General features: G+C 42.7%; 2 protein-coding genes across 3 annotated transcripts; both read left to right on the top strand.

Annotated features, from left to right (window-relative positions):
* Positions 1 to 14,129: 14,129 nt before the first annotated feature.
* Positions 14,130 to 39,195, top strand: KDSR (3-ketodihydrosphingosine reductase). Its single transcript, XM_040075286.2, has 10 exons — positions 14,130 to 14,274; positions 21,605 to 21,694; positions 22,814 to 22,870; positions 27,659 to 27,724; positions 27,870 to 27,965; positions 28,935 to 29,126; positions 30,833 to 30,916; positions 33,282 to 33,365; positions 35,155 to 35,256; positions 35,614 to 39,195. Exons 1-10 carry the CDS (start codon positions 14,167 to 14,169, stop codon positions 35,731 to 35,733), a joined length of 999 nt encoding a protein of 332 aa, XP_039931220.1. The 5' UTR covers positions 14,130 to 14,166; the 3' UTR covers positions 35,734 to 39,195.
* Positions 39,196 to 46,583: 7,388 nt separating this feature from the next.
* Positions 46,584 to 143,086, top strand: BCL2 (BCL2 apoptosis regulator). Of its 2 annotated transcripts, none has more exons than XM_040075404.2 (2): positions 46,584 to 48,374; positions 138,510 to 143,086. In XM_040075404.2, the coding sequence occupies exons 1-2, from the start codon at positions 47,802 to 47,804 to the stop codon at positions 138,642 to 138,644; spliced, it is 708 nt and encodes a 235-aa protein (XP_039931338.1). In that variant the 5' UTR covers positions 46,584 to 47,801; the 3' UTR covers positions 138,645 to 143,086. The 2 variants fall into 2 exon arrangements, with proteins under 2 accessions (XP_039931338.1, XP_039931346.1); XM_040075412.2 differs by lacking the exon at positions 138,510 to 143,086 and adding an exon at positions 51,881 to 51,957.
* Positions 143,087 to 144,179: the final 1,093 nt, after the last annotated feature.

Genomic DNA, 144,179 nt, shown 5'->3' with positions numbered 1-144,179 from the left:
GTCTTTGAATATACTCATATGCTTTTGTTTTAACTAGTGGAGCAGAACAATTGTAGCTGAGGGAAATACTCTGGAATCTGCTTTTTTCATGTTCCTGCCTGTCAGATTTTGCTGTTTTTGTCAACTGAAGCAAAGAAGCTGCTGAATATTCTCTGGTCAGGTGTTTTGGATCTACTTTTGGTGTTTATTTCGTGTCCTCAATAAGATTATTCCACATTATTTTGGTGTTCTTCTGAGGATTATCTTGGCAGGAAGCTATTTAATAGTTCTGAGTTTGTTGAAATATGCAGGAACATCTTCATTTTGCTGTTTACGCTTTCCTTCCTCCAGAATGACAAGCTTGTTTCAAGATTGGCTTCCATACATGTTTTTGGTCTTAACCAGATTCACCCTAGTAATCATGGCTGACTTAAAGCCATTCCTGCAACTTACGTAAACTATTGCAAGAACTCAGTGGACTGTTTGTTTCATACTGTGCTGCTATTCCAGCAGATAATTAATTCTTATCAAAACATTGTTTCTTTTATTCTTGAGCAGGCAGCTTTTGTTGTAGCTCTTGTGGTGCCGCTTCAGTGCTTACCCCTTCAATTTTTCTTTAGCTTTTTATTAACGTACTAATCTTGGGATTTTATTCCACAAATCCTCTGTCATCATAATTAGCTGCGTAAAAACTCTTTTAATTGGTCGTTCATCCTCTATCCTGGCATTTGTGTGGTGACAGCCCAGGTATTAGATAAGATTGTCCTGTTTTTATCTTTTGGTCCCTGTGACCTAATTAGAATTCTTCCTCTCCCTCCCTACTTCTACATTAACACACACCCTTCTGATGGGAGATTTTCTATTAGGTTGCTGGTTTGTGACATTTTCTGTTTACTCGCCTTTGCAGCCTTCCTACTTGAGAGACTCAAACTTGATGAATAAACGCTCAAGGATCCTTCTTTCCTTTGTCATATCCCGAGTTTAGGGATGATGGATTTCCATCCATCCGTGCCACCTGTGCATGGTACCTGCCACGTATACAATCTGCTGGTCTTTTGCAGAAATACTTGACATTTGTGGGCTCATTTAGCTGAACTTCTCAACCATTAGTTATGGAAATGTGATGGAATGTCCTATCTGCATCATAGCAGGAGCTAGGTTCCCTTCTAAATAGGCTTTGGTTGTGTTTTGAGACATCTCCAGGAAATAAGTCACTGACACCTGACACAGGCCTGATGTTGATAATGCAGCCAGAGTTTTCTTTCCTGCTTGGTGACCTATTATCAGGCACTGTAACATGAATTGGCAGGACTTGCTTTTGCTTGCCCTTGCTCCTCCTCTGCTGCCTCAACTCATTTAAATCCAAGCTATTCAAGGCAGGGACTTTGCTTTCAAACATGCTCAGTGTCACATGCATTCTCTCAACTATAAACAGTAATTTCCTCTGACTCACTCTGTTGTTGGCCTGATGACAGTCCACAGGCAATTTGTTACAAAAATCTCCAGTGGAGTAGTTGTCTGCTGCTGCTTCTCTGTCCGTGTCTCAGCAGTAGCAAGTCAGCTAGGCAAGAGGATGGGAAAGTGTATCACCATATCATTCAGGAAATACACTGGCAATTGGGCACTGTTACTTGCAGCTGTGACTTAGGCTGCCGCAGAGCCAGGTGAATTGTTTGCCCAATTGAGAGTTAGGAAAAAATTAAAACTATATGAATTCAAATTATCATTTCTTCTTCATCTCCTTCTTGAAAGCTAGAGAATGGGCTGTAGCAGGGAGGCTCTGACCTATCAAGACTTTTGTTCTATGGAAGATTTTAGAAAATCTGGAAAAATTAGCTGATTACTGTTTTCAAATGTCCCATTCAAGTTGCCAGTTGAAATTGTCATGCTCTTGCCTGACTGAGCACGAGCTCATATGAAGTTTTAATGATGGTTTAATTAATTAATCACAGCTATTAGTTGCTCCACAGACAACTGAACAGCAAAGAAATTATTAGTGTTTTAATCATTATACCTGCTCTTGTTTTCCTGTGGACTGGTATGTTTGTGTCCTGCTTTGCTCTGTCACTATAATTTTAAAATGTTTTCTTCTTTGTTGTCGTTGTTCTTAGCAGCCCAGAAAGCTCATGCCCACGATGCACGTGTCCCCTGTCAGTGTGGGAGCAAGCAGGGCGCTGTGCCTGCCTGACAGCATAGCCAAAGTTGCCACAGGAGCCACAGCACCTGCTGACAGAGCCTAAACCTTTCTGTCCACCCTTTGTCTTCCGTGTCCCTTCACCAGCTTCAAGACAGAAGGGGTGCCTCTATGGAGGCACTGCCATGGCCCAGACTCCCACAGAGCGTGCACAGCCACCCGTAGGAACGCTGGTGACAAACGCCGCACAAACACGCAGCGCCCTGTGTGACCACCCACCCAATGCACAGCAGGGAGCGCTGCAAATTTATCTCCATCTACCCCCTGGAGCACTGTGAGGTTCCTGCCTGTTCCAGGTTCAGATGGGCTCAGTCCAGCTGGGAGCAAATGTGCTGGAGTGTTCATGGGGTTTCTCTTTCTTCAACAATAGGACTAAGAAAGTTACTGGTAAATACAAAACACATTAAATTTAAGACTACCCAGCCATTAAAGGAGGCTAATTTCCTTCTTTGGATCTTAAAGGAATAATTCTGATTAAGTACTTTTTATCAACTTGAAATATAAGGAGCCATATCTCATCAGGCATAAAATATTAGGCAGCAAGGGCAGGCTGCGTCTGGGAGGGACAAGGAGGTAAGCATGGCAAGGCAGTTGTCACACTGATAATTTATGATCTTTCAGCTACTGAAAAACAAAGGCCTGAAGCAACTATCTCATTTTCTTTGCTTACAAATTGCTCTTCTGTGTAATTTTGGGTTTTAGAATATAATAAGGAAAGGGAGCAGAATTTTAGTTCACAGAAGGATGGAGTAATTAAAAATGTAAAACACGAGACTTTCATGCAGAAGTAGGTTTAAAACTCCCTTCAAGAGACCAACACACTTGTCTTATGGTGTAACCCATCATGTTCTTTTAGGAGGAATTTATACAAAATATTTTAAGTGAGATTCATATGCTGAATAAAGCCACTGTTTTGTCTTATATTCTAAGAAGAAAAGCACTGTTGAAGCTATGTGTTGCTCACATAGTAATGAACAGTACTGGTATTATTTAGCAGTCTGATTCTTTCTTCTAGCACAGTCTATGCTTGTATATATCCTCTTTACCTCACTTGCATATCAATTGTATTTCTACTGTTTTTAAAACATTCATATTCCATCTCAGACAATCTGTCTTTGGGTTTTTGTTTTGTTTAGGTTTTATTACATTGCCCTATTACAATTTGTCCAGACACAAGTCAAAAAACCCCCTTACAACAGACTGTCCCTGCTCCTGCATTTTGTCTAGAGATGGGCTGGATGGCTATGTGAACTAGAATTTTAGATCCAAGCCTTTATTGAAATTCTGTCTGCCCTTCCCTACACATTTGCATATATGCGTTGACACCATGGCAAAAGAAAACACACTGAATCAGTCTACCAGATTCATTCATTGTGTAGTCCGTGTGCGTGCACCATGTACCTCCAATTTCCTAGCAGAAAATTCCATTAGAATGGAAGCAAACTGCAAGTCAAATACATTCTAACTTTCTCTGGAGCATCCATGCCAGTCCTACATATTCGCATGCTACACTTTCCCTCTGGTTAATCAGTTTTTCTCTCTGAGATTGCACTCCCTTACCCTTCACCAGTGATTTAATGATGGAGGTGTTCTCACTTTCCCCTCTGCTTCCCCAAGTAAGGAAGCTCTGACAACGAGAGGAGCAAGTTTCTTACCTTCCATTTCCAAACTGCTCTTTGTATTTGAGAAGAGGGACAGGAGAGGTTTATGACAGAATTTATTCCATAACACCCTATCCTACTTCAATATGAATGCATCTTGTATTTTACACTAAATACAAGATTAAAAAACACCTTAAAGCATTAATCCCCCTTTCTAATGGAAAAATAAATATTTTCCATTTTAATTGATCCAAGCTTTTGAAACAGTCCTCTGTATGAGTTTGGTTATCCTTTGATGCTTTGTCCCTTTCAGGCTCTTAGTGTTGTGTAATTGACCAAAGGAGGCATAGAAGTGAGTCACTTCACTGACTGAAAAAATTTGTGCAGGTAACGCAGTTCAGTTTCTTTCTAAGTTTTCATTATTGTCAGTATTAATCTATGTCAGCAAAATACAGGGGATTCATTTTCTTATTTTCACTTCAGGAGGCAGTGAAGAGATATTGAATATTCAGAATTTAACCTTTTATGTAATGCATTTCAGCTTAATGCATCAGCAAACAAAACTGATATTGATGCACTTAATCATTGCCAGTGCTATTTTTACCTAGTTTTCCTATATTAACCTGTTGAAAAGATTTGTTGATTCTTACAGTTAGAGTTCACTCTTTCCTTCAAGAGCAATTCTACAGTCAGAAACAAATGCAAGAAAAATTGTGAAGTTGTATGTGGGTAAGTTTGAGCTGTAGGCAAATTGAAAACTCCAAGTAGAAAGAATGCTAATGCCCATAAACTGCTCATTTTACTTAGTGAAAGTTTAAATATAGGTAGCATGACCAAAATACTTCCATCAGTTTTCTCTGGGAAATATCCACCTGACTTCACATTAGTCCTGAAACAGAACATAAGGAAGACAAATTGCTTTTTGGCATCTTTCTACTCTCCTTTGCAATCTGGACAGAGTAAAGGTGCAGGTTAGTTTTCAGTCTGCTAACTCTGACGCTCAGTACAAACGAAATTGGTTTTGGTATTGTGACCTAAATGTTCTACCATTCCAGATGCAGTTAAGATTTGCATTAATGAAGAGGTTAAACATAATAATAAATCTTGGATGTCAGAACCAGATCTTGAAAATATAAATGCAAAAAGAAATAAAATATAGACATGCGAATACAAAGGCTTCTCTTGATCTCATTCACCAAAGTTTTCTGAACTGGAAGATTTCATGTCGCCTTTTAAACCATTCTCTGCTATTGAAGTTCTTAGCTAACAAATAGAATATAATGACATTAATTTATGCCATTATCAAGCTGAGCATTCACAATGCCATTTCAATTGTCTTTACAATTTGAACATTTTCTTTTTTTCCACTAGAAATCTCCTGTTTCATCTTACGATTATAGTTTCTCTTTTAGTTAATTTCTTTAAACTCATCAAAGAATTATCCAAAATTTTATTCAAGTTACACAACAACCAGTCTGACTGCTTTTCTGTGGTCTTAGCTTTTCATTTTTCAAAATACATTAATCTTATAAATTTTGTATCACTTGGGACTTTGCATGCAGTCTAGAGAGCCATTATAAGAGTTTTGTATTTGGGTTTCTTGTTTGTTTTGTCATGTTTTGTTTTTTCCCCCTCCTACTCTCTCCACCCCCCTTTCCCCTAGAAAGACCACAGGTATACTTATGTATAAAAGAAATAATTTGACACAGTTTTAAAATGTAACATTTTGAAAATATCTGCAACTGGTATTTATTTGATTGATGTGATGGTGGTTTTATTTTTAGAGCTGCTCGTTTATATTCTTTTCCTGATCTTTATCCGAATAAAAATTCCATCATGGAAACAGGGTCGAAATTATTTTGATTACCAACTTTGGCAGATAGAAGTCTTGCAAGTGGCCTTGCAAGGGCAGTGGGACATAGTGTTGTTGTTCGTCCTGGGCAGCCTGAGGCTCTGCATGGGGTAAATGGATCCACAGAAATCCCGTGTAGGGTCTGTGCTTCAGATCCCCTGGAGCCGGCACAGGATGGAAGTTGATTGGTGAACAAGGGCAGCGATGCTGACACTCAGGGCTCCGATGGGGTTTTGTCCTAGTTGTCAGCTGTGTAAAATGGTTTCCACAAAGCTTTGAGGCTGTTTGGCTTATTCTCTTGGGCTTTCTTTTGTGTAAAGCGTGCTCGCTTCACTGCAGTACATACTGGAAACGCATGATGCTTCTTACAAGAAGAAAAAGGTTTTGATGAGAATTTTCCTTTGATGTGAATGTTAATTGGCAATTTTTGCTCGCCTCTTTCCTGTTGCTTTTGACTAATTTTCTGTGGGGTTTGCCTTTTTTTTTTTTTTTTTTAATTTTGGTTTTTTTCTTTTTTTCTTTTTTTGGTCTGACTTACCCTCTGTCCTTCACACCATTTTTTTTTCCTTTCTCAAACAGAAGATAAAGCACTGATTTCTTTTTAAATCCTATTTCAAAGCTCCTTATGTTCCGATATTTTTCCAGTGTTTATAGCAAAGCAAGCTTATATCCAACAAAGCAGAAGCTGACAGAGTGTCTCTGATTTCTGTTTTTCCCTTCAAAGAGACAGGCCCATCTGTACACGCTGTCCTTTCCCAGGCTGACAGCAGGAAGGCAATGGGCTGTGCTGTCGTTAAAGCATGGAGACGGATTTGGAGGAGCACAAGCGACTCTGATGTATTTGGTAGCAGTGCAAGGAGGAGGAATAGTTGAATTGCTTGTGTTCAGTAACCTGTTTTGTGCCAGCTTCTTTGGTTAGAAGGGGAAAACAGAGCTATGTACAAGACATCTTCTTAATCTCTGCAGTGCGTGCCAAAGTTAAATTAGCAGGGACTGATGGCAAGGGCAGAGGTTGCATAATTTCATTCAAGAAATAAACACGAGCCTCTTGCCAGTGCTGTCAATATCCTGTGTGTTACCTGGAACTGGAAAGAGACTTAATTCATGTTAAAAGATTGAGCAAACAAAGTTGTCTGAATTACTTTGACAGAGAACCTGGCATGAACCTGGAGGAGGTAATTTCAGTTCTCCCGGTATTTTGTAGAGTGCAGCTACAAAGCAAAGAGCAATGGGAGAGTACAGTTCTCTCCCACGCAGCAATGTGGGGTAAGGCGAGCAGCTCTAGAAACAAGAGGTGTCAGTGAGAGCACAAAGAAGGCCTGGGGAGCATTGTGGTGGTTTGCAAGCACAGCAACCACCCAAGATCCCCTCCAAAAGGTAAGTTTTTGAGAAAACCAGAGGTCTACCAAGACTGCGAATCCTTAATTTGGCCTTTTGTAAAAAGATCGCATCATATCAACATGAGAGTAATAGACATGGCTTAACTGGGGTGGTATAACTGGTAGCTTAGTTTTGAAGCAGAGAGGAATCACGAAAGTCTAGGACCTGTCAATCTTTAAAGATTACGGGGAGGTGTTTCCAAAAAGCAGAAAATTATTCCTATTTTTGAAAAACACATTAGCATCTTGGGCGGAGCAACATAATCACCAAGTTGCTGAGTAGACAATAGGCCAGAAGTTGCTGCAAGTCTAGCTACAAAAATGTTCCCTATCTGGCTAAAAAGTGAAAGCATTAATGAAAATACATATCCAGGAAGGTAATGATGACAGTAATAGGTAAAGACTGTCTCTGAGGAAATGCAAAACATGAAACATTGAGCAAGCAATGCAGTAGCTTCACTGGTAATTCCTAAGGGACATAGTTGAAAACGGCCAGAAAAGGCTCCCTCCTTTAGCTGTCTGCCTAGAGTTTCTACCGGAAAACCTAGAAAAGTATAGTGACCAAGGAACTAATTTCCCCATGCATGAAACTCTATATTAATGCTCTCTCTGTCACAGTATCATAATAGGAGCTTAGAAACCATAACTGCAGCAGCTGTGGATTTTCTAGACAAGTAGGGGCCAAGGGAAGGTGAAACCATGGCAATCCTCACATTACTCTTTTCTGAGTTAAAGAAAGGGGAAGGGGGGCTCTCAAGCCTGTGAACCTCTTTCCTTTCTCTCATTCCCCAGTTTTCAGCAGGAGGCGTGTGTCACCCCACGGTAAGCACAGCACTGGCATTTTCTCCTCTTCCATCCCCCTGAAGCACAGATTCCCAGGCAATGCATGTTTTTGATCCCTCTGGTCGGCAGGTCCTTGGTTTATGCATTCAGCCATTCAGCTCTTCCTTAGGACACTGGGGAAAGGCAGCAGCTGCAACCAGCTGGAGAACTGCGAGGCAGGATAGGAGTTGCAACTGACTTTGCTGGGAAAGGAGGAAAGGCTGTATGGCAGTGCTGACAAGTGGAAGGCTGCAGGGGGAAGGTGTGGAAAGCCAGAGCAACTCCAGAAAAGGCTGACACATGTCACATCTTGAAATACTGTTGATTGTAAGAATGGCTCTACAGACCAATTTTGTGATAAAAACCTTCAAAACACATGCACTAAGCTTTCTCCAGTACAGACTACAGCATGTCTGGGAATTAGAAAAAGGATTGCTTTTCATTAGGAATAAAAGAATCCCCTTACCCAGCACTCAAGGTACAATAAGTAGTGGAGAAAATCATTCTACACCTGAAAGGAAGGTGATTTTGGTGGAACTGCATTTCCAAACTCCCCAGTGTATCACTTCTAATCCTATAGAGCATTTTCCTGTACATGCTCAATGACTGTGGCCCAGTAGAGTGCTCCCAGGGGATAAGTGCAATAAGTGGAAGGGGCAGTGAGGCACTCGGGGTATTGTTACAGTGTCAGGTGAACACACAGTTGGTGTCTCTGGAGCTTCATCCCATCAGACAGCTGGTGTCATCTGTAATACCAGCTGTGCTATCTTGTAACATGAACTTGCATTGTAATCATCTGCTTAAATATAATTTTGGGGGTGATAAGACCAGTTGAGAGTGGGTGCTCATGTCAAGAGACAAAGTGGATGTCCCTGTGTAAAAGGCCGACATTCACTTCTCACAGGCACTTAAGTATGTTTTAGCTCTGAACATTTCAGTGTGGGGATCAGCCACAGCCTCTTCCCCCCTGTGCCTGTGCCTGCTCGCTTTCAGCAGTACTTTTCCATGCCACCTGAGGAGAAGGTAGGCTGCTCAGCCTTCTCTTCCAACCCACAGTCCACAGCATCCCTAGGAATATTTAGCAAGCTAAAGGAGTCTCATGTCCAAGTGTGAACAGCAAATTGTTCCCATGTGAAGTCTGGTATAAGTAGGTGTACTAAATGAAAAGAAGCACATACTAAATGAAGTTCAAGATCATCTTGGTCCCAAGTTTAATTTATGTCTTTTCAAATTAGAGAGTAAAGATTTGTTTTTGCTACTGGGTTGTTATTAATTTTATTTCAATAGATCTAGTGCTCAACATGGAAAATATCAGTACAGTTACTTCGTCAGCATAAAATAAAAATTATATCATATGGTTCATCATTTACAAGTAGTTAATTCTGAATTTTGTTTTCTTTTTTTTTTTTTCCTTTCTGACACCTATGCCAAACATGTCAAGCAGATAAATAAGTTTTGAAGTACAGTGTGAAGAGAAAATTCTGACTCAAACAGTGCTTTGAGCACTTTTGTTTCCAGAGTGTTCCTCCCAAAGCAGCTGCAGCAGCCCTGGGGAAGCAGGCTGGTGGCTGGGCTATATATGTAGGTGTCACCTGCTTTTGCAGCACGCCATCAGGCACCAACACCTCCTCTGCTCCCAGCAGGCAGCCCCTCTTCGACCTCAGCCCCAGCTGCCTACAAGCACCACCTGCCTGTGTGCACACAACCCTGGGGTGTGATTCTGCAGCAGCCCCATGGCCACAGCCCTGCCCAGGTTCATTGTGGCATGGGCTGGCGGCCGTGAGAGCACTGGGATCCAGCCCTGCTGCAAGCAAGCACCTCCTGGGGGATACAGAGTGCAGCAGCACAGGAAATTTCCTTCTAGGGAGACCCACAGGATTAGGCTGACATTTTTCCAGCAGAGAGGGTACCTGGACAGGGTGCTGTGGCCTGAGCACTGCTCTGGGATCTGTGGCCCTGCAAGGCAAAGACAATTCTGTGATCTCTGCCAGCACAGGAGTTATTGTACAGCTACAGCGGGGACGGTTTTTGGTTTGGGAAAGCACAGCCGAGCAGACAACTGGGTGTGATGCACATTTAAGTCACCCTACATTTGTCACCAACATGTACTGGCCATCATTTCATTCCTCTTTCCCAAGTATCCTCTATCAACCATGGACAGGGACAGAAGAGTATGTTAGATAGATCCTTTTCTGATGGAGTACAGCAGCTCTTGTGTTCTAACTATCAACAATTAATTAACTATTCTTCTTCAAGGGATAAGGGATCATGAAAACTGGTTGACAGGAACCACCTATTTACAGTGTCATTATTCTAAAACCTTGAGTTTCCTAGGAGTCCCAGAATTACTAATCCCAGAATTACATGGCTCTTATCTCTTGTAACCATCAATGCTAATTTCTTAAGAGGGCTGTTAAATGCTACATCTATGCTTGCTACAAGAAAAAAGAAAAAAAAAAAAAAAAAAAAGGAGGAGGGTTGGGGAAGGCTAGAAAAGAAAGCAAGTTATTTTGGAAAGAGAAAAGAAAAATGTTATTTTGCTTGGCCATGGAAGTTACTCTCTCACTGCTATTTCTTTTTCTAAATGCAGTAGGAGAGTTTGGATGGAAATCACACCAAGGCATCTTCAGATTTATCACAGTGATGCCTATGGGATCCTGGTCTTCCCCTGGCCTTACCAATAGGCAAAAAACACAAACTGAATATTCAATAGATGAACAGTCAGGCACAAGTGACTCCAGAGGCTCGAGGCTGCAACCATGCTACCTGCTCTGCCAAAATTTCATCCCTTCTCCCAAAGGCCTCTGGAAGCATGACATGTTTCTTTTACACGCTGATATGTTTGGGGAGCATGTATCTTTTAAGATCAAAATTTCTAATATCAGCCATTTGCCCTGCAGTATTACCAATTCACAAACTTGTTTCCGTGTTTAAATGACAACTTTGATTTTACAGTTGACACACTTTGGTTCATAATGAATATCTCAACCCACAGAATTGTCACTGCAAAACTGTTGAAAGATTTAAATTAACAAATTTGAGGAAGCAAAAAACCACAGCTGCAATAGCTCTTATACTTTGCTTTCATCTACTTGTATTGTATTCCTTGTCCTCTAAACACAGCACTGTTGTATTGAAGCTGCTCCTACAGATTAATTAGCAAAGTAATGAGTATGTTTTATCCATTCTTCTTCCCTCCCCATCCTCAGGGTATATACAGACATTGGCCGGCTCACTCTTGAAAATTATACACTTTGCGATGTTATTTATGAAGGTCAGATTAATTAAGTATTGCTTTATGTATAACTGCTGTTTGGAGTGGTGTTATGATGTTTATGTTAGCATTCAATTCCCAGCTTCACAGTCATTGAGAAAACAGCTCAATTGTAAACATTTCCCTTGTGCCAGGAATGCATTTCCTCCGTGAATGAGGTCATGTGAGAAGAATACAAACCAGGTAACTTGGAGAAGGCAGACTTCAGTTTCCACTGGCATTATTTAAAAGAATCAAAAAGGTTTGCTGGGGAATTAATTGGTAACTTGTATGGAGTTCATAAGGTCTTCCCCTTTGAATGCCTTTCTCACAAAGAAGTCAAGACCACTTTACGATGCAGAGAGCAAAACAAGAGCAAACATTATGACAGCTGCACTGTCAGTCTCAAGGTTGCTGAAGTGGCCTCTTAGCCAGAAGAAAAAAGCAGTATGGATTTTTCCATGAAATCTACTACAAGTCTAGTAAGCTGTGAACATTTAACTGTGATTGAACAGGGCAATATCAAAAGTTCAAGGATTCTAAATGTCCCCTACAAATGTTTTACCTTCATTTTAAGGAGCTGGGAGCTTAGTGCAGATGATTTTTTGCACTCACATCCTCACCTCACCTTACCTTGATCTTGAGAGTTACATGGTGAAAGACAGATTTACTTCTCTCAGCTTTGCTCTACCTCTGTACTGCTGATATTTGGGCTTTGAAAGCCTCAACATCTTTTGTGCTGAAAGTCTAGAAGTAGTCTATAGTTATTATCTGATTAATCTCCTCTTTTGCCTCAATTTGATGTTGTTGGAAAGACAGCACATATGACTGTCCCATATGTAAAAGAGGAAATAAACCTATTTGGTTACTGCTTTTTCCTGACCACATCCTATTTAGACTTGTGCTAACAACATAATTTACATACTTTTCTTAGATGCATCACTAATCAACTCCCATTGATGTTACCCTAGCAGCTAGAATTTTATTATGCACAATATCTTCCTCTCACTTCCTTGTGCCTCCACCTCTGAAGCACTGGACTCAAAATGCCACCAAAGACATATTCGAAGTCAATCCCATTTCAAGACTAATCCTTGGTTTTCTCATCTTTTTACTGCATCAAATTCAGGTCCTTTGTCCTCACCCTGAAAACTGCACAGTCCCTGCCCACAACTCTGTTTTCATTTCCACCTACTCACTACTTCTAATCTCTACTCCTCTACAATATTACTTTCAACGCCCTTCTGCACACCCTCTTGCCTAGGGGATTTTAGTTATTCCTTTGTTTTACTTTTTGGGTTTTGTTGGGTTTGTTTTGTTTTGTTTGTTTGTGGTTTTTGTGGGGTTTTTTTGATTTTTTTTTTTTTTTTGGGGGGGGGGAACTATTTTGTACAAGCTAATGACAGTGTATTAACTAGAGAGAAAAAGTAAGCTGAGTGAGTTTTAAAGTTACAAACAATTATAACTTAAATGAAAATATGCTAAATATCTAAATATCTAAGTCAAATGTGTGGATTTTTTTAGTCACACTGCTCTGGGGTTTTTTTGTTCTGATTGTTTTAATATTTGTTCTAATATTCAGCCTTAAAGCTGAAAACTGCGCTTTTATCTTCTTTTAATATGAACAACATGAAAAGCCTGTAGTTTCACTCAGCAGGGAACACCATGCCGAAAAAATTCGGATTTAGAAGAAGGGAGCATCGTGAACTTCCACTGCAGCCAGCAGAACCCAGTGGAGCTCAACCACTGTGCAAACGAAGTCCCACAGAACCTGCATCTGTATTTACTGGAGCGATGATGTAAAGAGGCTTTAAAACACGCCGTGATAAAGTCTCTTAATTACCTTGCACAGAGGGTTTGTGTTTTGTACCTCACTGACACGCGATATTTCCCATACAAGGGAGAGCTCTCTGCTCTCATCCCGTTCTGAGTGCACATTGCAGGAACGCTCCGACACATCTCCACAATTTTCGTCATGTCAATTGGTAGCCTCAGGCAATGTATTAACACGTTTGTGTACAAACAGGCGCTTCATGCTCCCTGCCAGAAGTTTGTGTAAAGACGTCGGGGCAACCTCCCAGTAGCTGAATGGAACCCACAGGGAAGAGAGAGATGGGGGATTCTTTGTCAAGAACTCTAGTGATAGGACAAAGGGCAATGGGTACAAACTGGAAGAGGGGAAGTTTGGGTTGGATATACGGAAGGACCGCGTTGTGAGGGTGATGAGGCACTGGAACGGGCTGCCCAGAGGAGCTGTGGATGAGCCATGACCGGCAGTGTTGAGGCCGGACGGGGCTTTGAGCAACCTGGTCCAGTGGAAGGCAGGAGGCTGTATCGAGATGATCTTTAAGGTCCCTCGGAACCCACACCATTCTATGATTTTATGATTAACCGATCAGTCAGGGGGTTTTTTTTTCCCCCCTTCCCTCCACGGATAGGGCATTCAGGGCGAACTCCGAACCCGCCCCTCCGCGGCGAGCCGGCACGCACCGCCCATCTCGGGGCGGGCGGCAGCGGCGAGCCCACGGCCCGGGCCCGCCCATCGCGCCCTCACGCCGCCCTGCCGCGGGTTCCGCCGCCGAGGCCGGGCTCTCCTGACCGGGGCCGCTCCCCGCTGCCCCCCGGAGAGGCCGCCATGGGCGGGGACGCGGAGGAGCGGCCGCTCGGCCCCGGCGCTGTCCCGTAGGGGGCGCCCGCCGCGCCGGCAGCGCCTCCCGCTCCCCGCCGCCCTTTGCCTCCGTCCCCGACCCCGGCGGCGCCGCGCGCTCCAATCCGCGCGCCCGGCCCCGCCGCGCCGCCAACCCGCGCGCGCCCGCCCCCCGCCGCGCCGGCCAATGGCGGCGCGCGGGCCCGCGCCCCGCCCCGGCGGCCAATCGGGCGGCGGAGCGGCGGCCGGGCCCGGCCCCTCCTCCCGCGTCCGCCTCCTCCGCGCCGCGCTCGCTCCCGCCGCGGCAGCGCCGTCCCCGCCGGTCCCGCCGCGGCACGGGCAGCGGACGGGCGGCCCCGCGACCCCCCGCGCCGCAGCGGCTGCCCGAGGCGCTCGGCCCCCCGCCCGCCGCCCCTCCTCCGCCGGCGCGGCCCGAGCCATGCTGCTCCTGGCCGCCGCCTTCATCGTGGCCTTCGTCCTCCTTCTCTACATGGTGTCGCCGCTTATCAGCCCCAAGTCTCTGAAGCTGCCCGGCGCGCACGTCGTGGTGAGTGCGGCGCCCCGCGGGCAGGGAGCGGGGCGGGGGTCCCCGTCCCGCTTCCCCGCGGGAGGAGGCTGCGGGCGGGCGCTGCCGCTCGGCCTCGGCGCCGGGGTGGCTCCCGGGCCGCCCGCCCTGCGCCGGGAAAGGGAAGGAAGGAGGGAAGGAAGCCGCTTTCTCCGGGCTGGGGGCGCGGGCTGCGGGCAGTGCCCCGCCGGTAGGCGGGAGTATGGCTGCGGGAATCCCGCCGCAGGAGCGGGGAAGGGAGGTTCGGAGGCACCCGGAGCGGGGCTGGCGGCTGGGCAGCGCCAGCCTTATGGGTGCCCCGGGAGAAGGAATCGTGGAAAGCTGGCGGTGGCACCCCGAGCTACCAAAACACCGGGAGCCGCAAGTCCCGGGTGATAAGGAAATGACCTGTCCCGATGGCTCTGACAACCGCTGTGTGTCCCGGGTGGCTTAAGGCGATGGTCTGAGTCACCATCTTCCAATCTCAGCGCTGGCTTTTTGAGACATTCCTCTTGACTCTCCAAGCCGCCGGTTACCTCGGGTTTCCTTTTCCTTTAGCATCTCCCAGGGTAGTGGAAGTGGCGTGCGTACGCATAAACCGAAGGCCAAGTCTGTGATCTCCTTGGTCTGAAAAACCAAGCCAGGTATGAGGAAACGGAAAAACCAATACAAAGGAAGTGGTCAGATGACACTTGAGCACCCTTTCATCTTTAAGCACATAGATACGGTTGTCTTTAAGCAATATTTTGACAAGATGAAGGAAGTCTTTGGAAGAGCATAGTGTTGAAAGAGTCCGTGAGCAATACATCACTGGGAGTTATATGAGTATGTGGCTTAGGAAGCGGGGGACGGAAGAAAGGGGAATACTACCCAGGTGCTTTCAGAGGGATCACAAAATAGTGAATTTGGTCATGTGACAGCAAATGAGTTAAGCAGTTCAAAAGATTCAGGGTTTTAGAATCAACTTTCTAAGTTTATCTCCAAATCTCCAAGGTATGTTTTGTGCAGAGAAGCTGCAGTTAACTGTTTGTATAAATTTACTGTAAGTGAGTAGTTTTGGTTTGATTTTTTTCATTATTATTTTTTGGAGTTCCTCTTTGGAGGATGGAGCTGTCCCCAGAATGATTAAGGTGTTCCCAAGTTGCAACAGTGCTCCCAAGTTGCTTTATGCAGTAGGTGTTAACTTGGGAGCTGTAACTGGCTTTACAGCATCATATTCTGTGTGAGGTGTGTTCAAGGTTGCATTAAGGTTCTTAGGTTATGGCTCTTTCCCTGCAGGAGTAATGATTATTGAGGCAAAGGTGAAGAAGACTTATGGGCTTTCTGTGACTTTTACGAAGAAATAGAATAACAAGCATAAAAATTTTGGATTTATTTATTTATATATGCAGTGATTACACGGAGTTTTGTTCATTCTGTATAGTGACTCTTAAAAAGCTATTGTGCTGGCTGTTCTAATCAGAAGGGTTCATTTAAACAAGTTTACATTGAAAATGATGAGACTGTTCTTGTTGGAGAAGTCTCCCTGTAACCATTGCTGCTAATTAGCAGTTTAAGCTCAATTTGGTACTAGTGGAAGCCTGAAAAACAGTATTCCTGCAAGTCCTGTAAAATTAGGAGTTCAACTAGAAAACTAACTATATGAATATATTGATGAAGAAAAAGGCTTTAAGATATATCCAACGTGATGATACGAATAAAAATCTGCAGGTAAACGGTTTTATTGATGTCCCTACTTGTAGAACTGCTTGTTTTATTTTGACTTCAGTTATGCTCCTAAAGTGTTTATGCAAATTAATGAAATATGGAATAGTTGGTTTGGAGGTCACTAGTTCTTAGTTGTGTAGATGCTTTTGATAATGCTGGACACTTGTACTTGTGGATTTCAGATTCCCTAATATTATGCATAAGGAGAAGTATTGAGCGATGGTAATGTAAATCAGAAATACTATTCAAGAAGACTTTCCATGTTTTGTGTGTAAAGTGAATTCTTTATTTATGTGCTGGGAGTGAATATTCTCTGCTACTGAATTGACTGAGAGACTTCATGAAGATATATATAAAGACCGTAACATTATGTAAGGGCTTCTCTGAAGTCTTCTCACAGAAAAAGATCAAAATCTGTTTGAGTGTCAGGCCTTAGTTAAACCCACAATTGAAATAAATAAAAGAGTAATGACCTGCAAATTGTGTAAATAGCTGGTGGGGCCCTTTCAAGAGGACAAGTGATTGTCATTGTATACTATAATTTTTCAAAATATACCTGAATAAATTGCTTTACTGAAGCAGAAAAAGTCAGTCTTCCCTAGAAACATTTCTTTCTAGGGGTCTGTTGAAATTATAATGAAACTATCTGTTACATTTCTGAAAGAATGTCATTGGGCAATTGCAGAGGCTGTTACATACATACCAGTTATTGGATTTTCAACTGAAGTCAGCTTTCTTTTCACTTTTAATCCTTCAGAAAAATTATTTCTTTGCTTCTAGTAGTTATGATTAGGAGATGTCTGAGTTATGGCTGAATAACTTACTCTGGCTGCCCTTTGGGATAGGAATTTGAAGCAGAAAACTTGGTTTATTTTTTTGTTTTTTTCCTTTGTCCTCTCCCACAGACATTTGCATGATGGAAGCCCTTGCTGTGTTAGGCGAGACATAGTTTCTGGAGAAATCATAGAATTACAAGCGTCTCTTTTTCTTAGAAAAGGAGTGCTATTCAGAGTGAGAGTCTAGAGAACTCCAAATTACTCATCGTGTAATCTTGTGGGTTCCTCACCCCCCCACCCCCCCCTTCCTTATCTGCTATCTATTTTCTTTTTGCCAGCTAGCACCATTAACTGGTAAGGGCTTTCTCTGCTCTTAAATTGGCTCGGGCATTAGGTCTATCTTATTTTAAACAAAATGCTTCTTAGATGCTTAATGCTTTTTCACTTCTTGCATGACTAGGAAAACATTCTCAAGGAAAGGGTGTAAAAGTTATTTTTGTGTTGTAGAGATGCTGCTTCATGTGCTGAAATTCTTTGTGCTTTGAGATTCAGAAGGCAGCTTACTACATTTCTGATCTTGCCATTGGCTTTATCGCTCTCCTTTGGTCTCGGGCTACAAACTAGTACACGTCACAGATTCTGTGAGAACAAGCTAGTATTTTGGTAGCTGGCTCTAACAGTAGACAGGAATATGAAAATAGGCTAAGGCAGTCACCACTGATGCATTTGCATTGAGATCACTCAGACCACATTTAATTGCCCTTTTTTCAGGGATGTTACACCTGCTCTATGCACGTTCTCTCATAAGTTTCTCTACAAAAATTCTTGAGTGATGTTTAAAAACTCCTTGCTGAAATATCAGTGCTAATCCTCACCCCTTGTTTCAGCCTTCATCTTTCTAAAACCAAGTTGAATTTCTAAGAAAAACCCAGACCCCTGAGGTCACAGTGTTATGAATGCAGTTTATCAAGTCTGGATTAGCGATGGCAGGGAATGGAAAGGTGTTATCTGCTTGGGACTGTCTCCCATTCAGTTTGACAAGAGCCCTTTTTCTTGTGGATGTGGTTCAGGATGATCGTGCTGAACCCTCCTGCACGTGGGCCGTCTCTGGTCCAGTAATTTCCCCACTTCTGTGCAGAAGCCAGCCTGGTAACTGTGGTTGGCTTTAAGGAAGGCCCATTTGGTGTCTCAGCACCATCACCCCTGTGTTGGGAGTGATCAGATCTGTGGTGTGGACACATCCGAGTGGTTTGGCAAGAGGTCATTTTGAGTCTAGTCAGGCGTGCTAACCACTTAGAGCAGATTAAAGGAAGGTTCTGTTTCAGTAGAACCATCTATCAGAGCACTGTTTAAAAGCATGAAGCCAGCTTGCGTCCAGTTCTGAGTGCAAGTTACTGAGTTCTATTGGAGATGCCATATCAAGTCTTGATTTTGATAATTTCCAATGACAGTTCAGTTAATTTGGATTTGGACTCTGTCTCATCAGTTGAAGTGGATTTCCAGTATGTCACATTTGAAGCTCTAATAGATCCGTTCTCTGTACCTCACCCCACCATTTCCACTTATAAGGGGGAAATAAATCCTATGATTCTTAAAAATGGAACTCTGTTATCAAGGTTCACAGCTCAAGAAGTTGGAGCCAGGCACTTTTTGGCATACCTAGTTTGGTACCTGTTGTTTTTAAGCATAGAAACGGCTCAGTAACCCTGCTCAAGGGCTGGTAGCACTGCATTCTGTACATCTGAGTTAATACTGTTTTAATTGTGCCTTCGTGTCAAAGTACTAATCTGTGATTTGAGTTGCGGTGGCCAGATCTTTATTTTTTGTAACTCCTCTGAGGCTGGGTTACAGTAAAACTTAATAATGGGATCGGTGGCAGTTGAAATGTCTGGAATTAATGAAATGTAGCAGCAGTGTAGAACCATTGGCCACAAGGGTAAGTAATTGTAATGATGTTGTCTTTAACAGAGCAGGTGTATGCTCTTCCGTTAGTTCTGAGCATGTGTTAGGAACATACCTAACAGACCTCATAGATTTGCTTAGGTTAACTTCATTATAGCTCAAAGCAAACTTTTCACTGGTGTTGGAGATTTTGTTGTTGTTGTTGTTGTTTTCTATTGCATCAGCACTCATGGTGAATGTTCCTGAAAAATGTATTAGTAACAAACTCCCATGTGCTTTTAGCAGCCTCCCACCTAAATGCTAGAGTTCCCAGCTAACTGATATGGCACTTTATCATCGACCAGTCTGACATGAGCTCTATCCAGTGTTCTTGGGTGTGACTGTAAATAAAAATTGCCTTATTCTGTTCCTTGCATGACTTCAGACATTGTCTTTCTGAAATGAACGTTAGCGTTGTTTGACAAGCTGGAGGCTTGGCGCCGGTACCTTTGTGTGCAGAGAATTCCTCAAGCAGCGGTGGAGTTGACCCACTCCTGATAGTCACCAGTTTGTGCTGGTAGCAATCAGGTCTCACCAAAAACTGGAATTGGAGCAGTCTTCCATGCCCATGGATTAGTGCTGGTGTACCTGCTGCTGACCTGTAGAAGCATCTCACACATACTGTGGATATGAGGTCTACCTGAATGTATCAAACTATTGTAATCTTTTCAGATATGTATTGAAATATTGCAATCTGTTTTAAGAATTTCAGTGTATTTGTTACTTCTTTCCTTCATGAAGCATTAAATTAATTCTGTAGTTCTGCTGAAGTCCCAAATCAATAATTAACGCTCGCACTCTTAGGGACTGACTTGCTCTGAAAGCCGTCATCGTTGGCTTATAGTACTACAGACAGGGATCTGCATTTCTAGAACAGGACACACATCCTGGAGTTACCCTTAAAGCTTTGGGCAGTGTGAAGCTGATTTTGCAGAGTCAGTTAGAAGTTGATCCAAAGCAGTTCTCTCTAATAACAGGAGGAAGCCTAAAGAGCTGAAATTAGTCTTTGTGAGTGCTACACCCATTCCTGGCCCATTTGCAGCTTAAGATGAACCAGTCAGAAACTGTGGATTGTGTTGTAAATCTTTGCTGGGATTATTTTATTTGCGCTAAGCTGTTTTTGAAGGCTAGTGATAAAATACTCAAATGAAAGAAGAGTTTAATGACTCATGGGAATGTAGTTCTGACTCTTCTGACTTTACTGCCTCCGGGAGTGGAAAGAATTTTGAGGATAATGCATCTCTGAAAACAAAACTGAGACATTGCCCAATGAGGAGGCAACAGAAGGCTTTCGATAGGATGTATAGTTAGAGATTGGGATCTTTGCTGGTACCCTTATTAGCTCAATGCCTCCATTTTCTTAAAATGGAGGAGGTAACCTTTCGCTGGAGTCTTTGGAAAGGTTTTCATTAGAAGCAAAAGGTGATGATTTCCGAAGAAATCTGAATTTCATTTTCTTGCAGTTCTTCTGAACTCATTTTATCCATGTGTTTTTCTTTAAAATAACTGCTTCTGGGTATTTTGTTCCAATATTTTCTCAATATGACTTTTAATATGCTGTCTAAAGAAAATTCAAATAACTTGGGTATATAATATATATATAAAATAATAACTATATATATATTCAGTGTCCTAGAACCAAAGGCACGTGCAGACTGAGACTGATCCAAGTCACCTAAAGATGTCAGGCAGACATTTTTATTTTAGTCAAAAAGAAAGGTCAGGATTGTCATCTACATCTTGTTCACAGGCAGTTCATAAGTAGGTTTGTTGAGGGTAGTGAGAGAGGTAGAAAAGGTATTTTCACCTGTATGTTGATGTGATTTGTCAGGGTACATCCCTGCAGCATATTAACTTCCTGTTTGCATATAAGACTATCCAGGTGTTACAGCTTGGAGGATCAAGAAAAGGTTATGGAAGTTTAGCTGCTGCCATCCCCCCCAAACTGAAACAGCAGGATGGAATGGGGAGTTCAGGGCTCTGATTGGGGAACTGAAAAATAGGCTACAAAGGACCAATTATTGAATTAATGGGATTTTTTCTTTTGATAAGAAATAAGGTGTTTTCTGTTTATGTTTACGTGATGACATCTTCAGAAGGCAATCTGCAATAGCTGATGTTACAAGTAATTTCTGCTGTGGCCAGGTATGAAGGGGCAGTATATATTGGCACTGTCATGGCATTAATAGTGATTTCAAACTTTTAACAACACACTTTTAGAAATCGCCTACAGATCATGTGAGAGCACCCATGTGGGAGTGGGCTAGGTGTGCCTGACAACAGAAACGACCAAAAATTACCCCTGAGGTAAAACTGGTTTTAGGGTAGAAACAAAGGCTCATTGATTGTTACCCTGGTTTTTCTGAGTTTTTTATAGCCTTTTTGAATTTTCATAAATGGAGTCAGATCTTTTTAGTTACTGTAGAATATTAGAGCAGTTTTCTAACTTTTCCCACACATGTAACATAAATAAATCCTTTGTTTTTCATTCTCTGCCCTTTGTTTGCATATTTCTAACCTGAAAACAATTGTAACTGATGGCAGGTCTGGCCAGTTGGCTGAGAGGTGAAAACTCTAGAAGCCAATCTTCTGCTAGACCCACAAAATGTATAAAAAGTAAGAAATAAAACAAAGAGGCTCTCTCTCCGCCTGTCTCGGTTTGAGCTGGATCGGAAGGACCTCTGCCCTGCGAAAATCTCTTGTCTGCGTGTGACTGCTTTGTGTGTCTCGGTGACAATTGATCTCTTCAGATTTTATGTTTCATTCATACTCCATAAGTAAGCTAACTTTAGTGTATCTCATCGGGTGATATTTTAACCTCAGTATGTTTTTAGAATTTTCATGTGATTTGACTCAGACATATGTGAGAAGAGATGAGGCTAACACTGATATTTTCAAATTACCTTTAGGTAACTGGAGGCTCCAGTGGAATTGGAAAATGCATTGCTATTGAATGCTATAAGCAAGGTGCTTTCATAACACTGATTGCAAGGGATGAGGTAAGTGTATGTGTAATTTTACTGGCTAAGCTATTCACAAAATCTGTATAGGTGGGGAATAATTTTGGAATTGGTGATTATTCATACTTCTTCAGTGTATATTTTAAGGGGACCCTAAGCATTCCAAGTTAATGCATTTGAATAGCAGAGGTGACTGCCTTTTAAAGAAGCATAGCCCAGTGTGGAATTTGTGATTAGCTTGCCTTAACACTTTGCCAGTACTGTTGCTTTTGTTATTAGCATTTGTTATATCATTGCCTAGATTTGTGCCAGAGCACAAAATCAGGAAAACCCCTATATTGGGTAAAACTGTAGAATTTCCCTGCAGTAAGTGACATGTGGGAGTTTAATCATCTCTAAAATTGTCAAACTATATTGGTGTCTAATCAGCGTTAGATCATATTATTTACTAGGGAAAAACTCTTCATCAGGACAGCTTTGGAAGGAAAAGCATTGCTTTGTTGGTGTTTGTTTTTGTTGTTGTTTTAAATAAGAGGTATTCAGTATTTAGTTGGAATTACTCTGTTTTCAGAACAGGCTGTTGTTTTATTTGTTCCAAAAAACCTAATTATTCTGGAAACAAAAGCACTTAATTTTTTGGAGGCCCTCAGTCCCAGCTGATTTGATAATTTACTTGCATTTGAGAACTTGCTTTACATTACCTTGAATGTAGTCAGAATTAAGAAAATGTTTCTTGAAAAGATTATTACACTTTGAATTTACCAGATTTTGGGGGTTTGATGATTTCATGCCAGTGATTATTTTGCAGGACGGTTTATGTAATATCACATAAATATAAAATAGAGCCAAAATAAGGGAGATGAATCAATACTTACAGTCTTAGTCTTAGAGTCTTAGTCTCTGTAGCATGAAATAAAAGCATTAAATCTATAGAAGTCATTACTGGCTGTAGAACACAAAGTGAAAAGCAAAGAAGTGAGTTCTTGATAAATTTCATGTTTTCATATCTTTGTAAGCCTTCAAAATGACAGTAAAGTGCCGTAATTAGTTGAGGATAGCTTTGGGGGGCTTTAGGGGGTGTTTTCAGGCCATATTGAAGTACTGAGCACTAATACTGCTCTCAGAACGGTGTTTCAGTTGCCTTTGTGTCCATTTCAGAACAAGCTGCTGCAGACGAAGAAGGAAATAGAAAAGTACTCTGTTAATGACAAGCAGGTAAGGTGACAGCCGAGAGGGGCTCTTGTGTGTTTTGTTTAAGACAGTGACTACAACACGGTTCACTGGTCTTGTCTTTTAAACAAAGCTGTTTGACGAAACTGAGTGAGGACTCAGTATGTGGATTCAGGAATGCCAGTCTGTTTACATGAGATGTTCTGAGCTCTTGCTATATTTAATGTTGCCTAGCTAATGCATTAGCCTGCTTTTCTTAGAAAAAGATGTCTTCGTCTGTAGGTGTAGAATGCTTTTTTTGATAGCTGCAATTTACTGTCACTTGATAAGCATTTTATTCTTTCAAATGAAGTGGAAGAACCATTTTTTTTTTTCCTCAAATACCATGTTTTTTGCAATTCATAAATACGGCATCTGTCTTGGGAAAGAAGTTGAGTTGCTTGTTCCCAGGTTTATTTCACTACGTCACACTTTTGTTCCTTTTCCTAAACGTAGAAGCTGCTTTGCTGAATAGATTATGCACTCGTGCATGAAGGCAATGGTTTACAGCTGGCAGAAATCCTAGCTTAGAATAGCTAAGATTGCTGGTTCAAAACATGCAACCTTAAGGTGAAATATTAAAATTTTTTTTTTTTTACTACTAATAATGAAGGGGAGAGGGGAACTAGTACTGAAACTATCTTTGACTTCTCATGTTTCAGAACTTCGTTGATCATGAATGTAACTTAGTCACTAACTTCCTTTTGTAATCACTAATAGAAGCAATTTATTTGTCCATAGTTTTTGGGGGAGCTTCAATCCCAGTTGATTTGATAATTTACTTACGCTTGAGAACTTACTTTAAAGTTCTCAAGAACTTCAGAGGTTTGAATTGATAAATTAGATATTCTGTAGAAAAGAAGCAGTGAAAAAAAGCTGAATATTTGTGGGCAAAAATGTTAGTATAGTAGCTGATACAAAAATTTTTAATACCTCAGTGTGTAAGATAAGATTCTGTCTTTGCTTCCTTATACTTTTGTCAAATGGCTCCAGTTGTTTGTTTTTTTTTCCTGTGCGTGCTGCCTTACTCAGATCAACTTTGTTTGAAAATCTAAGCCATTTGAGGTGAGGAAAAGCTGTATTTTGCCCACTAAAAAAACCAACCTGATAACCATTTTCTTTTAGCTGCTCTAGAAGTTTCCCAATCTTAGGATTACAGTTAATCCCTTGTCAAACACTGTGTCAGGATGTTCTTGTTAAAATCTGTCCTAGCTTGATAGATGCAGCCTTTTAAAAGGACTATTATTCAGTGCATGTACCTAGGAGTTTGAGTGAGCATCTCCAAAACTCCTTCAAGGCTGAGCAAGCTCCAGTGTGCACTGACTAGGGGTTTTTTTTGCAGAAGCAGTTTCATGCTTGTGGCCAGGTCAAGCAGCTGGCAGCGGAGGTGATGGGCAGGCTGGCTCCTGTGTGGCTCTCGGGTCGTGGATGTGGTCTCAGGGAAGCCTGGCTGATCTGAATGGAAAGAGCAGAACTGGAGAAGGCAGGGAGTCTGGGGCGGCTGTTAAGTGACAGTAGATGAACAGACAAGCTGTACAAAAAGATGACTGAAAGGCTGAAGAGAAAGGTGATGGCTGGTATAGATAACATACACAGACTGTTGATCACAGAATCCTGGAATGGTTTGGGCTGGAAGGCACCCTAAAGATTGTCTAGTTCCATTTCCCCTGCTCTTAGCAGGGACACTTCCATTAGACCAAATTGCTCAGAGCCCCATCCAACCTGGTCTTGAATGTTCATTTCCAGGGATGAGGCATCCACAGCTTCTCTGGACAGCCTGTGCCTGTGCCTCCCAGTAAAGAATTCCTACCTAATATCTAATCTAAACCTACTTTCAGTTAAAAGCCGTATCCCCTTGTCCTGTCATTACACGCCTCTCTTCAGGTTTCTTGTAGGCCCCTTTTAGGTACTGAAAGGCAGCTGTAAGGTTTGCCTGAAGCCTTTTCCATGATGTACAACCCCTTTCTCAGCCTGTCTTCATAAGAGGGGTGCTCCAGCCCTCTGGTCATTTCTGTGGCCTCCTCTGGACTCACTGCAGCAGGTCCATGTCCTTCCTGTGCTGGATCCCAGAGCTGGATGCAGTGTTCCAGGGGAGTCTCACCAGAGCAGAGGGGCAGAGTCCCCTCCCTGGCCCTGCTGTCCACGCTGCTCTGGATGCAGCCCAGGACACGTTTGGCCCTCTGGGCTGTGAGCACACATGGCTGGTCTCACCCTCCAGCACCTCCAAGTCCTTCTCAGCAGGGCTGCTCTCAATCAGTTCATCTCCAGCCTGCATCAATGGCGGGGATTGCCCCAATCCAGGTGCAGTACCTTGTACCGGGTCTTGAACTTCATGAAATTCCCCAAGGGCCCACTTCTCAAGCTTGTCCAGGTTCCTGTGGTGGCATCCTGTCCTTCACATGTGTCAGCTGTACCACCAAGCTTGGTGTCATCTGCAGGCTTCCTGCAGATCTCATTGTCTGTGTCACTGAAGACTGAATGGTCCCATGTCAAGGTAAGAGGCAGATATCCTCAGGAAAGATTTTTTTTTTTCTTGGGCATGTGCTGTCACCTTTCAGGTCTTGGATACATACTTGAAACCAAGTTGCATTGACAATCAGAGTCTGGCCTATGTGTACCTTTAGTGTTTCACCATTGCATGTGGTTTAGAGTGCTGATGGTGCAGCCTCTATGGATGTAGGTGTGCACTGGAACAAAATCCTTACCCTTAGAGGTCTTTTCCCAGTATTTTCTAAATGCTTTTTCTAATCTAGAATATTCACAGTTACTTTACTGGGGGTTGAGTTGATATTTTATTGAGGAAAGCTTTATTAATGCAACAAAAAGCTTTATTTATCCAACACAGCACAATATTTAGAACAAAATGTGATGAGCAGGGCTGGGCATAAGAGTACTTCTGGCAGCATATTCTGTGTCCTTGATGTGGATCTATGGTCCATATTTTGGGGTAAAGGTATTAGTATATGGTAGCAGAAAGAATGTATGATAATAGAAGGAAAGAAGTCAGTTGTAAAAGGTGACAATAGTCAGTAAAAGCTGTGGTAGTTCCCAAATGTATTGTTCACTGTGTAACTAATCTACGCAATCTGTTAAATTTACAAATTGCTCCAGTTTTTATAGAGAACTGCAATTTACTTCATCTCCTTACTGATCTTGGCAAGGATAGCCAAATGATAATTCAGTGTTGTTTGCATTCAGCTGCTGTTTTGTTCTTAAACTTATGAAAAAAATAAATGTTTCCAAAATGTAATAAATGCCTTAAGGGGGTTCCTGCCAATAACTTGTGCCACAAGTTTACTCTGCTGTCCAACTACACACAGTGCTGGGAGGCAGGAATAGCCAACCTGCTGTACAGGAATGGCAGGCAGATTCTGTTTATGCAGCTGAGAAGTGTCACAGTCCGACCAGGGGCAGGAGTGACAAAACACTGGCTGCCAAAGCAGTTAGTTACACTGTGGTGAGCCTTTTGTGTGTGTGTGTTTGCCCACATGCTCCATGATAAGTGGTCATGAGCATACTTGTCACAAACTACTGATGACTTTATTTTATTTCATCTTTGACTTTCAAATTAATTGACCAAAGTAGCAGAAAGGATAGAAGTTGGAACAAGAATACAGGAATCCCTCCTGTTACTGCAACAGGAGATAGCTTTTCTGTTCAAGATGAGGAATTGCCCCAGAGCTCTGCTGTTGGCTTAGCAGAGAGAATAGCATAATTGTCAGTACCTGGTGTTTGCAGCAGTCTTGCAGTTTGCAAGTGGTAACCCAAAAGAAGCAGTGCTTTCTTTGGCCAGAAGTTGATTTGAAGGTGCTTGAAAACCTAGATCGTGAGTCCATCTTGCTGAAAGGAATCAGTAACTTTCAAGGAAAACGCAGCCTAACTTTTAGCTGCAGGAAAACCATATCATTATTGTGGGTTTTCCTCCTCCTGATTACCCCTCCCCTCTGCTTCTTTTTTCCCTGGTTATTTTAATTTTTCTGTATCTTTCAAGCTAAACCCAATGTCTGATTATCAGGCAAGGAGTAAATATGTACACATGTCTTCACATTTTGAGATTTATGACACTGTGCAATGACTCCGTTTCTCATAGAATTTTTGTTTTCATTTTGTCCTTGGGGTGTCCCAATTAAATATTATGCAACTAGGTTTACTACTATTCTTGAAAAAAAAAATCATGGAATAAGGAGGTAGTGTGCATTGCAAGTGCTAAAATTAGCAGGTTTTTAACACTTGCTTTCTAAATTTTGGAACAGATTTTTTTTTGCAGTGCAGATGTCACCATTTCATGGTAACACTGCAACCATGCCTTGCTATGAGGTGGGAAAAACATTTTTCCTTTAAAGATGAGCCTAAGCCATACAAATGGTTTGACTCAGGTTTAGGTAATAAAAGTTAAATATATCACTGGACAAATTTGATTGTCTTAGTTAAAATAACTTTTACTTATTAAACTTCATGTAAATAACTCGGTCAATAGTGTGTCTTAGTACAGTAAATTAGAAATTGTACTTTGCACATGAGTCACTGCTTTGAAGATCATGAAGTGCTTATTTGTTCTTCACGTAATCTTTATTATACTAGAACTATGTGTGTGAGGGGGAGGAGCTTGGAGGTAGCAGAAATTGCTTTCTCCAGTGTGGAAGAAGTGCAGAATACCTTGTCAAAAAGCCTTTTTTTTTTTTTTTTTTTTTGGCGGGGGAAAGATATGACATTGAGCCTGTTTCATTTTGAAAGGCTTTAAGTCAGCGATTACTGGACTTTGTGTGTTGTGAAAATGTGCTTTCACTTTTCTAGGTTGTACTTTGTATTTCCGTTGATGTGTCTAAAGACTACGAACAGGTGGAGAATGTTCTAAAACAGGTGAGAAAATAACTGATTCGCCTACATTTCTTAAGAAACTTCTCCGTGTGTTGTATTTCTGTTGGAAATAGTTTCTTATTTGGTATGGTGATACAGGAAGGTTTTTCCTCATAAAGAGTATGTTAACCTCTGTCCCTTCTTCCAGGCTCAGGAGAAGTTGGGGCCAGTTGACATGCTTGTAAACTGTGCAGGAACATCAGTCACAGGGAAATTTGAGGATATTGAAGTGAATTCTTTTGAAGTGAGTGAGCATACTTTTTTTATTTCATCGTATGATAATTTCTTATTTAACCGTCCTAACAATTAGATTGCATTCCTGTGTCTGCAGACTTGAACAGTGTTACACTTGACTTGTGCTAGCTGTCAGAATCTCTTCAGATTTGCAAGGGTTGCCTCTAACTTCTCCCCTAACGATTTCACGTAGTTTCTTTTTCTTCGTTGAAGATTTTTCAAAAATATTTTTAACCTATTTAAGAAAAATGCAGCTCTTACCAGTGTTCGGTTCTGAGATGCACAAATTGTTTCAGCTTGACAAGCTGCTGCTCTGATGAAAAGACAAAAAAGAAACCTCAAAACCACCTGTATTTTGGTTACTTTTTGCCTGCAGCCCTCAGGCCTCCGCTCATCTACAGATAATGCTGAATCATCTGAAAATACTAAATGGGCATCATTTTATAATAAATTTGAACCATCCATTTTATTGCTTGTATAGGCTATCAGTTGTGTTTTAGGTCTTGTAGAGAATGAAATTAAAGACTTCCCGTTATCCTGGCAAAGAATAAAATCTCTGGAACGTGTAAATACGTAGCATTTTTCCTGTTTCCTGTTTTAGAAAGCTCTTTAAACTTGCAGTGTGTTTTCATGCATCATGCATAAATGGATTGCTTCCTGGAGGCTGTTCAGGTTAGATTTTCCCTGAAATATTACTCTTTTTTCCTTCAAGGCCATATGGTTCACAGTATTATCAGTATGCTGGATGCTATTAAGACTTACAGGATTTCTTTTGGCATGGAGTGGGTTTTTTAGCTATAAAACAGTTTATGAAGCTGTAGAATAGAAAACAGTTGTTTCATTTGCCAGGACAGATCTGGTGAACCTGATTGTTAAAGCAGACTGAAGTAGGGTTTTTTTTCCTGATAAATAAGGCCAAACAGCTGAAGAATTCTGGATGCGTGGCTCAAATGCTCAAATATTAATCCTGTTTGTGCAGAGATTAATGGCAGTCAATTACCTGGGTAGTGTCTACCCGAGCCGAGCCGTCATTGCTACCATGAAGGAGCGCAGAATGGGAAGGATTGTGTTTGTCTCATCTCAGGCTGGCCAGTTGGGCCTCTTTGGATACACAGCTTACTCTCCAACCAAGTTTGCTCTTCGGGGGCTGGCTGAAGCCCTGCAAATGGAGGTACGTGTGCAATAATTTGAAGTAATTTTGGTTATAAACGATTTTGTCTTAACTGTCACCACAGGACATTTTCATTTAAATAGGTGGGGAGGGGGGTTATATTGTGCAGCATTGTTAATATCTGTGTTATTTGCCCTCGTTTGGCAGCAGTACAATCTTGTTGCTCTGCATAGGTTGCAAAAACTAACCTGATTTCAGTTGCATAAGAGGGAGTAGATTGAATCTCTTCCTAAAACTGAGTATGAGATGTGCAGACATTTTTTAATTTTTCGTTTTAATTAAAAGGACTAGATTTTTAAAACTTTTAATTAAAAGCCTTCTTTGAGGTTCTAAGTGCAAAATGATATTGAAGATATGACATGGATGCACGAGAGACAGGCCAATAATTGCCAGTTTGATTGAGAGTCTATGGTAAGTGGTATATGAACCATATGAAACTGTAAAACTCCTAAGCTAGAATTTGAGGATTGTCCACCAAAAAAAAAAAAGGGGGGGTTGCAGTGACTCACCCTTCTATATTTTGATAAATATGAGCTTGTTATCCTACAGTCGTCTAAGCTTATGTTTAAGACCAAAACCAAACACTTTTCATTATTCAATGGAACAAAGTGGGTGAGTACACTGTAGTAAGACAGATGAAAGTGATTTGAAAATTACTTTTGTCATTTTCCTGTCGAGAATGTATATTTGAATAATTAAGTGTTTATATATAAAAAAATGCCTTTGTTTGGTTCCAGACCCTTGCATAGTCCCTGTCATATGCCTTGGTCAGGATAGAAATGTAGGATAAAACTGCCTCTAATAATTTCTGGTCTGCCAAACAGAACAGCATGAGTGCAGGGTCTTTCTTCAGACTGGTGACAGATATTTTTGTGAAGACGGAATTATTCAAGACTAAAAATAGGGTGTTTATGGGCGTATGGTGTGGTATTTCAGGAAGTGTTTTCAATATAGAATGTTTCATAATATAAATATGCTCAGTGTTTTACAACATTTTGCTTTATTGTAGCCCTCTGAATATTTTCATTAAAAGCTTTTTTTAAATATGTACAGGTTTGCATTGTAGCAGTTCGAGTAGAATTGCACTGTGATGTAATTCTATGACACATACATACAAATACATAACTAAATACAATTCTTGATGTAAGACCTTCCACTTTCCCTCACGTTTTCCAATTATTTTTTGTCTCCTTAGACTTCGACCTCTTGCAAGTTTATACCATGAATTGAAAAGCCTTGAGACTTGAGTATACCTCTTAAAGATAACAGATCGGAATTTTACATTTTTGTTGGGCTTTTTCCTCAGTGGAAGTCTTTTTGGCCTTGTGTTTATAAATGTTGGGTTCTGTTATTTGACAGAGGTTTAGTCTTCTTTTAGAAATTGCAATTGGTAAAATTATAGACTTAAGCTACTTTAATACTCTTCCTAAATGTCCTGAAAACCACTGAGATTCATCAAATAATTTGCAAAGTTTTTAGGGACTTTTATTAGAAAAAGCATCACAACCACCTTTTAAAATTCTTTGCTGTTTTGTTTCTCAGTTAACAAAGCTGTAAGTCTCGAAATTGCTGAGGACTTAACCCTACGAGCAATTTGAATTCATGCTTGCTGAACTTCTTAATTACAAGAGAAATTGATGAAATTATGAGGGACATGTCAAGGCTGTCAGTATTAAGATAACACTTAATGTTTTTGTAAAACACAGGTAAAACCTTACAATGTCTACGTAACAGTGGCCTATCCTCCAGACACTGATACTCCTGGCTTTGCAGAAGAAAGTAAAACGAAGGTAAATTGTCCTTCAGTTTTTGAAACCAGTATTTTTAAAGCATATTAAGATTTTAAGAAGTACTCTTAAGCACTTCGGTTTTACCAGTTTTTAACTACTCAGAGTTATATAGCTTGTGGGATTATTTTGTGTAGTTTCTTGTTCTGAGGCTTTAACACTTGCCTTTAAGATCAGAAACATTGCAGAGTATTCCTGCATGCAGTCAGAATATTGGTGTGGGATGGTAAACTGTACATCACTATTTTTTTTTTTTTATACTGGAGCTTAATTAACCAAAAATAATATTCCTGCTTTGCATCTTTGATAATGCATTGCTGTTGTGGTAGATGTAACAGATCGAAGCAAACCTCAGTTCCTTCAGTGGAGCCTGCAACCAAATGATGTTGTATGAATGCATGTAATGACCCAGTTCAGTAATGGCTGTTTTCTAGTATTACAGTAGAAAAGAAACTCTCACACTGTATTCATAGTAGAAATGACAGGATCACTTTTCAGAAGGATGTGTCAGCAGCAGGAGGCTTTTCATTTGGGTTACCTTAAAAGTGAAAGTTTTGGCCTTTAGTCACCTCTTGTCATTTGCCATGTCCATACATGAGAAGTACAATTCTAAAAATCACATTCAGGCCCCCTGTTCAGACTATAGCATCAGCTAACCAGAAAAAAAAAAAATCTTTATTTTTTATTTGCATACTGTGAACTAGAAATCTGGTATCTAAGGCTATCATCTTTTCAACATGCACCATCATGTATAATTGGAAATTGAGTTTGAATTTCATTTTGTCTTTCACCCTTTGAATAGGAATCAGTAGGGATTGTATAACACAATTCTTACTTCATCATTTCTTGATAGAGATATTCTGTATTAAATGTATACTCCCACACATCCGCATAAAGTGCCAGAATTAGACATCTGCAGATACTTGTATAGCTTGCATATTCTCTAGGATTTTTTCCTTCATAATAGCCTATTTCAGGGAACCAGCAGAATGTACTGTTCATCTAAGATTTCTCTTTGAAAGAGATTCAGAGAGATTTCTCATTTGTCAAAAAAGTCTTGTCTTTTAGGAGAGAAATATCCTTTGTTTTAGCCCACATGACCTCTTTGGATAACCTGCTCCTAGCATGATAGTGTGCCTTAAATTTCTGCAATATTGCATTGCTCTGACATTTCAGATACTCATTTATTGTTGCATTTATTTATTACTGCTGAATTACTGTTAATATTTGATACTACTTAGAACATATGCCTCCATCTTGCATCTCATTTTTCTCTATAATCATTGAATATAGTAAAAAAAAGTCAGGAGCTAGGTTACAGCTTTCCTGTGTTTTATCAGTAAGCTCTTTTTTTTTTTTTCCCCCCTTTGAGGTAGCTGCCTCACAAGTGACAGCTGTGCCTTGGCCAGCTGAGTAGCCAGATCAAGCATTTATTGGCTGATATCTGCCTGCCTTATTTCCAACATGTCATGAACTTTAGCTGTTGCTCCTGAACAGCTGCTATTTTTTTCCCAGATTCTGAGTATTTGAGTTACTGTTGCTAACCCTGTATATCTCATTCAGATTTGTTTGATGCTGGCCAGTAAGCTCAAAAGTAAATAAGGGGTTGTGAAATGGAGATCTGATGACATGAGCCATATCACTGTAGGAATGCATGTGAAAGCCTTTTGTATGTGATTTCTGCTGGCAGAGACACTGATGTGCCCCTGGCCACCCTTAAAAGACACATACTAAAAAGAAAAAAAAAAAATTTCAGTGAGCTTGGTTGATGAAATCAGAACTCATAATTCTACAAATATTGTGAAATAGGCCCCTTTCTGTGAAAATTAATTACTGTAGTTCTTTGAATTGATGACGAGAAACCTGTAGTTGCTCAACTTTTCCCTAGAAGTGCTTTCTTTTAAAAATAATAATCCCAGAATTAAACTAGTCCCAGTATTAGAGTAGCCTTGAAAAAGAGAAAGCAAGCTGTTTTATAGGATCTTAAAATATTTCAGGCCTATCTTAGACTTCATTTCTGGCAAGAAACATAAAGGAATGAGTATAAGTATTGAGGAAAAATAGTTAAAGCCTTGTCGTAGCTTCTACAGAAAAATAAAGTGCTTTGGGGAAAAACACCCCTCACTTTCATAGTAGTAATAAACTATATACAGAAAAGTACTACTTGAGGAAAAGTTGTCATTTCCCTTTGTAAAATTGGACTATTACTTATGAACGTGCTTATACCTTTGTTTAGATGGGTGTTTTAGGTGACACCTGCTAGCAGTGATGTCATCCGTGACAAAAGACCCAAACCCAAAATTTGACATGCATGTATTTTCTCCTGTGTGTTGTTAGTTGAACTTAAATTGGTGTTTTTCTATTAAAGCCCTTAGAGACGAAGCTGATTTCTGAAACCTCATCTGTTTGCCAAGCAGAACAAGTCGCCAGAGTTATAGTGAAAGATGCCATAGTAAGTAAATGGTAGTTTTTGAACATCTTCTCTGTGGAAGAGACTAGGATCACGTGTCGTGCTTGCTTGAGACTGTAAGGCAATGACTAAGCTAAGTGCAAAACCAATTACCACAGAACAGTTCTCTTAGGTTAGTTTGAACAAGAGCTGTTTTCTTTATTCTTCTTTTGCCACTGTGCCCACAAATGATTTTCTACAGTCTCTCGGAAGTCAAAGTTATCTGAAGCTGTACATAGACAGAATAAAATGATGCATCAGTATGATGCAATGTCTCAAAGATGGATTATGACTGACTTGAAAGCACTAAACTCTATTGACATTTTATGTATCAAATACCATTTGTCTAACCTCAAAAACTTGTTGTACTCTCTTATTTTTCTTTAAGATGAGTTCATATAAAAATAATTTTACAATAAAGGAAGGCACTTGACCTTTTTTGGCTTTTAATATCTGAATTATGTGATTTATGAGTGATTAAAATACATAAAATGCGGTTCTTAGTGTATTGCCTTTCTGACGATTTTTTTTTTTCAATGTTTTGTGCTAGGGAATGCCTTCATGCTTAGTAAAGCACCGCAGAATAGAACCAAACATGAAATTTTATGATCATAAAGCACACCCATTGCATCCTAAAATCTGCAATTACTTTCCAGTTCCAAATAACTCTTGATCTTCAACGTGGTTTACATTGATAGCAGGGGTTCAATTGTGAAGATTTTACAGTGTTTTCACGAATACAGCATATAAACACAAAATTGTCTGATTCTGTTTTAAAAGCAAGTATTCCCTCAACACAATTTCCAAATCACCTCTGGTGATTAAGGAAAACTAATCTCCTCTCTCATCTTAAGCATATGGACTATCTATGCCATACTTTCTACACTTTGGATCATATATTAGTTCAGACATGGTCTTTATGCACTCCAGCCATCACCAGAGAGACTGAAATAGAAACGAGAAGGTGTTTGTGTACTCTTAGGTGTGCGTTGAGAAATAATCAGCTCGAATAACCTCTACTACTTTGCATAGATTCACCCCTAACCCTGATTCAGGAACTCCACCTTTTCCTTTCACTTCCACATTCCATAGATTTAGTCCCACAATGTTACTGTCTTCTGGCATAAAGTCAAATGGAAACAAATAAGAGGAGCCCGGGAGTAAGAGCTGTGGAACTACAATTTTACTGTTAAGTAATTAAAGTTGTTTGGTTGTTTGGGATTTCTTCCTGGTGTCTTTCCCTGCCTTTTCTCCCCTCTCAATTATTTAGCAAGCTGTGTCTTGCAGTTAAAAATTCTTGATGTAGGTGAAGGAGAGCCTAGCATTTGAAATACACCTCCTTGCCAAATCTCATGTGATAAGCAAGCTAATTTTAACAAAAGGCAAGCTGTATTTGTCATACAATTACAGTAGTGGTTGGTGATCTGTTAGAGTTAGGGTATCATTCTGTTTCTGAAACATGCTTATTGCTGTGAAGACTGTCAAGTATTTTCTATAGAAATAAGAAGAAATTCATAGCCTTTAAATCTTTTAAAAATCTGCAGTAATTTAGCACGCTCTCTCTAAAGAGAATTTAGCTTCCTTTTCCATTTTTAAATTAATGCCTTTTGGAATGTTGCTGTGTAGCCCAAAATATTTTGTTTAATTGTGGTAATAATTTTTTTACATATAAATATTTGTTGCTATTGAGATCAGGTATCTGTGTCCATCAATAGCTGTTAAAATATTTTGTTAAAATTATTTGCCACAACTGGGTAAATTACTTTCTGATTTTTTTAATCCTTCCATCCAGCAAGGGAACTTCAACAGCTCGGTTGGATCAGATGGTTACATGCTGTCAATATTGACAAGTGGAATGTCACCAGTCACTTCTATTACTGAAGGTCTTCAGCAGGTAGGATTTGGGAAGTACCTGTTGTCATAATTTCTGGTAGTTTAGAATAATTTCAGGGTGTAGAACATTATGCAAACGTGGATTATCTTTTCATCACATGGCTGTTAGTACTGTGGCACTTAAGTTTAGGAAACTGCGGTAGTGTTTTCAAGCTGAAGCAGCAAGTTGGTGAGTGAGCTAAGAGTATTCCAGCTACTCACTGCTGAACGTAGTTAGCTTTGTTTGCTAAGTTTGTTTTCTGAAGATTATATAACATGCCTGCCTAGAACTTCTTTAAAAAAAAAAAATTGATGACTCAATAATATGGTGCAATCTTGGATCCAAAATGAATTGAAAGCTGTTTCTCTCTGTTTCCAGGTTGTTTGCATGGGCATTTTTCGCATCATTGGCCTATTTTACCTAGGAAGTTTTGACAGCATAGTTCGTCGCTGCATGATGCAAAGGGAAAAATCTGAAAGTGCAGATAAAACTGAGTAATCTTTACTTTGAGTGGAAAGAAGAATGTCAAGCGGTCCTGGACAGCTTGCTGCTTAAGTGGGACTCAGTTTTGCTCCTGAAGGATTTAGGCTGGAAGTACTTGCATGTGTGACAGAGGAGTCCCCTCAAAAGCTATGAAAGAAAAAACAAAAGTACAAATCCAGAAAATGCCAAACTATGCAAAAGTGTGAATGAGGACTAGATACGTCTTTTTTTTTTTGGTGATTTGAGTTGGAAAGAATTTGGAGAGCTTGTAAGTGATCCGTAGAATAGAATTGGAGAATGGACTATGTGCGGTAATTCTGGACAAATACTTAAGTTTTCTCACTTTGGTGCTTATGGATGAAATAAGTACCATGACAGACCGGGCTGAAGTAGATTGAAGTCCCCTGATCAAGTTGGTACCTTTTGCTAACGTTTTGGGACTGCTTTTGATTTAGGATGTTAACTTTTCCTTTGGCCAATCTACAGATCCTTCTGATAATGACAGCTTTCCTTATTCTGTCCAACATACGACTGTGGAAACCCGAAGATCGCAAATATGTTTGTATGATCCAAGCTTTCTCAGTGTGGGAGTAATTAAAAAGTATGGTTTAATACATGCATACTTTCTAAAGGGAGATGAAGAACCCGTTCCCACAGAGAAATGCTAGGAGACGTCATCGGGTCTGTAGCTCTTCTGGTCTTTGAAGTATGTTGTGAACAAAAAAAAAAAAAAAAAAGTCAAACCAATATCAAGTGTGTCAGTTATGACTCAGCATTTTAAGCCATTGAAACAATGTACAATTTTTACAGACACCTAATCTGCCAGGTTTTGCTCTGGAAGGAAAGTGGCTTAATGCTACTGTTCTGCACATTAATTTCAAAGCTGCAAATGATGAGCCAAACCAGTAGTTGATGATAGAATCAATTGTAATTAAAATGCCGGGCTCTTCCAGTAGCAGGAATGTAGCTTTTTAGGGCAGAGGGGTCAGGAGGAGGGAGAGGTATGTGTCAGAATGGCCTTCCACACTGCATTTTGTCACTGCACGGAAAAGCTTTCACATGAGAAATTACATAAAATACTCTCCTTATATGACCCACTTCTAATTTGTTTCATTTACATTATATGAAACAAGGCTGCTCAATAACTGCTTCAGAATACACAGAACCCAGTGGTTGTTTCTAAGAAATCTCGTTTAACACTGAAAAAGCTTGATGCATAACAATGATGTTTTAAGGGTGCACTATGTATACAGTTTATTTAATGGACCACTATAGTAAGTGCCTTGTGAGCTGCTTTTTTTTTTCAAAAGCTGCATATTTTGTATTTGTTAGCACCGCTGTGTTTTCAATGTCATATTTCCATTTTCATTCAGTACTCTGAATCTAAAATTATGTGTGAAACTGGGCACTTTCACTTCTTTGAAAGTAATATTTAACAACCAAAATAGGCAAAAATTGATTGCTTTTGTTAGGAGATTCTCTGTATCTATTAAAGAAGAGGTATTCAATTAAACAGAGATAAAAAATAATAGCTGGTTAACTGGAAAACCTTAGAATCTAATTTATTGAGGTTGGGGGTTTTTTCCCTCTCTGAATTAGGTTGATCACTTTTCAAATTTTCTTCACATAGACTAAACTTGCTTTAATACCTGGTTATAAACATTTTTTTTTGGAGAGGATTACATTGGTGCTCTCATTTTAAGTGGTGAAAATTCGTTATATTGCAAATGTTGAAGCACTGTTGAATTCTTCACAAAGCCTATGTTTTAGGTCCTGCCTCCTGATTTTGTTTAGATATGTGAAGTTGTGCATGCCTATAATATAATACTAATTTTGAGAACATAGTGTATTCCTGCATTTTTAAACAGCTTGGCTTCAGTGCAAAGAAATCTAGTGTGCATTTGTATTTCCTGTGCTGCTTAATGTGAATGACATAAAGGAGCATTTATCATACATCCATTGTCAACATTGCTGTGTTTCTTAAAGCAACGTAACAATGCTGTTCATAGAGTCACAGAGTGGTCTGGGTTAGAAGACACCTTAAAAGATCATCTCGTTCCAACCCCCCTGCCATGGACAGGGACACCTTCTACTGGACCAGGTCGCTCAAAGCTCCATCCAGCCTGGCCTGGAACACTTCTTCAGGCCCTATGATGTATGTTATTCTTGTTTTGATTCAAATCAAATAGTCTTTTGATCACCTGGAAAAGATACCAAAAAGGGTGAATTGGTTGTATTGTAGTTTGAAAGAAACACTTATGTAAATGACTTGATAGCAGCACGAGCTTGAAGGTCAGGACTTACAACCAGTAAGCCTTTGGATACTTGAATTTTTTGGATCTTCAGCTTGGAATGTTAAAGGGTTTGCGTTTAAGAAACATGACCCAGGAGGTCAGAGCACACACAGCGCTATGGCAGCTGGGCCTCTAAAGCTTTCAGATTGGGCATCTTGGATCACCACTCACCTCCCAGTAATGACTGATAGAATTCAGTGCAAGTGTCTGGATAAGTAAGACTACCAGGTGAAAGTTATGGCCCCGATCTACAGACGCTTCTGTTTTGCAGACCTGATTTTGCATAGTGTAAGTGGTTGTATTGACAGTGAAACCGTAGGTTGAACCCTGGGCAATTGTGGAGATTGGAACAAGGTATGTTTTTTAAAGCAAGAAGAATAACCTTTTTCATTGTTCTAGTTTCTGCTGTTGCAAGTTAATGATGTTAATTTTAGCTGATAAAATTCTCAACTGTTTTACTGTCAAAACAAGGTAAATTGTCAACTACAGCAACTTTTGGTGTAAATTTCGGGTTTTTTATGCACATTCTCTTATCTACCAATGTACTCATTTTAAGGTCCAGTATAAAGTGAAGGAGATGCCTTGTAATCTTGTGGAAAAATGCTTAGCAGTTGAAAAACTCTTGCCAGTTTAAATGTTACAAAACCTCTGCATCGAAATGTTTTAACAGTGTATTAGATCCATGAACATCTTCAAACAGGCTTTACTTTCTACTTATTGTCTAATTGTCAATAATTTAATCACTTGTGCCATATCAGTTGGAGTCTTGTCTCTTGTTTTCTTGGTCAGCTTTTAAGATTCAATTTAGGCTTTGATAGTCTTTTCCATTCCATGTAGTTTCTAATGACTGTTTGCTTTATATACAGATTTATTATAATTTTACTTCTAGTTTACTTCACCAAGGTGTTCACGTGCAATTTAAATAGATTTAATATTTTAATAAGGAAAAAATATATAGGTGAATAAAGTTTATTTGCTGTGAAAAACTCTAGGCACTTTTAAATGGTAAAGATATATAGCATTATTTGTAAAAAGAAACTTTGTGCTTATTGCGTCATCATTTTTTGTGCCAGAACTGTAAACTAGTTTTCATATTTTATATTTCTCAAAATAAATGGAGAATCAACAAAGCCTGTAACTTTTAACTTCTTTGAGAGGATAAAGAGCAATGGATAAATTCATTTGCAGGGCTTTGGTGTGGTGATTTTTTTTCATTTGGGTTTTTCTTTTTTAAACTTTAGATTAGCTCAGCGGGAGTCTCTTGATTTTTAGGACAGCAGAGGGGGCAACATGTCCATCCATTTTAGCTTAGTGCAGAGGTAAAAAGGGATGTAAAAAATTCGACTGATTATTGTCAGCAGCTCCAGTATCCTCAAACTAGAATGAAAGTGAGATTAAATTGACAAAACCTGCCTTTGTTGCTGGAGGTACCGCCAGTATGTAACCAGTGCTTGTGCTCTCTGGAAATGCTTGAGAATCCTGAGGAGCCAAGCAATGCTCATTCTTCCTAGCAGAAAACAATAGAAGTAATAGTCAGGGCAGATGTCTTTCTGTACCAGCACTGAGCATGCAGCTGTCTAGAAAATCACTGTATTATGTTGGAACTCTGTGATAGGAAGAGCTTGAGTGTGTAGCTTGCCCCTAGCTTAATAGTGAGGGAAAAATAGTGCCAAGATAGTTATTCTCAAAGTAAGTTCAAAATCTCAAATGCTCAACCTTTTTAAAAAGACATTTGTATTAAATTATCAGAGAGACTAAATCAAAGATGGATTGAGGATAGCATATGCTGTCTAAAATGTGTTGCTGATGTTAATCTTTCAATTCCCCAACATTCTAAGTTTTGAAATGGGAGAAGGCCATTTTGTAACTGGAGCTCCTGATTTTTTCCACTTCAGTACAAATAGCAGGCCAAACTAGATTTCTCCTCAATCGTTTTCATAATTTAGCCATGTAAGTGAAATGAGATTATCTTGTAGTTCCATTTAGTTGGGTTTTTTCCTGCCCAGCCAGTACCAGGCACGCTGTAGAGTAGGTGTGTGCGTGATTGTCTGTCAAAAGCTGGTAGCAAAAACCTCATGAAATCATTTCCTTTCCTCTCTCACTGGAGGGAGACTTCAAAGGAGGTGTCTGTCTTGCCATGCCTCTCATCCTCTCTTTTACTGCTTTTGACCTGAGTTGCTCTAAATTGGTAGGAAGGTTCGACCATGGGTGATGGTCTGTGGTGGGGGGAAATAATGCTGGTAAGCTTTTGGACGAAACTTGCACTGAAGGAAGTGGAAAGTGCAAATACTTTTTTTTTTTTTTAAACCCAAAAGATGCATATCTAATTTTTGGAGGGGGGGGCGGTGGGGCAGAATCTAATTTGATGTGGGAGATTAATTTCGTAGAATTGATTGGGAAAGTTTGCTGTTTGGGGAAACCTTGATGCATATAATACTAAGAATACTGCGAATCCAGTCTGAAATTTTCTTTTTTTTAAGTTGAAAACAAGTTTGTTTTCAGCTTGGAGGGGAATCCCCATGTTAATTTTAAACCTTTCCAGTTCTAACTCTGAAATTGATTCTGCTGTCATGCTGCTGGAGCAATGTAAATAAACATAAGGGGGAGAGTAAAACATACATGCCTAACACAATCACGCTACCAAGCACCAAGAATCAACTCCCTTGACCAAAAAAAGGTGTAAAATTTATAAAGATACCAACTGTAAATAATGTATATAAAATTAAGTCTAAAATGAAATTTTTAATGACGTAGGTTACTTGCAGCTGAGGGGAACAGCCTTTTCAAAGCTAAAAGATGCTTTGAAGAAAGTTGTTAAAATGAAGTGTGTTGGTCTTTCTTGAGTAAATGCTTTAAAATAAAGTGCTTTCCCTCTTAAGAAGTTTTAACAGGTGTAATAAAAGTTTATGAATCAGAGATGGATGTTCCTGTTTGTCTAGAAGACTCTTTCGATTTCCTATTCCTTTGTACAGAAGCTGCCTGCTTTGCTCCTCTGCAGTTTCATCTGGGAACTTGGTGTCCAATCCTTTTCCACGCAGCAGAAAGACAGGGCATGGGCGGCACTGCTCAGTCACAGGCGCAGGTTGGTGTCTTGCGAAAGGTGGCGAGACAGCTCAGCTCTTGTGGAGGCAAGACCCTATTGCCACATAGAGCAGAGATGTCAAAGAAAAAGACATCCAGGGCTGCATGCAGCTGTTGGTCTCCTTCCAGTCAAAACCATGGGGCCTATGGATCCTGACAAGAAATGAAGATGGTTGAGGGATGAGTACGGTAAAAGGCATCTGAAAGCCAGGAGCTGTTTGCTATGTTGGACCCTAAGGATATTATCCAGGTATCTCATCCAGCTGCCTTTCCTGATGAGCGCAATTAAACCCCATGAAATAAACCATAATTGCAGGTTGGGTGTGCTTTAAGTGTTTTACAGTAGCATTATCTGCTCTGTAAGCGCTTCCAGCCAAAAAGGTTCCACTCCACACCTGTAGCATTTGCATCACCAGCAGGATGAAAGGCAATCTCCCATTTTAGGAATGCACTCTGAAGAAGTGAGGAAGTTTGTTCAGGTTAGCCTGAACCATCCTGGTTAAGGAGGAAAATATGCATCCAGGCTTCATGGGTTTTACCTTTTCCTATACTTTTTACATGCGGAAAACTGTTTTTTAAAACATTCTGTACAACAATGCTTCCTAGGCAGCAATGTTGGGCCACACACTGAGCAAACCAGATGAGAGTCTGAGCAATAAATGGTGGCATGCACCTGATAGAGAATTATGTGCATCCATGCAAGTCTCTACAAGAATATTGCTTTCAAGGCATTTCATCCAGCTTGGTAGAGATACCATAGATCCGTGGGTATTGTGGTCTCACGGACAGAAACAAACAGGAAAGGTCATGTGGTTGGTGGTTAGTTTTACTCCGGGCGAGTTAGAAAGCTCTTGCAGGAACAAAGGCGTGCGGAGTAAATGAATGCTGGCTTGGGAGGGAGCAGCACTGAGTGCCTGGAACTGAGGGAAGCAAGGCCATAGTGCGTGGCACAGACGAATGCCTCACTGGACACAGCACCAAAAAACATTTACAGAGTCATTGGCTGTGGAGCGGCTTGCTGATTTGCATATGTGCAAATTCCCCACCTGTAGGCACAGTCTTAGTGGAACCTTTCAGTAAAACCAGTATTTAAGCTGTGCTCCAACACCATAAGGTCATGGACTTCTTCAGATGTCATAATTCCATTTACCTATATTGCTCTAAATATTTTTTTTTCAGATTACTTAAACTTAGTTTACTGTTGGGTTTTTTGGTTGGTGGTGATGGCGGTTTCGATTTTTTTCCTAGAATAGAAAACCTCTGCAGATTTTCAGAAAAAAAAAAAAAGTGGCAATGTCAAATGCAAACACACATCCTGCTTGTTTTGTGCCTGCTCAGGCAGGGCTTTAAGCAATCGTTTGCTTCTCTCCAACTTCTCTGCACGTGAGCCAAGGAAATAAAAGGGTGGGCAGGTCACCAGGAACCAGGATTGCTGCTGAAAGCCTGTTGATGTTAACACAAAGGTACAGGGAAAAGGTGTCTGCTTTCAGGTTGTTGGGAAGTTTAGAGTTGCCAGGCATTACCAACTTCTTGTTAATAATACATTTGCTGTACAGCGGGCATCTGGGAAGCCACTGAAGAAGGAGCAGGTTTTCTGGGATCCTGTCTGGTCAGGTGCCCCAGCATGGATAAGAAAGCCATCTCAAGAAAATAATCTGTCCCTTGTGCTACCAGACTTGACAGATGCCCAATGGCAATGCTTTCACCTCTCTTAACTGTCAAAAGAGCTTTCTGCAGGTGAGCTGCTGCTTGTATTCCTAATCAAATTCCAATTCTTTGCACAGCTAATTCTTGTAAGTCTGATTAACTTTGTTGGGCTGACTCACATAAAGGTAAATGTGAGTGGAAGCACTTCGCAGGGTCAGATCTTGAATACTCAGCATCTTCTTCTGCTTCCTAAAAGCCCCATAATGATTTCTTAGCTGACTTTGTGCACTGATTGCATGTTCTTTAATAAATCTGGAGCTTCTCTTGCCATTTCTTCCATCTGCCTCCAAAACCATATTCCTTTGTTTTGGATGTCTTTTTAACTGTTTTATCCTGCTGAGCTCAGACAAACAAGCAAGGTGAAAAGCACTGCTGTGATGCAAGCTTGTGACACTGTAATAGATGTTTATCACCCATTCAGGTAGCAGGATAATTGCTTTTAAGATGCCGCTCCCTTCAATTAGAGCCCAGCAGGTCAGATGCATTGCTTCTGACTTTTCATGTTAAGAACAAGGCTTTAAATGTGCATAATTTTGTTTTGCTTTTTTACAGAGTCCCAATTTGTCATTCTTCAAGGCACAGTTTTTGTATCCCATGACTCAACGTTAATGCCCTTGCTTAAAACAAACATTTCCCAGGATTTTCCCTTGTGTTTTTCATATTTTTTGGTACAGTCTCAACTGTGTTTGGTGTTAGCAAGCTTTCTGGTGAACCATGACCACTATTTTCCTATTAAACTTCTTAAAAAAGCTGGGAGCTATCATTCCTATTGCAAAGTGCTGAATGTAAAGCTGATGAGGAAAAAGCATCATCACTAAATCCCTTTCAAAGGGTATCTCATAAAATTTTGCTATACCTGTTTCCATCAGGAATCAGTTATGAATTATGAAACTCTTATTTTACTGATTGTGTCCTCAGTACACTGTTCATTTGGCTGGCCTCACTTGCATTTCTACATGCAAAATACCTTTAAATACCATAAGTAAAATCAGTGGTATTTTCAATTCCTCCTTACAAAAGCCCATTGATTTTATATACGTCTTTTGCGTTTGTCCCACACTGATTTACTCTTTGGGCTTTAAAACCGTTCTTGCTAGAACGTCATTGTGCAGCTTACCCAGACAGGGTTTCTGCGTTACTCAACATCTCTGTCTGATGTATTTTCAGTTGCAGGACCAACTGCATTAGAGTCAATCACCAACACAGTGACAGACTGAATGAGCATCCAGGTTGGTTATGGCCATTCTGATTTCCTGTATCACTTGTCCCATTTAAACCATGGAAACGGTTACATGGAAATGTCAGGTTACTTTCAGTGTTGAGAGACCTTTTTTTTTTTTTTTTTTTTTTTTTTTTTTTTTTTTTTTTTTTTTTTTTTTTTTTGTTCTCTTTCGGTGAAAGAATATAAAGGTGATGATGTTACTTGGTTGACAGATCCCTTGTTTGCATTTATGCCATCAGAAGCCATCCCTCAGTTCATTGCAAGCACCTCACTTTTGGGAGTCTCTCATATGGATGGAGATGAGATGAGCTTGTGGTCCAGTATTAAACCATGCTGTAAGTTACACACACGCCCTGGTGAGTTACAGCCCTTATTCCACGATTGAACAGAGCATCATCAGTCTTATCTGAACTCATTTCACTTGCTGTCCTGCAATCTCTGCCTCCTAACCCCCGAGAACTCAACCATCCACTTCACACATGGGCAGGCGGGAGCGCGCACAAGACAGATGAGAGGGCACCGCCTCGCTCCCTCAGTTTCCCGGTACCAGGCGAGAGAGCTCCTCGCTCCCGCAGGGGCGGAGGCGGGTCCCGGCTGTCCCGGCTGTCGCCGCCGAGCCGGGGGCGAGCGGCGGCCGCTGGGTGGCAACAGCCGCCCGCCGGAGAGGAGAGGAGAGGAGGGAGAGGGAGAGGAGACAGGAAGAGAGGGAGGTGGGAGGATGCTGGCGCTAGGTATGGTGCCGAGTGCCTCCCCGTGCCCCGCTAAAAAACAGACGCCCTGAACCTGAATTAAACACCTCAGGCACCTGGAAGGGCGCTTTTTCCTACATGTCAGAAAACAGTTCCTCGGTGCGGCCTCGAAACAAATCCCTGGATCACCGAGGGCACAGGTGAGCTCTGTTTAGGGCAATTCTTCTCGTTTGGACGCACAGATTTCCTCTTCTGTTGGAGGGCAAAGCTGCTCACCCTCCCCACGCCGGTGCCATTTCCCCAGAGGAGCAGCCACCCTGTGAAGGACGAGTGACAGGTCCGTGCCTGATGGAACCGTCTCTAAAAACGGGTTTGGAGGGCGGGGTGCCATCATTTCCAGTGCCCCCCACCTCCGTCCAAGCGAACTCATGGTCACAGCTTTGTTTATGAATTTTATTCCTACTAGGTTCAAGGTAATTTATAGACGAGATTGTCAACGCAATCACCCTTATATCGACAAAAACGGGCAGAATTTATCAAACGTCTCTTTTCCCCTCCTGTACTGAGCAGAGGAAGGTGCCGGGAATGTCCTGCTCCCTTTCGGCTTGGCATTTCCCCGGAATGGTGCCCCGTTTCAGCCGGGGTAGTCCCAGCATCACAGAGCCCTGGCCCCCAGTGTCGCTGCTCGGGATGGCAGGGGGGCTTGAGCCATCGCTATTTCCCGGCTCTGTGGATTTAACCAGCTTTAAAGGTTAACTCCTCTTCTCTGGTCAACTCCAGATTGACCTCATCTTCAAGCAGCTCCAGTAGCTCCTCTTCGACGTAGAAAAAAATTCTTCAGGCCGGGCGCAGGGACAAACCCGAGCTCCGTTTCTACAAAAAGTCCTAAAGCCCAGCTCCCTGCCTGTCCCATCGCCTGAACAGCGGGCGGCCTGCGCGGAGCAGGTGTGCGGATCCCCGCACGGCCGGGGCCGCCGCCGGGGGTGGGGATCGGCTCCGCACGGGTTCCGCGGCCGTACAGGGGCTGCGGTCAGCGCACACCCCCGAACCAGAACGCACGGAGCCCTGCACGCCTGCAGCGGGACACTTTGCCTTTTAAAAAAAGGCATATTCGGACATTTTTTTCTTTTTTTTCTTTTCCTCCCCGTTTAATTTATTTAAAGAACCAAATTTATTTAATTGCATCCGCGCGGGGCGGCGGAGGCGCGGAGCGGGGCGCGCTCCGCCGCGGAGGGCCGGCCGCCCCCGGGCCCGCCGCCGCTTCCCCCGCACGGGCGGCGGTGGCGGCGCGGGCCGGCAGCACCGCCCGCGGCCCCGGAGCCGCCCCTCCGCTCCGCAGCTCCGCCGCGCTCCGCGCCTCCTCCGCCGCCCCGCCGCCGGCCCCAGGCCCGCGCCGCGATGGAGGGCGGGCCCGGACCGCGGGGGGCTGCTCCTCCGCCGCCTCCTATTTTTTTTTTTCAAAGCACTCCCCCCCCCCCCCCCGATCCCCCCCTCCTCATTTCCCCCTTTTCTTGAATGAAGCGTGAGGCGGAGCTCTAGGAAACCACCGCGCCCGGCTACGCCGCGCGGGCTGGAGCCTCCCCCTCGGGCTCCGCTCCTCCCCGCCTCTCCCCGCCCCCGCCGCTCCGCTCCGCTCCGCTCCGCTCCCCCCGCCGCCGCCGCCGCCGGGAGAGCTCCCCGCCCGCGCCCGCCGCCGCTCGGAGCCGCCGCCGCCGTCCGGAGCCGCCGCCGCCGCCGCCGCCGCTGCCGGCAGCAGCAGCGCGGAGCGCCCGGAGGAGCCGCCCGGAGCCGGCGGGGTGCGCGGGGCTGCGCGGGCGGGCGGGCGGGAGGGCAGCGGCGCCGCGGCCGCGGTCCCCATCGGCACCAGTCACACCGCACACACGCCCCGTCCGCGCCCCTCTTCGGCAGCGCCAGGGGCTCTTCCTCCGCCGATACAAAGCTGCTCGGGAAATGGCAGCAGTCAAAAGCAATTTTCCTTCTTTATTTTTATTTTCGTTTTTTAATTAATTTTTTTGCGCTCTTTCTTGTGAAAAAGAATTAATTTCCTAAATACATACAATTTTTTTTTTTTAATTTTTAAATTTTTTTTGTGTGTGCGTGCGTGTGTGTGGAAGCACCGGGTTCCTTCGATCGATGTCTGAATGAAAACTACGTAAATGCATATGTCTGTACGTTGCACTGGAGGGAAAAACAGAGCACTTCTGCGGGAGCTTGGATTCAAATGTGGTTCATCTGGTCTCCAGGATTTTCCGTCTCTTTGGGGTTGTTCGCCTTCCCGGGCTGCGAGGCGGGATTTTCTGAGCTTTGACACATCTTTGGAGATGTCTGTTAAACAGGAGTCTGGGAAAAACCATTTGAAATCGTAGAAATTTTTTTTTTTTTTTGCCCCTTTCCCATTCCCTTGGTGACTTGAAGCATCAAAGCGACCAGAACTTAACGCTTCTGAAGACTTGTGATGTTTGGATTTTATTGTTGCTATTTTTCTTTTAGAGGAAACTTGACAGAGGAACATATTTATAGTCCAAGTAAGTACTTTACAGAGGAAATTTAGTTTGTGTAACTTAACAAAAAAACCCAATACCTAGTGTTGAGGTTTCTAGCATAAAGTGCGTTGGATTAACGTCCATCCAAGGCTGCTTAGCAAATCGTGTTGAATTGCAGTTTTTACAGTGCGTGTTCGTCCGCTCCTTCGTGTCCGTGGTAGTCCAGCACCTAGGGGAAAATGCACCTGATTTTGAGTCGGTATAATATTTTCTAAGATGTGTTTCAACACCGAGGAGGAAACGGTCCTAAAGTAAAATTTATAATAAGTAATAAATGTGCACCTGGAAGTAAAGTATTTACAGCATTTTAATCCCTATTTATGCCGTGCATCTCAAACCAAGGAGGAAACACTGAGAAGACTAAAGTACCTCCGAGACCCGGAGAACTCCCCCACACCAGCATGAATGAAACCGTGTCCAATACAATAACTGGATTATAATTTTTGGTGTTATTAATTTTATTATTATTGGCTGCTTTACTTTTTTGGGTTGATCCTGCTCCTCTTCTTCCTCTCTCCCTTCCTCTTGCTGCTTCCTCTCGGGAATTATGGCTCATCCGGGGAGAAGAGGCTACGATAACCGGGAGATAGTGCTGAAGTACATCCACTATAAACTCTCGCAGAGGGGATACGACTGGGCTGCCGGCGAGGACAGGGCACCCCTGCCTCCAGGTCTCTCTGTTCCTGCTGCTGCTGCTGCTGGGACTTCCTCTGATCACACTGGGCTGGTGTCTCCGCACCCCGAGCCCCCCGGCTCGGCTGCTGCTAGCCACGCGCCCCCGGCCGAGGGGCTGCGCCCCGCACCCCAGGTCGTCCACCTCGTCCTGCGCCAGGCAGGAGACGAGTTCTCCCGACGCTACCAGAGGGACTTTACCCAAATGTCTGGCCAGCTGCACCTGACGCCCTTCACGGCCAGGAGCCGCTTCGTGGCCGTGGTGGAAGAGCTCTTCCGAGACGGGGTTAACTGGGGCAGAATTGTGGCCTTCTTCGAGTTTGGAGGCGTGATGTGTGTGGAGAGCGTCAACCGGGAGATGTTTCCCCTCGTGGACAGCATCGCTGCCTGGATGACCGAGTACCTGAACCGGCACCTGCACAACTGGATCCAGGACAACGGAGGCTGGGTAAGTCCCCCGATTGCTCGCTTCCTCTCCCGGCTCCAGCCCGTGGCTGGTGGGACCCCGGGTTGGGCAGCGCCCGGGAGATCGCACTCGTGGGAGCAAAAGGTTTTGCCCAGGGGGTGTCTGCACTGGGATGTGCCAAAGCAGTGCAGGCCTTTTGCCAGCGTTCAGGTTTCGCCTCAGTGCTGGGTACGGTGGAGGGGTTTGAGGTGGGGGGAACAGCTACAGCTCATGAGCGAAAGGGGTGAGCGGGGCACTGTCTTCATCAGCGGTCTCCGCTTTCCTGTGGTCCCCACTTCTCCTGTCCACCCTTGCCTGTTGGCAGAACCAAGGCAGGTTCCTAGCCAAGGCAGGGTCGTGCTGTGGGAGGGGGTGGCAGAGATGCCCGTCCATCTGCCGGGGAGAAGAGGCACATTGTGGCAAGTCCCAGGCAGTGTCGGGACAGCAGGGACCACCTGTGTGTGCGTGCACGCAGAATCCCTACCCGTGAGGGGTGGTGCGCCAGACCGGCGTGCAACAAACGCGGGGTCCCGGTGTTACCAGCAAGCAGTTGGCCATCGGTGACAGTGTTTGCAGCCGTGGTTATCACTGGAGTGGGGTTTTATGGTGTAAGATATGTTTAGAATAAAAAATCTTCGTCTTGAGATGAAACAAAGGTGCTGGGAGCCGTGTCTGTGGGATTGTTCTGGAAGAGAGGTATTTGTTGAGATCTGATGGGTGGCTGTGTTTCTGGGGTAGAGATCACCTCTGTCTGGGGTAGGCTTCAGCATCAACTAGAAAGGGAAGATTTCCACTTGTGGAAAATGGACAGCTTTTTCACTTGTAGTCAGTCAAAAGCCTTTCCTTTTTCTCTCTCCCTCTCTTTCCAGAATAAGTGACTGCATTGAATTTGAAGGGTATTCCTTTCCTTTTTTCCTTTATTAGTTGATATACCGGAACAAAATGTGGTACCAGCTGCTCTCCCACAAACCAAACCTGATGTATGTGTAAAGCTTATGTTATTACTGTTTTGGAGGGAGAAATGGCAAAAGTTATGCTGAAGAAGAAACCTGGGTTGCGAGCTGGCATAACTCACCTAGAAATGGAGGTCAGCTAGGTAGGACACTGGCAATTTCAGGTTCGGTCTCCTGTGAAATACAGAAAGCTGACTCAATTACACAGCACACCTTTAATAGGTGTGTGTAAAAAAATATAAATTACATGTATGTTTCCCAGTTAACATGTTTTTCAAGCCTGGTGTTTGTTAGCACCGGGTCTCTTAATAAATTGGTATTAGACTAAATAATGTGCTGCCTGCACTGACCGCCTCTGTTAAAAAATGAAGGTGTTGCCTTCCCTGCTGCTGAACCCACCTGACTAAAGGAGATTCGTATCAAGGGATGCAGAAGACATCTCCTGCTGCTACAACAGAGGGAGCAAGGCTTTAGGGCCCATTTCTCAGCAGGAATCCACACTGTGCACCTCCCAGAGCAGTGCTGCTGATCCCTGGCTGCAAGTCACACTGGAGGCAGGATTGTTCTCCTGCTCTCCCCTGCTTCCATCAAGAAATAAAAAAAATCAAGATTCATGGGGCCAGAAGGGGGAGCAAAAAATGTGTGTGTGTGTGTGTGTGCGTGTGTGTCTGTGTATTATATACAAATACGCACACATATACAGGCACACGCTTATGTATATACACACGTACACACAGAATGACTCCAGCGCTTCGTTGGTGGGACCACACTTGGGAGAGGGAGGTCTATCCCCTGACCCCCTAGCTCATGGGTCACTACAGAGGATTTGTTAGTCTTCCGGGGGTCATTTTTCAAAAAACAGATAACTGTAGGGGAAAAGAAAAAATAAATCTGCAAATGGTTCAGGCTTTTGGAGACCTTGGCTCGTTCGGAGATGAGCAGCTAAAGGGTTAGGGATTTTGTGATTGCACTTTTGGGCTGGGATGCCTAACTTGTGCGTAAGTCCCTCCTCAGGCTGGAAGCCCGTCTGCGGAGCTGGGGCCCTCGGTTCACTCCAGAGCCAGTGAAGTCATTCTGTTGACTCCAGTGAGCTTTGGATCAAATTGTAAGAGTGCTGGAGATGTATTGTCCTGTGGGTGTATTGTGTAAAGAGAAACATAAATAATGAATATAACTGAGAATGTGAAAAGACAGGTGTTACCAGGCGTGATTGGCCAGAGGAGGTGAATGCTGGAGCTGTTGCTCGACAGTTAGAAGTACAAGAAATTCAGATTCTAAACAGTGACTGCCTTTAAAAGGAAAGGATACTTCTTATCAGTAGCCATTCAATTGTTTATTGAGGTTTCCTATCAACAAAAGCTCCAGAATTTGGATGCATGTGATACTGTTTACTGTTGGTTGTTATTTGTAATGTGCACATGGAAGATGCACAGAATACTACCTGAAGGTGGCTTTTGCCCGTCTCTCTGGTACATGGCTGGTACCTTTGAGCCCTAGCATTGTTAAACACAGGCAAAACCTTCTAGCTGGTTACAAAGAACAAAAGACTAATGTGAAGCTGTGAACACAACTTTTGGGATCCTCTCTTCAGGCAGAAAAAATCAAGAAGGGCATGGAGCAGTGGATTTTTTTTTTTCTTTCTTTCTTTTTTTTTTCTTTTTCTAGATTTCAGGATCTGTCCTTGTAAAAGGATGCTTCAACATATGTGCTTGGTCTTCGACTTGCCTCTTGCACAATACCCCACGTATGAACCTCATTCATAAATGGCTGTTCCAAAGTAGCCTTGTGTGTGGTCATGCTTGGTAGGTCTTCAGCAAAGCCACTTGAAAGATCTCCCTGTCATGCTGGGTGCTACAACAGGCAGGAGCCCTGGCTGCTGTAGCCTTCTCCTCCCTGGTGTTTTGTGGAGTGGTAAGTTTGCTAGAGGCTGCACAATACCAGAGAAGAGAGCATCACAGTTAGTCATGAGAGGATGTTTTACACAGCAAGTAAGCTGGGCAACACGGGTCTTGTGTCTCATGAATGGGCAGGCCTGTGTCTTACAGTCAGGACTGAAATTCGGTTGACATGTTTTTCTTATTTGTCTGTTCGATCTGAATCCATTCTGTAAGCTGGCAGTATGTTTTCAGGATGTGAGTTCTTTATATTGCGAGGGAAACAAAGAAGGAAAGCGTACCGAAGGGCAGGGTGGGAGGGGGATATAACTGGTGGAATATAAATTTTAGGCATTAGACGTTGCTGATAATGGTGTCTGGGATTGTTAATGCCCTTACAATACACAGCCTCATGGGTTTGTTCAAAACTTAGAAAAAGCAACAGATGGGGACTGCACGTAATCTGCATTATTAGCTTGTGGTTCTGGTGGCAAAATAAATGCCGCTTTCAAAGATCTTCACTTTGGCCAGGGTACCGCAATATTGTACTTTGGCCTGATAACATCTTAATTGTATTAAAAAGGAAAAAAGAGGAGAACTAGCTCATCTCTGCAATTTTGTGCTACTTGGTATAATGTATGCTTTCTCATTAAAAACTTAATGGCTTCATTTTGATTTCCAGAGCTGCAGAAGGACTGGCTTGGCAGTGGCGCGTGGCACTTGGCAACTTTTTTGACATTGACATGGGGAACACTGAAGGGATGCAGTCGGTGTGGGACAAACAACTGTGTTTGTCTTGCAGTGATGGGTTCCCTTTTTGGGCGCTCAACCTAACAGACGTGGGAGCCATGCTTAGCTCTGGGCACTCCTAGTCCAACATATGGCTTTCCCCCCAAGCTGTTCAAGAAAGAAACAAGAGCATGAGCACTACAGAAGGAAACACAGGCACCATCATATTTACATAGACATGTATATTTTTGATGTAAAGTATGCAAAGAAGCCCAGGTGAGAGAAGCAGAGAGAAAATTCAGCTGAGAACACCTAATTTTAAATTACTGCATTCACATTCGAACCAGGATGGGAATGGCCGTGTGTTTTCATTTGATCCTGTTCCTTTATTGTGGTTCTTTATATTCTGCTCAAGAGTGAAGGTCACATACGGGGAAGGATTTAGATGTCTGAAGTGGACCTTAGGTGGAACAGAAGCGCTTGCATCCTCCAAGTGCCTGCCTAGACAGAGCTGTGACAGAAGTCCCTTCCTCACCCAAGCTGGTCAGGAGTTGCTTCTGCCATGAGAGAAGGGAGGCATTTCGTGGCAGTGTGGGACACCGTTCCCAAGAACCTCCGTGTCCCAAAGCTAGCAGGCACCCTTTGGACCAGCTCCTGTCACTCAGGCGCCCTCCTCGCTTGCAATCGCATCTGAGGAGAAGCCCCCACTTTTCCTGGTGGCTCTTTAGTTTAGGCCTCTTCTGAGCTTTGGCAATGAGGCTTTCTCCAGCCTGGCAGTGGGGCATCACACCTCCAACATCTCAGGAGGTTTCACCTTCCAGATGGCTGCCGATTTTGCTGAGGTGTCTTCCCTTCTGGCAACAGGGATCCTTCTGATTTCATTTGGTGGAGGAAGAAGAGCTAGGGTGTCTAATTCCTGCAGTCTGATGTATTTTCTCAGGTGGCTGTCCACAACCAAATGAATAAATGGCTTTTTAGACAAGCAGCGAGACCCCAGGTTTCCCTTCTCCTGAGCTGACTGTCGTAATCACTGAGCTTCCTCTTTTATTTTGTGCCTAGTAAATCATTAATTTTCTTTGCTTGGTGACATGCCTTGGAAAGGAAGTTTGGAGAATTGTTGTGCCCTGCAGTGGTCCATGGCTATGTCATGAAGCTGAAGGATGGCAGATGCATCTGCCTCCAGGACAGAGCTAGAGATCATGGATCAGTGTGGCACTGGGCCCTTCCAGAGCACTTACCAAAATCCCATCCCCCCGGGGCTCTGCATTCGGGCTGCTCCGCCGGGCGCCCACCTGCGCAACACACTGCTTCTTGTGCAAGTCCCAAGCAAAAGCCTCTTGCTCTTTCAGCACAGGACTTCACCTTGCTTGGAGAGGGATGCCATGTGCTTTGCCAAGGAGAGCACGGAGCAGAGGCGCTTTGACTTTCTTTAGCGGTGACGTGCGGCCTTGTAACGACTCAATCCCCAGTGGGGCTAACCCCAAGTCACTGTTTGACTGGTAAAAGGAAACTGTCTGAAATCCACTCTGTTAAGTAAGTGAATTGGCAGTTTCAAGTGTTGCACCTTCTAGGTACTTTGCCAGTTTTTGTGGCTTTGTGGGTTTATAATCGAATTCTCAAAATATTATCAAAATATTTTTCTTTTTGCTGTTGCTGAAGAGCAAGAAATTCATTCCGTGGAGGATCTGTGCTGAAGCAAGGAGGAGAAGAGCTAGGGCAGAAAGAGAAAATTATTGTTGTTCTCTAGTCCCTTTCATTTATAATAGCTTTCTCTGTAACTTGCAAAAAGAGTACGCTGCTTATTTTCTCAGAAGTCTGTTTTTTTTCTAAAGAAAAAAGTATTGACTGTGACCTTTAAAATTTCAGAACCAGGGGTCTCACTTGTGGAGATGATGTCATTTGCCTTGATCTTGCAAAGAACTGTAAAGTTCAAACAGCAATCCTATTAAAAAGTTTTACTTTACTTTCAATATTGAGAAGGAAGTTTGTTCTGTGCCTGCACCAACACAGGCATCTCCCGCGCTGCTGTGTTAGCTCTGCTGGACAGTAAGGAGCTTAGTTTTTTTGAGTATGTAGCTTGAAATTCAGAGTCGGTAATCCACGAAGAAAATCCAGTTGAATTTTTCTGCCGAGGCACAAGCGTTCCTGCGATGGCAAAGCGCGGCTCTAGCAGGAGAATCACAAGACCTATGCAACGATGTGTGAAATTGCATGTGGAGCAGAAGCATTTTCCCAGCGGCCAGATCCCGGTGCCTGGGCTTCCTAAGGCGGCACGGGAACTTTGTACTGCGTCGCCAGCAAACATTAAGCCCTTGCGCTCAGTGCAGGTGTCCTGGGTGAGAGGGTCATCTCTCAGCAGGTTGGACCTGGCATGGTGGTGGGAGGTGGATGTAGAAACGGGAGCGGCGCTCAGGTGTCGCTCTGAAACCTCTGCTGTGGTTTTGGTCTCGTGCGGTGGTTTGTGCCTGGCGCGTGGAAAGCCAGCCTCGTGCTCTGCCATCGCCGCCCAGGGATGCTGGGCTGGGGCTTGGCGCGGGGGCGGCTGAAGTGACGGCTCTCTGCCTGCTGGCGCCAGATGCCAGCAATCGTGCTGTGTCCCTGTGTCCCATCTTGCTCTGCCGCCCCCTTGCCGAACCTGCCCAAACTCTTTTAGCACCGTGGTCCTGCCCCAGGGCTCTGGGAAGGCAGTGGCCACTGGCTTCTGGCCTGAGGTCTGGGTAGCCCCAAACTGGGCCAGCTGCCTGGGCAGTCATGGAGCTAAAAAACAGTGTAAAAGATCTGATGGAATAATGACTATCCTTTTAGCAAAGAGGATTTTTACTTCTTGCCTGATTCATTTCCATCCCTTTAGGTGATCGGGCTTATGGTGAGACATTCTGGTTCTTTTCTTGTTTCTGCTTTCTGCTTCAAGGTGGACCAGCAGTCCTCAGCTTCCTGACTGCCCCCTTCCATCCCTGCTGCTGGCTCTGGGCACTGGCTGCAGGGCAGGGCGCTGGGCTCTGCTATCCGGCCATCAGGAACTGTGTGTGCCAGGTGTGGCTCTGCCCTGCCCACCTCCATCCCTGTTTTATTTTCCTTCACACCCTTGGGAAGGTGGAGCCCAGCCCTGTTTGGTTTGTTGGTTTTTTTAAAAATAATTTATTTATGAGCACCTCGTGGCTGCCCTCCTGCTGATTTAGTAATAATAATAACAACATTTGTTACTCAGTGGCAGCAAAATACTGATTATTTCTAAGGGCAGTACCGGCCTGTTTTATTTTCCATTTCATATATAATAATAGGATGGATAAAGGTGTGCAATGCCATAAATCTTCTCTTCCCCAGCAGGATAACATCCAGGCCTTCTTGGCAAACATGAATGCTGATGACAGATTTGAGGGATTTTTATTTTACTCTGGCTTTCAGTCTCATTAACAATCTGATGGCCTATTTTTTTTGCCTTTTTTTTTTTTCTTTTTTTTCCTTTTGGCTCCCGAAAGACTATGAAACCAGATAACTTTACCAAGTGCATCTGAAAGTCTGGAATTTATTATCTGTTATTTTATCTTAATGTTAGTTTGCTGTCATAATTATTGTATATTGATAGACTTTGCAAAATTCCCCCTTGCTGGAAAGTTTCTTGCCAGTTTCTGGATTTTACAGTTAATGAATAAGAAAACAAATCTGATGTTATAAAGTGTTGCCATTGATTTCAATAGGAACAGGAAGAGGCACTTAATTGGACAATTGTAGTTGTGTTTACTTTGTATATGTGGCAAGAAAAATAAGATCCAATGGAAAACCCACAGGTTTTCAGCTAATAGAGAAAACCAGCCTTTTCTGCAACACATGATTAACCTTTGGAAGTTGTTTTCATGGGAGAGCTGTGAGTGGAAGTACTGAGTTGCATTCAGGAAAGTTTAGATATTTATTTATAAGAATAAGGAAAACATCTATGCTTCCGTTTGAGTCAAATTGCTTGAAAGGGCAGTCACACACCTTGGGTAAATTTAGCATCAGCTGCTGAAATCAGATCACCAGGTGCTGAGGGTAGAGCTTTCTCCAGGTAATGCTATTTCAAAATTATCAATTCCATTGCTTCTTCCCCAGAGCACTTGGTGTTGACCAGGGACTGGGGATACTGGGATGGATGTACTGAAGGTCTCATCCATCCAGGGAAAACTTACTCCTGTACGTGTTTTGTAAAGGTAATTGTAAATGCACTCTATGTGTTTCTAAGAGCACCCACATTACAGAATTTACTCCTGTGCTGACTGGAGCTCTGCATTGCCACTTCTCACTTCAAGGTGCAAGCCCATCCTCCTTGTATTTGTCAACGAAGTTCCGCGAGAAGAAGCAGGTGCTGGGTTAGCGGTTTGCCTCGATGATCTTAGAGGCCTTTTCCAACCTAAAGGATTCTGTGATTCTATGATTTTGAGTTAGTTGAAAGGAATAGCCTGCATCCTTCAATGCATACATCATTTTATTGCTGTTTTATTTAGGAAGCATAGAAAGAATGATTGAAAAGGCAGCTCAGTGGGTTTCAGGATGCTTCAGTGAGTAATTTAAGAACGTGGGCCAGGTACAATCAGAAAGAAAAGGCCTCATTTTACCCCACGTAAAGGGGTAAAACTGACTAAAGGAGGCCATTGCTCGGTTGTTTGAGAAGGTAACTAACAGTCAAAACTTGACTTCCTCTTCTTGGCTGTAGTACTGAGTGCCTGATAGGAAATGGGCAAATCACTAATATCTCTCTTTTTCAGTTAACCCATATATGAAATAGGTGTTCTTGCTATACAGCACACAAGATATGGAAAATTTGTTGTTGCCTGCCCATCGTGCTATCATGAATTGGGCTGATGGTCTATAATTAAAAAAAGGGAGTGATACCAGGTACAGTTTTGAACAAAATGTCTAGTTTAATAATTTGGAGCTTAGAATAAAGCTCAAATCTGTAGCATTACATTTTGTCATTGCTGGAGCTTGCTAGCCTGGGAAAGAGCAAAGTAAGTCAGATTGTGAAACTATCTTGGGTGAGATTTGAGTGGAGAGGAGATAAATGAAAGGGAAAAAAAAGTTAAATGGAAATTAGGCTTAAACTTTTTCAGCTCCATTGTTTGGATATGTTTAACAATGCTTGTGATGGAAGCAGAATTAAAAAGATCAATTTCAGGTGTTGGTTTCTAGTTTTTATGTCGGGGAAGGATGAGCAGTAAGAAATGACAAGTGACAGTATTTGTGTTTTCCTTTAAGTGCCAGCACAGTTCATTGGGTGTTTCAAGAAGGAATTTGTCTTTCCTTTTCCACTCCCACTGTATGTAAAAGCTGTCTGTGGCACTTCAGGGAAGGAGTAGTATTGGTATATCATATGCACCTGTAGGAAGTATCTTTATACACTTGTACTCTTGTGTTTCCATTCACTAGCTTCATTAAATGTTCAGATGCAAGCAGCAAAAGTAATTTTAAGCTTTTATTTTTTTTTTTTTTAGTGTGAGTAGTAATCAAACCTTTTGGCTTAACCACGAGCTTGAAGTTACTCTTAACCATCTTGCTGAAAATGAGGCTTTGGGGACAAAGTTCTTGTTGCGTGCCTTGGAAAGACTTTCCTGAGTGAAGAATGCAGTCTAGAAATATGGGATAAGACCACAGACAGCAGGCCAGTGAAATCTACAGGAGAGTCCTGTGGCCTGTTTTTGTGATGGAATAACTATTGCAGGCTTTGTCTCTAAAGGAATGAGCTCTTTTCTTAAGAATATTCTTCACATGTTCAGACTGTGTATTATAAAACGTAATAGAGGATCCTATTTCTAATCTCTTATTTTTAATAGAGAAAAAAGAGTTAGAAATAAAGATAAATACACTAGTAAATGAGTTGGCATTTCCATTAGCAGAATAAGGTGGTCAGTGCGGTGCTGTAGATAGATAAAACCTGTTGAAATTCTCAAGAATCAACTCACAGCTTAAGTAAAAAAAAGACACTAGAGAAACTGAAGTAACTACTTCGTTCATAACTGACACAAATTCTACATTGTGCTCCAAGTGTCTGCAAATTTTTGCCCAAGTCAGACATATCCAAAGCCCCTCTCCTGAAGTGATCTGGCACATCACATTAAATCACACTCTCCAAATATCTAATCCTCAGTCTGCTGCTGGATGTGCAAGGTCTCAAATATAACTGAGAAGGAATCCTGATGCCTGTGTTATTTCCAGGTTCCAGCTTGACCTGTTCCTTTCTCTGTTTTCCAGATCTGCAGTAATTAGCAGCCGTGGAGCTTGGCTGAGGGAAAGGCTTTGCTCCTCACGGGGCCGGAGTGCCGCAGCAGGGCGCCCTGACGAGGGAGAAAATAAACCAGTCTCTTGAAATGTCAGGTGGCAATCAAGGCTGCGAGTAAATGAGCCGGCCTGGAGTCTGTTCAGGCTTCTGCAGTAGCTCACAGCTGTCTGCAAAAAAATCCCTGCAGTAGAAAATCCGCGTATTTGGCTCCGGACTGGATGTGTGGAATCCTCGCCCGTTTGGAGTCGATAGCTGGTTTTTTTCAGTGTGGGTGCTAGAAGTGGTGGTGTCTAGCCTGACACAGCAGTGAGTGTGTGGACAGACCAGAAAGGGATCAGGAAAGTGTTGTACAGAGCCTTGGTTACAGTGAATGGTTAGGCACAGCTGTGCCGTGGTGGAAAACTGGAGCAAGGCTGCCTCGGGCTTTTCCTTGAGAGCGCTCTTCAGCCTGCCCAGGCATCCTCACTGTAAGGGGAGCCCAGGATGCCGCACACATCCTTCTGACTGAGCCTGTGTGGGACAGGAGTGGTAGTGTCCCGCCGTGGTCCTGGTGGGACGCTACCACCCCTATCCCACACAGTTTCTGCTCTCTCAGTCTGAGTGGCACGGGTGGTGGGGAAAACTGCCAAGGCATCCCTTTGTACCTTTTTTCATACTTATTGAAGTGGATTGTTTCACAAGGGAATAGTGTATTTATTTTACAAGTAACTCGGTTTTTCCTGCCTTTTTTTTTTTTTTAAAGTATTTTCCCCAACGCGCTGAGAGGGGTGCTTGTGCCATGGTAGTACATCCTGCAACTGAGACTTCTGTGCAAAAAGAAGGGACTTCTGAGCCTGTGAGTTCAAGGGACCGAAGGAAGAGGCAGCACTGGCACAGTTAGGCTGTGTAAACTGGCCTAGGGTTTGTTTTAGAAAACTTGCTTGCTTTTTTTTCCCCCCTCTCTCTATTCCCTTCTCTTCCCCCCTGCAGACACAATACATCATTCTTGCAAATGCGACTGTTTAACTTTAATAACTGGCCTAGGGCAAAAACTGACAGTGGGAGAGGAGCTGTTTGGTTTGCAGTTGCTGACAGCTGGAATAAACTACCTGTTCTTTTGGAAGGGATGGACAGGCAGCTTGTTTGGTTTTCAGGAGACTTTGATCCCTAAAGAAACTCCTCTCAACAAAAGAAATAATGACTGGAACTGTGGCAGCTCCATGTTACTACTGCTCTTTGTATGTAAGGCTCTGAGTTTGGTGGGGAAGCGCTGTGTGCAGGTGTCCCTTGTCTCTGTACTTCAGACCCTTCTGCTGAGAGCAACTCCTCATCCTGAAAGGTCACTGTCACCAGTGCCTTGGGAGAGACCCAGAGTCCTGCTAAAATCAGTTTCCTATGATCAAGGTCCCCCTCGGGCTTGTTTGACAGGAGCACTTCAGAACTGTTAAATGGCTTGGGTTCTCAAAACCCTGCCTTGAAGCAATGAAGGCTGAATGATTAAGTTAGAGATTAAATAATTTTGCAATGAATGGTTTTACCTCTGGCTCCTTAAGAAAGTCAGCCTTCCTACTTTGCCAGTTCTCAGAAGAAAATGGCAGCAGTCCCATTTCCTCTTCTCTTCCCTCAGGGCCTGCCACCCTTTTTATTTTTATTTTTTTCCTCCCAGGGCCATTAGACAACATGCAAATTATCGTTAATAGGGCCAGAACAATACTGCATTCCCAGTGGGATCATTAGGGTCAAAGCCACCGTGTGCCAGCCCTCAGTGTGATACTAATTTTGGCCGTGTCTGCCCCAGGGTTTGGAGGTCGAGCGGAAGGGGGCTGTTGAGCACAAACCCAAGCAGGACCTGTCCCTGCAGCCCCCTGCCCACAGCGGGCTCTGGCCAGCCTGTGCCTGGGGCTTCTTCTGACCCCCCGGCAAGGCTGGTGTGCTGCAAGGCACTGGATCCTTCCTCCCCTTCTCCTGCAGCCTCACTGAAGGTTCCTCAGAGGGGACGAGTCCTCCCCTTGCCACCCTGAGCTTCGGTGTAGAGTCAGCAGAGGACAGGGACAGGTTGGGGGAGCTGAGGAGGGGATGCTCTACCCCACATTTCCTTCCTCTGACAGTCCCTTCCTCCCAGGAACCCTGAGAGTGCTCCCATGGAGGAACATGTTGGCAATGAATCTTTCAACATTGGCTTTGGAAACTACATGGACTGTGTACCACAGCTCAGAGGGAAAGGAAGGGCAGCTGCCTTCAGGCCTTAGCCTTGGGCTGGGTTCTGCCTCTTGCCTTTGCTTTGAAGTCATGGGATTTTGCCATTGGAACTGCTGGCGGGGGGATTAGGGCATTTGCAAGACTCCTTTTGTAACACATTTTGAGGGGAAGTAGTTGTAACTATATTTGAAAGTGAATGTAGGGGGCAAAAAACCAGCATGCCTGACATCAGAGACTGAAGTAAAAGTAGAGGGAATTGGATGTCTCTGTCAAGACTGGGATTGCAAGTTCCTTTTCTCCTACAAGACTTGCTGCGGGATGGTTATGCCTGCTGCGGGGCAGAGGCTGAAATCCCCACCTCTGTTGCACTTTGGCAAATGGCAAGACCTTAGCATCATGTCTTCAGCCTAGGTTTTGGTGGATGAACAAAATTAAAAAGGAATGCATTCAATTTTATAAAATACTTCCAAGTAATAGTTTGGCTGGGCTTTTTTTTTCCCCCCTCTCTCTCTTCTTGACCTTGGCAAGGATTCTGTATGCTCCTCAATGCTGTGAATTCAGATGTGCTTACTTTTAAAAGGTAGCAATGGACTCGCTGAAGTCTCCGACTTCCAGGGAAGCAGAAAGAGAGGGCTCAAGCAGAAAGTGAAACTCTTTAAAACACAAATGCAACAGAGCAGCCTTCTTTCATTTTCCCAACTGAGCATAATGCAAAAAGTAAACAGTTGGCACAAATTACTCATACAGGTTTGCCAGGAGGCTGATCAAAAACACACTGAATTCAGCAGTATGTTTTGCACGAAGTTCAACAGGTTTTTTGCATCAAACCCGTTGCAAGGTAGAGAAGGATTTTTTTTTTTTTTTTTTGAAAGAAAAATGCCATTTGAAAAAATGTGGAAAATTCTCCTGCTCTACCTCCTACATGTTTCTATTGTCAAACAGTCACTGATCTTATTTTAGACTTGACCTTCGTGTTCTTTCCACAGCACACAGGCTGAATGACATGTTATTCAAGTTCTCAGACAATATTATGATATATCTGCTTTTATATTTAGCTGTAACTTTTATTCTCCTTATAAACAAACCCACCTAATGCAACCACCACCTATCCAGGGAAAGTATTTCCATTCCCCTCAGCTTAATTTGGACAAATTTGGCATGAAAACATTCAATAGTTCCATAATAACCTTTGCAACAGGATGCCTGCTGTGCTGACATGCAGGTCTAGAGCGACTTGTACCATGTGCCAGGAAATTGCATTCTTAAGAAAAATCTAGACATAAATTCTGAACAATCAACACTTAAATTTTGAGAAGTCTGGCAGCAAGCTGTTATCTGCCTCATGGGTTTTTGCTTTAATGACTTTTTACTTTCTGAGCACTGCCTCTCTGTCCTTTATGCAGACTGTATGTCCCTGGCCCAATTCAGCTGAACTTTGGAGAGTGGAGAGAGGGGGCAGTTCCCTCTTGCCACTGTTGTGCGTTCCAGCACTGCACCTTGACATGGCTGGATGGCTTTTCTTACCAAAAGAAAGCAGGCTGCAGCTGGAAGTTGCATAGGTGGGCATTTAGCTCTCAGTGGGCATTCACACAGCTGCTGGGCTGCAGTGCAGTTCAGCCTTGCCTTCCCACCTGGCGAGCTGGAAAGAGGATGGAGGATGGGAAGAGATGGAAGTACCGTCAGACCCATCCATTCTAAATCAGCTGGGGGCATCTTTACCCTGGGACAGGATGGTTTGTTGAAGTGTGAGGTGACTGAAGACAGGGAAGAAAAGGTTCTCCCTGCCTTGAGGTCTCTGAACTCTTCATTCTTTTTTGCTCACCTCACTGAAAGTGGAGCAAATGAAGTGGAACAGCATCATATGGATGCCTGTCTTCCAGAACTTCTGCCCTGCTGCCAGCTTGGACAAAGGCTCCATGGTTCTCAAACATCCCCCAGACCTCCATTGTTCCTACTTAAGGGAGCAGCAGCATGGCTGGAAGACCTTAATGTGCCTCTCTGCTGAGACCTCTAGGTGTGCATTGCATGTTGCATCAGCAAGAAAAGGGTGGTTGTAGATCCCTGAGCTTTGCTGCTAGGAGATTGCAAGAAAAATTGTCAAGACACACACTGCTCCTTAGGAAGGAAAAAACCTGCTGTTTTTTGTGATGAGTTCAGTAAAGCAAAGGGCCAATTAAATCAGCAAAACATTAAGTGGGGTTCTAGGAGGAGGCAAGGTCGGGGGTGGCATTCCGTGGATATGAACTTGAAGCAAAATGAAGGGCTGCAAAACCGTGTGAACTGAACCCCATCAGGGAAGGCTTGCTAAAACCTGAGCCAGGAAAAATTACAGAGTTCTATAAATAGCTAAATTGAAAATTGAATGAGTTCGTGTGTGTGGATGCACACATCTATCTATGAGGTCATGTGTGTAACAGAAATACAGTAGTACTTCATGTGTCGAGGTTTTTTTAAGTAGTGGAAAATGTTTTAATGATTTTTTTCTTTTTTTTTTCATTTTTTCCTAGAGACAGTACATTATGTTCTGTCCTTAGGGCCAAAAACACAAAGTGCCTATTTTCATGAGGAATCCTACAGAAGGAGGAAGGGAAAGTATTATGCAGTGGAGCAAGAGTATAGTAGCCATTCCACAGTGATTACACATCCAAGCAAAGCTTGCACTAGAAAACTCAAAAATATATTAGAAGCGGAAAACAAGATGTGTGAAGTGTTTCCTATTCCCTCCCCACACTTAATGACAACGCAGCAAGCAGGGAGGTGGTCATGGAGTTTAAATTTAACCCCTTGTATTTGATAATACTGCATTTCAGTGGCAGGCTGCAAGCATGTTATGTACACATTAGATTGAGGACTTCCTCTGCTTATTAGTTTTGCTCCCCAGAACTTTCAGTTATTTTCAGTATATTAAAATAGTCCAGACACAAACCAGAAGTGACTGGAAGCACTGAATAATGCAGCAGACTTTGAAGAACTAAGGTAGTTTAAATGAATCCCAGCCTGAGCAGCTCCTTAACTGAAGTACAAAACTGTTTTAGTTTTTCGCTAATAATTTGTGGTTCCAAGACTGACACACGCACACACCCCCCACCTTTACCTTTTAATACCTTTCATTCATCCTGTAATGGTCAAACGATGAACGGAATCAGTCTTCTGGGAAAAAAAGCGCACTTTTCCATACAGAATTCAAATGAATTAAATATCTGTGCGGTTGTTCGATTTGATTTAAGAGCAAGACAGAGTCTGGAGTGGTAATGCCCTCATACCATGAGGGAATCGACTTTGTATTCGAGTCCCCTTTTCCGGCTTGTATAATCGTTAATGATAACATCAGTAGCTTGGTAAATGATGTAATGGGAGTTAAATCAGGATGACCAACATAAACATCTGTCAGTGCATGTGAACATTTGATGTATGACCCCAGGGCCCAGTGCAGCAGTCAGGATCTTGGCAAGCGGTCCTTGGACATCCGCGTCAGTCGAGGTTTCAGGATCTCACGCCGGGAAGGATCCATGTCCCCTGCTCCGTGCTGGTAGCAGGGTATGTGATCTGGCTGCTCGGTGTCGGGTGTAGCACTTGGCAGCAGGTCCCCTCCTCGCTGTGGGCACAGCTCACCCCAGTGCCGAGGGTCAGGCCAAGGCATCAGCGTCACGGCGCTTCTCCCAGTGAGCCTCGGCTGGCGCTTGGTGTTGGGCAGGCTTGTTCTGGTCCTCTGAATGCAGGAGGGTTTTACAGAGGTAACCAAGGTTGCTCTGAGTAGCCAAGGAGTTTGAGATTCACAGTCCAGTTTGCATCCCAAAAAATCAGCCTTAGTGTTTTGTGAACATAATTTCAGAGGAATGATTTCCCAGGCTCGGATTATGCTGGTGTTATTTTCATTCAAAATCATCCTGTCATCATGTTCTTGCATAGATTTGTAATTTTCTGAAAGCAAGCTGGCTGGTATGCTCACGCTGCTCATAAATCTTTTTTTTAAACTTTTTTATTTTTAATGGAAGTCATGTGGGAAGCTAAAAGTATCTAATACAAACATGTAAGTTACTAGATGTGTGTGCCCTCTGCAGAAATGGGCAGAAAGGATATAAAAATAAAATGTGTTACAGAGGAAGCGCAGAGCTAAGGGAACTCTGCCTGTTACATTTTACATTAAATTGTTCTTGGAAGGCAAAGTCTTTGTTGCAAAGGTAACACAGTTGAGAAATACCACAATGAAGAGTACAGGGGGCTGGGTGGTTGTGGCTCCTTGGTCATCAATGAGCCTCATTGTAAGCAGACATGAAACCGTGGTTGCTCCCATGTGCTGACCCACACTGAGACCAGCTTTGCTTTAACATGTGGAGATAGGGGAAAACTCTTCCCATTTAAGCTGCGTCCTTGCTGTTATAAAAGTGGTTGCTTTCACACAAAAATTAGTCATATTTAGCTATTTTACTCAATTTTAGTCCCTTCAAGGTGCTGCACGCTTGTAACTGACTTCAAAAAGAACCTTCTATCAGTCAAGAGTAAGTACATGAAGTTGCAGAACACAGACTTCCTATTGCCATGAGTTTTCAAAAGAGAGCTGGCAGCACCTCTTGGTTTATATTATGGATATAATATATAGAATCTGTTTGCAAAGAGAAGGACTAAGTTATATATTCTGTGGTTATTAGTATTTTTTTAGATGAAATGCAAGCCATTCAGGAATGCAACTTAAGCTCTATTACTTCAAAATAAAGCTATAGAAATAAATGTAATTGCAAGCTAAAATATTTTATCTCTTTAAAGAGGCACTGCCAGCTTTAAAAATGATCATAATTAGCTGAATATGTTAAAATTAAAAGTGCCAGAACAGCACACAGTTACTCTAAATGAGAAGGAAGACTGGAAAAAGAAACCACCCCTCCCTGCCAGCAGTTGTACACACATGCACCACACATGCCCAATTTGGTTTTTACAAAGTATGCTGTCAAGTGAATACTGTCATGTTCCCTGTTTAATCAGTTTCCTCTTTTATTTGTGCGCTGTTGTATATAAAAGGAAATCTGCTTGTAAAGTCAGGCTGTTTAATAATTCATTCAAAAATGATTAGAGTTCAAGGGGAAAGTTGTTCCTTTAAATGACTGAACCAAACAGGGAAAAAACCATGGGTAACAAGAGGTTGAAATTCACTTCTCCCAGGATTATGTATGCTATATTTAAATTCCATGTTCAGATCTAAAAATTTGGCTTAAAGTAGAATGTCAGTGGTTATCATCTTTATTTGGGTCCTCCTTTTTTCCCCTTTTGGATAAATTTTGTTTGTTCTGGTTCTTCAGAGGCGTTTTCTTAGGCAGTAGGATAAGAAAGATGATGTTTTTTCTTTTGGTCTTTACATGTACTGTGTCTTCTCAAAGCAGGCTGAAAAATCCCAGTTGGCATTATTTTTGCCAGCGGTAGTTTTCATCTTCTCTTCAGACTGTGCTCTACAGAGTAACCCAGTAACCATCCCGGGGAAAGGCCCCCACTTTGGAGCTGGGTGCGGGGCTGGCAGGGGTGCGGCAGGAGCTGTGTGAAGGGCTGGTGGGTGGGGTGGCAGGGCACAGGACTGGCTGGGCTTCAGCCCTTGGGGTGATCGCGCCTGTGCCCGGGGAAAGGGCTTGCAGCGCGTTTTTTGTTCAATGTTTTCCCTCCTTTCTCTTGTGCAACAAAACAGCTACCAAGGGCCTGGGTTCAACAATGTGTTTAGACCAGAAACTTCCCTTTGAAATCCCTGTCAGCACTTTCCCAACATTAGCTAAGGCAATGAAACAACAGAGCATGGGGACACTGAAGCAGAGATGAGAGCCTGTGCATTGTACTGACTCCGGTCTCCAGAACTGTCCACGTGGCCCCAGAAAGCCTCTTTCTATTAATGGGACTATTTCCTTCGACTGCTTTGCTTTCCAGAAGCAGCCTAACCAGCTGTGACCCGCACTTGCAGTATTTGCTGGGGGCTGTTTTCCTGAGTGCTGCTCAGAGCTTGCATGGTGAGACACAAACCTTTCCAGTCAGGGGAGGCTCAGCTGGGGTGGTCTGCACTTCCCCCATGCAAGTCCAGTCTGTTTGCATATGATTAGAATCCTTGGGGGTGCTGCTGTGCCTTGCGCTTGGGCTCTTGTCCTGCTGAAGCCACTCTAGAATGAGTGGGGCAGTGGCATCCAAGTCACTCGAGTGTGATGTTCCCACTCAAATGTGACTGAAAGCCAAAAGGTGATAAAGGTGTGAAGAGGAAGAGAGATAGCACTTGTCAGTTAGCACTCTGGTCAGCAGAGCCAAGGATATTTATAGGTCAATGTCACACATATGGTCAGGAACACCTTGGTCACGGGAATACATCATCTCGTTTCTTGAGCCGGAACAGCCTTTATCCACACCCCTGGTATCACATAAGATGGTTCAAGTCTAAGCTTTAGGTGTCTCAGCATGGGAAGGAGTTTGGTAAGTTCCAGCAGTGTCATTGGGTTGTATCCACCCTGTTGTTAGTGACAGAGGGACCCTGGACCAAGTGGTGTCTTGGAGGAGTAGGCAAGTGGCAGCTGGCGGTGGCCTGCAGGCAGATGACCAGTTTGATGCTAGGTACGGTACCAGCAGATGGTGCTGAAGAATGGATAGCACAGTTCCCAGATTTTGCAAGGACCCGTTAAGACTTCTTATCTTGTGGCATTTTGGGAGCTCCTTGCACACCGGCCTTTGTGTGGAGGTGGGCACAAGCTGGGCCCTGTGCTCCGAGCCAAACAGGTTATTGAGTATTTCACAACTTTGGTTTGTCATGCTGCTTCAAAGATGTTGCGTGTTTCAGAATTGCGCGTGTTGCCACTATGGGGCTTCCTCTACCATAAGCATGCCCTGAAACTGCTTACTCACTGGCGGTAAACAGCGTTATTTAGCAGCTTAACCTAACACCCAAAAGCTGCTCGTTTTCATTGAAAGGCCGATGGTTACTGTCCTCCTGCTACTGCTTCTGCACTCTTCTGCACTCATGCTCATGTCTCAGAAGATATGCAGTCCTTGAGGGCATCATCCCAGTCCCAGCAGGCTCTCACTTGGCCTTGGTACAATTTGAGTGAGATTCGAAGCCATCTTTTTTCACCCCGGGTGGTGTCCTACTTGTTAGAGATCAGAAATGCTGGAGTTCATAACTGAGTAGGTCATTGCTATAATGTTTTCCATTTGAAGTAGGAAACTGTCTGAACGAAGGGGAAAAAAAGTAGAATTTGAGATTGTTTCATGAAAAATAGATTCTATATTTTACAAGTTTAATTATGACTGATTTTCCAGTTTTAGCTTTATATGCTTTTAATGTTGAGTCTAAATTAGGCCACAGGAAAAGGATGGTCTATCTTCAAAGAAGCATTTAAGCTGATTGTGTTCTTCAGATTCACGGAAAACAGCTGTGGGTGTAGCAGTAGCTCTCAAGCTGTCTTCCATGCTAGCACACAAGATGCAGATGCAAGCTGGATACTTACGCTGTGTGGGAGTTTGGAGGAGTGGCTCAATAAAACTGGTTGGCAAAATTACCACCAGAGCTGTAGAGCTGTAGGACCTTTTAGAGTATGGGAGCCAGGGGAAGTGGACAAGAGGAAAGGCATCCCACATCCTCCTCATGCAACTATGAAGCCTCTGATTTTCACGGACAGAGACCGCATTGCATAGATGGATGAATACATTCGTTTTCATTGCTGCCTGCCCGTTAAGAAATTTCTTCAAGTACATAATTATCATTGCTTTGATTGAAATGCAACCCTGTGCATACATACATATATATATATGTACATACACACCACCACAGATGGAAGGTGATACCACAGGGAGATCTCCTTTGGAGAACACGTGGTAGTTCTGCCAGCAGAGACTCTGATCTTTAAGGTTTTGTAGTGACTGTTCCAATTTCTTAACAGCTTTTAATGCAGCTCATCCAGGAGTGTTAGTTAACCTCCACGGTTCATATTTGTAGTGACCTGTGCATAGGTGACTAACATCTCTCACTGGGCTATAGTTTGACATTTTTCATGATGCAGATGTCCCGTGATTTCTCTACTCATGTGTTATTCAGAAATAGGTATGGAAGAGCAGTTGCTCCAGAACAAGTTCATGAGCCAGTAGTCTTTTTCTTTTTGAAAGAGGCCACATTGCTCCTCAACAGTCTTTCAGGTGTTGCAGCACCAGTTTTGGCTGAAGAGAAACAGAGCACTCTTGTTGCAGAGCAAAGAGTGGCAACTCATGGAAGAACTCATCAATAGCTGCTCTTCAGTAATCCCACATGAAGTTGAGCTCTCTTCTTTCAGTGGACTCTGTGGATGTGCTGCAGGGCTTGGTTTCAGGGCCTGCTGAAGACCTGTTGTCACAGTTTACGTTACGTAGTGGTTGTCTGAATGGTGACTTCAGAAGCACTTAGCTTGGCAGGCAAACTGAACAAGCTCTGTTTAAATAACCACACAGGTACGGAAGGCTAGTTGATGTTTGGAATTGTCAGCAAATGATGTTGGATAGATATTTTCAGCAAAATTGTTGTATGTTTCCTACTGCTTCAAAGTACAAATTCAGAGATCAGGATGGTTTGAGAATATTAAAAGTGCAGGGGTACAAGTGCTCATTTGTGAACTGCTGCAATTTTTTTGGGGCAGGCAGCTATTTGCTGCTATATTGCTGTCAGTGGTAACAAACAGAAGGAATAGCTGGGCCTTGCAAAAACATGTGTTTCTCTTCTTTTGAGAACTCCAGCTCTTTCAGCAAATATAAAAAAAAAAAAAATTGGAAAACATCTTAATTGTTTCGGTGTTATGGGTTTCATCAGCACCTGGAAGAGGAATGCAGTTCATAATTTAAAACCTTTCCAGTCTCCCTTCCAGCACATGATGGTTGGTGTTTCTGAGAGGCTCTCTTCATGTGGATGTCTGAACGGGTTCTGCAGCCCATTTGCTTGTTTTAAAGCTGAAAAATACTAGAAGTCATTTTGAGTAGTATTCGTTCTTCCTAATTTTCATAATGCCTTGCCTCTGGGCAGGCTGCAATGCCTTTGCATGGAGGACTGGGGCTATGGGAGAGTAGCTGCCGGGCCTCCCCAAAGCTCAGCCTCCCCAAAGCTCAGCCTCCCCAGGGCTGCTTGCCCTGGCCCTGAGCTGCAGCAGTGATCAGGCCTTGCAGACTGCAGTTCTGCCCCAAAAGCCAAGAGTTTTTATGTGACTTTTTCTGCAGCAAATGACAGTATTTCAGTCCTTTGAATTACTCTTTGTCTCTTTGGACTTGCAAGTTACTGAGACGTAGGAAGCTTTCTTGTTTATTGTTCCCTCTCTCACTTTCACATGACTTTTTATTGAAGACCCAAGCACTTCTTGGGCAAAGTGTTAGATTCAACATTCTTTTTAAATTAAATGTGCTGAGGTGACCTAATCAGATGGTAGCTGGTTGACCACAGGAATGGGAACTACAGTGCTGTGTAATCTAGTTTAACGTTAATTCACTCTGTGACCTTAGGCAAACAGCTTAGTTGCTGCAAAATGGGAATGATAATTCCTTTTAAATGTTGACAGAAAGTTGAGCAAATAAGCAAGTTCTGCTCTCTGTGGGTCAGGCAGTCTTATTCTCAGAGAGACTTCAGAGCTTCCATTATTTCAAATTACTTTGGAGTAAAGGGATGTAGCACAGGCATCTGGATCACCAAGGACTTACTATGTTTACCAATACTGATCCCTATACCTCAGCTTGCTGGGGTGTGTGTGGTTGTGTTTCAGGATGGAGTGAGGGATTCATGGTGGTTGGGCTGGGTAATCTTAGGAGACTTTTCCAAGCTGTGATTCCATAGCTCCTGGCCTTGTCTCCAACAGCAGTGTCATTCACCACCTTATTAACTCAGCTCCGTAGGGTTAAGAGCAGCAGTGACTTCATTTGCCACCAGTGAGTTTGCCCGAAATGTCCTATGAAGCCTAAAGCAGACTACTTGCTGTTTAACGTTCTCAAAACAAAACACCTCATGACAGCAGAACAACCTTTACAGGTTTTCATTTCTCAATTGCGTTTCTTAAACTTGGAAGTGCCATTTATTTTGATACCTGGTATTTTTCAGGCCACGCTTTTATTTGGTGGGAATAGCATTTACGTCTATTAAAGGCAGAAGAGCCTGTGGAAATAGTTAGAATTGATTCCCAGAATGTAAATAATTTCCTAAATTTTGAGCTCTACAAGTCTGATGTGTTTTAAATGGCCTTTTAGAGAGCAAAATGAAACTCATTGTGGCATTTAACCAACAGTTTACAGAGGTGCTAGTTATTCCACTTGGCTATATTTAGGAGTCCAGGAAACAACAATGACAAAAAAAATAGTGAAACACTCTTGCAAAAAAATTAAAGGAACAGTTTCAGCTATAAAACTGATGTCTGTAGCAAAAACCCACAGCTGCTAAATGTTACCAAATCATAATAATTGTGACAGAGTTACATCCAGATCTTTCTTTAAGACATCTTCACCCATGTGAAGGCCTCTTGATTTAAACAGGACTCAGCAGCAGCAGGGAGGTTTGTGTTAGAGGATCCTGGTAAAATTGAACTGCTCATGTAAATCAAGGCTTATTTTTGCATTCCAAAGGGTGAAAAAGTCACATGAGGGGAGTGAGATGCAAGACGTGTGAAGAAACTTTTATACAGCGACTCCACGCTGGGGAAATCTCAGCTGGATGCTGTGCCCTGCTTTGAACAAAAAAGCAGCTGACCACTGTGAGAAGGAGTCTTGGGGACTCCCTTGGCTTGGGGAGCATCGTCTGCAAGGAAAATCAGAGCAAACCTGCTTGTTTGCTCTGTGAAAAAGTGTAGAAGGCTAAAGGATGGAAGGATAAGTCCTCGAATGAGTGAGAAGCAGACAGAGAGCAAAGGGACAAGAACAGAAGTGACAAAAACCACATAGGTGAGGGGTCACTGCTAGCATAATGAAACCTTACTTAGTGAAGATAAAGCAGTACAATTAATTTGTTTTAAGTCGGTATAATTTGTCCCTCTCTAGAAAATGAAGTAGGTGAAGTACTTAAGCTGATATTTTGCACTCTGCCTTATGAAGTGATGTAACTTTTACCAATCTTTGAAATACTGATTGTGAATGAGTCAGTGTTTCTCAAGGGCTTTGGTCAGCTGTTCCCATTTACTGGTCTGGAATCTCACTTTTATCATCCAGTCTCTCTGAGTTTCCCCTCATGTGTTCAAAACCAAGTTTTTGTCAGTATACTAAGAGACTGTCGTAGTATCATCAACGCTGGAAATGCACTGTGATAGATGCTGCTTAAATATATGGGGAAATAGAGTTACCTGCTTTTGCAGGTCTGTGGTTGCATTGTTTTCCTGCTAAAGTACGGTTCATTAGGGCTGTGATTTCTTGTCACAGCACTTTTACAACCCTAGTATAAATTAAGATTTATCATCAAAAGGGTGGGTTTTGCTGCAAGAAAGGGAGTATATTGATGCAAGCTTCCTTCCTTCATCTGCACTGTTCCCCAAGATAAGTGGTGTTTGCACCACCTGAGCTCACCTGTGCAATGAAGTTGCGTGTTGTCCTGGTCAGCTCTTCCTCCTGCTGACCCAACCTCAGCACAGCTTTGTGAACCCAAGAGGCTTTGCAGTCTGGAGGGCACCTGCTTGAAAAGGAACGTCAGTGGGCTGGCCAGACACAGACACCGTATTGTTAGGAAGGAGTGGGAATTTGTCTCACAGGGCTGGTCTCAGCATCCTCCAGCCGTGCCAGAGGAAGAGCCTGGGAATAACTGTGTTAAAGAGTGGATTCACTCTTAGCTCTCCTGTTTCTCCTCTACGACTTTCACTGCCGTTCAGTGGCGATTACTCCGTGGGCAGAGCACCCCCTTTGCTCTGCTCTTGGGCAGGTAGCAAGTTATTCGACAAGCAAGCACCCTCTTTTGCCTGTCCTCCCTCCCACCCCCGGCCCCTTGCCATGAGCAGGTCGGCAGCAGTGGTCGGAGGCATCCTTAATGAGGTCCCTAGCCGCTCCCTGGGCTGATTTGGTTGTAGTTTTTAATAATGCGAGGTTATTTTGTTAGCGGCTTTACTTTCCAAGTCTTTTCCCCCTTCCAGCACCCCTAGGTACAGCTCTACTGGATCAGTTACCATCTGCTCCAGTGTTTGCATTTAGCCTGCAGGGCCTGTGATCTCAGAAATATTTCCTGTAAATGGGATCTCTCATGCCAGGCCTGTCACACAATAGATATATAATTGGATAAAACCTAAACTGAAAACAACAAACAAAAAGAAGAGAACTACATGTTGTGCCATACACAGCACGTGAGCCGGTCCAAAATGGGATACGCTCCTTGTTTATGTCTGAAGTTGCTCTTGTATGTTTTTTTTATTCCCCTTTGCTGTTTAACAAAATCAAATTAATGTAATAATTAAATTCCATGGTGCATTTTTTCCCTACTTACTCTGGAGCAGCTTGCAGTGTGCATGCAGAGCAGCAGTAGTGCCACAGCAAATGCAGTTGCTGGGTTTTAAGTCTTGATCCTGGTGTTGCATACCAGGTAGAGTCCATGTTGAAGTCACAAGTCCTCCTCCTCCATGGTTTGGCTGCGTGCCGCATTTCTTGCTGTTGGGAGGCAGGGTGATGCACAGCCTGGGAGCAAGGCTGGGCTCTGGGGGAAACAGTGGGCGAAGAGCAGGCAGCCGATCCCCTGGTCACTGAGAGCAAGGCTGAAGATGGCATCACTGATCCTTGCAAAAGGGAAAGAAATGAAAATTTTCTTTCAATTCTTTAAACCCATTTTGAAGGCCTCCTGAGCAGGGATGCAGTTTTGTGTAAGATGCATGCTGCCCTCTGTGACAGCTTGCCCACCCTTCTGCAAGAAGGTGGAGATAATGAAAAGTATCTTATGAAAAATACCTGAATCCACACCTAAACGAAAAAAAAAAAAAAAACAACCCTAACTGATTGTATAAACCAGAAATTGTTCACTGTGATTTTCCCCTTGCTCATACTGTGAATTTTCTCTATCATTGCTGCAAGAACAAACTGTGTGAGTTGTATCGTGCTGTTATTCTGGTAGTAATGAGCTTACAAATATTTTTTCTGTTTTGTTGGAGGGACTGCAAATGCTCTACTCTAGTCATAGCTTGCAAAAGCTGCTCAGAAGTGCACTGCAGAACATCAAAAAAAGAATTGAATTCAGCTTCAGTCAAGAGGAGTAATTGGTTTTCTACAAAAAAAAAAAAAAATCCCCAACCAAAAGCAGTTCATTTCTCTCTGGAAGATTAAAAAAAAAAAGGCCAGAGTTTGGATTTGATTGCCCTCCCCCTAAAGTAATAACAGTAATCCTAATAAGCAGGCAGATTTATAAATTTTCACCAACAGACAGTGTCACGATGTTATACTAACTTTGGTTTATTTATGACAAATGCAGTCTAAAGCACCAGAAATATAAACCTTGAATCCTTTTAAATTCCAACATAAAAGGATTACATTTTATCAATATAGCTTATCTCCTAGCACTCTGCCTTTTTTATGAACCCACAAAACATGCATTTTGTCTTCTTTTCTGCCTTTTTTTTTTTTTTTTTTTTTTAAACATAACCAGCAATTTCTAAATCAAGAATACAATCCTAATGCTAGTGCCATTTTTGGCGATAGGCTGTTTTATTGATTTCCACAATGCTGGCATTTCATCAGTAACAGTAGAATACAGGCCCATAAATTCACCCTTCCCTAAAGAAAGCGGCCTGATCTTTCATAGCAGCTTCCCTTTGCCTTTGAGTTGAACTGTAGGTTTAGTGGTTCAGGAAAAAAATCAGGTTTGATGAGCCTTAAAGAAACAAATAAACCAAGCCAGAAGCAATCAAAAGTACATGCGAGTTCATAAAAAGTGAGCCTTGGTTTCTTTGTCTAGAAGATTAACACTTCCTCAGGAGGGCTGTAATAGGATTGAGCCTTCCCCCCGTGGTACTTCAAAGACATGTGCTCCTGAAGACTTTTACTGAGTAACTTACAGTATTGTTGGAAGCTTTGCCTTTGCTTTCCTTCTGGTTTCTTTCAATACTTCGAGGAAGATCTGAACTGAGGATCATGTTACTCCTCATTTTTATCCCAAAAACATTTTCCCTCTTATGTATACAAATTTTGTATCCTTATAGGAAAAGAAATAATGTAAGTTGTATAACAGTTGGAGATTTTAAAACTTAAATACTCATCTCTTTCATGTTACACATGTCATATTTTTGCATTTAATGTTGTATAGTGAAATACTTTCTTTTAATTCAAAGAGACCTGGAGCACGTATTTTTATTACATTCACAGCACTGCTCTTTCTCCAGGAGGGCATGCTGTAAGCTTTGATTTCCCAGGCACTTTGTGCAGAGTACTGAGTTCAGCTCTTGGTGTTCATCTGTTGTTGTAACGTGCTATCTCCTTTTTTCCAAACTTGAGCTCTTTTCCTCACTGTGGTTCAGATCCTTAGGCTGCTTTCCATGCTAGTGGAAACCTTGAATTCCATCAGATTGGAGGCAGAGAAAACTACTCCCTAGGTAAATGTTAGCTGCTGGCCTGGAGACAGCCACCATTCTGTGCTTAGAGAAGAGAAAGGAGACGTGTTAGATGCGAGAAGCTGGTCTTGTGCATGGGTAAGAGTGCTCTGCTGGTTTGGCTCCATAGCTAATAGATCCTACCTCCTTGGGTTGAGCTGCTTTGAAAAGTGAAGTTGTGGTCACCCAGCAAGTTCCCTGGCTCCAGGGCTATGTGGTGCCCAGGTGGGCTCTCTGGTTCTCACTGTGGGTCTTACACAGAGACATGAAGAGCCCATGTCCTGCTTAAATGCTTGCAAATGCTGATGACCAGGAGTTGATGTGCCTGAAGTCAGGCAGGGAGCAGAGAATCAGAGCCAGGTACATGCAGCCTTTGGCCAGTTGGCTGAATCACAGGATGAAACTTCCTCTCGGTGCCTCTAGGAGACATCATGTAAAGAACCAGAAAGTCCCCGAGCATCATGATAGTTTAGTTCTTTTTCTTTCTATGACAAGTTTTGCTCTTGTACTGATTGAAATGAATGGGATTAGGCAGGGAACACCATTTATGATTTAATTTCTCACTTTGAATGGGATGTCAACCTCAGTAATTCTATTGCCCGGATTTCTCATAAAGCATCTTGGTATGCTAGTTAATACACTTAAATCTACTTTAAAAACCTCTCTCTCTGAAGAGCAAATGGAGCCTTGCTTAGCATTCCTTATCAGCTTGCTGAGGGGGGAAAAAAACAGTTGTCCTTGCTGTATTGGCTGGCAAAGGGAGTTGCATTCTTACTCGATGTACTTTACTAATTTGTAATCTTTCACTCTAACTAGCTTGTTTCCATGTTCTAGAGATTCAGTTGTTTTAGTATCAGCCTTGACTAATAATGTGGTGCAGCAGCTCAATTTCGATGACCACAAATAAGCAAGCAAAAGTTGTAGACTAATTCTGGTAGTCAGACGTACCCAAACAGAAGTTTCCTGCCCACATTCATGTAAGCCCCAGTGAAACAGTCCCCTCTGCCCAGCCTCTGGGCCTGCTTGTCACCTAAGCCATTACCAGGAAACATTAAACAAGCCATGGAAAGTCCCCTTTGCTGGCAATTCTCACATTACTAAGCGGTACACAGGGGCTCCAGCTACAGGATGAATAATCCCAAAGTTTACTGGTACGGCTTCGGGGTGGTGGGACTTGTCACTGGGGGGGCATTGAGGGCTTTTTGGAGCAACTTGGGGGGGTGGAACACACTTCTTGTCCTCACCCAAGGGAGAAGGGGTGGTGGGTACTTGGGGTGGCCCCGTGCTGCAGCTGGTGACATTGTCCAGGTGGGACCCAGCGTGCAGCTGTGGCCCGAGTGATGGAGGGGGAACGGACAGTGTGTTACTGACTTCTTTTAAGTCAGGAATGGGCTCCTGGTTTATTGCAGTCCTGTAAATTCTGCCGTTGCTTGCTATAAATTAACCGCCGTATTAAGTGCAAAGTCCAGAAATAAAAGGACATAAATAGTTGCATTTGAAAGCTGTATCATCGTCTGTAGATGTTTAAGTGGGGATTTTATCCGGTAGATTAGGAATACCACTTATCTCATCCTTCTGGATATTTTCACTACCCTTCTAACTTGGAGATAAATATCCCTTAATGGTTTTTTTATGTGTTTTATTTCTTTTTCCATGATGATCAGATCAGTTCTGACTGAAAATGAAGCCAATTATCAAGAACAATAAATAAAAAAGTGCATGTTGCTCCTTCTGCACTGAAAGAAAGAACAGTAAGTTAAGACAAAACAAATTTGGTTGCCAAGTCCGAGTACCAAAGGCAGCAAGGAGAACTCAGGCCCCATCCTAATTAAAGAGATCTAAACACAATGAAAACATATTGTACTGATGTCATATGTTAAAATATTTATAATTGCACAAAAAGGAATTGCAGCCTATTGAAAACATTTACAGAGCTCGCCATTTCTGCAAGCTGAAGAGAAGAGGGACTAAAAGGGACTGGTTTTGCTCAGCTGTGAAAGTTTTGCTCTTCAGGTTTTTCCTGTGAGGTCCAACATTACCTTGCCACTTCCTCTTATCAGTCACTAAGATAAGCGAAGAGCACTGCTGACATTGTATCTGAAGGCAGGAGGAGATGGTATCTGTCAGGAATTGCTGTTTCCTCTGGGCATTGCATTGCAGTTGGGTCTGCTGGAATAATTTCAGCTGCCGGGAAGCCACTTGTAACGCGGGGGCCCTTCCTATGGAGCCAGAATGCCAGGTTGGGTGTGGGAGGGCCTGGGGCTCCCAAAAGGAGAGGGTGTGGTGGAGGAGAGCAAGGCAGGCACTCTCCTCCGATACATTCACCAGACTCAAGATCTGGCAAAAAGACATACCTTTGCCTGCTTGCCTCAGGGAAGTAGTGGGGGAAGGCTGATGTGTAGGAAGTCACGCTCCCTTTTCAGCAGAACCAGAGAGGCAGTAGGAAAAGCCACAGCCGTATGTGGGGGGATCCTGAAAATGCTAGCAAGTTGGGCTGAACCAGTTTTCTGTAGCGGTGTGTGGCAGGGGTGTTGGGCAGAAGCCGCTTGCAGTGCTCTGGAAGTCTGCTGTCTAAACGCGAATCCACCTGAGTGCGTTGTGCGAACAAGATTTCCCCGTATATGTTCCCACAGAAGCCTATTGCAGATGTGCTCACTTAAATACTTTCTGTAGTATAAAAATAGGCTGTTGGCTGCACACCATGTACTCATTGGAGAAAGAACTTTTCAACTGTGGCTTAATTTAATATCTTCCTTGTTTGTGTTTATGTTCCTTGATATTGATTTCCATGTTTTTCTTCCTCAAATGCTGGCGAGATCCTTTTATAAGTAAATAATGCAGGCATCTTTCTAAGTTTCTGTAGTATTAAAGAGCTTTATGGCAACATATGAACGTATTGAGGCTTCTTACTAACATATCAAAGAGGAGCATTTATTAGTTAATGATTTTATTAGGAATTCATGTTGCACCAGAAAGGTGATTGGAACTTGAAATATTTAAAGCATCATTTTAGGGAAATAAGAGTATCTCTGTTTAGCTAGTTAATGTCTACCTATGGTATTTAATATGAAATGAAAAGCCAGCTTGTCAATCAAACAAGAGAGGAAAAATGTCGCTACCTCTCTGGAATTATTAATGAGCCAAGAAATGCTATTGCATTTCTGTGTGACTTTGCTGTAGTTGGAAAAATTGACACTTTTTTGTCAGAGAGAGATTGATAGCTCTGCAGGGGTTCAGGAAAGAACAAAAGCAGGTTAGTGGGGGAGTGCTAAAAGGGACATGTATGAGGAAAGATGCCTGTTGTTTTTCTAAGGGGCTGTGGGTCACGGTGAGGGGATGCAGGCAACCCTACACTTGACCAAGGATACCCACTAAGGGCAGCTTGAAGGTTAAGTCAATTCCAAGGCCAAAATCCATGTCTGTGGGTGATTGTGGGGCTGTCCCCAAGGTAACACACTTGCTAGGGAGTGGAGACAGTGGCTGGAGCATGGTGCCACATGAACGTGGCTGCATGGCTTTCCAGTGATGTGGAGGCCATGAGTGGCTGAAGCCGCTGTCTCTTGGTTAGCACAGCTCACGTAATGAGGGCTGTCAGAGCACAGAAGGGGCAGAAATGACATTGAAAAAGCCAAAATTTAGCTTAAATACCAAGGAAATCTTGCTACATTAAAGGCTTTGAGCATTGAATATTGCCTCCTCAGGGAAGTGAAAGATGGCAAACAGTTTGCAAAACACGAATGTAGATTGCTCTTTTAAAGCCAGACCAAGAAGTGCTGACCCCAAAAAGGGATGGATGATGGCTCAAGCTTCTGAAATACACTCTCTCCACCCCTCACAGCAGTGGTTCCATGCCTGTGGCACACACACGGCCACGTTAGCCCAGTCTAAATAGCACCTGACCCTTTCTTGGTCAGAAGGTTTGGGGATTACTTGATGGGTTTTGTCTTTTTCTCTCAAAACAGTGCACACCAAAGCCATGTGATGGCTGGTTTTTTTTGGAGCTTCCTGGCCCAGGTTTTCTGTCATGCTTCTGACAGGGTGATGCTGGTGCCTGCTTTCCAGGAGGCCAGCCCGGGGCCCCAGCACGGCTCTTGGCTGGAGTAACGTGGCGGCTTGCCCTGCCCATTGAAGCAGACCTTAGCTCGCCCTTCTGCTGCAGAAGTCTCAGGCTCTGTTCTCTATTTACTCCTACAACAACTCAATTAGTTTGATGGAAATGAGATGTCAAAATGCCCCAGGCCTCAGCGACTTACCCAATGTCACTCAGAAAGCTCTGGCAGGGCGGCTGCCTCCTGAAATCTGTGTGCCCGCCAGCAATGGGCCATTTCTCCTCCTCACCTTCAGAGGCAGCTCAGCCGAGTGGAGGTCTGAGGCATTCAAGGGACAATTAGAAAAAATTGCGTGTTTATTTAACTTTCTAACAATTTAATCAACATCCTATTATTCTAAGGAAGTTTAGATACGGCTCCATTTTTTTTTCTCTTCCTTAATTCAGCTTGACATATGCACTCCTGGGGTCAATCCTTTTACACAAAGGTTCAGCCTTGGCAAGATAAATCTAGACTAACAGAGAATAAACATATTTATATGATTTGTTTAATAGTGTATGTACATATTCCTACAATTCAGTGTTTGGCAATTAAGGCTTACTATAAACGTAATTTGACTACAGGGCAAAACCCTCCTCACTTACATTCAAATACTGCATGTGAGACCTGCCTAACTGACAGATTACAGAGCAGGTTTTAAAGTGGACATGAAAAGAATGCCAAATTCAGCTTTCCTGGCAATAATTGCTGTGGAAAGAAGCTGGATTAGAGCAGCTGGAATAAAAAATCAAGCACTAAAAGAAAAATGCTAATTACCGGTTTCTCTAATCATGTAAAATAAATGTTTTATGACATTTTAATATGATGCTTTTAGCCTTTCCTACTTTGTCAGTGCCAGCATCCTCTGAGCAGCTCATGGATGCTATAATTATGTGCTCTGAGCGATCAGCTGCATTGTGTCTTACCTGGCTGATTCAAGCTGAGCTGAAGACATCATATTCTGACTCGGTACTGTACCAACCACCACTCATTGGGAGGTGGAAATGAGGACACCAAAGCAGAACTTCCTAGCATGAACTATGAGCTTTTAGAAGGAGATTTTTTATGGTAATCAAGCCTTGGGATCCATAGATGAGTTTTGCATCTGAGGTGTTTCAACTTGCTGAGGTATCTGGAGGCAGGCTCTTGATATATCTTATTGAAGATATATGGGCGAGTCATAATGTCTGGATATAAATTTAGACTTCCACAAAGTTTAGGAGCAATAGGATCCCAGCTTTAGGGCCCACCCTGCCCCTTCAGTAAGATGAAAACTCTTTAGATACTTGTAAAATTAAATTTGCCTGCCATCAGCCCCTATCTAGTTTTGAGAGGGTTGATTATAGATTTGTATTTGAAAAGGGTGCACTCGTCTACGCTTTCCTTTTCTTAAGGCTTAACGTTTTCCTAAGGTCGGCATTAATTCTCCATTGATGCCTAATTTAGGTGGTGAGATTGGCTTACTTACAGGCTGACTAGGGTGTGCTACTATTGAAATTAAATCTGCACTTTAATTTCCCTCTTAATCTGTTTCTTCATCTGAGAGAATCATTATTTCTTGATAATACTCTGTAGGAGGAGACGGCTGCTATTTCTGTTTTAGCATTGCACCTCAGAGGTGTAGTGTTTGGACTTAATGCATCTCGGTGAATTGCTAATTTCCTATATTTATTCAGGTATATGATTTTTCATAGTATGGGAAAGTAAGGGAAAAATATTCTGATTTTAAGTGGACGGTGCAGAGTGTATACAACTGTTTTCCACCCTACCCCCATCAGGATGCGAAACAGCTGGTATGTCTCTCCAGAGACTAATGTGCTGTCTCTAGCTCCATTTTGCCTTCATAAGCCTCAGGCATTACTCTATAAGTGCACTTCAGGAATTAAATTAATTTACAAGCTGAGGAATACGCTGTTTCTCCTTACTTACAGGTCTCAGGACTGCTACTGTATGGTTGGGAGGATAATGTGCACATTGCTGTTGAGACTAGCTAGCATCTTCCCGGGGCAGTTGTCACGGTGGGCAGGGCAAAGGCAGTCCTGCAGCCTGCACCCCATCTGCCCATGTTGTTTCTGCTCCCAGTAACGTTAGCTCACCAGTGAGGTTATCAGGAGATAGCTCAGATAAGCTGTGCCTCCCCGGGTCTGAGCCTTTATCCCTGCCATGCACAAGTTTCTTGATACACCGGTTTCGTTCTTCAAAATCAAATCTACCCATACTTAAAACCAAGTAATTCTGAACTGTCTCCCTGGAAGATGATTACTTCTGGGACCTAGTTTGTGTTTTCCTGGATAGAAAATGCAGTCAGTGTCTGTCTGTGAACCAGTTCAAGTTCCAGTCCCAAATGTGCGCTAGCTGGCCATAACCAGCTAATGAGAGCAATCTATGCGGTTTTGTTCATGTCAGTAATAGCCTTGTCATTTGTAATTGCTGCAGCGGGGCAGTGGTTTCTCCCCCTTTGCCCAAGCCCCCATTGCCAGGGTGTATGTTTAGGTGTGCCGCTGCAGGGCTTCGTTCCTGATGTTCCTGGCATCCTTGTCTGCCTTCCTGCACTGAGGTCCATCAACATACGCATTTAGTGCCCATCCTCGTTAGCACTGAAATAAACCAGGACTTTTCTCCCGCCCTCAGCTGGGATGGGATTTGACTTTGCAGTGAGACCAAGATAAAATCTGGTCTTCAAAGCTCTCCTGAGGGTCTGCACAATAGAGTCATTGGAAAGGCAGGGAAGTATCTTGCTTCATACTGTATTATTTTATTAAAATTATTTTTCTGACACAATTGGGCCCTTATGTTTCTAAGTGCTGGGTACCTTTAATCTGGCTGGCATCCCCTCTTGGCGGGCTCAGCTGTCCTCCGATTGCTTTCCATCACACAGCCAGCCCAGCAACTTGTGAAATCAATTGAATGTTGTGCATCCAAAGTTTATTTTTCTGTTTCTTTGTTTGTTGCTAGGGAGATTTGCTATACCTTGCCTCACACCCCTCCATGTGAAACACCAGTCACAGACGTGCTGTGGGTTATAAAGCAAAGCTGCACACCTACAATGGAGAGTGAGGGCACTGGCCCTGCTGCGCGTCGCTGTTGGAAACCCAGCGGTCAGGCAGCAGCATTCGAATTAGAAAAGCAATTTTTAAACTGCTGCAGAGCATAATTCATGTCATGGTGCAGGAATGCTGAAGGCTTTTTGATCTTTGTCGTCCTGGACCTAAAGGTGAAGGGCTTTTTTTCGGGGGGGCAGTTTCTTAAATCCCCTGAGAAAAGGTAACTATAACAATAAGGGAGCAGATGTGTGGGAGTAAATGCAGCTGTAACTCAATCCAGACGCTCTTCTGTATGTAGGGACATGAAGGGAATGTTCCAATAAAATTCACGTAATAAAAATCTGAGCCCCCCCTTTTATTTTTTTTCTTGCTTAAACTTGGATTCACATGTGTAGAATTCCTGTGGACTTTGATGTGGATTGACATTAGCACCATACAAAACCAGGTTGGGAGAAAGATTTTTAACAGGCATGGGGTATTGGAAGGTAAATGATCTATGGAGACCTGCAAATTTTAAAAGAAAAGCACTTTCCCAATTAAAAAGAGTTTAGCAAACCAGATATTTAAGTGATGTAATCACCCTAGTAGATGAACTAGCTGGTATAGTAAAGAGTCTCTCAAACTTTCTGAAAGCAGGACTGCCTTTTGTCTCACCTGTTTTTTGTGCCACCCTGAAATGCATGCAGAAGCAGTTCAGCTCCTGGGGGAAAGGAGAGCTGAGGGAGGGGAGCTGGAGTCACTGGCTGGAAGTGCCTCCCCCCAGCCCAGGGAGAAGAGCTGCTGCCAGCGACTGCCGGAGGTGAGCGGTGCTCTGCCGAAGGCAAAGGCTCCCCGTTTGTAGGTGCTCCCTGCTCGCTCTGCTCTCTAACTCCAAGTTGAAACTCAGCTGAATGAAGTTCCTCGTGGTTGTTGCTGCCCTCTGACACTTGCCACCCCCTCACCTTTCTTTGAGTTGCCCAGGTTCACGATCAGCCGTGTGAGCAGCTCTCTTTCTTCTAAGAGAAAGGAACGGGCAGAGCAGCAGGGTAAGCCATCCACTCCTCCTTGTTTTCCTGTAGTTCAGATAGCTCTGTGCTGAATTAATTTTTTTACCAGACAACTTACATTGCACAGTAGTGTATTTTGTTCTTGCCCCGTGCATGCTTCCGAACGCAGGCAGTACCAGACATTTCAGCGCGGCCAAAAGCGCCTTCCATCTGCCTCACAGCAGCTGAAATCCTCTTTGTATACAAAAACAATTTCATTGAACGCTCACAAACCACGTTTGCACTCGGGATGGAGCAGGAACACTGTGTCGTTGTCCCGGCGGGACATCTGTAGTGCCTGGCTTCCTCCTTCGTATGATGTGGTTCCCCATGGCCCCTGCACCCATCTCCCTCCTTGGCTGGGGAGGGCAGCAGCCTCGCACCACGACACTCTGCTGGCTGGCTCTGATTAGCCTTCTCGGCCATTACTCGCGACTTGTGGGCTTGTGAGGGTGCCAGCGGTCACGGATTGTCTGCAGGACACAGCACCAGTTGAGCAGGCAGGACTGGGAGCTGGGATGCTGGGTACCCATATAAGGCTCTTCTATGAGTCTGACTCTGACACAAGACTATTTAGTTAGTCCAAACTCCATCAAGCATCAGTTTGCATAACAGTTTATCAGAGAAGTGTTTAATGATTGCCGCATGAAAAAAATGGTGAGCCCTCTGAAGCACTGGCTTTTTGTAGATTTCCTGAGAGAGGTATACATATTTCTTCTCCATATAGCTGTTGGTTGGTTTAACATTATTATTACTATTATTATTATTAATATTAAGAGGAGGAGGAGGACAAGGAGAAGGAGGACGAGGAGGATGAGGACGAGGAGGAGGAGGATGTTCAGTTTAAAGGAATAACTTGGGGCTTACTCAGCTCCTGTCTTACAGCTGTCTTTAGTGATGTCAGGAACTGAGAGAAATACGGTTGTTACTGACTTGTTTGCAATTGTTTGGCCTTCTAACCATTTAAATATTTAGTTGTTACACTACTTGCAGAAGAAAATTCCAGTTCTTGTCCAAAGCTACTTTGGAAGTATATGTACATAGATTATCTCCCGGGTGTCTCAACTGTAAGTATGTAGCTATGTGTATCTCACTGTAGCTGGAAAAACTTTGCTGAAAGACTTCTTCATGTAGCAGACTACAAGTTATCCTTTCTTATTTCTTTGGAAGATGTAACCTGGAATTGCTGATGTGTCATAATGCTCTTCTGCTAGTGTTCTCTGTGTTAAGTGCTTGGTGCCCCTCACTACTCAGTGACAGGGAGATGCATCTGTCCAGGGGAAACAGGATGCAGCAAAGACTGTTTTGCATAGAGCTGCTTTGTTCAAAAGTGTCCTGCCGGGCACATCCCCCTTGGGCATGCATAGGTGATGTTCTGCAATCCTTTGCACCCTTTTCTTAGGCACTGGGTGCTGCAGCTGAGGATGGTCTAAGACTCAGCATTCAAAGATTCTCCAAATGTGCTGTTCTCTCTGCTCTATGCACCAAGCTAGGAAACCCAGGTCTTTCTGTGGTGTATTTTGATCACAGACTTTCCCACGTTGTGGAAGTTTTTTACTACGTATAGCCTGCTTCTACCATTGAAAATTTACTCAGTGTGGCTGGTGAAAATGTCGAGGCTTCTCTGGGTAGAAAATGCCAGCTCTTACCCGGCAGAGCCTGGCACATGCCCACAGTCGGGCTCCGTTTCCCCTGTGCCCAGCACACAAAGGCTGCGATGCAGGTGCCTCCCGAGGCACAGACAAGGCTTTTATGTACCTAAGGAGGCCCAGGAACCCAGAATGATTCAAACCCCACAGTTCAATGTCTAGCTGGCAAGGGATGAAGTTGTTTTACATGCACTTTGCACAGATGGAAATGAGTATGGAATCGGTAGGAGGGTGCCAAAGGGGAAGCAGTAGACACAGTTTGTTGCTCTTTCTTCTTTTATCTCGCTAGCCTTAGTGTGGTTACAGCTTTACACTGGAAACAAATAAAGAGGAGATATTAGGGCCTGCTTTTTCAAGCCTCGGATTGAGTTCTAAAATCCTCTCCACCTATGGCTCCTAAGTTCTGGGTCATTTGCCAGATACCTCAGGGAAACATGTTGCCCCCATATCTGTCCGCATCCTGGGGTGGGGGCATCACTGCCCTCCTGTTGAGCATGGCAGCACGATGCTGGCAGAAAAGCTGTGGTTACCACTCTCCCTATGGATACAGGCAGGCTGAGGGATGCAGTCCATTATCTCAGGAGCCTTCAGGAGGCAGCTGCCCACCTCAGTGGCCAGTGTCCCACAGAGGGAACAATGCCAGTGGGTCAAAGGGAGGATGGACTGCCCCCATAGGTGTATCCCAAGAGCACCCTGTGCCACCAAGGTGACCTCATGGGCTGTTGCCACTGCAGCCTGAGCAGTGAAAAAAAAAAAAAAAAAAAAAAAGATGTTCAGAGATCATCTCTAGATCTGTAGATGTTCTTGTGCCATCCATGGACTGTAGTGGAAGGAAACTTTTTTTTTTTTCTTAAAGAATGTAAAGGGGAAGGTTGGGCTATTGAAATCTACTCTGTGCAGAATTTATTTAATAATAGCAGTATCATTCATTGTGGTTTTATAACTTTAATGACTAATGAAGGGTGACAGGAAAGCATCACGACTGCATCAGGATTTCCTTGCTAATCAACCTTGCCATACCTGAGACACAAAGAAATGGAATGCTGGGTGGGGAAAGAAGGTGGGAGAAAAGGAAAAGGGGGAAAAGTAGAAAGTAAAGGAAAGATAAAGCATGAGATAAAGACACTGAGGAAGAGATGAGATTAGTTCCACGGTCTGTACCAACAAAACTTAAGCAATGTTTCCCCAAGTCTGTGTTTTAGCAATATAAAGCCAGACAGTTTAGTTTTTTGGTTTAGTGTTTGTAGCCACAGGAATGTGTATTATTTCCTTCTTACCCACAGTGTACTCAGAGTCATCCATCCAATACAGAAGTTAATCCCAAATAATCTTGTCACCCAGAATAGTGAAGGTGCCCTCAGTTTTATCACCCTTTACTCACTTTTTACTTACATGCATACTTCGGTAAAACTTGTTTTACAATGTTTTGGGGTTTATCACCCTCTCCTTGCTGCATTTTTAGAGAAATATCTTCCTTAGCAGCAAATTATGCTTACTGACAGTTTTTCTGTCATAGCATAGTTCACAAACCCAGCGCTGGAACTGACATGCTGAGAAGGAGTTAATTCATTGTAAGGTAAAATGTAATATAATCTCTTCTCTAGATTTCAGAACTTAAGCAGAGGAAGGGCCTCTGTATTTTTTGTCAGCTGTTTATACAGAGAAGATGTTATAAGGTTAGGAGTTGGTGGAAAGATGCATAGCTATATTCAGGCTCACCCATAACTACTGGCCCTGCCCATACACCTGGCAAGGGAGTTGTTCCTTTATTATTATCAGCAGTGCCGTGTTATCAATAAAGTTGTCCATATAACTCAACAGGAGCAGTTCCCAGAGCTTTGATCTTTTTCTGGCTGTATGTGTCACATCAGGTCACATCCAGAAGCTTTGCTTTGCAACTGAACAATGTAAGACCTGACTGCTTAAAGCAAGGAAGCTGCACTTTGGGGCAAAGGGAAAAGTCCATCTGTGACCTCTGCACATCCACTAAGTCCATTTTTGCTCAGAGGTTTTAAAACATGTTTTTTATAGAAACGGATTTAACGAAGAAAACCACCTCTCTTCCCTCTGCCCCTAAAATCAAAGAACGAATGGTGCAGTTTTGCAAGTGCACGAATTACATGCAACTTCACAGGCAGGAGGTCATCATTTCCCAGTTTCCAACCCTAAAACCCTGAAGTGTTCTATGGCAAAGCAGTAACATATGGTGCAGAATGCCCACGCTTTCAGTTTTAGTCGCTGTGTTTTTCATCATGTAGGCTTTAAAACACTTGAATAAAAATCCCCAAGCTTTGCGGAACCTCCCTAAAACCTGTTGGTAGCAGTTGGCATAAAACAGGGAGAAGTTTTTACCCTGGGGATTGCCCGTAAGAGTGAAATCAGTCATGAAATAGAAACTCCCCAGTTTGAATTTGAGGCAGTCTATCTGTTGGCTTGCCTGAGGCACTTGTCACTGTGGGAGCAAAGATGCTTTTTATCTGTCTATAGGTCTGCTCTGATAGGTCTCTTGGGTTTCGAAGGCCTTTTGGGCTGCCATGTACATTGGCAGCATTGCCAAATCTTCCTTACAAGGGCTCAGTCTCACCCTGACCAATGTACTCAAGACCTCCCCTTCTGGAGCTGGCTGCCTAGAAGTTTCCCCGTTTTGGAGGAGTCTTCTGAAAGCTCAACACCAGTACAGCCTAAAAGAGTCAAAACCAGAGGCTCCACAAACCCCTTGGAATTACATTTTTTCCAAAACCCAACATGTTATTTTTAAGTTGATGGCTTGGAAGGGATTTGGTCACATGGGAATTCACTGGGGAGTCTCCCCGAGAGAGGAAACTCTCTGTCATCTCTGCAAATAATTCTTGCAGCTAGATCTGTACTGAGCTCCATCATATTCGTTGGAATTGGACATTAAAAGTAAAGTGAGCAACAGGCACAGAAGCAGCAGAGATTTGTGTCCAGATGTAACATCAAAGTGGGCTTGACCCAGGAGCTCGATGTTGTTTCAGGCAAGACTGGGTCTTAAAACAGCACACATTGGAGAAAGAGCCCATCTGGCACATGACTGGCAAGAAAACACAAATGTAACTTCAGCCCCTCCTAAAACATATGTACAGGCTAGAACTACAGAAAAAATAGTTTGAACTACTTTCCTGGCTGCAAAGTTTGATTATGCGTTCACATTGTCTTCCTCACCATCTCATCTGAGAGACTTTATTTCAATTGTGTGGTGTTCCTGACAAAGTGGTAGTTTCTTCTTGAAGCATTTTTTGTTGAAACATTGTGGCTCTTTTGTTTGTTTTCTGTCAGGAGAAACTGTTGAGATTATGAAAATTAAGCATTTGGTATTTTTGTAATTTCTGTCAAAGAATACTAGATAAAACTCTTCTGTTACTAGCCTTAGAGAGACGCCTTATAGGGTTTATTAAGTATTTAGCAGAGGTGATGATGCTTTTCTGCATAGGATAGCTTTGAGGTATCTGAAAGTTCGACATCCAACTGACAGACACTTTCAAAAGGTGATTCATCTAGTCCTAAAATAGGTGGTACAAAACGAGATGAATCATCCAGGGAGCACATCTACATGAACACTTTGTTTAGACTTGCAGTTTTAAGGCAGCTCAAGCTAGGTAAAATACATCCCACCCTCCTTTTCTTGACTTCTCTGAGTGGCTTCATGATCTGAGCAGAGACCTGACTGCACGGGCTCAGCCAGTGTCGCGCTTTGTCACTTAGTTTATCCCTGCCTGCAAACACAAGAGCTGTGTTTATCCCTGCCTGCAAAATGGGCCCAATTCTATTTCCATAACCAGCAGATGACGTATGAGTGACAGAATCCACTAGCACTTAAAAAATATCTTTGGATTCTCGGGCTAAATAGATAATATAAAAAGCCAAGGAGGATTACCATGACCTGGAAGACTACCCATTTATCTAATGGCAACAAAAATTATAATGACGGCAATTTTCATCCCTTTCTCCATTGTGGGAGAAAAGGGCCGTAAGATTTTCCTATTTCTCATTCCACTGCTATATTTAAGAATAATTAAAGCCATTCTGGCTAAGGGTGATATAATGCATATATTCAGAAGCAGGCTTTCAGTTTAATTTTTCCAGCTGGTGGGCCTGTTAGCCCATTTATTTGACTATTCTTCACACGTTGACTGAAATAGGTAATTGCTCTGTTCCCCCTGAGATTTCACGTCCATTTTTTTCAGGCATGAAAGATATTAGGCTGTGTGTATTTTAAATTCAAATACACTGTAGGATAGATTTATGTCCTTAAACGCTATGCAGATCTAGCTATAATTCATTTCATATAGAACTGGAAAATGGATTAAAACAAGAGTGCTAGACAAGAAAATCCAGAGTCTTATCTGATGAGGCTGGAGTCCTTTAATCCTCACTCCTTGAAGTGACAGCAGTATCTCCCTTCATTTTATGTTCATTTCACATTTTTATCTTAATGGGAATGCAGGGTTGGTTTGTTTGTTTGTTCTTAGATTTTTCGGTGTTTCTTTAATGGATTGCTGTGGGATCGTGGATAAGATACTGAAGGGGTGTAAATCAGAATGTCTCTGCTCTGCGTGGTGGGGGTTGTATTAGTGAGTCCAGCAGTTGGCATTGCAGGGTGGGTTGTGCAGACCCTCACCTCCACATGAACAGGCACCAAATATTTTTAATAGTCAAGGGCTGTGGACTGGTTGTATTCAGAGCTGGACCTGTGCCAGTGAAAGGTTGCTAAAGGAAAGAAGCAGCAACAGTTTTAAGGTCCAATAGCTCGTAAATCACCAGGGATAGAAACACATGCTGTATCCCACGGGAACGCTAGGATTATATTGTTGTACCACTATCCAAACAATGTTCTAGCTCCATACTATCTGAAGATACTAACCTTATATAAATAAAAGTCTTTGTTCATGTATATATAGATAATACTTGTCATCTTAATTCAAATTTCAACGTGCTTTTGCTGTCGATTGTGTCAGGAACTATCAGACATAACAACCACCTTCTTCATACAGTCCAGAAACTCAGCATTCAGAATCTGCAAAGCAGGGGTGGCTGTTCCAAGGATATTTTAGCTACTGGGTTGATAAAATCATTTTGGATTTAAAGAGCAGGGAGGAGATAGAAGGAGAGGATTCAAGGTGCTATTTAGTATCAAACGTGACTGAAGTACCTGATTTTCTCAGATAAAACTCCTGCTTGCAGGATGTGTTAGGTTTCCTGAAATGAAACTGAAGAACGGGAGTAATGTGGCAAAAAATTCTGAATTGATATGCAGATGGTTTCTTAGGTTTGTTTGGTTTTTACCAGCTGCTCTTGGACTACTAGTGTTGTATTTTTCATTTCCTAACAAGAGAGAATGGCATTTTCAGGTAAGAGGAAATCTTAATGGCCAAGCACTGCACAGTGTATAATATATACGTGTGTTTCCCCTAAGGCAAGTTTAATGTCTTCTCCATTTTTGACAAGCTGCAAACTCCATGACTTCTCTTCAGTTTATTCTGGTGGAGTGTAGCTTTCTGGGTAATAAAATAGGGTTGCACTTACATTAAGTCCTTTGTTCCAGATTATTTATCTTGAACTTTGGAAATGATTGAACTAAACCCAAGTCTTTGCGTTACTTTTAAATGTGTGGGTGTTGCTCAGAAGCCTATTTCTTATTATTACTACTTAGGTAGTTTGCTCTGCTGTTAGTAAAAAATACAATCCAGAAGAATGGTATGTCACTGTATATTACAGTTGTCTTAAAATTGTTTGATATTTTGTATCTTTTTGAGGAATTGGGTTAAAGTTTTCTTACCTATTTGCAGCTGCAAAAACCCCAGTTTGGCTTCTTGCTGTTTGAGAAAACATTCCAATATGTCACCATCTGGGAAAAGCATGAAATGCTGGCTGAGGCCTGGAACCCATTGATTTCATAGATATCTTGTCCTCCAAATATTTTTCCCATAAACATGAAGTTGCATCACATGTTCTGTTTTTTCCTTCTCCATCTCCCTCCCTTCCCATCCAAACACTCGCAATGGGGCAATGGAAAGAAAAACTTAATTAAACACCCTTCTCCCACAGACACTTTGTTTGGGTTACAGAGCTTGGTTGGAGTATTTTCTTGTCTTTTAAGGCCACTATTGTCATTGATAATGAACAGATAAAATAGATATGAGAAATTATGAACTACATTTTTTCCAGTGCACTTAATAATAGAGGTTGTCTTAATCCCATACCCTTCTGGGGCAAGACTTTTAGGACGTAATACCAGGAGAAATCATAATCCACAATTTAATATGGCTATTATCTGGTTTTAGCTGTCTGTGAAGAAGATTAAATTCCAGATGGTAGAAGTTATAATCCAAGCCTGTTATGATCGCCAAAATGAACCAAATAACCAAATGCAAAATGGTCTCACCAGAATTATTTGCTCAGGAGCTTATCTGCTGTAGCCACCATAAGATATGCAAAATATCAGAAGTATATGGGAAAGGATTCGGGCAGTGGTGCCCCCCAGCAAAGAGACAGCTGCTGTTAGGCAACTTACTGGATAAAATGAAAGCATGTCCTAGATTATCACTGCAGACCAGCTCTTCAGTCCCTTTTCTACTGTCTATGAGCCATACGTCCCCTCCTCGTGTACATCAACCTTTGGAGAGGAGGAGGGAAGGAACGATGAGAACAGTAAGGGAGGGTGTGTGAAATGAATGCAAGTGCCCTGCAAGTGCCTGGTCACACTTAAAGAACTTGAGACTTAACGGTCAGGTTCTGCTGGAGGCTCCCAAGGAAACACCAGAAGCAGGGGAGAACTCAGTTTCCAGCCCTGGAGAAGTATGGGGCTTATCTGGCTCCATCACCCTGAGATGAAAGTGGGGATGGTAAAAATGCCATCCACACCCATGGGTACCTTTGGTTTCCATCCCAAAGGCCTTGCAGTTGGACAGAGATTTGGCAGGTATGCTTTTAAGTTGTGCTAAGATTTGTAGGGTTAACAAATGCTGCCCTCTAATCAGTGGTTCTTGCACTGCTTCCCTAGAAAACTGGACTGGGACATCCCTCTGAAATCGCATAGGTCAATTGTGAAAAGTAGGTAAGAGGAGCAGTTTACATTTTAATGGGCACTACCAGCCGAATTCATGCTTCATTCATTATTCATTATTCGATGTATGAAATGAGTAACACAACACACTTCTTTGGGGTCATTGAGGGAAAGATTTCTTAAAAACATAGCTCAGAAGCTGCATGTCAGAGAGATGTCAAAAATGTTGCAGGATGCTCACATATGTGTCAAATACATGATAATACCCCCATTAACAGTGGCTTCCCCGCACAGAAAAAAGCCTAGCATGTCTTCGTGTAGATAAGCAGACCTATTTCCATTTTTATTGAAGAAGAAATTGAGTTGCAGGGAGGCAAAACAACTTATCTTCAGTTGCCCCTAATGAGAACAGGACAGGGCACAAAAGCACGTTCCCCGCTTCGCAGCTTATCTCCTGCATGCCCCAGTTTCTCCAGTCATTCTGAAACATTGACTCCCAGTCAGCTGCAGAGATTTCCCAGTAAACAAAGTTACTTCATGTAGTCACATGCAGGATCCCTAAAGGATTTATTTTTTTAAAGGCTATGATTTATAATAGCCCCTTTTCAAGGACTAGCTGTGCTTAGGTGAGGTTAAATCAACGATTATTCTGAAGTCCTGTTTTCAGTGCGAGCTCTCTGGATGGTTGCTGATTTTGTTCCATTTAAAGCATTTTGTGGCATGAACTCACTTTGTTTCTGCCCACATCACTGCATTCCTGGGATGTTTTTCACAGGCCTTAGCAAGATCATCTGACAGCAACTAGTGAGGTCAATGAACTTTATACACAATTAAACACTTGAAGCTGGGAGAATTAATTGTTATTTTTTTCCCCTGCAAAGTTAGGGAAGGATACACGGTACGTTATAGTCTGTAACAGAGTCAATGTTATGTGTGGTAATCAAGCTAGTTTCACATGATTTAATGCTGAACAGAGTCAGAAAATGATTGCATCCTTTACATGGGCCTCACAGAGCAGTCACCACCCACACTGTTTATTCAGACTCGGAGCTCTGCCATTCACTGTTCAAGCCAGAGGAGGAAAAGAATCCCTTCGTGAATGCTCTTGAAGCCATGTATTCTCAGCGCAAAGTGGAGCTGGGGGGAGGAATCCAAATAAGGTCCTTCCAATTGCTGCTGTTGTACAGAGGTGAGATTTTCTTCGATCCTCCAGTGCCACACTAAAGGAAGGATTATTTGGAGCTGGTGATATGGGGGCGAATCAAACTAAGTTGTTGATGCCACTAAAATTTCCAGAGACAGCTGGGCAGCTTTTCTTCTCCCAGCTTTCCCATCTGTTACTACCTGAACAAAGAGGTAAAGTTGCCTCCTCCTCTCTGTGCAAAATTGGTAGGGTTCGCTGAAAAGTGATGTGGTGGTGAGGATTTTGTTCAGCTTGTTTCTTTCAAGAGTGAAAAGTTTTTCTGCTGTCTTATGCCTTAACTTTTTGGTAAGAGAAGTGTTTGGGAAACACTTTGCTCCCTCATGCCTACCCATCTGTTACAAAGGAAGCTCTAACCAGAAAAGGTTGTGAGTGAGTATGCAAGACGTCTGTGACAGCCTAGTAAAATTTTATATGCATCCAGTGATAGTGTTTTTACTCCTTCTATAGCTAAACTTATCTCATCAGGAAGGCTTTTGCTACTCTTCCATTGATACTTTCCCTTTTACAGTTCTTCACATTTCTTCTGCGTAATCCTGTTCCTTTTAAAAAGGGATTCCTCACCTCCCCAGGCACTTATATTTTAAAGTTTCTAAGCTACTCCTTTGAATTTATATCTGCAAGTTTCTGAGGTTATAGAAATTCCAAGAGCATATCATCAGTTAGTCTGGGGACATAAACTAGAACACCACCAACACCACCACCACCATTAATTTTATGCAGCATTTAAACTAATGTTAAGTGCTGGCTAATCTGAGTGGCAAGCATGAACTGTTTGGTTCCTCAGCTGAAACTGGTTCTGTGGTGTGCTCTATCCAACTCATACTTTTGGGTCCATGACCAGGAGATTTTGTTATTCCTCTCCCCATCCTTTAGCTGCTCATCTGTTAGGTAGCTTTTTATTCCACTCTGATTTGTTTTGAATGAGAGAAGCAAGTATTTCCTTGCTTAGGAAACTTCTTATGATAATGATTATGTCATATATAGTGATGTAGCGTTAGACTGGTATCTTCATGTTTTCTTAATGCCTTGCAATTTTTCAAGACCCACTCGGTTTGAGTATTCCTTTGGCTGGAATAATTTTATTCCAAGCTCAGGTATCTCATCCATTTTTCCATTTAAGAACTGATCATGAGATGTGCAATAACTGTGTCCACGTGCTTTTGTTCTTCTTGCCAAACTCTTGCTTCATAAATTAGAGCTTAGCCACAGTAAACCCAGGGATATGGAGTGTCCTCCAGGTTGCCGTCTAAAAATACCTAGGGCATTTTTCCAGTCCACCAATATCTAATAAGATGGATTTGCTCATTGTAGTTAAATATTATGGGTGAAATTCTTCTTGGAGGAGCAGAAACAGAGCACTCACTGACTTTAGGTGGTGCAGATAGGGGAATAAAACTCATTCAAAGTGTCTCCCATTGGGAGCTTATGGAGCACTCTGAGCTTACAGAGAGCACAGTGCCTATTTTAGTCATTGTTTTCCTTGTTACTCAAAGCACTTACTTAAGGCAGTGCCTGGGGGGAAAGAAAGATAATTATCCCCAAACAGAAACCCTTTTAGATATAGCAAGGGTTATTGAAGCAGTATTTATATTTCCAGCACAAGGCTGCTTTCCCACTTGCCTTTGAGATGTGACAGAAATGTTCCTCTCCTCCCGCCAGTGAATACGATGCTAATACAGAATTCACTGGTACCAGAATTCTACTTCTATTTCCACACTGGGTCAGTTAAGCACTTTTAACCTGTGTTTGTCTTATTTCTCAGCAGCCTGAAAATTGCAGTATGTAGTATTTTGGCTTGGTCAACCTAGGTCAAACAGCCAATTGCACCTTCATTTCTACCCTACGTACTTTGATATCAGGTAGCCCTCCAAATCAGCTGGCTTGAGAGGAGAAAAATTACTATCTGCTTTATGAAGTGAGTGAACTTGATGTAGGAGTCCCTGTGGGATTAAATATCTCTATAGATACAAAATAATCATGTTTGATATGGAAAAGTGAGTCACCCAATGGTTTTGGTTTTTTCCTAGTCATTGCTGGAGTCTTTCCACTTTCTTCCCAGAGCTGTCAGAATTATGGGATCAGAGAGGAGTGCATGAAATCTTTGCCCAACTCAAGCCAATGAGGGTAGTAATTAGTAACTAAGCAGTTCAGTGGTGCCCAGAGTCTATTTAGATCATGGTACAAACTACTAGCTCCTCAGGGCTGCTCCTTGAGCCAGCTCTGCCCGTGCACCATGGGCAGGCACTGCCAGGCTGAGATTGCCCATCCTGCTTTTATACAGCCCCTGTCCTGCCTATAACTACATTTTAGTTTCTGTCCTTGATGGTCACAGCTCTATTAACTCTCTTGAGGGCTCGGAGAGCTAGGAAACTGATTTTTCTCTTAATCACTGCTTATCACAGGCCCTGCCCCAGTGGTATTTGCATGTCCTGCACTACTCTGTACCACTAAGATATAGGTTGTTGTCATTTTACAGCTAATACTGCTCAGAAATAAATTCAAGGAAAAATCTCAGCAATTGTTCTGAGGCCTTGGTACAGCCCGTGGCCATCTTACTCTGCAAAGAGTATGTTACTTATTACTTTTGAAGTATTGAGACAGTTCTCAATTCTGCTGGATTTATTGCTGAATCCTGGCACTCACCTAACAAATGGAGGCCAGAAACTGTCCGACTGTGGTCACCTGAAGCCTCTTCTGACAGATAGGATTTATTTGACTTCCCTTTGTCAGCTGGAGAACAAAGTCCTTGCAAGCTGGGACTGAGTGGGGCTTGTTCATGGTAACACACAACCCCTTGACTTCTGAGAAGCGCTGCCCCCAAGTGCTTCAGTGAAGCTGTTCTTTGCTTTCAGCTGTGCGACAGCAGGGTTAAACCTAGACTAAATAGAAGTCTTTCAAGTAATCTAGAAAGCTCTGTGTTGCTCTTAAAATATTAAAATGTACTAACAGAGCCTCAGCTGAATCTTCTCTACCTTCTGATTCCCACCTTCAAGCAGATGCCTTCAAGAAGACTGTGCTGGGACAAGACCCGTGTGCCCTTTGCCTCCTTCCTCTGGTTTCTTAAGAAAGGGTCAGACACATGAAAGCCTGGAGAAATGCAGGATGTGCCCCACAGCCCCATAAATCTCTCCTGAGGACAGTCTGTGTTTCTGACACCCAGATTTGGGTTGCATTGTGCAGGTGCAGCACTGTTAATTCCTATTTCTTCTTGATTATCTGAAATTGTGAAAAAAAAAAATCCCTCAGAAATAATGTTGCTGGCTGTTTATCACATAGAATAATAGAATCATAGAATGTTACGGGGTTGAAATGGACCTTAAAAATCATCTAGTCCCAACCCTGCTGCCATGGGTCCCACCAGACCAGGTTGCTCAAGACCTTGTCCAGCCTGGCTTTTAACACTGCCAGGGTTGGGGCATCCACAGCCTCCTGGGCAACCCGTTCCAACGACTCACCACCCTCACAGCTAAGAATTTCTTCCTAATATTTAGCCTAAATTTCCCCTCTTTCAATCTGTGCCCATTACTCCTTGTCCTATCCCTACAGTTCCGGATGAAGGGTCCCTCTCCAGCTTCCCTGTAGTCCCCAGTCAGGTACTTGAAAATTGCTGTGGGGTCTCCATACAACCTTCTCTTCTCCAGGCTGGACAGCCTCAACTCAGACTGTCTTCATAGGGAAGGTGCTCCAGTCTTCTCATCAGCTTTGTGTCCCTCCCAACAGTTCCATCTCCTTTTACACTGGGGACTCCAGAGCTGGAAGCAGCACTCCAGGTGAGATAGCACCAGAACAGAGGGGGAGAATCACCTCCTTTGATCTGCTGGCCATGACCCTTTGGATGCACCCCAGGCTTCCATTGGCTTTCTGGGCTGGGAGTGCACACTGCTGGCTCATGTTGAGTTTTTAATCAGCCATCACTCCCAAGTCCTTTTCCTCAGGGCTGCTCCCAATCTCTTCTCTTCCCAACCTATGGGTGTTCCTGGGATTTCCCTGACCCATGTGCAGGACCCTGCACTTTCCTTTGTTAAACCTCAGGAGGTTTGCACAGGCCCAGCACTCCAGCCTGTCCAGCCCCTCTGGATGCCATCCGTTCCCTCCAGCATGTTGACTGTCCCACACAGCTCATTGTTGTCAGTGAGCTGGCTGAGGGTACCCTCGATCCCACTGTCTATGTCACCAACAGGATGTTGAAGAGTATTGGCCCCAGGACCGACCCCTGAGGGACACCACTGGTCACTGGTCTCCCTGTGGACAATGAGCCAATGACCACAACTCTTTGTGTGTAGCCATCCAGTCCTTATTCCCTAAATGGTCCACCCACCAAATCCATGCCTCCAATTTGGAAACAAGGATAACCTGCAGGACAGTGTTAAGTGCTTTGCGTAGGAACAGATAGATGCTGTCAGTTCCTCTCCACCATCCACCACTGCTGCAGCCCCATAACAGATGGTCACCAGATTTCTCAGGCATAATTTCCCTTTGTGAAGCCACATTGGCTGCTACCAACCACCTTCTTGTTTTCCATGTGCCTCAGTCTAGTTTCCAGGAGACTCTACTCTATGATCAGGCACAGGAAAACATCCCCATGGTCTGTTTTGTTGTCCGATTCCATGAGCCTTGCCTTTCTCTCCCTCAGGACAGAAGCTGCTTCTCTAAATACTTTTTTGTAGCTGCACAGCTATGGATACCAGTTTTGGATACCAACACACTGTAAGAGCTATTCATTCCTTTCCACTGGAAAAATCAAGTGAGCATGAAGTGTCCCTGCCAACCAGGCAGTGCTGGTGGTAGCACTGGTTGAGCCTGGGACATTCCATGAAGCCCAGACAAGCAGTAGCTTGTGGAGTTCACTAGTCCCCTAGGTCCCTGCCAAGGGTTAAGTGTGGGCATTTTTGAAGTGTGTTTCTGAATCGGGATGCTTGCTTGTTTTGGAGACTGATTTATTTCCTCCTGTACGTGTTTGGGATCAGAGCACTTGTTTCCTCTGACTCCTGATGCCTCTGTGGTCTCTTTGGACTGCAGCTCTGTGAGGGAGGGACTCTTAGTTTACTGAGAAGCTGGCACAGTAAGGCTTCTTGGCATTACCATAGCCCAGAAGATCAATAATAATAAATAGTGGAGGCATTTCAGATGCCTTAAATCAAACAGTCGTATGGAAAAAGAGTTTGTGTTCCCCGTGGTTATAATGTGTATGCCTTATAGGTGGGTCAGGAGATTGTGTTAGGAGTCCAACTGCTAGATGTGCATCTCAAAATCCTTGCTTTTGGATGGCAGAAGCTGGGGAGTGGAGGTGGAGGTGGGATTTAAGCCCCTTAATTCTATATAAATATAGCTCTGTGGTTTAATGTGCACAGCAGTAGCTCTGTGGTTTATCATTTACTGAGAACTATGCTTTTCTAAGAAAATGCTCTCTTCCTGGTGCATATCTAAGCCAAGGCCTCCGCTGTCATTTCGTAAACTGTAAGGATTACTCTTTAAAATAGCTGTTTGGTAGCAATAAGGCCAAACAATTGCCCGATTCACGCTGCAGGTGAGTTTAACAGAAATCATATTGACTAAAGCTAGTCGGAGCAAGACAGCAGTGTTGCATTTGAGTATTTGCCAAGAAAAACCTGTAAGTTCCTAAAACTGACTACAAGGACAAGGAATTAGCCTGTCCTTCCAAGTCTGTAAATAAGGTCCTCAGACACTTTTTCCACTTGGGAGCATGAATACTGACTGTATTTAAAAAAAAAAAAAAAAAATCCCATGATTTTGTAGATAGCAAAAAGTCAGCTTTGCAGTTGCTCAGCTACCAGCATGTGGGTAGTTTGATGTTCTTTTCTAATCAGGAATGCATTGTGATAGTGCTGTTCCTTGCAGTGAAAGGTCACTGCATTTTTAATTTCTATTCGCTGTTAGTATTTTTCTAATAAATCACACCCTCTGCTAAACCAAATGACTGGAAACATGGAGCAAATGAAACTTTGAAACAAACCCTTTCCTGTCAAATATGTATGGATTGTGAATTTCCAAAAAAAAAAAAAGTTGCCTTTTCAGTGAAGTAGTCAGCTATTGGGAGGCAGGCTAGATTAGGAAAATAAAGGGTGCACTCTGTATAGCTGTGTGACTTTGAGCTGCCAGAGTATTTTGTGATGCTTGTTTGTAAGCATTTAGTTTCAGAATTAGTAGAGGACCCGAACAGTTGACAACCCAAGCTGTTATAACTACATCCACAATGCAGAAATATATACAAGTGCAAGTTCCAAACAGTATAACTTGATATTTATGATGCTGATAAAAAGCATCGTCTGCTCTATCTGTTCAGGAAAGACCAAAACCACTTTGTTGGCTTTGTTGCTGTGTTTTGTGCAGTGCAACTCCCATGAAATGCTTCCATACAATCGATTATCGGTAGAGGGTCCTTTATTCTCTTCTCTTTCCTCTGTCCCTTCCTTTAAAAGAAAAGCAATCTGAGTTTTATAGCTAAGGGCTTGCTTGTTTTCAGATAATGGGTGTTGAACTGGTAGAAAACTGGAACAAGGCGGGATTGAATCGGACTCAGAACTTCGTTTTGTCTCTGCTGGGTCAAGCGGTGGGACAGAGCTTGGGTGCAGGAGGGACTGCGTCCAGGCTGGAGCTCTCTGGCTCTGAGCTGCTTGGCTTCACCTCTCCCTGTCATTCCCCTGCCGCTTAAGAAAATATTTCCATTTGTTCTCTCCAGGTACTTTATGGCAGTGCGACGTGGCCAGAGAATGCAGTCCTCCCTCCGTGAGAGAGGCAGGACATATGTCCTTTATTTCAATCGCTCGCTGCTTCTGGTGTTGAGCAGGCAGCCTCAGTTCTGGCATCCCTGAATTTTTGAGTACTTGCCTATGCAAGTTAAGGGTTTGTTTGGTTGGAGAGGGGTTTTTTGGATGCCCTGTAAGTTACGGATAATTTTTTCCCGTAATGAAAAGAAGAGGAAAAGAGAAGACATACGCTTTGTTTTGCAGATTCAGTTGAGATACAAAGGGTGCGTTGTTCTGATCTTCCCAGCACGCTGGTAAATTTTTTATATTGGCAAAAAGGGCCTGGACCTTAGAAGTCCTGAACACTTCTGGTTTCTCATACAAGAGCTGGGGCCTGCAGTGTGAGCCAGAACAAAATCTGAGAGCTGTGGTCAGCAGAGTGAGTGTGCACAGGCAGCCTGCAGGACAGAACTTTTTTGGGGTGGTAGAGGAGCTTCCCAGCATCACTTCCCCTCTCCCTTGAGTGTTGCTGCCCACTAGGCAATTGGATTGGGATCTGTAGGAAATGCTTGAGGCTCTGCTAGTGCCATTTGTGGGCATCTGATTTCTCTGCTGTGCTCTGTGTGTCCCCAGGAATATGCCTGGCTCACCTCACATGCTGTAGCGTTAGGCATGGTGCTGCTGAACGTGGCTCCAAAGCTGTCAGCAAGATGCCTGGCTCTGATTTAGTGTCCCAGACCCCATGCATATGTCACAAGCAAGTTGGGTGAAGCAGAGAACTGCCTCCATGAGTCTGTGGGAAACCTGCCTTACAGCCAGAAATCCTGGTAACTTTGGGGGGTCCCAGGAGGTCTGGAAGGATCCAAGCAGCTGAGGACAGCTGTTATCAGGGTAGTGGGGGCTGAGCTCCTTTGCAGCACTGACCCTCAGCTAATAAGGCCTAAGACAGGAGGATCGGACAGAGATGGCCTAAATATTATGTTCACTTTCTTCTTGCAGTTTTTTTTTCTGGAAGCTAAAATGATTCCCTGAAGCAAGAAGTGTCATTTAAAACAGAGCAATTGTGAGTGCACAGATGCATCACTGGAGTTCAGAGACTCCTACATCTGATGGGCAAAAGATTGTAGCTTCGATTCACTTACAGGAGGGAAGGGCCCCATCCTCACTCATGGGGCTTGTTTCCTTGATCAGAGGCATCTGGTTAAACTACTGCTTTGCACTTTGCCTATTGTTCGAAGTTTCAGAGGGAAGAAAACGTCTCCGCAGAAGATGCGCAGCAGAGCTCGCTGCTTTAACCCTGTGTGTCAGTCAAGTATTGCAAGAGAAGAGCAAAGGATATACTTTACTTCCTCTGGTGGGGTGTTTTCATACACTTTGTGCTCATTCAGAGGAACAACTTGCTTTTTAATTTTATGTGGAACCAACTTTTACCATGAAATGTTCCGCCTGCATCCTTCCTCTCTTCCTCCGGGGTACGCCCCTGCAGATCCAGGATTAGGGCTTTGGCTGCAGCAGCAGGAATGCTGCAGACTTGCCCTGGAACCTGTCCTGTCTCTGCCTTCTGCAGGAGCCTCTGTGAGGAGAGCCCCACTTTTGCCTCCCATGGGAAATGCTGACAGGGCCGTTGCAGGTAGGCCTAATATGCCTGGGATGCCTCTGCCTGTCCCCCCTGTTTCTCCAGGGCCACCGTGATTCCTGGTCCCTACCCACCGCCCAGGAGGGATGACACAGGTGCTTCTGGTGCCCTCCTGCCCTGTCTCAGCGGTGGGCAGAGCATGAACCCAGACAGAGCTATCTCCATCAAGGCACAGGGACCGCCGAGAGCCGGGGCTGGGGCGGAGGTAACCATAGATGGCTCTGATTCATTTGGCTTCCTGTCTCTCTCTAAGAAAAGGATGTAAATAGCCAAAAGCAGGGGATTCCAGTGAAAAGAGCCGTGCTGTGCCGTGCCGTGCCGTGCTGTGCCATCTGTGGCACTCGGCCTCACGGAAAGCCGGTAGTGGTGAAAGCTGGGGTTCTCAGAAGTGGGGGAGGCGCGGGCTGCTGCTGCGCCGCATCGCCCCATCGCATCACAGAGGCTTCCTGCACCCCGAGGAGATCGTGGAAGGAAGAACCTAGCAGCGCCGGTGACCTCAGCCCTGACTGCAGGCGGGGTGCGCCCCGGCCTCTGCGGCCTGGGCAGCGGCGCTGCTGCTGCTGCCCTCGCAGCCGGGCAGGCATCCCTGCCTTTCGGCCGGCCCCGGCGCGGGGGAGGCCCCAAAGGATTCATGGCTGGAACTGCTGTGGCATTTTTTTCGTGGGAACTTCATTTCTTGGGGCCACTGGCAGGGAAACGTGGGCAAGCTTTGTGTCCGTACTTCGCGCTCGTACCGTGGCCATGAGTGTTGAACGACTGCCTCCTTATAGGAGCACAGACTGTCATCAGCAGTGTTCTCTGTGCTGCCGAGGCCGTAGCAAATTGCGATGATCCTGCAGAGAGAGGCTCACACACCAGCCTTCTGATACCGTAGGAAGCCTGGTATCACTCTGGTCCTGAGGACATTGTCTGGGTGGTATCCTGTGCTCGAGACACTTGGCAGCAAGGCAGTGAGCTCCGCATCCCCAGCTGATGTCACACATCACCTTCACCGTCATCAGCTGGCTAGAGACACACCACCGGTAGTGCCTTCACCCATCTGGCTCCATTCTTCCCACTGTTGTTTCCGTGCACTCCGAAAAGAATGTTGAAGAGGCAATCCAAGCAAAGATGGCACAAAGGGGTTTCAGTTTTGCAGCACCAGCAAGTGTGTGCCTTTAATTGATATAATACTGTCAAGGGACTTGAGGGGCGTCAGGCACCTACTGCCCACTGGCAGCCAACAGACATGGATGTTCACCACTGGGTTACCTGTGAGGGTAATTCCTGTGTAGATCCAACATCCCAGTACCATTTGGAGAGGAAGCAAGGAGGATGGCCCACAACATGGTGCTGGAATTGCCTATCTGGTGTCCAGCTCCATGCTCTTGTGTCAGGGAAAGTGTCATCTCTTTCACCAATTGCCTTAAAGGCTGTTACATACATGTTCCTCTTCTGTGAAGAAAGGCTGAGGCAGGTGGGGTTGTTCCATCTAGAAAAGAGAATGCTCTGGGGAGACCTTATAGCAACCTTCTGCTACCTAAAAAGGGCCTGCAAGAAAACTGGAGAGAGACTTTTTACAAGCACATGTAGGGATAGGACAGAGGGTGATGGATAGATATGAGGAAGAAATTCTTTATTGTAAGGGTGGTGAAGCACTGGTACAGGTTCCATCCCTGGAAGTGTTCAAGGCCAGGCTGGATGCAACATTGAACAATCTGGTGTAGTGGAAGGTGTTCCTGCTTGTGGCAAGGGGTTGTAACTGGGTGATCTTTAAGGCCTCTTCCAACCCAAACCATTCTATGATTCTGTGGTTCCATATGTAAGAAATGCAAAAAGTACAAAAGCTGGGGGCATAACTGAGGCCCAAGGCTGTAATCTGGTGCAGAGTTTGAGATCTTCTTTGGAGTGAAGCTTTCTGAGACAAGGATGCAGTGACGAAGTTTGTGTCACTTTTGAAACCTGAGTGTGGTTCATATGGGACAGGGTTGGTAATACAGCTCTTCTTATTTAAAAGTAGCTGTGTATATAAGTGGAACTCAAAGAATTAATTTCTCTTCTATTTTCTGTGCCATAAGCCTAAAAGTTTTCTTTGTGCATGGAGAAGCTGCAGGCAGGACAAGGTGAGAAACACAGTGCTTTTTACAGAGAGCAGTAACCTAATATAAAAAAAAAATTCAAGGCACAGAAAAAAAAAAAAAACCAACAACCAACAAAAACAGGGGCAGGTGAGGATGAACTAGCTACATCATCTAAGTGAGTGTGGGGATGCTTCAAGGTTACAGGCAAACCCGTTCACACGTAATGAAATAATCAATGCAACAGATACTAGAAAAAACACCCCAAAATTTCACATACAGATCAGTTATTTGGGAATACATTTGCTAGTAGCAGACAAAGTTAATCAAGGTGATCTCTTTTCCTCACCATCTTCTCTTCACTTCCCTGCCAGTGCAGTCCTTTCCCTTTCAGACTGCTCAAAATGGATTCTGCTGCCTTCCTGTAAGAAATTCAAGCTCCACCTGTGTTTAATTAGATATTGGATAACCTGGGTTGTTGTGTTACGAACATCTAGGCCAAAAGTCTAGAAAAACTAATCAGTCCTAGGTCAAAGAGCAATAATTCCAATTTTAAGCCAAGTGAAGTGATAAAAGGTATAGAGAAAGACACCTGAAAAATCTAGGAAAATTGTTTTTTTTAAAAAAGAAAATAAGTATACCCTGTTGCTTGTATCTACTGGCTTGTAACATATTTGTGATTAGGTAAAGTAAGAAACATATAAAATTACCTTTCTCAGAGATGCATGAAAATTAATAGTTTTTACAAGAGGTTCTTTTACATTCCCTTCTTGCTGTTCTACAGGATATTTTAGATGCACAAGGTAAATCCTACTTGCAAAAGCAGAGGATAAAGAAATTATTTTCCTTTAAATGCTCTGGCTGGTTTTTGAGCAAAGGAAAAAAAGCACAGTGTGCACACCTGTAAAGGGACTGACTGCTCCAGTGACATGACAGCGTTTCTGTGGGCTAAGGTACCACACAGGGAGTGTGGGGATCTGCAGTTTGCTGCTAGCCCAGTGATGCACAGCGAGACAGGCCAGGTTTGTAAGCGGCAGTGGTATCTTTATAACACTCCTACCCCAGTGGATGGTGGCAGGGAACAGATGGACTTTTGGGCAGCCATTCTATTTTGCCATTCATGCTGGATCTCACATGAATGAGAGGATTCCTGGGTGAGGGCATCTGTGGCTCCATCGTGGGGATTGTTCTTCCCTCTGTCTCAACAAATTAGCTGTGAGATGTGAAAACACTACAGCAGGAGGGGCTTGCTGCATTTTCTCCTCAGGATGTTCAAACCCACAGTGCTGAGTTTGAAATGAAGTGAAACAGTGGGCTGCAATGCCTTTGGGCTGGGAGAGGAATGATCCTCAGTCTTCCCTGCGGAGTAGGATGAGCCCAGACCCCCTGGATTAGATCAGAGAAGTAGTTTTGGAAGGAAGAGGAAAGCACAGGCCTCTGGGTTATATTTTTTTCTTTGAAGGAAAGTAAGTGCTTCCAAATGTAAGTGTCTGAACTCCCTGAGGACAGAGGCATTGCGCTGCAATCCCGAGTTAACCCCACACTTTGGCCTTGGGGTGAGGGCATGGCTTGTCTCCCACATTTTCTCTGGTTTAGCTCATCGCTTAGCCAGCTGATTTCCACCAAGTCTTTTCCTAAATGTTTAAAACTCCCTCTTCCCCAAGCAGAGAAACGCCAGCCCCACACATGGGTTTGTCGAGACTCAAAACCCAGCTCCTTGCAAGGCTTGAGGCTGTCATGAATAAGGTTCTCTCAAGGCAAGGTATGTATGCATGTGTAGTGCCAGGGGCTGATTAGAAAGCCTGTGGCTTTTGCACCCTCTGCTTGGGTATGTGAAGATGTCCTTAGCTGAAAGAAATCTTTCTCAGGATCTCCATGCCATAGGATTTTGTTTTACTAGCTGCAGGCCCAGCGTAACCCATGCCTTGTCTACCGCTGATGAGCCTTGAAGTTCATTGCAAAACCTTCCAGCCTTCAGATGCTAAAATACATGACTCTTCCCCCCTGCCCACCCTAAGATTGCAGCAGCCCAGTGGGAGTACCCTTCCTCCTGTAACACCCACCAGACTCTCCGTCCTTGCAGAGCTGTCACTCTTGAAGTCTATGGCTGAACTCTCTTGCCTTTGATTTTTTCCCTTTGGAAAGGGGCTCAGCTCTAATGACAGATGCTCTGGTGGCCATAAACATCCTCATCTGCTGACCCAAGAGCTGTCCTGATGTGTGCACGCTGCTCCTTAAGAACTTGTGGTCTCCTTTCACTGCGAAGGCTCAGTGAGTCAGCAAAGTTGCTTGGAGTGCTCATGTGCCTTCACAAAGAGCTTTGTAAATACTGGACTTTGTTTTTGCAAAACAGCCAAGTAAAAGTTATCTGTTTATGATGTGATACCTGCAGTTGTATCTAAATACTTTGCAGCTTGCGTTTGTTAGGGCTGGCAGAGTTCCTCAGCCACCAGACCAAGCTCAGTGCAGCTTTGCATGCCTTCTGCCTTGAGATGAGGAGCAGGTCTTACATTGCCACCTGCAACCTGGCTGGGAAATGAGCTTGCTAGAGGGTAGTTAAACTTGTTTCTGATTTGTGGGAAAGAATCTCCTTAGATCTGCAGAAGTCAGGGATGCGGTGGCTATTAACTCACCTGGCCTACTTGCCTGTCTATCATGCATAAGTTTCACCCACACATTCATTTGCTAAACCTGAAAGATTTTATATTGCAGTGTTTGGAGCCACAAAGGGAGGGGAAAATGAAGCATATCTAGATGGGCCCAGAAATATATTCCTGATGATCGGTGCAGGTGATGAACCATAGTGATAGGCTTGTCTCCTGGATCATTTCTGTCATTCTCTCTTGAGCTTTCCCATGTATCTGCGAGCTGTGGGACCTTTCAGATCCATGCTGTGCCATTCCTGTGTGGGGCTGTGATGTGCAGGTTCCGAGCTAACTAATGGGCAAATCAGGACAGACAAACACACTGTTGCACCGTGCTGTGTTGCCCTAATAGTCTCATGCACGGCTCTAAAATGTGGTGCTTCCCCATGGGTAAGTAAACCTTTCATGTGCCTTTCACTGTCTTGGGACCATGGAAAAAGGCATTCAGCTTTTCACACCAAGCTCCTGTGGTGATTTCTAAATCCCTAACTGGATATGTCTTTTTGGTTTTCCCCCATGTTTTATACTTATGTTAACACTGCTTCTGTATGTTCTTTAGTACAAATATCTTTCTGTCTAGACTAGTAGTTTTAGGTTGTTTGTTTGTTTGTCATGAATTTGCCTGTGGAATTGTGGCTGTCTTTTTATAAAACCATCTTTTTGTCAGTTGTCTCTGTTGTTAATTTTTGTTGCCCCTCAGTTATGCTAATACGTCAAGTCTGGAGATACTGACGCATTTAAATTTATTTCATACATTTCCGTGGTTGTTGTTTGATTCTACTTGACCCTAATATGGTCATCATTATGCACAGCCACCTGCTAATTCTTTGATTTGTAAACTTTTTTTACTTTTTGTCTGTCTGAATGAGGTCAGTACTCATCTCAAGTGTGCTGGGTGCATGACCGTCTAAGGTATTTTTTGAATGACTACATGAGATCTCCAGCAAATATCTCTGAGGCTGAAGTCACCAATGATGGTAATTCCTCTCTCTACACATTACAAACAGATGGTTGAGGAGATGTTCCATTCACTGGTAAAATTTGTTCTGTAACAGATGCCTGCCAGCTGCCATTCCCTGTCCTGCTGCATGCTTTTATAGAGCTAATGAGATTAAGAAACTGTTGAAATTGATTTTTGCTTCTAAATACAGCAGATCTGATTCTGAAAATGTAGGGAGGGCTCTGTCTCAGGTGGTGCAAGCTGGCACGACTCCAGTGAAAAGTCAGTGGAGCTGAACCACTCCGCATCAGCCACGGTGCTGCCTTGAGGAGCAGCTCTCTTAAACGAAAGCGTCAGCATTAAGAAACCAACAACAAAAAGAAGTTTCCCAAGTAGAGCAACAGCACAACAGTGGGACAAAGGGAGAGTTTAGGGCAGTTTAAAAAACTACCCTTTGCTCATACCAGCAGTTCAAGACTGCTGATACGTCTTGAAAAATGCCTTTCAGTGGAAACTCCAGTACATCAGATAGCTCGCTGCTCAGCCTCAGTGCCATGGCAGGAGGTTGTTTTTCAGCCTTCGAACTTGCTTGCTCATGAATCAACACTTTCCACCTGTAGCCAGTGGGGCCGAAGCCACGAAACCTCCCAGGCTGAAATCCTTCTGCTGATAAAAATCTAGATTGAACTGAGCATGAAGCTGTGGAAAAATGCAGATGTGTATTTTGAGAGTCCATGGTCAGGCTTTGAACAATCAGATGAGCATTAAGAGGAAAAAAAAAAAAGGCAGTAGTTTAAAAATAACAGATCTACTTCATGGCAGCCATAAAAGGAGATTTTAAGGAAAGGAATAGAAAATCATGCCAGATGAACACATTAGTAACAGCAGTTGATATGGCATGTACTAATGACAACATATATATCCCCTTTCTTTCCAAAATAGTTGTGAGAACCTTACAGGATCAGCCAGAGCAAACTGTTTAAGCTCCATTAGTACAACATTCACCACATCTTCTTACCACTGCAGGCTTTTGCTGAACACTACTACTGTTGCTTATGCCTCCAGACCAAATTTAAACTCAGGTCAAAGCTGTAAGCAGTTCTTAATGGAACAATCTTAATTGAACAACTTAAAGCATTAAAGGCTGTTTGAAAGCCTCTGTGACCTGACAGATTTGAATACTGAAAAACATGACATCAGAATGACCTTTCCTTCTGCACTGTTCTCACAGCTCCTTTCTTCTCAATAGATACTTGAATCTCTGCCGTCTTCCTAGTCTTAGTGCCTGATATGCTGAGTTTGCTCCATCCATCCATCCATCCATCCATCCATCCATCCATCCATCCATCCATCCATCCATCCATCCATCCATCCATCCATCCCACTAGGACCTCTAGTTGCAGGGGCATTTATTCCCTCTCCTCTGTTTTGTAAAGGGATGATAAGATGGCGCCAGGTCTCAGCAGCATCCCCCAGCTATCCAGACGCCACCATGGGCTTCCCAAACACCCCCATTCCCAGAGAACAGAACTCTGAGATCGGTCATGGTTTGAGCTAATTGACAAAAGAGTTTGGGTCTGCCATCACCACCCCGCAAACCCAGCCCATCTTAAATCATAGCCTGCTTCCTACATCAAAAGTCCTTTGTGAAGAGCACAGTTGCTCCTCTGTAGCTATGTGACATGGAGCAGGTCATCAGCTATTTATGAGTTTTCCTTCTGTTTTTATTTTTTTTTTTTATCAAAAAAACCCCACAGTATGAAGTAATGTTAGAAATAAAAAGTCTCATCCTTCCCCTCTAATTATAGAAAAAGGAGCCTTGTTAGGCTACATGTGATTTTCAGTGTCAGCTCCTCACCTGGGAGTTCAAGTGAGTTTCCTACAAGTTACAGCAATTTGATTCAGCAAAACCTGAAATTAAACGTTTTATTTTCTGTGAATCCACAGGATGATCTTTGAATTACCGAGCGTTTGTCAAGGTGACTTTGAAAGCCGTTTTCCTTGCCCCAGCAATGAGATCTCTGTGCATGGCATACAGCTGTGATGATCCCTGGAGAGTTTTGTCCAAGCCAAGAAATTAAGAGCCCTGTCTAATGGGGTCACCGGCTGCTAATGAAGTTGCACATTCATAAGCTACAGCTACAGCTCTCAAGGGAAACTCCCCATCATCCCTGCTTCGGGAGATGCAGTTTGTCTGTGTTATAGGAGCTCATAGGACCTGTGAGAGCTGCTGCAGGCAATCTGCTGTGTGGGCTTTATTTCTAACCCCACCTCCCCAACTCCTAAGCAGGTTCTTCTTTCATTCTCAAATTGAATTGAACAGAGTTTTAATTTTGGTGCCTGTGTCAATTTGTCAGCTGTAGTCAAACAAGAGAGGAGTTATTCAGGTTTTTTCCTCCTGTGGAGGATCAAACAACAAATCTGTATAAGGAATTCCTGATGGAGAAGCCTAAAAGGAAGATTATGAATTTCAAAGCCATGGCCTTGTAAACCAAGGAGACATCATGGAACAAGAACTCATTAGGAGTAATCATCAAAAACCTGACTGAAATCTCTGTAGCTTTTCTGACTTACGCTAGATACAGATCTGATCCATTCACCTAGTTTTAAGTCCAAACACACGTTCTTGTGGTGAAGACATAATTTCCTCTGCATGCTGTAACCATTGCTCTGCACTGTGACAAGCAAATGTTTATTGGGCTTTGCAGGCCTCAGCAAGAGCTTATAGCACATTTCTTTAAGGCATTTGTTTTGCTATACGTGATGTATATTTTGGTGGGTTTGCTGGTGCTTTATTTGATGCTCAAGATCAATCATTTCTGAAACACAAGTGTGACATCTTGGGAAAACTAACTTCCATTCACTCAGTACTAATCTATCATGTTGACTTTATTTCTGTCACAGCATACCAAGAGCAAACAACTTCCTACTACTCTGTGCTTTTCAGCTAAATGCCTTTTCCAAAAGGTTAGGGAAATGCTTGTGTCATGGAAAAAACAGAATCCAGCTACGCAGAAAATAAAGAGGTGCAGTGGATCAGGCTTAATTGAGCACTTAACAGGCTCAGACTAGCCTGAGCTTACATTAGCTGAACCACTGAACCCATCCAAGCTGAACAGATGTAGAGTGTTGGTCTGTGCATTTAGGGTACACTTTAGCACGGGGTCTTTATCTGCAGGTGGTAGCACGTAACCACCTGGGCAACCCCCTGGAAATGACTCCCAGCATGGACAGAGGAGAGGGGCATTTTGCACCTGCGCAAGGCAAGCTGCTCTCAGGGTCTCTGCACACAATACCCCCCCTCTGCCTCTCTAAAGGTGCAGCTAAGTTGTTCCTTGTGGGTTTTTTTGGTTTTTTTTTTTTCTCGAGTCTTTGTCCTGTGAAAGAGGTTTGGGGGGATATTCTCAGGATTTCAGGTGGCTTGAAGGCAGGAGGGTTAGTGGATGACTTTGTCCTTTCTACAAAACCTTCTCACATGCTTCTGATGTCTCACTAGTTCTTCCTTTCTAAGGAGTTGGTGTCTCAGCATGGGAATTGCCCCACAAATCCCCACCTGACTAGAAACAGTGCTTCTCAAGCTGAAAATAGTGCTTCTCAAGCTGAGAGTTAGTTTTTGCTAACTAGACACTGTCACAGCTGTTGGTCATTCTGCAGGATTTTCTGCTAGACTTTATTTTTGAGCTGGGGAAAAACCCCAGTGCTGTGCACACTGTTAGCTCAGACAGGTGATAATGTGCCTGTCTTAGGTGATCAAAAAGGCAATTGGTATCATTACTATGCCTGCAGATAATTTAGGATTAATTAAAGTAAATGTTCAGGGGGGAAAAGTTCGTGATTGCAGTTTAACATCACGGTATTACAGCATCCCTGGCTCTAGCAGGCACATCAGGAACATTGTAGCTCAGCATTTTCTGGATTGTAGGGATCTATCTGTTGGCTTAGGCTTTGTAAAAATGTAAGTGGTATTTACAATTGCACTTGGCAACGAGCTGCTTTTTTCTGATGCAAATCCAAATGCTAGGGTTATAATTACTGTGAATGTTGCATCCTGCAATCTGGAAGCATAAGCAACATGCATTGGTCTGGTCTTCACAAAGAAATTGTTGAGGGCTGCAGTGGCCATCGCTGAGGAATCTTCCCATGGCCCTGAATTATGTAGTGAGCCCACATCTATGTAATCTCCTCTCGATACCGTTTCATTTTGCCTGCAATAACTGTATTAGATACCACTGCAGATTGACTCTGCAGGCTCATGCTGGTCCAGACATAAGATGTGGGATTCATCATCTTTCAGGGACTAATTTTAAATACTTCAGACAAAATGGAAGACCTTCAGTAGGGAAGAAATGCACTTGAAAATAGATGCCCTTTTATAGAGTAGTCTTGCAGGTCATGTTGTACTCCTTGTAGTGATGAAGGGACAGAACAGATCTTGATTCTTTGCAGTAGTAGCATAAGGAGACGGCTTGCCTAAATTTGGGGCGGCATGGGTAAGATGACAGCTAAGGTAGGAATCACTTTGTGGGCCTGCTGTATGCTGTTGGCATTGAAGAGGTCCTTGTTGCCACCTGCCAAGAGGTAAATCTGCATGAGGGATGGACGATGGCCACCTCACAGTCAAAACAGCACTTGAAATCTACTGGACTCAGCAGATGAAAACTGAATCTAAAACTGCAGCTGAAAGTTTGGGCCAGGCTATAAATAAAGTACCTGAGTGAACCGAGGAGAAATTGTTTTTAAAGGAACAGAGCAGAGCAAGAGACCCATGTACACGCCTTGCACTTCAGTGTTGGGATGCAGCTTGGTTGAGATTTTTTTCTGGTGGGTAGTACAGTGTGTGCTCACAAAAAATACTTTTGAACAAACGTGCATGCTACACAATGTTAATGGGATGGGGAGTTTTGTTCCCCATAAGCAATTTGATTATTTTTTCTGTAAAATTTGGTAAACAACAGTTTGTGTAATTAGTTAATTTCCTCTGCCAAACACTATGTCTTACAGACATATAGTCACAGAAAAGTCAGAGATTGTTACACAAGACACAGGTAAGCTCACAGTCTTTATTTTATCTATAAGGGAAAAGTCCCCTGAAAACTAAACAGGTCTCAAAATATTCTTCTCTAGATTTCGGTTTTGCTCTGTATTATGAATTTGACACAGCAGAAAATTTTTCAGCTAAGGATAGGGGGGATTTTGTACAGACAGACTTACTCTTTCTGTCCTGTGTACCTACATGTGTCTTTATATATATATATCATTTAGAGAAGAAAAAGATGAACTATACCCTCTTTGCTGAACTATACCCTAGTGGGCAAAGACTAACTCTCAGCTTAAGAAACATTATTTTCAGCTTGAGAACTTACCTTTGTAATAAACTCAAACTAAGGTGAACCTGGAGGAAGACTGGCTGTGTGCTCAGCCTCTGCAGGTAGAGTCTCATTTCCAGCTTATTCTATAAACAGACTCTTTTCTTCCATTATTTAAAACTGCTCAGCTGCTTCTCTGCAAGAAAACAGCAAAGGCAACTGAGCGCAGTCTTGGTCACGTAAGTGGCTCTTGTCTCAAAAGCTAGTTCGTATTCAGTGCTGTCCTAGTTTTTCTTCTCTCAGTCCCTTAAAGGTCCTTTTCAGACTTGAAGAAATTCCAATTAATGAGCACTGGAGTCAGTGTGTGAGCAAAAAACAGTACGGTATTTAGCATACTGCTATAAAATTACAGATAAATATTTACATACCTTTTAGTGTCCCTTCACATTCTCTTAAGCTGTTGGGTTTTTCTCTAATCTTCATTTGACCATTTCAAGCATGACTAACATATTTTGAATTATTTTTACACTTCCAGCATCTACTCTGTAAAAACAGTGAACACGAAGGTGCAGGTGGCTGAGCTGAGTTCAAAAGATTAATTTGCTGAGGAGAACTAGGACTTTCCAACTGTATTTCTGTGCTTGAGTTTCTTAATGAAGCCACCGTGTTATCCTGAACTTAGGCTAACTCCATGGTTACGGTGGTGTCGATTAACCATAGTGTCAAAGAATCACTCGGCCTGAAGCAGCCAGTACAGCGATTTTTATTTTCCTCTCCTCTTTTTCCAAGCCTGGAAAAGGGGGCAGGTTGCTACGTACTCTTGTTACACCTTATCTAAATATATTGATCACTTCCTCCGGACTCTTATCTGTTTGCTCTGCAGTGGCTGTGGTTCATTCACGCTGGGATTTGCAGGGAAGCTGAATGGATATGGCCACGTGAGAGGTGCCGGTGGGCTGGTTCAGGCTGGGCAACACTGTGCCTGGCTTCTCTTTTGTTTCTTCTGGCTGGTTGTTTGACATCCGCCAGCCTCTCTGTTCATTAAGGCGGCGTGATGAATGGAAGGCAGTGAGTGTATTGGGCCACCTGGTTCATAAATATAACAAACATCCACTAGTGCATCTCTTTCAGCACCACATGCATCAGTGGAGTGCAAACTGGCTGATAGTGAATGGAAATCATAAACTGATGTGAAGATTCTTGCACTTCCCAGAGTCACGCTGGCTCCTCTTGCCCCAGCCTTTCTAAGGCACATAAAAGAACATTTTCAAAGGTGGGGTTCCCTCAGTAACAGAGACTACATTCATGCAGCATTATTGTTCATGGAGTTTTTGCACTGGGTTAACTTCATTAGAGTAGATCCTGCACTGCCCCAAGGATGGGTGTACCCAGCCATATGGAATTGAGCTGGTGGTTGGCATGGTGGTTTTTGTGCCCTTTGTGCAACGCATGTGTGGCACAGGTAATATGCTGGAGAAGGCAGGAGAAGGGTTTAGTGCATCACTGGTAGTCCTTGTACAGAGAGGGGAGGAAGCTCAGCCCACAAGAGACTAAATACCGGCTGATTTAAACACCAACTTTGCACTTAATGCTTTCAAATCACCTTCTCCTGAGCTGAGCTCTGCAGACCTGGCTTGAGCAGGGCTACAGTGGGTAGAGATGTGGAAGCCATCTTGAGTCAGAAGCATGGACATCCCATTGGTGTCCAGGACTGGATAATACTGACTCGTAGACGTGACCTTGGACTCAGCAGTGATCAGTGAAAGCAGTGTTCACAGTGTATGGGAACAGCCCCGTGCTGGCCAGTGAGGATAATGTCTTTAGCAGACTTTGCATCATGAAGTGGTTAATGAATTCTTTTGTAGTGAGAGGCTGGATCCAATAAAAAAATTCTGGGGCAGGTTACCATAGCCTGCCATACTACAGTGTGTCAGGCAGACCCTTGGTTTTTTTCCCCTTTTCATTTATTTTTTCTTCCCCTTTTAATTTTAAATTGAGTGCAGCTGACTGCCTCCAATGCTGTTAACAATGGCACTTCTTTCCCTGGAACAATGTAACATTTAAAACAGATAAAAGCTCATGTGGGGCTAGTAAAAGTTTGCCCCCATCTTCATTTCCTGCAGGACAAGTTCCCTCATCCAAGTTAACATTTTAAGTAGCAGCTCTATGAATATGAATGTAATTGACTTTTACACGCTATTACTCATCAGCGGGTAACTCTGAACAGGAGGGATGTGCTGAATCTCAAAGAAACTTTGTGGCCCAGCATCAGGGGAGCAATGCTATGTGAGATGAATCCTCAGCTGGGACTGGGAAGTCAGTGGGTGAATAACTGGGGGGACCAGAGTGCTGGGCATGGCAGCCCAGCGTTCCCAGTCCAGCAAGAGTAGAAAAATGGGAGGACACACAGGGCACCCTCAGCCCATGTGCTCCTTCTGGTGGTTGATGGAGAGAGAGGCAAGTCAGTGGGTTCCCATTCCAGATTTTCTATCAGAATTGCTTGTACAGGTTGGCTTAGGGGTCCAAATGAAACCCTCTGAGCATTGGTCAAGGAAAGGGACAAGCAAGGGACAAGGAAAGGCATATGACTTACATACCTTCTCGGATGGAGAGTATGCATTGAATACTAACAAAAATCGTTATTAGCTACATTATGATTTTGAAGGCACTATAAAAGTCTAAAGTTTTATAAATGCACTTTAAGTTGACTTCTTTACTGATGAGTTTCTGCATAACATCTATGTGCTTTTAAACAATCAATTTAAATTCTTCAGCCAGCAAACCAACTAGTTTTAAAGTACTCTCTGTGCTGCAGGGACATGTGTTTTGACAGTCCTCCCCGCAGAACTCAATCCAGAACATCCATGACTTTTCCTTCCTGAATCTTCCTTTGCCTATGGTGATCTTTGGATTAGGCTCCATGTTACTTTGCATATCCATGCATCTTTGTGAGAGGGGTTTTTTTGGGGGTGGGGTTTTTTTGTTTGTTTGTTTGTTGGGGTTTTGGGGCTTTTTTTTGTTTGTTTGGGGTTTTGTTTTTTGTTTTGGTTTTGTTTTTTTTGTTTGTTTGGTTTGGTTTAGTTTTTTTTTAATGGTTTTAAAGCGTTGATCAGTGCTATGATGGGAAGGTGCCTCTGTTCCTTTCCTCCACCTCCTCCTAGTTTCCTTGTTGCTGGACAGTTCTTGGTTCCCCCCTAGGCTGCTGTTGGCTGTAGTTACCAAACCTGCCCTGCCTTTCCCACAAAAAAACACATATCAATAACAGGACCAAAGAGTTTGTGCATGATGTATTGTTTATGTTTACAAATTTAGAAATATGATTGCTCCCCACCAGTGTTTACCAATTATATATTCCAGCCAAAGCAGGAATGAGTCATTTTTACATTGCTCATAGAAAATTTTAAAAGGCTTAAACACCCACAAAATTTGCTTACTCTTCAGGTGTAGCCCCCGGAAGGGTGAGGACAGCTTCCGCTGTATTCTGGTTGGAAACATCACTGACATGCCTATTGGGAAGTTGAACAGTCCCAAACCATTGATGGGTGATGTACAAAAAACATGGAAAAGTCCATGAGGTCAGATCCTGAGAACAATCTTTTTAAAAAGGCTGGGTTGCAAAAAGTATGCTTGATTTCAGTAAGGCCTTTTCATGACACGTCTCCTGACAACTCTATGTGGTGTTTTTAGAATAAAGCCAGTCTTTATCCACAAAGATAGGAAGTCAGATCTTTTGATGCACTGGTGGCTGTCAGCAAACTGATACAGATGGTCATTTTGTTCAGAACAACGTGCACAAAAGTATCCCAGAGGTGCAGCTCAAAATACCCACATTGCTCTCGTGTGTCACTCCCTCTCTTTCCATTAATGCAAAATGACTCACAGGCTTGAAAAGGCAAACATTGATCAAAAGAGCGAAGAGTGATTTAGTGGTGCAGGATGGGACAAGATGTTGTTTTAGCCCAACAAACAGTAACTGCATTTAGAGGTATTGCCAAGGGAGTCCGAGGCGGTGCTTACTTACTAAATTGGGTAAAATGCAGGGATTTCACCAAATGCAAATGACAATGAACAATATGTATGACTCAATATATCCGCTATGCTTTCACTGTGCAGTCAGAGGGTGCTATAGCTGACCTTTTAAAGTGATGCTTTTGAAACCACATTGTTATGATTATCAAAGTGTTCATTTTAGAGTGCAATATTTGGACCCACTCCTGTTAATTTTCTCGTATATCATTTGATGGCTGTTTTCCCCTCGGTTTATAAGAAAAGCACTTCCAGGCAACCCCTAGAGTGTCATACATTTATTTCTATGTCTAACCAGGGAGTGAAGCTTGCCATCAGTTCTCCGAGGCTTGACACACACACTCTGGAGTACTTCAAGTCACGTATGGAATTAGCTAAAATAAGTTTGATGGTAGTTTTGTGAGACCTTCCTGTGTGCCAGAAATAGTCTTCAAGAACAATGTAGGGCAAGAAATATTCTCTGCTCTTTAGCCTCAGCTTCCTCCTATCTAAAAGCTGTCAGTGGCATCTCTGGCCGTGCAGAGCAGATCCCAGAATGGCTGTGGGGTGATTCCAGTTTTGCAGTACTGTAAGGGAAAGAAAATAATCTGGCATCAGATTTGTAAATTTAAGTGTAGAAAAGTGTAAAGAAAGTAAAACAATCACAGCTCATAGTCACCCCAAGGCCAGCAAGCAGACAAGGCCTCCACAAATCCACGAGAGGCAGTTTTGCTGGGATGCATTTCCTCTCCGTCCTCCATCAGCCAAGCCAAAAACTTAACAGGAAAAAAATAAAAAGGAAGCCGTACAGAGCAATTTGGCTGCACAACTGGCTGCACTTATCACAGATAAATAGCCTGGGCCCAGCTTCTCCATGGTGCAGGGACTCGGTGCAGTGCTCAGGGGCTGGGCGAGACGCTGCTGCCGTGACCAGCGATGGCCACCACCCTGCTTCCCACGACACTGCTCATCCCTGAGCAGTCACTCCTCCTGCCTGAGGGGTCTGGCACAGGCTGGGCCCAGCACAGTTAAAGCACAGCTTTCCTGGAACATGAGCTGCGATGCTCAGATAGCCCATCAGGTGAAGAGTTAAGTACAAAAAAAATAGCAGAATTTTCTATTGGGTTGAGGATGCCTTATTTTGATCATGGAGGTCAGACATAGACATGGGAATTCCCCCAAGTTGGTCTATTTGCAGATTTGTTCAGACAGTTTCTTTTTTTTTCTTTTTTTCTTTTTTTTTCTTTTTTTTCTTTTTTTCTTTTTTTTTCTCTTTTTTTTTTTTTTTTTTTTCTTTTGGTGACAAATCAGCCTGTTTTTTATAATAATCTCATCTTGAAACTTGAGAGGAAAGGAATGTATGGGTGAGCAGCTAATATCAGTGAGTTCTGGAAACTCCCTTTTTATGGTATCTCTCATTTAGCAGCTGTTATGATACTTCCATTGCATTAAACACATATTTTACAAGACTGACAATAAATTAACTTCATCTCTTTCAGTAAAATTAGCTTCAGATCACAGTAAGTTTGAGAAAAGAACTACTAAATAATATTAATATACAGACAACAGGGCTTTGATCTAATATATTGTGAAGATATAAAGCATTGGAGGTGTTACAATCAGAGAAGGCAAAGCTATATTCCTTCTTCTTTACTGATTATTCCCCTGGTTCAAATATTATTTGAAGAGTGTATATGTAGGATGTAGTGACTCCCAGATGCAAACATTGGTTTAAAACTAATTTGAAAATAACTCTTTATACAGAGAAATATATTTACTGATTTAAATCATACCCATCTGGACATGTTTATCAAAATCAATCCTTGTCTACTCTAAGCCATTTGCTGCCATTGCCACCCACTGGCCAGGGACAAACAGCCATCCTGTTACTGACCCAGATCAACAAATATCCTGATTAAACAGACACATCTTCCTACACAGCCAACTGCTTCCTATTCAGCATCTTGCCTTTAACACAAAATCTGGCCAGCTTCGTACAAAATTTATTTACTGTTTTTATGTTTAAAACATAAATCATAGCCTTGTAAGGAGGGGGCAGGGGGAGCCTGTTCTGCAGACCGTGAACTCTGATCTGATAGCTTCATACTTCTGTCATCTCTTTAAATGTAGTATCTAAAAACTGAAGGATCTCGTCCTTTTATGTTTCTGTAAGATGAGATACAGTTTTGGCAGTACATAGGAAAATAATGAAACTGAATTACAGACTGTAGGGAGCCATTTTTCTCACACAGGGGTCAGCAAATATGGTAATACCTTGGATTAAGGATGAAATTACTGCAGGACCGTAATAACTAACCTTGTTAATCTCTTCTCATTTTCTTAAGAGCAGCTCAAAAAGAAATATTACAGCAATCACAGCTTAATATTGGAATTCTTCTCTGCTTTAATCAGAGTCCTTTATATATTGTGATTTTGTGTGTTATTTTGTCCTAATATTGCTAACAATTTTATTAATAATGTCTGTTGTTGGTTGGTTTACCGCTTTCCTTCACAAATGATTTTAGGGCCTAATATTTATGCCTTTTTTTAAAAACTGATACAAAAATTATTCTTCTTAGAGGAGCTGCTCTTCACTTATGTACCCTTGAACAAAAGCTAAACCAGACCCTTGGACTTGTCTTCCCTGTGCCCTTCGATACCATACCAGGTTCATACCACCAATGCTGAGACAGCCTTCTCTACAAATGAAAGGCAAAGGAAGGCAATACTGTTTTGTTCTCTCCATCATTAGTAAGGGGGAAGGAGGAGAAGAACTCAGCAGAACAACTGCATCTTTTGTTTTTAAGTTCTTTGGAACAATTCTGCCAGGCAGCGCATTTTCCCTCTGTTTCATTTGTCTTTGTTATTTTCCTATCTAATTAAAATTCTGCAGTGCCGTCATGAAATTGTTGTCCGTTTAAGGTCACAAACAGCTTCTGTCCTAATGAAATATGAATTGCATTAGTTAATTGAATTGTGCACTTATTGTGTGTGTTGTGAATGGACTGAACACACTTATATTCCTAACATATACTGAGTGTTTTATCAGTTTAGGCAGTGTGTGGACATAGAAAATGCTGCTATCATTCTTTGCATCACAATAGGGAGATTTAATTGGCAATAGACGGGACTAAGAAGTGTTTGTGAAGGACAAGAACTCTAAGATCTCACACAGGCATCTGCTAGCTGGGATGAGATCGGCTCTTCAGTGGTCTGGGGTCAGGACACAGTCCCGAGCGGAAAACTCGAATAAACCCTTATTATGCACAGTATCTCTGTGATGTATGTCAGGATAGGAAGAACCAAGGGAGAGTAACGAAACATCTGTGGCCTTCTGCAGCAGGAGGCTTTCTGGGTTAAATGAACCTCGTAATTGAAACCCTCAGTGCATGGTCCAAACTGTTCTCTTCCAGGGTCTGCCCGGTCTCTGTGTATTTGTTACCCTCACACCCCTGCTAACACAACAAGCTGAGCTCTGGGGTCCTTTTCACAGCGGGGAGGTTCTTTGTTTGAACGGTGGGAAGGTTCACTTTAGAATGCTGAGGACCTGATCAAAGTCAAATGAAAACTTCGGAACTCTTTCTGTTGACCTCAGGGCTATGGATGAAGCAGGTGCTTACAGGAAGTGCAGGCTCTGGCACTGAGCCTTTACAACGTGTAAGATGGATGTTTTGCATTAGTAACCACTCAGTGGTGGACTCTACTAATGAACCTGACTATTTTAGAGGATGGTCGTTAGCTGGGAAAACAGTAACAGAATACTAGATTTAATTTCCTTGCGTGGGTCTTGATTTTTTGACTTAGTTCTTCAGACTGCTCAGCATCATATACACACACATATGTATTGTTGTGTATGTATACATACGTATAATATGCATGTGTATATACATATACATATATTTATATGTATATCTCCAGTGTTTAGGCATTAGATTTATTTACAGGGAAAAGTACCTTTGAATTCTGCATAATATGTCTGTAAAGTAGTAAATCTGAATATAGAACCTTCCAGATATTCTTGAACTTGACAGTCGTGGAGAAGTATCTTTTGTTCTGTCAAACAGTGCCTCCCTTAGCTTGAAATGGCACTTCATTCAACAGTAGGCTGAAAGAAAAGATAAGCAGTGTTCAGATTGAAGAGTTGTTGAGAAATTTCTTCTTGTTGTCATTTTCCACTCAAAAGCTGAGTAGATATGCAAATGGAAGTTTCTTTTACTATAGCAAACTAATGCGGGAATTTAAAACCACTTAAGATAAACAGAGCTAAAAACTGACTTGCCACAATACACAATTCCCGAAGGGAAATACCGTGACCCCTCTTACAAGAGAAACAGAGAGAAGAGTGTCTGTGCTTGATTTCAGCAGGCATGGACACCCTCTTTGCGGGGACTTCCCAGCTCTGCGCACAAGCAGGAGCACTTGTCATTTCCCACTGTGGGTGATCCTCCACAGCTGCTGTAGCACTCACCTTCCAGGAACACTTCTCCATGGGCCCCAGACAAGCACTTGGTTACCACCACCCACAGATGATGCACTGAGATACAAAGACTAAATGAAGGATTCTGGTTCAGCTAGGTAGGCAAGGACTTCCCCTGTATGCTCAATAGACGGGAAGAGAGGTTTTGTCAGAGGGCAGCATGGGGGTAGCCACATTAGGTGGCTGCTTCTCTGAATCACCTGGAAGAGTTTCTTTCTCAGTCATTGTAGTTACTGAATGCAAGGGGACCTGCCTCTGGGTGTAGTTGTTGCATTGCAGAAGTGCTTCAAGCAGATGAGTTTCCTGCACTCCCCAGTTGTCCCGCGACACTCAGACCTGCTTAAACTTCTGACCGAGGAGTTTCCCACCTAGTGCCCATATCACTTGGTTCTTTCCTCTCTCTCTCCCTCTCTCTCTGAATTTTTTGCATTGGCCACAGTACGAGAGCTGTAGCTGAGCAACTGATGAATATCCCTGCCCGCATGAAAGGGTTCAGGAGGTGATTAAGAAGGGGTGGGTGTCTGTAATGGTTTGGTGAAGTAAGTCCTGACAGATTCACAGGCAGTGGGCAAATGACTGAGAGCGAAAGTGGTGGGATGGGGCGTGAAGGGTGATTGGCAGTGGTTGCTTAGTGGTCTGAAAAGGGGTGAGTGAAAGTACTTGGGGGAGGGGAGTTTGGGAAGCACAGCTGATGGTGAGAAAGACACTACTGAGTTACCCTGTGGCACACTACATGTGTACAAGCTGTTTTCTCTTCCATGAAGCAGTTTTGAAAGACTTGATGTCATTAAAAATGATCACGTACTTCTGTCTAAATTATATAATGTAGTGCTGCATAATTAAGCAGGGGAGGAAATGAAAGAGATTCAAGGAAGACTGAAAAATAAAAATAAACTGAGGAGTTCTCTAGGGAGTGTAGAGAAGAAGCAAAGACTGATAAAGTCCTGCAGACTGATGTGATTTTGCTGTCTTCTGTAGCACCACCACATGAAGGGAGACAGCCTGTGTCCCTGCTCCTATGGTGGCCTTCCATGAGGATACCTGTGCTCAGCCTGCCCCTCTGCCCCTGGCTCCAGCCACAGGGATCCAGTTGCTCATCTATGGCGTGGTGAATCCTTTTCCACCCCAGCACCATCAACCATACTTCTGTGGCCTCTTGCAGCATTCACTTCAGCCTCAAACAGAGCGGGAATGCAGGGGTGGTCCTCAGAGCAGCCGGGAAGAGCGTCCTCGCCTGCTGTGATTAATTCAGTTAAAAACCCATGACTGACCCAGCACAGTGTCTGTGGCTGGACAAAGGAGTGAAGGCGGCCCTGCGTAAACAGTAGCATTTTATACCCTGGCACATGGTTAAAATCCAGGTTTTTTAGCTTTATTTTCAGTTAAGTAAGGAATAGAGATCTCTCTTTTTTTCTTTCTTTTTTTCTTTCTTTTTTTCTTTTTTTTTTTTTTAATACAGCCTCTTCCCTTTATGTTACTGTCATTATATGTTGAATTATTATTCCTTCTATTTAGATAAAACATGTAAACAAAACCTAATTTTTGTTCTGTTTACTTTTTAGTTTTCATTATATAGTTTATGAAAATGTTCCTTTTAAGATTAAAGAACTTGCCCGTTCTAAAAATCTGGTTTGAACTTCTTTTCTCAACCTTTCATTATAACCTTGCATTTAAATTACAGCATTTTTTAAAATATTAAATAAACCCAGTAGTTTTGTAGATAAAAAGACATACTGGAATTTTTTCTTAAGTTGAAGGTACTATATTGCTTGTATAGACTTTTTTCAAATTTCTATATAATTTTTACTTTAAGAATCCATGAACTTCATCTCAATCAAAGTCCTTATGTTAGATGAACATGACAAAAACTAGAAGGATGTCTTTATAAACACTGAAGGACACAGAAATCCCCTGCTTAGCTAATACGTAATTATTTAAAATTGTCCATCTTTATTGGAACCATGATCAATCTAGCACAGACTCTGTCTGTGCCTGTGCTGGGCACCAGCTGCTTCAAATGAAGGCAAAGAAATGCCCCAAGAAGTGGATTTAGGATAATGTCATCTCCCACCCTTCCCCCTGTCTCGTATAGTCCTTTTGAAGATCTCACACTAATCCCAAAAATCAGAGATTTATTTAATCCTTCAAACAAAAGCCTTTCATTATAATTATTATAATAACAACTATTATTACTATTATTGTTATTGCCACCATTGTTATTACTACTACTATTCCTATCATTTTGGTTTTTGTTTATTGTAGAAATATTTACTTATTCTTTGAAGCTTACTAAACTCTTGTCTCAGCATTCTGTAGCAATTACCTAATTTAAATACTTTGTATAATAAGACGGTCTAGTTGAGGATGGCATGCAAAAAAGTATGCTGTCTTACCAGCTTTGAATTTCCTGTCCTTTCTTATGTTATTGAAATCCTTCTATTTCTTGCATGATGAGGACCAGGAGTGCTGAATCTCCATCTGCACTTTCTCTCTCCCTGTCACTCATTTACTCCTTGTTCAGTTAGATGGATACATTCCCAAATGGCTTGTTCCAGTGCTCTCCCTATTGAAAAGTTTTCTGTGTTCTTATAGTCTTATTGCCCTACTCTGAACCCTGTGAAATAAAGAGTACAAAAAATTCAAATACCATTTTCAGAAAAGATTTCTTAAATCCCAACAATAATTAAATTAAATTATTATCAGTGCAATGATTATTAATGCATAATATTAACATTTTAGAAATGGGATCAGGAATTTAACTGATTTCCTCTGTCCCCACCCAAACTGTAGCTTTGTAGTGTATTTCTCGGCCCAAGACTTCTCGGCCCAATACTTGGCACCTGCCTAACTTCAGACCACCGAGGCAGGAGGTCCCCACTGCGAAGCTCAGTCTACTCAGGTGTCTGCTCGTGGGTTTAGGAATCTAATTTGAAAGCATATTCTTTGAAGATTTAGGTGAGCGGGACACATTACAGTGACAGTGAGAAGGAACTCGCATTGGCTATACAGTGCTGACAGTTGTTTGCCTAGCCAAAAGCCAAACATTTTATTAACACAAGCAAGTAGATAAAAAGACAGTAACTCTTATTTTGACTATGGAACTGGTTAAAATATCTTACCTTAAGGATCCTTGATCTGACACAGCTTCTGCTTCTTTACTTTCAAATGTTCTGAAGTCCCACAAATGGCTGTGACAAATTGAGGAAGCTCAGAAGCTGAAAGGCCATCTGGGAGGGGAAGGGTGGCTCTCGGGCATGAGCTGGCGAAGGCTTTGCTTTAAGAAGCCAGTTCCCCGATGGCTGCAGAGTGGAAGGTCAGCTCATCCTTCCCTGGCAGACAGTGTGACTCTTTGCAACTAAAGCTGGCTTTTGCCTCCAGTAAGGATGAGACTGGTGAGGCAAACACCCCCAGTTGTCCCCAGGAACATGGTCGTGATGAACACAAGCTCAGCGAGCTTCTTAATTTCAGCCAAAGCAATGGATGTTATGAGGCACTGGATGAGCTTTTCTTACCAGTAAGAGAAATTGTCTGGGAAGTAACATCATTTGGCTAGACAGAAAATTCTAGTCCAACACAGGGCAAATGGCTTTGACTCAGCTGTTCCCAGTTTCACATGCAAGTCTGATGAAGCGGTGAGATCTGTGCCAGTTCTCAGTGTGGCCAGAACAGATTGTGCAAGAAGGTGTTCTAGTTTGTTAGACAGAGAGAACAGTAACTGAGTGAAGGAAAGCCTAGAAAATGGAGAGGACCAGAACAGAAGTAGATCCTGCAAATAAGCCAGAAGTTATGAGCATCTGGGGAACATATTAGTCAGATATGTCTATTAAAGACATCTGTATATATGGCAGCGTCTTGTGAATTCAGAGAACATGATGCCAATTACGACCATCGGAGAGTCGTAATTTTGGTAAATGTAGAAAAGGGAATTCAGGAAGACTGGGAAGGTATCAGAAAAAGGAGTTGAATAGCGTAACTATTTAGACAAATGTAACAAGCTTAAAAGCAAAAGAACAGAGTATTTCGCCATGGAGGATGATTTTAATAGCAATGGGTGGTAGGGAAATGTAGTGGAACAACATAATTATCTACCTACAAACTGTTCAGGAAAGAAAGACTGGGCCACGGAGGCAGAGGAAATACTCATGTATAGAAGGATAACATGAAAATTATTTAGCTGAAGTGTAAGTGGGAAGGGCTGTGTAACTGAATCTCTGAAGACAAATAAATTAATGCTGAAGTAGAAATTCCAAAGCATTTTTACAACTTTCCAAAAGTAAAGACATTAGCAGGTCTTTGTTGCTAATATCCAGCTTAAGAAAAGGAAACAGAAAGAGCATTGTTGAACTCAAAAGAATTGTTAACAGATTTGTGGTAATGGGGACTTCGGCTACTCCCCTAAGCCTGGCCAAATAGATCAGGAGGCACACAAATTAGAAGAGCAATTTTCTTAACACTTGACACAACACTGTCTTGGAAAAGTGAGAGAGAGAAGGAAGAAACCACTCTTAACTCGGGTATTAATCACAAACTGATTGTAGCTAACTCACTGAGTACTAATGCTTAGGTGTACCAGAAACCTAATTTGGTATGGCAGCTCAGGGGGCTCCTTTTGTTTTCTTTAACCTCTGTGACATAAATATGTATTTTAACATGTAAAAATTCAACAAAAAGCAACTTCATCTTCCTCCTCCTAAATCTACCCTTAAAAATTGGCCAGAGGTGAAGTAATAAACACAGCTTTATGAGCTGCTCCTCCTCCCAGGAGTGTGAAAGCCTTCAGAGAACTTCTCATATGGCTCAGCCACTACCAGCTCCTTGATAAATCATACAGGTGCACCGTGCCTTCAGCATAGGAGGTTTTTGCATGCCGATCTCCAGCTTTGCCGTGCCCAGGTGTCCCTGCTTTCTGTGCATGGTTTGGTGTTGGCGCCACAGCAAACCTGACACAACTGGTGTTGGACTAAGCCTTGTTTTAAACATTCCTACCCGACCCCTGCTTTCTTCTAAAGGAACACCACCTCGACTTGGTTTTATTCAAGACACAAACTGGGTCTTGAGCTATCGCCGAGTACTAGTCAGGGCTAGTCTCACTGCAGGCTACCACTGCGTCACAGCACAACCTTGAAGAGTCCCTTTGGCACAATGCCTGTGGTGACTTGGCAATTACATGCGCCTAGGCTACGCTCAGCGTTGTGGCAGCCAGCTGCAGTAAAAACCTGCTGGGACCATGGCTCAAGCATGATTAGCTGGCACGATGACAATCATGTATTTGTCTCCGCTAACTTCTGCTCCAGAGACAGGAATAAGCAATATACCATCAAGGAGAAGTATAACTTGTGTATGGACAAATGCTTTATGGAAACTCTGCAAGGCAGCACTGAATGCCTGAAAGTGAATAGTGAAAAGACAAGTGATGAGGGAAGTAAGGTTAAACAGCCAGAGGAAGAAGGAATCACACAAGAAATTACAGAAGAAATGTGTACCAGAAGGAGAGTGACTGCATGAATAAAACATTTTAAAAGCCCCCAATATGTGAAAGGAATGCAGATTTAGAAGAACAATTTTGGAGTGAACACAGACGACAAAATTAGACTGAAACCAACGTACAGGGTCAGGTTGTCATGAGAAGAGACTTGCTGACCCTTTCATGGTTCTTACATGTGTAGAAGGGCCATTTGGATGGGACAGAAAACGTGGAGCAAAAAGGATGCAATGCAGCAGTGTATTTTTTTCCAATTGAAAGCCGTCTGTAACCTGTGCTTGAAAATGTCTTTTTTTCTTCGAGCATATTAACAGTTTAATACATGATCGTATCACTGGCGACACTGAGAACACTGGCCTTTAATGAATCAATAGATTTGTTTCATCTTTAACTAATTTGAACCTTTAATCTTCTTGCTTGTACGAATTCTTCTTCCTTCAGGTCAAAGTATTAAATAGGCTCAAGAAGTAAATAAGGAAATAAATACCAGAAACCCCATGGGGAACATTGAAATTAAAGTTTTCTAATAGTCGAATCAACCTAATGCTGTGATTACTGGCTCAGTTCAGCTTCTTTCCCTCACCCCCTCCCCCCAACTCTATGGCTAAAGCTGTGGGAGTAAATGGCCTAAAAAAGGAAGGTGCTTTAGTTTTCTTTTAGTTTCTTGATGCTTGTGTTGCTCTAGATGGAGGTTGAGGGTCTTTGTATTTTAACTGCTCTCACTGTGGACATATAGATGACACTATGGATGTGGTCTTTTACAACACAGATATGTAAAATAGCCCAAAGCATTGGACTGTAAGTTCTTCCCAATGTTTCATGCCTGATTTACACCCTACCCTGTTGCTGATGCATCTGACTTTTTTTATGGATATAACTTACACTGGTGCAAAGCCTTCTGTAGACAAAATCTTGCTGATATAACTGTCTCCCACCAGCACAACGTATTTCAGTTAATGAGTCAGAATACACTTTGATATCAGTATAAATGGTTCCTCCTGGGGGGAGGATTGATTCTTTACTGTTAAAAGTGTAGATAAATTCTGAACTTTTCCCTTACTTCTTCTTAAATCAATCAAACCTGTATCTACTATTTCTCATCCAGAAATAATACACCTTTTTTTTCATCACCTTTTTGACTGCTGGTCCCTGTCTGTGTTCTTGCTTCGATTGTAAGGTCATCAGAAAAGGGTATATCTGAAATCTTCTTGAAAGTAGAAGTTCTGTTTCAAGTGACAGTAACCGCAGGATCAAACACCTCCAATCTTGAAAGAAAAAGAAACAAAACTGACTCAAAAGTTTGAAGCTAACAAATGGTTTATATCTGGCTGATATTACATTTAATATTGAGGAAGCAATGACTTTCTGGTCTCCAGTGGAGCATCTCCTAACCAGACAGACAGGCACACAACAAAATGAAGTCTTAATGCTGAGAACTTCTTGAGAACACTACAATAACATTCTGGCAGGCTGGGCTCCCTTGGCTCATGCACTCACTGCAATTTGAATGTCTCTTTCAGTTTAGCGTGATGCTTGGCAAATTTCCCAACCTTACATTATCTGGGAAAGGAAGACAGGAGAAGCTGGTACGTTCAGCAAATCTTTGAAGAAGCTTCTTTGCAGTTTGCTTGTAGCAAAAATCTTGGCTGCAAAAGAGTGTAGAAGTGTCAGGATGGCAGCTTAGCTAGCTTGAAAAGGGTTTATCTGACTTGCATCCAGGCACCAAGATGCTCAGATACCACAGCAATGTGTGTGGTATAAGAACCTAGATAGAAGATGATCAGATAGCAAATCAGACAGAATTTTTTGCATGTGATTTCCTGGGTTTGTCTAAACTTATGGCAGCAACAGTTAATTATAGGAGGTTCTGAAGGCAGCTCCTGGGTGGGTTTATGGCACTTAAACATTGGATTCCAGCCATGAAGTGCCAGCTGAGAGTTACCACTGTGGCAGGAAGCCCCTGTTGATGCAAAGCTGATGGAAACCATCTTTGGGCCTTCCCACTTTGGGGAAGGAGCAGCAGATATTGGTGGTGGAAGATCTATGGGGAGGAGAAACCTTTTGGCAGCAGTGGCAGAACTCCAAGGAAAGGAGCATCGAGATGTGCATGGGACATCACCCACAGAGGAACAGAAGTAGGAGGTGGTTGCACACAGGAGTTACTTGAGGTCATCCTTTAGATGATTGCTGTACCTGCTTCCAGATCTAGTGCCTCTCTGTCCACCACACGTGAATTCCTCAGCCCTTGTAATCACTTCCTCTGGCTCTTAAGCAAAGGCAGCTCTTTAATTGCAGATTAATGCACTAATGAAATCCTTGAGGCTACATTGAAGTGACTGGGCAGGCGAGACTAGGCTTTCAGCAGCAGCTGCTGGCACAGGAGTCACAGCTCACATTGCTCTACGGGGAAGGCAATGCCGTAAGCAGGAGCAGGATCCATCATTTTTTCTCCGGTAGTGCCTCAGGGCACATCTACACGGCAGAGCGCAGTGCTGCACAGGGATTCTGGTGCTGCCTCTGAGCAGTGGTTGTGCTAGTTTCACAGCAGGAATATTCAGTCTGCCTGGAGTACTATTCTAATATACCCACAGTGTTTGCACCCCTATCCCTGACCCTAAGGCGGCTTGATGAGTGCAAGGTGAGCTCTCTCTTCCCCTCTGTAGAACTGTGCTCTGCTGTGTGCTCCCACCTGCTCTTAGTAGAGTTAAAAAAATAAATTATGACATTTATGAAGGACTTTATATCAATTTTAATTTGTGATTTCCGATCTGTGGGGTCTTATTTATTTTAGAAACTGGGGAAGCTTTCAAGGCCGATTTCAGAGGTGATGCTTTTTTGTTTCCTTGGCTGGCAGTCCTGATTTTGTTTTATATTCTTTCCTTTGAGTATCTGAAATTTTGCATGAAATTTCTACTGACTTGGAAATACCAACACATGAAGTAATTACCAGTCTTTCCTGCCTAAGTTAACAGCATTCTCCTTCCTTGTGATTTTAGTTCAAGGCCACAATGATAGAATTTTATCCTTCATGAATTTTCATCCGACTTGCTGTCCGCAAAAATTGTCGATTAAAAGATCCAATTTCCATTGGCATTCTCCCTTTCAAAGGATGTCAACAGGAAATATAAATGTGCAGCCCTTTGTGAATGATCTGCAAGGACATGCAGGCTTATGAAAAAAAAATAAGCAGCAGTTAGCTAAATCCTTTAGTTTCTGTTTTGAATGACTGGCCATAGGAATGCAGGCTAAGCTGTATTTCAGCTGTTCCCAAGGATCTGTATGTGTAACTCGTTGATAGTGGTTGGTACATCAGGCTCCAGTAACAGCTACGTGACCACTCTGATGATCACTGTCCTGTAGCAGAACCAGCCCCTGCCTCCCTTCAAGAACAACAGGCATGAAAGAAAACAAAGAGGGATCTGTTTATTCAGAGGACTGACACTCGTACCTCCTGCTTTTTACTGAGAAAAGAGAGATCCTAAGTAATTTCAGCTCTCACTCTATTCTCCCAGCAACCATTAGGTTGTAAGGAACTGCATGACTTGCTCCAGCAATTGATGTGAATTTCTGATACCTGGGAGAGCTGAGACTTTTGCCATACAGGGCCTGTGGGGAATCTGATTGATAGGAGCAAAACTCAACACTCAGAACACCAGCTTACTTCTTTGGGAGCTACCTTCTACCAACAAAAAGAAAGGAAAGCCCACCACAGTCTTAAAATTTCAGCATTATGTTTTTAAAATCTTACCAGTGTCCAAGGTATGTGTCTTTCACAGCAAAAATTACTCGGAGTGTGCTGTGAATGCACAGACGCAGATCAGTGCTGAACATCTGGTTAAAATAAATTACAGTCTTATTTTGCAAATAAAAATTCCTAGGGTCTACATGACAAAGTCTGGCCAGCACAACTATCTCATGGGGAAAAAATCACATCCCTAGCCTACAAAGATAACTATTTTGGCATGATTCCCTTCCCCACTATGTAGACTTAGGTAGACTCAGACCAGAGAGGAGTCCTTTTGCCAGTATAACTCACATTGTTTGGGAGGTACTTCAGCCGTGCTGGCAGATTCCTGCAGCTGGTATAAGCCGTGTTTCCGTCAAGGAATACGGCCAGAACAGTGACACCGTCAAAGCCCCTGAAGTCCTTAAAGGATAGCACTTTTTCTCCTTCTACCAGTGTCTAATATTTTTCAGTTTTAGAGCTTTCTGCTAAAAGGAAACACGCAGAATTTGTGCCCTTCCTTATATCATCAAGACATTATTGCTCGTCACAGACGAATTAAAGTATACATATGGATAGGAGGTGTGTTGCTTTCCAACATCCTGGTGGTACTTCCTTTGAATGGGAGAAGATCCTAGCTCTCCTGCAGGGTGCCTGGTAGATGTTTTGGTGTTGGTTTTGGAAGTCAAGAGGCAGAGATGGTTTGCCTTTTATTAGGTCTTCTTATTTTGGTTTTGCTGGGTGGCATTTAAATAAATCTAATGGTCATAGTTAATGAATTACAACTGTGTATGCAAATGAATTTGAGCTGTTTTGAATAACAAAGCCCTTTACTCTGTTTGTGACTTGGCTTATATTCTTACACTCTTACTGGTCCTTTTGTTTGTTTGTTTGTTTGTTTTTTATAATGTGGTCCCTGTAAGGTCTTACCTAATAACATTTACCAAAAGACTTTCTGGATGACCCAAAAATTGAAGATTTACCAGCCCACGATAACACATGATCCCCCCATCCATAAGGCAAGGCAACACATAAGGCTGTCTTGGCCTAAAAGTTCAGCTTTTCTGACAACAGATTTCACCTGTCTCATTTAGTTCATTTTGTCCAAATTTCTACTTGCCTCAGTCTACACAGACGCTGCTCATTCCTTTCCCTGCTGCTTCACCCTCCAACCCTCTACCAGGTCTCATGTTTTTGCGCAAGTGGTGAACAGGACAGAAAGGACAAAAAGTGTGGGGTGGAACCCAGTTAAAAACAATCTCTTCTGAGCAGATGCAGACCTGGAACTTCCCCTTATTTTACTTTCCCATTATCACTTAGCTGTGAATTGACGAGAACATGGAGTGAGACACCAAGAGGCCCTATTCTCACATGCACCACATTGGAAGGGAAGAATTTGCAGCATTCCATCAGACTGCCAGGACCTGTCTGCCTCCCACAGCTCCTGGTGGGAGGGCTGACGCAGGACATGGCAAAAGGCAGCTATGACCAAAAAATGCTGCCTCTTCTCTGCCTCAAGTAAGTCTTTTCCAGGTGAACAGAAATGGTCTGAGCTGCTAATGAGGTGTAGGCTGCCAAAGAAAACACATGGGCAAATTCGTATTTTCCAGGTGGCTGGTGGTAGAAATGTAACTGTCCATTGAAGTCTACAGCATAGCCTTTTTTGCACTTACTCATTAAGTTGCAGATTTATCATGAGGTTACTTTAGTGTAATGTTAGCTATGTTGTCTCACTGGCCCTGTAAAACAGTTGCTTGTCACAAGATTTAGAAAAAAACCCAAGTGACTGCATCAAGTCACACAAGGATTGGGTGGGATTTCCACATGTTCTCTTGCTGCTGGAGCACCATGGAGCACCACAGAGCACCATGGAACAGCCACTCCAGCACCACTCCAGCTCTGTGCTGCTCTTGCTCAATGCTGAGCACGAATTTGTCAAGCTGAAGGGGTTTGATCAGAACTGAGTATTGAAACAACAAACATAAGATAGACCATATCCCTGAGGGATGTTAAAACAAGCAGCAGAAAAACACATGACTGGTCCCTCGTGGTGCAGTTGATAGGACAACCTGCTTAGACCAGTTGGATTTCACCCATCTGGTTCACACGTGCACTCAGCCTTTTCTGGCCAAGGCCACCCTGAGCCAGGTCCCTCCCCATGCTGACAGCTTTGCCACCTTGCTGTCCCCTCTCTGCCTCTGCACAGGTCATACCTGTTCCTTGAGCCTGGCACTGCTGCCTGCTCTTGTCAAATGAAAGTCTCCGTGGCCTGGAGGACAAACGCTGTGCCACAGCACTCGGAGCGCTTCTACAAGCAGCTACTTTCGTTTCCCATTTCCCAGGCAGTAACATAATTTAACTCTTCCGTGGCAGCCCAAGAGCAGCCCAGGCAGCTGGAGCAGATAGGGAATATAATGGGGGTTGTGTTCACATTTCCCTCTACTGTCAGTGTAGCATCCACTACAGGCAAATCTTCAGAGATTGCGCTTTTAAATTAGCCGGGCTATTTGCATACTGAAAGCCAGTTAGAAGCAAGGCAGAGAATTTAAGTAAGATTTTGAGAAAAACAGGCCTCTGTTGACATTCAAACCCATTTTGTCATTAGTTTTTTAAAGCCATTCTGAATATTTGACAGGGGTCTTAATGCATCCAGCCTCTTTCCGGAGCATGCAGGTATAAGTGCAGTGTTACAGGGTGAGATGAGTCTCCCCAGCAGCTCTGTGACATTTGCTCTCTCCTTCAAAGTGATTCACAAAGGCACAAATGGGTGTTACTAAATTTACTGTTGTATGTGAATGTAAACTCTTTAGAATGGGTTTGATAATTTGGGGAAGAATATGGACACTAATGGTTTTAGTGCAACTGAGATTCATGTGTAGGGGCACATTTGTTTTCTAGGTAGAACAGTTTATAGCACTCTATTTAAGTAAGATACCTTCAGAAAATTAAATAAACCAGCAAATTATTTGAGTAGGACTATCAGCCTACAAAAGATCTGAAAATTGGGAAGGATCAAATAGAGCAGCTTTGACCATGCTGTTTGAACACAGTATTTTGTCCAGAAGGCCTTCTTGCCTTCTTTTTCTTATAATTGCTAATAATGCTCCTTCAGAAATGGCACCCATCAAATACCACCAGTTAGCTGCTGCAGTGACATTACAGCTGTTATCCTGATGCCAGAAATACCTCATTTTATAGTGTGGGCCTTTCCAGGAATAAGAGAACGAGGCAGCCTCCATTAGGTCTGGGCTTTTGCATATTGCAGAACCACATCTAAATGAATTAAATAGAGACGCCAAGACTAAATTACTGAAACAGTTCTCATGCTGACTTGGTTTGACAAGAATGTGGCCTGGTCTGAACACCGGATGGATTTCCATCCAAGCTAAGTGATCAACACCTTACAAATCCTGTCTTTAAAGATGTGGCTTGACTGTTCCTCAAAGCCTGGATTTATCCTTCATCTCGCAGGGGTCTAGAGAAAACCTGCCTGCCAGCAGGGTCACTCTTCAGGAACACAGACAGGAGGACTAGTCATCACCATTACTTATAACTACTTACATTTATATATTTCTAAGCAGATGCATCACTTTTCATGAGCAAACCTAACCACAGTCACTCCTTGCTACTTAGATCTCTCCATCTGAGTGACACGTTTAGTCAGTCATGCAAATAATATTTCCACTAATGCCAGTTCACACAGCCTTACAGTGAGAGCCCCAAAATCACAGGCTCACTGATGCAGGATTTTACACAAATAGACAGTAAGGACAAGGAACAAAGAAGTTAGGCAAGTTATTGTGATGAAAACCAGTTTTGTTCAAAACCTCAGACAACACTGTTATGGAGAAACAAAATAAAAAAGTGTATGCAGCCAGCATCTAACACATCAGCTTGCAGAAACAGAGAATTCAAAACAGAATCATAGAATCATAGCAGGTTGGACAAGACCTCTAACATCATCAAGTCCAACCATTAACCTAGCACTGCCGTGTTCACCACTGAACCATGTCTCCAAAACAGACCCAATTTCTACTATGAGCAAAGGTGAAGGGGGAAAGGAAAAAAAAAAAAAAAAAAGAAAAAAAGAAAAAAAAACCAAAAACAAACAGATGGGAATTGGTTCAGGGGTTCACGTGCCAAAGCTACTCCCCAGGCAGGTTCTTTTTCCATGATCAGCAGGGCTTGTGTGGTGACACCTTCTTTTCCTTCCCATTATAATTTGTTAATGTGCACCTGGCAGGACTACCAGCATGTCGGCACTCCCAGGTGTAAAAGGATATCGGCCTCTCTAAAGATACGGAGCTTGTGAAACGCCGCACCTCAGCACAGCACAGCCAAGGGCTGAGCTGCCCTTATTTGCATGTACTCACGACTTAGGCTTGCATAAAAAAAGACTCATAAACTCTTTGGGAAAAGAACAGTTACACATTTGTCTACTTTTTGTGTTCCAAGAACTTTTCTCGTTAGCTGCAAGATGACATTTTAATGAGGTTTCACTGCATAGAAAACATGGGACGATTTAACCAGCTCTGTCCACCCCCTCCGTCCCTCCCTCCCCAAACTCCTTCTGAAATGAGTTACCATGCGGGAACAAAAGCTTTTATGAGAATTTATGTCATCCGTGTGGAGGCAGGGGTGACGGAAAAGTCATTCAGCTGCCAAACCTTGGCATCAGAGTGTATGCCATTCCCTCTCCTGCCCCGTACTGGGTGGCAAAGCGGCTTTGTTCAGACCCGTGCAAGTTTCTTCAAAAGCCGGGGCTAGCGTGTGTTTGTTTGTTTGTTTTGGAGTCACAGAGAGGGCAGCGTAAAATAGCTGCAGGGCAATTCCCGTACAGTAAAATGGAAGTCTCTCTGGCTCTTCATTCAATACAATGTGGCTCAAGAGGATATCCTGCCAACCCAATGATAACGAGGGAAATAAAGTCACTTCCTCACCAGCTGTTTGATTCAGGTAGAAAAAGGAAGCGTTTACTTCCTCATGTTTGCTTTCCCCGCCGCCCCCTCGGTCAGAAATGCCAGGCAGAAATCGCCTTCTCCCTCCACAGTTTTGGTAAGGAGACGTCAGATCCATAATGCTTCTTTGGGCTCAGCCTGTGGGTAGTACGTCCTCCTCTGCGACCGAGGAGCTGTGCCTTGCCTTTCCGGCCGGGGTGCAAGCTGAGCTGCAAAAGGACTGAGGCTGAACAAACTTGGCTCGTTCCACAAGCAAAGAATGCCCATGTAATTAAAGATGACATTTGTTTCTTGGATCAGAGCTGCCGAATTTGGGCCAGCGGAAGAGCGGGATAGTGTGATCTCTTTGTTTTGAGACTGCCCTGACTCAGTGCACTATTACGCCTCCTAATCCTCCCAAACTTCACTTCTGTCCTGGGCTCCCTGCAAATCCCCGGAACTCTGGCCAGGAACATGCTCTGTCCTCCCTATATATAGTCCAGTGGGCAAGAAGGCAGTAAGGGGTGCCCTTGGGGCAATCCTCATGGCTTCCAGTCAAAGCAGGCAAGGTGAAGCAGGGATCTCAGGTGCTTTGGTGCCTAAGAGCTCAGGCAGAGCATCTTTCCCTTCTCCAGCACCACCTTTCTTGCTTCACGGAAACGGTCAACACGAAGCTGCACAGTAAACCAGCAACGGACTGATTTGACTTAATAAAAGCTTCTTAAGTAATGGCTTTTTAAAAACTTACAGAGCTGAATGAAGAGTTCTTTTCCATATAATTTTTAACAGCCCTGATATAATTTTACATCCAGGATATAACTTCCCATTAAATTTTGAAAGTCTTAAAAGCAAGGTCTGCAACAATTTTCTTTCCAATTGTGTAAGACTTCCAGAAAGGTTGACCAAGCCAGAACTTGCCTTGGTCTATTTGCCAAGGGGACCCTTCCTTTCATTATTAAGAGTGCTTTTCAAAGGACATCAAGTGTTTCAAACAATTTTCCTAATCTTATTTATTTTAGCTGAGATTCTCTTATTTTAAACAGACCAGTTCAGGTGACAAAAATCCAGTGACAAATACATGGGTTTACAGAAGACAAAATCTTATGAAACAGTTAAGGTTCTGTTTGGGGTTCTCTTTGTGCTAAAATAGTTTTCAGCAACGGGTCATACTTCCCTCCTCCTACCCCCCTTGTTTTAGTACATAAAATGGACATGTGTTTATTTAAAACAGGTTTGAAACTTAAACAAATAGTGACAGGCTGTTCAAACAAGCTTCGGAAATAGGCCTAATCAGGATGTTTGAGAAGGGGAGGGGGAAGGATCATAAAGAGCTACTTGTAATATATAGTGCAGACACCATTAGGTTGGGTTCATGTTATTGTTGTAATAATCTCAGACAAAAAAAAGTACTGCATGCTGCACATTTTTTGTTAACATTCCTCTTTTAAGCCATAGGTTATGCCTTATTTTTGTCTTGCATCCAAGTTTCACTGTTCCTCCCCGTCCATCTCCATACCCAATACCAGAAGCTCTATGGAATAATTGTAAATGGTCTCACAGAAAAACTGGGAGGAATGTTCCTGAACTGGGACAGAAGGGAGGCACAGAATATGCTCATTTTGATATTGATACTGTGTATGCATCAACTGTCATGAATATACAGAAGTGAGACCTTCCCCACAGAAAGAAACCATGAAAACCATAACGTTTAAATGTTCTCACATGACTTGTGTTTCCATGAGGTTTTTTTTTTTTTCTCATTTCCTCTCTTTTCCACCCATAATAATATCACCAAGTGTTGAATTTTACCCTTGTTGTATTTTTATAAGGCCCAGTCTTGAACTCCTTATACAGACAAGGCTCCCGTGGAAGTCAGCGAGTCTGTACTGGCGACAACAGGATTTAGCCCAGTCTGTAACATTTTAGGATATTGTGTTACTTCATAGCCTTAAGGAGAAATAAAAGCAGCTTTCCAAAGAGCTGCACAGCAAATTGGGTGTGCTTTTTCAGCTCTGCAACAGCACAGCGGAATATTAAGGCCAGAGTTTGCAAATGTCTATGTCAAAAAACAAGCAGCTAAGCAAAAGTTGCCAATTTCTCTCTGAAATGAAGAGTTTGCATTCCATCCTCCCCACAAAAGGTTAAACTACTTTCACTTAAGAATATACCTTTGGAAACCCAAGCTGGAAAATGATTGCCTAGAGGAACAAGCATTGAGAAACAGCAAGAGGCAGACGTGTTTTCACATCACTCGGTTGGCCAGAGCCTGTGGCTATTCTGTTACCAAGTCTTACCTACTTACATCCACTCTGACCTACAACATGCACCAATATTACTTAATGTAATGACACATTTTGGAAGCAGATATCAATTATTTATTTGAATCCCATTCAGCGTCTAGTGAATAGAAGACAAAATATTAAAAAACCTTACACGCCCTCTCGTGGTAAAACCACAAACGCGCCTCTTCTGACAATAACTAGAGATGCCTGATGAGAGAAGCTAAATTAACTACAGAACTTAATTATCATTAACTCGGTTGTTAGGTTTACATCAATAATGGACACCTTTCTCTCCTCAATTCCTGCTGTAAACCATAACAATATATGCATTATTAGAAGACAGGTTTCCTCCTAGCATAATAACATTGCTAAATAGCTAAAGGCACTATAACTTTAATAGAGAATGCTAACTTCTACCAAAAATGGGAAGACTAAGGTAATAAAAGTAGGGACAGAAACTGTCACGTTAGATAGCTGTTTCATTGGGCTAATTCAATAGCTTGGGAGCAGACCTTGATTGACCACATAGTAAAAGAGTTGCCATAAATGACGCTATCAGTTTTGTCACATTTTTAAAGTCATTCAGCTTGGCTATTTACTGCTTTTGTGCCATACAGTATGATTTATCTGTCTCTCAGGAATGCTCTGAAGCTCCATGCCCGTTAGGAATTGCAGCCTGAAAGAAAGGTATTACGTGCAGAGTATCACCAATACAATCACTTGCCCGGTCAAATCGCACTCTATTTATGAGTCACAAAAACTTTATCTTTGCTACTTAAACAGCCTTTCCATGTGGTACCTACGTGCATGACCAGATTTTCCTGGAGCACTGGACCATGGCATCACCCTTTTTGGTGACAGCTGTGAAAGATTATCATAGGTGTAACACAACCCTAACAACTTCAGTTCATAAGGAAGAAACATCTGTGGCTACTACACAAAGTCTTCTGAGCCCAGCCAGAAGGAACCAAACAAACACAGCCTTATTTTCAATGAAGCTTACCTGCAGTAGAGATGCTCTTTATCCAGTGGAAATTAAAGATTTGGAGAATGAAGTTTTATCTACTTCCTTTTGTATGTTTGTATAGACAACATTTAGGACCCAAAATAGTGGTAACTTATGTTTTAAAATGCTGCTTCTGTCTTTTCTGTTAGACTGGGCATGCTTAAAGCAGAAGTCACAACCATAAGTAATTTCAGCAATATTTATAAAGAAATAGGCAGGAGAACCTTTTTTAACCACAAAAACAGCTCCCAAATAATTGTTTTAACAGGTTTGTGTGGTCTTCTTGTGCCAGCGGGATTCAAGGGTGAACCCTGAGGATGAAGAAGTTGCCTCCTTTTCCCCATTTCCCCCGTCCCTCAAAAAAAAACATTAACTGTACTTCTGATATTCATTTTCTCATTATTTCCCTTTCTAGGATGCCTTTGTGGAGTTGTATGGCAACAGTATGAGGCCTTTGTTCGATTTCTCCTGGATCTCTCTGAAGACTATCCTGAGTCTGGTTCTGGTGGGAGCTTGCATCACTCTTGGCGCTTATCTTGGACATAAGTAGAGTCACCCAGTTTATTGTGGATTACAAAAGTCTTTCAAAACAACAAAATAATATTTTTTTTTCTGTAGCACAACAATATTTTATGAGCAAAGCAACTTCCCAGCGAAAGATTAAATCAGCTATTACTGCCAAAGGAAATATCATTTATTTTTACATTGCCGAAAATTATTTATTAAAAGATATTTACATTTTAACCTGCTATTTTCAGAACCTCAGCAAGTTGTATCTGTCATCACATCATGTTGTTATTCTTAACTTTAATGAGCCCCAGAGTATTTTACGTTCTTTTTTTTTTTAATTAATGCCGCTGGCTGGATTATTTTATCTCTGAAGAGTGAATATACTGACAAAGACCTACCTGCATACACTTACAAGGGCAGTTACCTGAGCTGCTAAAAACTGCCAAATTGTGTTGATTTTCTTAGCATTTTCCGGGAGGGATCTGAAAGACAAGGTCAGCATGAACAAAGTTCTCACCCTGTCCTGCTGGCAAGAACTGACATTAAACAATTCAACATGGTACATATGTGGAGTCAAGACAGAAACTTCTTGAAGGACACTCGGCTATCCCTACAGGAGAACAGTTGGAAATATGATTACCTATGCCTTTTAAACGTGTTTTCAAGTTACCAGCTGTGCCATCACATCATAATCACAATACTCATACAATACGTGTCAACTTTATTTTTAATAGAAGTATGACGTTAAATCTTTGGGGCTCGCAGGAAATTGCTGTTCCAATGATTTTCTCAGCAGCAAAATGCTTTTTGTGGCTACTGACACAGAAACATCAGGAGACCTTAAGTGCCTGCTTCAACAGAGCAGAGCTGAAGTCTGAAGACCTGACCTGTGTCCCACTTTAGTGGGCTCCTATCTGCAACTAATCCTGCTTACTTACAGAGTTCTCCGGGGGTTTGAAACCAATTAGATGTGGTCTCTAAATCCCTGAAAGTTGAAAAAGATCTTAATTTTATTTGGCAAAAAGCAGACCTCAGCTAAGTTACAGATTAGCTCTGACTATCCTTGTTTATCAAACTGGACACCAAAATCAAGTTCATTTTCATAACAGGAAAGAAAAGTGAGATTTATCATCCTGCCCATCGCCCTTAAAATATTTTCATGCTAATAATCTCCTAAGACTGTCTGCAGAAGAAAAGTCGATGAAGAAACTCAAAATCCTCTCTCTGGACAGAGACTCTTTGACACCTCTCTTGTGCAGGTGCCTACTGTCATCTCAAGTGAAAATAGGGTGAATTAAAAGGGGGAGTGGGAGGTGTAGTCATCTGCTCCTGTTACAAAATGCAACGCAAGTAAAATTAATGCAGAGAACATAATACAGTTTTATAAACAGACCTGACATGTTCAAAGCAGGGCTTTCTGTGAGCTCAGTGGGGGCCAGGAGTCCCTGGAAACCGAAGACTCTGAAGCATTGAGTCCCAGGGGCTGCTCTGAGTCATGGAAATGTCCAGCTTCGAATGTTTTAAATCCTGCGCTTTTATTTTTTCTATGAAACTGTTGAAATCTGGGATTTGTGGGTAAATGGACGTCCAGATATAAAAGGAAAGTTTGCAAAGCTCTGGATAAAATGTACCGTACAATACATAACTGCTCAAAGGGTGAAAAACACGCAGTGAATAAACTGTAGCTCCAACCTCAAGACTTCAGCTGAATAACTTTGTGGCATTATATGCAAAATATCTCCAGTAACTCGGGAATGTAATATGTTCAATGTTAAGGCTGTAGTTGATGTTGTGTCTTCAAAGCTGCTTTTATGTTTGGTTTGTTTTTTTTAAGAGTTGTACATCTCAGCATTTTTACTGCTATTTAGTCGTGGCACCTACACTTTGTATGAGCAAAGATGGAGCAAGCTTACATTTCAGATTTCAAATTACTTAATTGTATAGAAACATAGAAAGGAAATATTTCTAAGAACACAAAAATGTGAACAGTGCTTGATTAAAGAAAACGGAAAAATCCAATCATCAAACAAATAGTACCTGCAGTGCTTTCAGAGTGCTTCTGTAAGAAGTGGGCATGGTCATGTAGGGTTTTTATGAAAAATATTTCAAATCAGAGGAACTGAGGAGTATTGTGGATTGAGTGTGGGCTTTGTTTTTTATCTTAGCTTATAAACTGAATTTGTTTGCAGCCAATTGCACAACTGGAATTGGCTGCTATTGAGCTTATGTTTCATTTCACAATCTAGTCTTAGTTTCAATTCGTGCCCATATGCCCATTAAAGTTTATGAACTATTAGACCTCAAATTGTTTCAACATTGTTTGTTTTATTAAAGGTTTACATTGTCAAAAGTAGTAAAAAATATCAATTCCAGTGCTGCTATAATACCAGGATAATTTGAATGGGGTTTTGGTTTTTAATACCTTCCAATGGCTAAAGTTTCTTAAAGCTGCTTTAGAAATAGTATGAAGACGACACATGATACACAATTAAATGAATACTGAGGATGTTGTGTTCCATTGTGTCTACTCACTGGACTTCCCAGTGTATTTGTTAGCACCAGGCAAAGAAAAGAGTCATGATGACTGTTGATGATTTTATTTTATTAAAGAGCTAATGGAGTTTTCCCATCCTGACTGCAGAATAGTACAGTATTGTGGCTGCATTAGGTATAATGATAGTTGATAATACATTTATTAAGAAAACATTTTAGAAACGTTGAATGTATATAAAAGCTTGAACTTCTTAAATAAAATCCCCTCTTCTCCTGCATTTCTTTTGCAATAATTCCTGTCTTTCTTCCTCTTCATTACACTTCCATGTAAGATTTTTTCCTCCACAAAATGCCTTACAGACTTCCATGCTCCAGGACTATGCTTCAGTGAAAATCCATCCTCTGCCACTGTGTATGCACAGATATCTGACCACTTCCACCATATCCCAATTGTAAAAGAAAAAAAAAGAAAAAAAATTTAAAAAGAGGCACACTTTTGAAGTGTTTAGGTGTAGAGGATCACAGGTCAAAATGGAAGGAAGAGGTCAAGAAGTGGAGGGAAATAGAGAGATCACTGAAACATCTCCCTGGTTAAAGATGAGTGTTATCTGGAATTTCTTTATCTTTCATCCTTTCCATTGAAAAAGGATTATATAAGGGCAGAGAAAAAGCTTGCAGAGACCCCCACAATTATTTTTCACTGTAGAACTTTGTTAATGCTGAAGGCAGTCTTTTTAAAAACAGCAAATGCATAGGCATTGAAGAGAAGTACTCGATTTTGCTATATTCAGCTTAGGTATCCTTAATACTTTTTCTCTCACTTTTTAAGGAAATTAATGAAGAAAATTATTTTGCTTCTGAAAAAAAATAATCTGTAGGATCACATGAGATCTGTCATAAATCAGTAACTTAGGAACAGATGAAAAATTTGTGCAAAATTATTCTGAAATTAGAGGTGATACAGAGGACATTTCTTAATGGAACAAGAACTGGATTCACCAAAGGGCTAATGGGACTGTTGAGGTAACAGAATATACAGATGAGAAAGGGAGCTGGAAGATATAGAGAATGACATTGGTATGTAAGAAAATCTTCAGTTTCACATGGTGCAGGAGTTCACCCAAGTTGGTCTGAAAATAACTGCTAACTAAAAGCAGCTACAAATGTGTGCACTACATGGCTACGATTACTAAAAATTTGCAATTACAAAATGACATGTAAATTATTATAAAATTATCTAGTCAATAAAAGTTCATCAGTTTGCTGTTATGATTGGGGATTATATAGCCTGAGTAGTTTTGCACTAAGAAGGAACAATTATGAAAAAATAAGTCTGAAACCAGATTTGCAAAGGCAACATGAAGGTGATGCAGTTCAGAGAACACGGTCTCAGTCCCCCATGTCCACGGAGTCTCCCCAGCTGAGGCAGCAGGAGTCTGGACTGCATGCTTTGACCCTGGAGCATGACACTGCTTAGCTGTGCACCTGCACGCCACTTCACAAACCGATTGATTAAAAGTATCATGAAGTAGCATGTTTAAAGCCTTTTTTCTTTTTCCTCTCTCCATCTCTGAACAAACTAGCAAGATTATTCATTTCTATTATGAGTTTATGGCTCAGTACTATATGAAAAACTACACATACTTTAATTTATGGGTATAAAAATTCTATCTCATTGCAAGAGCCCGGCTTTATTTTTCATTCCTATCTCTTTTTCCAACAAGGCTAAATACAAAGAAGACAAAAGAGCTAATTTAATCTGTATTTGGTTTAAACTGCACTTCTATACTAAGTTAATGCAGCTTCATCACACAATGAAATTATCTTCAAAAAGTAATACAGCATTAAGAGTTCCACACAAAAACTATATATTTTTATAATTTAAATAGCATTTTTTTCTTTTTCTTCTGAATATTTGAATTTTAATTATCACCAGCATAAATGTACATAAGCAGATATTGTTTATCCAGTACCTTTGGACGATATATGTATGGTAATGTAGTTTGTCAGTTTATCATCATTTAATATGATTATGTTGTTCTTTGTCTTTAAAATGTTATAAGAACATGCTGTCATTAAACTTCCCATGTCTGTCTAGTTTATATTGTGAAAAAATAATAAAAGCACACTGTGAGATACTTGTTTTGCACTTGCGTTGTTTAGGATTTGTCGATAAAAAGCTATTCAAACAATTTGAGTGTAATACCCTAAATGACACCTAATGTTTCCTTCCTGATAGTTCTGTTCACCTGTTCTGCTCAGCAGAGGCCAGTACTCACCAGCCTTGTCCATGAAGATGCAGTGACCCAGGTTTCAGTAGATGCTGCTGTGTGAAATACAGCTCCCAACCTGCGCTTTGGGACCCAAGGAACAGGGTCACCCTTTCCTGTTCATTTGATGCCTTGCAGAAAGTGCAGCAAGGCTCTTCTATTTATTTACCAAAACTTGTTTTCATTCTTGCACACAGGAGCTGGAAATCCACATGAGCAAGTTTCAACAGGAGCAGAAGAAATATTTTTGTTACTGCTGAAGGTTTCCTATGGTTATGACTGGTTTCCAAAAAGTGTTTTGGTATTTTGCTTCTTACAGGCTCATATTAACTGGCCCTTGATTCACAGGGGTTGCATCTTACCTTCTGTGGCTTTAATTCGGATAGAACATAGCTGAATGTGTTCAGGTAATGAGTATTTAACTGCTTTAAGAATTCATCCAGCTTCTTGAGTGTGTTTTGCAGCCAAATGTGCGCACTGTGCTGTCATGGATGCACTTTTTATGAATGCCTGAAGTTCATTGTTTAAGCACAATTCAGGCACACGTGCAAAGCATGTGCCCCTCTGTGTCCATGAAGACAGAGAAGGTGAAGGAAGCCAGCCTGAAACTAAAAGAAGAAGCAACAGCAACAATGCAGTCCATGGACTCACTCTGTTCTCTGGGCTCTGGGATTTAACTGTCCAGTGGAGAGCAAGGTTACTAAACCTTTGCAAGGTAGAAGGCGAACCAAATTGCAGTAAGGCAAGTACTGTCATTTCTCTCTGCCATTATTTTGCAAAAAAAGAAGATAAGGACTTGGAGGACAGCAGCC

Source organism: Hirundo rustica, chromosome 1, assembly GCF_015227805.2.
Source record: "Hirundo rustica isolate bHirRus1 chromosome 1, bHirRus1.pri.v3, whole genome shotgun sequence".
Classification (NCBI taxonomy): Eukaryota; Metazoa; Chordata; class Aves; order Passeriformes; family Hirundinidae; genus Hirundo; species Hirundo rustica.
This window is presented reverse-complemented; position numbering and strand designations above follow the sequence as displayed.

Coding starts and splice junctions, on each gene's coding strand:
- KDSR (XM_040075286.2), top strand. CDS start 14,167: ATGCTGCTCCTGGCCGCCGCCTTCATCGTGGCCTTCGTCCTCCTTCTC. Junction 21,695..22,813: donor CACTGATTGCAAGGGATGAG/GTAAGTGTATGT, acceptor TGTCCATTTCAG/AACAAGCTGCTGCAGACGAA. Junction 22,871..27,658: donor ACTCTGTTAATGACAAGCAG/GTAAGGTGACAG, acceptor TCACTTTTCTAG/GTTGTACTTTGTATTTCCGT.
- BCL2 (XM_040075404.2), top strand. CDS start 47,802: ATGGCTCATCCGGGGAGAAGAGGCTACGATAACCGGGAGATAGTGCTG. Junction 48,375..138,509: donor TCCAGGACAACGGAGGCTGG/GTAAGTCCCCCG, acceptor TTCCCTTTCTAG/GATGCCTTTGTGGAGTTGTA.